Source organism: Apodemus sylvaticus, chromosome 2 (assembly GCF_947179515.1).
Source record: "Apodemus sylvaticus chromosome 2, mApoSyl1.1, whole genome shotgun sequence".
NCBI classification, from domain to species: Eukaryota; Metazoa; Chordata; class Mammalia; order Rodentia; family Muridae; genus Apodemus; species Apodemus sylvaticus.
Window position 1 is genome coordinate 97,726,263 of NC_067473.1, and position 144,179 is coordinate 97,870,441.

At 39.6% G+C, this 144,179-nt stretch overlaps 2 pseudogenes and 1 gene segment (V, D, J or C); 1 reads left to right on the forward strand and 2 right to left on the reverse strand.

The window, feature by feature from the left end:
- The first annotated feature begins 11,045 nt into the window (after positions 1-11,045).
- Positions 11,046-12,249, forward strand: LOC127677139 (ornithine decarboxylase-like; annotated as a pseudogene).
- A 7,163-nt stretch (positions 12,250-19,412) lies between these two features.
- LOC127677144 (immunoglobulin kappa variable 4-1-like) lies at positions 19,413-95,338 on the reverse strand. The segment is given in 3 exon segments: positions 19,413-19,649; positions 94,884-95,084; positions 95,262-95,338. Coding segments are annotated over 3 exon segments (513 nt in total).
- LOC127677149 (serine/threonine-protein kinase pim-3-like) lies at positions 26,835-27,932 on the reverse strand (annotated as a pseudogene).
- Positions 95,339-144,179: the final 48,841 nt, after the last annotated feature.

Below are 144,179 nucleotides of genomic sequence, written 5' to 3' on the forward strand. Positions count from 1 at the left end.
GCCTTCCATGACCTTTCACAGTGTTGAGCGTAAGATGCTCCTTATGACCACTTCATGCCTTCAAAACCAGTACTACCTCAGTGACTCTTAGACAGTACTAAGTCCAGCCACAGCACAAAGTATAACCGTGCTATCTCTGGAACATAGCCACTGTGCACTAAGAAAATACTTCCCAGAATATTTCACTTCAGTGATGCTGAACTCTTCTAAATCACTGCTAATTTCTTAGCTCCAGGTAACCAGCATTAATAGTCCCAGTAACAACAAAAGTTTGCTTTAGTGGTTCTGGTATCTTGTTAATCTAATCACAGCTGATTCTTCAGCCCCATCTAACCAAAACCCAGGATCTTTACAATCAGAACATGGCCCTGATAAGAGTCTTTAATCTTGCCTCTAAAATTTTACAAGTCAGGCATTCATCTTCTGCATTGTTCTTAACATTTTCTTCCAAGCTCCTACAGAACTTTCCACAGAGCTCTTAACATCCTAATGGCCCTTCTATCACAAAGTTCCAAATTCCTTCCATATTTCCACCAAACTATGGTCAGGTTCTAACAGGAATACCACACTATGCTGGTACCAATTTGTCTTAGTCGGGGTTTCTGTTCCTGCACAAACGTCATGTCCAACAAGCAAGTTGGGAAGGAAAGGCTTATTGAGCTTACACTTCCATGCTGCTGTTCATCACTAAAGGAAGTCAGAACTAGAACTCAAGCAGGTCAGAGAGCAGGAGCTGATGCAGAGCCCACGGAGGGATGTTTCTTAGTGGCTTGCTTCCTCTGGCTTGCTCAGCCTGCTTTCTTATAAAACCCAAGAACACCAAACCAGGATGATATCACCCACAAGGGATCCTCCCCTCTTGATAACTAATTGAGAAAATTCCCCACAGGTGAATCTCATGGAAGCACTTCCCCAACTGTAGCTCCTTTCTCTGTGATAACTCTGGCCTGTGTCAAGTTAACACACAAAACCAGCCAGTACAGTCCTCAAGTGGGAATATAGCAGAGATGTTTGATTTAGCTATTGGAAACTCCTGATATTTTTCACCACAGAATATATGATAATACATTTTGTGTTGTATTCAATACACAGAATTTAAACATGAGAAAATGGCATAAATATCTTCACTTCATTTTGCCATAAGGACAATCCAATTCAAAGGATCTGTTCATTAATTTCCTACCAAAATTAGGAACAGTTAGGCATAGCAGCTGCAGGCAGAAGGTGAAGTGTGTAGATCTGGGAATGTATGGTATAGGCAGCTGGTAAGAATCTCAGAAGATATACCAGAGGATTCCCTGGCATGTAATAAGGACACATGCTCCACTATGCTCATAGAAGCCCTATTTTTAGTAGCCAGAAGCTGGAAACAACCCAGGTGTCCCTCAATGGAGTAATGGATACAAAAAATGTGGTATATTTACACAATGGAGTACTATTCAGCCATTAGAAGCAATGAATTCATGAAATCCTTAGACAAATGGATGGAGCTGGAGAACATCATACTAAGTGAGGTAACCCAGTCTCAAAAGATCAATCATGGTATGCACTCACTGATAAGTGGATATTGGCCTAGAAACTTGGAATACCCAAGACATAATCCACATATTAAATGATGGAGGAGTGGCCCCTGGTTCTGGAAAGACTCAGTGTGACAGCATAGGAGTATACCAGAACAGGGAAGTGGGAAGGAGTAGATGGAGGAACAGGGGGAGGGACGAGGGCTTATGGGACTTGCAGGGAGTGGGGACCAAGAAAAGGGGAAATCATTTGAAATGTAAATAAAGAATACATCGAATAAAAACTGTTAATTAAAGATTTATTAATTAAAAAAAGAATCTCAGAGGAGGTTTGTGTAGGAATCTGATGCATTGTGGGAGGATAGCTGTAAAGCTGTGCACAGTAATAAACCACCAGTTCTTCATCCTGCACACAGATGATGGTGAGAGTGAAATTTGTCCCAGATCCACTACCCATGAATCAGTCTGGTACCCCAGTGAAATGGTGGGATGCCCCATAGATAAGCTGTTCGATAGTGTTCCCTGGCTTCTGTTGATACCAGGTTAGAGCAGTACCCACATTCTGATTGTCCTTGTAGGTCATGGTGACCCTGTCTATTACTGATGTAGACATGGATTTGGAAGACTGGGCCATCACAATGTTCTCATCAGCACCTGCAATCAGAAATAAATAATGAGGATGCACATATATGCATAAAGATTTCATGGTACAAATATTAAAATGAAAAATGACTTTTCTAATGGCATTGTCTTACTATTGACTATACTATAGAAAATGGCTGTTTCATTACAAATTAACTATTTTTAAGATATTCTAAAACTATTGAATGTGTCACCAGACACCCAAAGAAGCAGGTATATAAAGAACTGGGTCTGTGACTCCATCTTGAGGCTCCTGCCTTTCTGAATCAATTCAGATCTCACTGCAAAGGCCTGGTTTATAAAGCAAGTGCAGCTGCTCTGGTCTGTAGGAACCTATGCAAAGTAGTCATCAAATAAGGAAGTAAGTTACCTGGATACAATGTTATGAAAGAATACAGGTTAAATCAAAGACCAAGAAATACCATCAGAGACAAGAAGTAATCACTGGGAAAAAAGTTAACAAAGAAGCTCAAAGAACAACTTAGAACTCTGAAACAAGTGTCTAGATTCTCTCATGACAGGCTTCAATTAAGAATCAAAGACATTGATAGCAAGTGAGTTTTGCAGAAATCCAACACTATGTATTATGAATATATGTCATATAGATAATTTTCCACCAAGGACAGGAGATAAGGAGCAGAACTGGTAGGTAAGTGCCCTCTGAGGCTCTGTTGCCTCCTGTGTGCTCTGTCCATATACCAAATATATGGAGACTGTGGGGTTTCTGCAGATGTATGTGCTTCACTTTCACTGTTTGCTTATTCAGTTTCAACTTGAAGTATACATTGCTGCCTAACTCATGTACTTTTGTATGAAATAACTTGCCAAGTTTACTGTACATATTTTTATTATTTTACAAGAAAAAAACCCTCAGACACTAGTGAATTTTAAACACAAGTTATATTTATTCATAGGTAATATCAGAAAATCAATAAAGAAAAATGATATCAATATTGGAATTTTAAGATTGTCATTTGTAGACTATGGAGAAACAACATGAAACAAACATTTTTAGCATGTGTTCAAACTACTAGCTCTGCAAATAAACACAGATATAAAATGAGAATACTTTATGTTAATTTATTTTTAAAATGATGCAATCAATATATGAAAAGTAATGAAAAATAAATATTTGACGTTGACTCAAGTTACTACATCCCATAACAGATTAGGAGACATTATATCCTGAATGGTCTCTTGGAATCTCAAGTCTAGTTGAATATGGCAAAGGTCACTGCTTTTGGAATGAGAATATATTGTTTGATTACCACCACAGGGTGGCTGTGAGTTCAAAAGCCCTCCTTTGGTACCAGGGTACATTTATGCTGACCAATGTGGGGAGGGATCTTACCAATTTGCAGATATTTAGTTAGATGTGTCTAGTAAGTGATCCAATGGTTACAAAATCCATGTGGCAGTAGAAGATGTGAACCTACAAGTTTCTAAATCCAAGTCTTGGAACCATTGTTGTGTTTAGTGAAAAAGATAGATCTTTAGTTAATTGTTCTACAGCTGGAAAAATTGTAATTGTAAGTGCCTGCTTTCTATCTCAGAAGAAATTTACTCATGACACAGACTGGCCACTTTCTAGTTGCAATTTTCATATCAGAGAAAGCTTTAATCGCACTCCTATTATAAAGGACTTAAGAATTACTAGCATAATTTTAAGGATTCTTATTGAGTCATCTTTGGGAATTAAGAAATCACCGATTACAAATTAAGAATGCATCACCTACTTGCCTCACTTTTGCCTTTCTGAGATGACTATGACAAGTTGTGGCTGGGTTTTTGTTCCAGATTTTCAGTCCATTATCATCAAGGCAGGACACACTGCAGCACAGAGGCAGATATAGTACTGAAAAAGGAACTGAGAGTTCTGCATCTCGATCTGACTGTAGCCAAGAGAGCTTCACTTATCAGCATACAAATGGCCCGATTTTCAATTATTACAGTTCTTTATGTCCTCTCTGTGAGAGATCAGAATAAGAGAGACTTGGAGTAAGACAAGACTGAGAAATTAAATACTAGATTACAAACCACAAAACTGAGGTTAAAATACTCTTTGACTCAAAATAGGCAATCTTCAAATGAATCCAATCTGGAACTTATAATATTTAAAAATCAGTTCTAGACCAAAAATTTCTACAGGAGCTTAAGGGGAATATAAGGACAGAGAAAAAGGAGGGAGGTTATTGGAGAATGGATGGAGAGAAGAAGGTTTATGGGACATATGGGGAGGGGGAATCTGGGAAAGGGTAAATCATTTGGAATGTAAACAAAGAATATAGAAATTAAAAATATTATTAAAAAAAGAAAGAAAATGGAATGGCAGCCCATAGAGATATAATATATTGAATTGGGAATCCAGATTCTGCTTATTGCTAACTTAAAACAATGCTATATAATAGATTGTGTGATTCATTTTATACAGTTCAGAGAATTGACCTGTGTACACATCTTGGTACATCATACAATTTATACATGTTCAGAGTACAAAAGGACTTTTGCACTGAGTTCTGAGGAAGATACTTTTAAGACTGCACATTTATAAAAGATGGTGGCTATATCAGATATTACTTTACATATTAAAACTGATGATGCTCAGACATATATGTTCATTTAGATGCAACAATTTATGGCTATTATGAGATGAAGCCCATTCCAAATACAGCTCACAGTCTTGCAGGTAAATCCATTATGAAAACACCTAACAGGGCCTTGGAGAAATGCTCATAGAACAGAACGGGAGTATGATAGCTCTCACCAATGTTTTAAAATATGCTTTGTTGAATTTAAAATTTTTAAATGTTAGTGAGACAAATATTTAACACATTAATTTCAAAATGAAAAAGTAAACAAATGTTATATTGATGAGAAGATTTTACATTTGTTCTAACAGGAATATATAGGCTATATCTTCCATCAAAATTATTGAAAATAAGATTTGACAGGGGAAGACCCCTTAAAGATCTTGACTACAGATAAGGAGAGGGAGATTGACTGTATCAACAGCATCGGTGAGGTATGTGCTAATCCTGTTACATAAGCAAAATTCTGAGACTGGCTGAGACATAAAAAATAATGTGTTTTATATAACCAATAGATCTTGTTTACTGCAAAATCCTCAAATCTTTTCATGCAACTCTTTTAAATAGTATCGATAAAAATGAAATTACATGCTGGCAGATAATTCAAACTAGCTTATACAGTTTGTAAAAAGATGTCTTTCATTTGCTCCAACAAAGAGTAGAAAATTATCATTAATCGATTTCTGTACCTTGCACATTTTATACAAAGGTTTTTCTAGACTTATGTATTGCTTGTGTGGTTTAACTATTGAATAATGGGAGACCAGGAGGGCAGCTCTGACAGAATTCACCCTCAAGGAAGTTGAAATGCAAAAACCCGCTGTTCTAGGTTCATGATCAATCGTGTCTCGAACTGATGATTTTTCCAGAGCCTGCTAATGCCATGACTGCTAATGACAGATGACCTGAGTTCATCCAGCCTTTCAGCCTAATCTAGTAAAGACTTCACATAGTTAACATATAAAGAATAGACAACATTTGATGACAACAAGCTTTCTTTTGACTTAACCTTTTTTTTTTTTCTAAAATGTTTGGGGTGACTGGTTTTGGTCATTTTATAAATTACAGATATGTTGTCATTTTAGGGTGTGATTTACAATTAATTATGGTCAGGAAATGAAACAGAAGCTAGATACAGGGATTTCTTTTCTCTTTCCTTCACTTTTTTAATCTTTCTTCTTTCCCTAGGTAAGGAAAGTGGAGTTAAAATGAAAAAGGGGGAATGTGTAACGATTATTAAGAAATTAAATGAATACAATTAGATGATTGAATCTACCATTAAACCAAAAAATCTTGTAGGAATAACCTTACATTGGTAAAAATCTTTATATTTTGATCAAAATTGAAATTATATTGTGTTACATTGATACAGAATTTTGTAAGATGATACATGTTTAAGGTTTCTATTGGTATAAATATTTGTTTACTGTTACAAAATTTAAGACTAACTTTCTTATGATATAAGTATGGTTCAACTCTTGTATGGATATTATGGCTGTTCAACTCATTTAAAAATACTAGATTTAGTCCCAGTTTTTTAAATAGCTATTGTTATAAACTGTTTAGGATAATTAAATAATGCATGTTAATATTCAGTCAATAAAACTCATGGTTAAGGCAGATATTAGTTTGTATATTTCCTGGTTTGTACACATCATAGGTAGCTGGAGACAGGCAATGTTTGCCTGTTCATATATGCTATAAGTAGATAGATGGGCTTAAAAACCCTCAGAGGCTCACAGAATGTGTCAGTTAAAGAAATTTTCATTAATTTAAGGCTTTGACATTGAGACATGTCAGCTCCTGTCAATATACCATTAGACATGGAAATTGATAAGCATCAAAAGACTTTGACATGGAGTTGTTTCATTGTGTGCCTAGCTAACCACCAGACCAAAAAAAAATGTCAAACTTTGTCTCCAGACAAAATGATATCTAGAAAGGACAAATGGACACAGGGAAGACAATGCCAAATTTTGCCAAGAAAAGGTAAGCAAGTCTTTCAAAACTCTTGCTTCACAAAATGTCCGTCATATATTATGGGCCAGACAGCTGAAGATAAATATTCTAGCATTACAAGATTATTGGAAAATGTTGAGGTTACCAGCTGTTTTAATCATTTCTGTAATTTTGGAAGGTTTGACCCTGTGCTTCCTACATACTCAGGTAATATTTATTCCTTCTCAGGTATATGATCCGGTTGAAAACTAGATAGTTATAGTCTTTCTATAAACTTAAGTTATTTAGGATTTAAGAAGATGTACTAGGTCGATGAAGATATTTTTAGGCAACACAATTTAAGATAGAAATTGATTTAAATACAGAATTCTGAATTCACCAGGATTGGATACATAATAGACTACATTCTTTCGAGTTACCAAATATGAACAGACTAGACCTTTCAAAAGTAAGTAACTCTTTCCTAATAATTGTCATAATTGTTCCTACTCTATGTTGTTTATTATTATAAGAGAAAAAGCCTTTTGATATAGACAAAATGGGAATTATTGAGCTTTGTTCTCTTGCTTATGTACCATAATGCTAAATTTATACACAAAAGTCTAGTGCTATGAGTAAATCCTAATGTTTAGAAGCTTTTTTTGTGTGCAAACTTTGTGCCATAATTTAAAGCTGAAGGGATCGGAAGTTTCCATTAGAAGGGATTAGACATGTTCTGAATTATGTGGTTAACGGTGGAGAAACAGAACAGTAGGAAGAATGAAGAGGTAAGAGGAGAGGGTACCATGAGAAAAGATGTACCAAGAGGACATGGCCAGAAGAAACAGAAAGTATTTGGGGTATAACAGTGGGTAGCACGTATAGCATGCAGTCAGAAAAGTATAATGGGGATTACTCCCAAGTAATTGTCAAAACCAAATTAAAAAAAAAAAAACAGTCTGAGTCACATTTATTTGTAAGATAGTTAGGGATAAGCTTAAGTTGATTGTATTACATACCTGGGTGTTTGTTTTGGAATCCTAACTGGGAAGGTGAGGAGTGTCTCTGACACTTTCACCTGCTCTTGGGACTGTTTTCCTCCTACTGAGTTGCTTCATCCAGCTTGATAAGAGGGTTGATGCCTAGCCTTATTGTAATTTGTGGTGCCATGTTCAAATGATATCCCTGGGAGGTCTGTTGTTGTTGTTTTTTGTTATTGTTTTGTTTTTTAATGAAAGCAGGGGAGGAGGGGGACAAGGGAGTTGCAGTGGGACTGGAAGGAGGGACCAGAGGGGTATCTGCAGCTGGCATATGATGTGAGAAAGAACAATAATATTTTAAAAGATAGAAACAAAGAAAGAAAGAAAGGAAGGAAGGAAGGAAGGAAGGAAGGAGGGAGGGAGGGAAGGAGGGAAAAATATGGCTTGTCCTTGGCCCCTTCTCCTTCCCTAATTTCCTGCTATGATGAGGTGAATATCACTCTCCTGCTGTCCACTACCTCCATGATATTCCACATAACCTTTACACCACAGAAGTGAAGTCAAACTAACATGGACTGAAACTGTGAGATGAAATAAATGATTCTCTCATAGTCACAGTGCCTTATAACAGTGAAGAAACAACATACTTAGCACAAACCAGGCAAGAAATATATCTGTGCTCATACTATGTACTTGGACACAGGAAGCAAGCTAGAGAGAGCTGATTCAAATTCAAATTAATGTAAGATATTTGGAGTTCTCAATCAACTGTTTGTAACCATGTTCTTTCTCTGTGTTTTAAAATGGTGATCAAGGTGGGGTGTGATGGCCCACACCATTGATAACAGTGATTAGAAAGAGGTAGGTTTAATTTTGTGAAATCAAAATCCACTTCCAAGTTTAACAAACCATGGTATTTTTTCTCTAAAACAAATAGAGCAAAATAAGTTTTCAAATAATTTTTAATAGATACATCTTTGAGACTATTTAGCATTGCTTTTTATTGAAGAACAAAGTATTTATCCCAACAAATATTAAACACTGTTAATAATTACATGGCAGAAAAAAGTTGACTCCCATGATACAAAATAATATTTACAATTAATGTAGTATAGTATAAAATGAGTTATCACAGTCCCCACATTGGGAAAGTAGATAAAAAGACAACAGAGGCAGATGTGGCCTAGGAATAGGAAGCATAGATCAGATATGTTGTTTAAAAGTCAAACCTCAGGTTTTCTCTGATATTTGCATCCAAGATTTTTATAGATTCTTAAAACCCTGTGTGTATGCATGTGTGTGTGTGTGTGTGTGTGTGTGTGCATGTGTATGTGTATGTATACATGTTAATGTGCATATGTGTATGTCACCTAGAAATAGGTGGAAGACTAGGGATTGAAAGTATGTTAGTTGGAGGGAACAGTGGTGAAAGAAAGAAGACACAAGGGGAATGAATATTTTCAAAATACATGAAATGCTTTTAATATATTTGCTTTATGAAACTCAACTTTATATATCCAAATTAATAAAGTGAACCAAAATAAGAACTTGATGGAAATTGCCAGGAGTCAAAAAGTGATGGAGACCTTTCAAACTGACCTAAGCAAAATCCAAGTTCTTTTCTTTATCTTCCAGTGGGAATATAGCCCAACAGGCTCTTGACTCATGGCGTCACGTATTGGAACTTTTCATTCCAGACTATAAGATAATAAATTCATCATGTTCAATGCACAGAAACTAAGCATGAGAAATTTTAAAAAAAATAAAAATGTCTTTACATCTTTTTTCCATAAGGGCCTTTCAAGTCAAAGGATCTGTTCATTAATATTCTATCAAACTTTGCAACAGTTAAGCATAGCAATTTCAGGCAGAGGGGAACTTTGTAGGTTTGGGGGTGTGTGGTGTATGGTTAGAATCTCAGTGGTTTGTATAGAAGGCTGAAGCACTGTGGGAAGATAGCTGCTATACTGCTGACAGTAATAAATTGCCAGGTCTTCAGCCTGCACACTGCTGGTGGTGAGAGTGAAATCTGTCCCAGATCCACTGTCTGTGATGAGATCAGGTACCCCAGTGAACAAGTTGGATGCCCCTTATATCAGCAGTTTAGGAGACTGCTTTGGTTTCTGTTTGTTCCAGGCTACAGCAGTACCAACATTCTGACTATCCTTGCATTTGATGGTGATACTGTTTCCTATTGATGTTGACATGGATTTGTGAGACAGGGTCATCACAATATCTCCATGAGTACCTGCAATCAGAAATAGATAATGAGTATACACTTACATACACAAAGTTGTTCTGATACGAACCTTAGAATCCAAACTGTCTTATATGGCATTGTCTCCATACTATTGGTTTTCTACAGGAAATAGCTATTTCTCTACAAACCAATAACATTTAAGATATAATACTTTTAAATGTCTCACCAGACAACAAGAGCAACAAGAATAAGAAAACATGAGTCTGTGACTGCATCTTGATACACATGCTGGTATGAGGAATTTCAGGTATCAAGGCAAAGGCCTGGTTTATAAATCATGGGGAGCTGGGCTGGCCTCTAGGGATCTATGAAAAGTAGTCATCAACTAAGGAAAGAAATTGCTTGGACACAACTGTGTGAGAGCATTCAGGTCAAATCAATAGCCAAAAGTATACCAAAGACAGGAAGTAATCACTGGGAAGAAAATCAACATAGAAGCTCAAGGAATAATTTAACGGTCTGAATCCACACGTGTGAAGATGCTCTCATGGAGGACTTCAATTAAATATCAACAGGTGAGTTTTACAGATATAATAGTAGAACTACCTTTGATTCAATCCTGAGGAAACAATAAATCCTGTACAACAATAACAAATTAAACAGGGGAAGTGGAAAAGAAGAAAGAAGTGAAAGGGGAAGAAGAGAGGAAAGAAAGTGGTAGAGAAGAGAAGGGATATTGAATTGGGAAAGAAAGAGAAATGTGGAGGTCAGTCCCTGCAGCCACTACTGCAGGGCTCACTTGGCACCACGTCTGGTCAAAATCTATAGGTGACTGAAAGCCTGGTGAGTCTCGGTTTCAGCAGCAACATCTCCATGGGTTCAGCCAGCTGCAACCCTGTGCAGTGTTCCCAAAGCTCCAAAGAAACAGCATTTAGAGTTCTTAGATAAGTTGGCCTTTAGAGGAACATGTGATACTCTAATTCAAGCTCTAGGCTTTCTGTAGGCACAACAAGAACCATGAGCAGCTTTACTGAGGAAGAGTTTGACTGCCATATCCTTGATGAAGGCTTTACTGCTAACGACATTCTAGACCAAAAAAAAAAAAAAAAAAAAAAAAAAAAAAGTATGTTCCTCTGGCAATAAGTATGCTTTCTATGTTGAGAAACTATGAGATGTTCTAAATAAGCATCTGAGGTCGCTAAAGCTCTTCCATGTGTTACTCCCTTTTATGCAGTTAAGTGTTAAAACAGCAGAGCCATAGTGAGCACCCAAGCTGCAACTGGGACAAGATTTGATTGTGCAAGCAAAATTGAAATATAGTTAGTGCAGGGGCTTGGGGTGCCTCCAGAAAGTCCTTGTAACCAAGTGTCTCAAATCAAGAATGCTGCCAGTAACAGAGACCAGATGTTGCTTTTTGACAATGAAATTGAATTGATGAAAGTCGCCAGAGCACATACAAATACAAAGTTGGTTTTTCAAATTGGCATATAGGATTCCAGAGCAGTTTGTCACCTCAGTGTTAAGTTTGGTGCCATACTTAAAACCAGCAGGCTTCTCTTGGAATGGGCAAAAGAGCTAAATATTGACATCATTGGTGACAGCTTCAATGTGGGCAGTGGCTGTACTGACCCTGAGACCCTTGTGCAGGCAGTGTTAGATGCCCACTGTGTATATTTTTGGGAACAAAAGTTGGTTTCAGCATGTGCCTGCTTGATATTGGTGGTGGATTTACTGGATCTGAAGAAACAAAGCTTAAATTTGAAAAGATCACCAGTGTGATGAACCCAGCTGAGGACAAGTACTTCCCATCAAACTCTGAAGTGGCAATCATAGCTGAATTGGCAGATACTATGATCAGATTTCACACTTGTAGTCAACATCATTCCCCCCCTAAAAATGTGGAAGCAGCAGACTGCCTCTGATGATAAAGATAAGTCAAATGAGCAAGCATTCATTATAATGTTAATGATGGAGTGTATAGATCATTTAACTGCATTCTTTATGATTGGGCATATGTGAAGGTCCTGCTGCAGGGGAGACCTAAGCCAGATGAGAAGTATTACTCATTCAGCATCTGGGGATCAATATGTGATGTCCTTGATCAGATCTTGAACACTGTAACCTACCTGAAATGAATGTGAGTCATTGGATGCTGTTTGAGAATATGGGTGCATAATCTGTTGCTGCTGCTTCTACTTTCAATGGGGTCCAGAAGCCAAACATCACAGCCAATGTGGTAACTCATGAATGAGATCCAGAGTGATGGCTTCCCTCAGGTATTGGAGGGGCAGGATGTTGGCACTCTACCCCTGTCTTGTGCCCAGAAGAGTGGAATGCACAGTCTCCTTGCAGCTTGTGCTTCTGCTAGAGTTAGCATGTAGTTGTCATTCTTGTAGCTCTTACCTCCAGGTTTAACATGAATTAAGGCACATGGTTATACTATTTAACTTAATTACTGCTAGTTTGGAATGCCTTTTTAATAGTAGAGTTTGCAGCATTGCAGTATAGAAGGCTAGGAGATGGGGGTCACATTTACTGTGCTACTGTGAAAACTTTGAATATTTGTTTTATATGCATATTATTAATTTTTCAGACATGATACTAACATGTACCTTCAGCTGGTGAGTATTTGAAGCTTGTGCATTGGCAGAATGGACTAAAAGCTTATGTTGTGACCCATTTTGAAAATAAAGAAACTGGGGAAAACCCCTGAGGACATGGGCACATGGGAAAAGTTCCTAAACAGAACACCAATAGCTTATGATCTAAGATCAAGAAATAACAAATGTGACCTCATAAAATTACAAAGTTTGGGTAAGGTAAAGGACACTGTTAAAAGGATAAAACGGCAACCAACAAATTGGGAAAGGATATTCAACAACCCTACATCTGATAGAGGGATAATATCCAATATATACAAAGAACTCAAGAAGTTAGTCCCAAGGGAACCAAATAACCCTATTTAAAAATGGGGTACAGATCTAAACATAGAATTTTCACCTGAAGAAATTCGGGTGGCCGAGAGGCACCTTAAGAAGTGCTCAACATCATTAGTCATTAGGGAAATGCAAATCAAAACAACCCTGAGATTTCACCTTACACCAGTCAGAATGGCTAAGGTCAAAACCTCAGGAGACAGCAGGTGTTGGCGAGGATGTGGAGAAAGAGGAACATTCCTCCACTGTTGGTGGGACTGTAAGATGGTACAACGACTTTGGAAATCAATCTGGCGGTTCCTCAGAAAACTGGACATGACACTTCCGGAGGACCCTGCTATACCTCTCCTGGGCATATACCCAAAGGATTCCCCGGCATGCAATAAAGACACATGCTCCATTATGTTCATAGAAGTCTTATTTATAATAGCCAGAAGCTGGAAAGAACCCAGATGCCCCTCAAAGGAAGAATGGATACAGAAAATGTGGTATATTTACACAATGGAATACTACTCAGCAATTAGAAACAATGAATTCACAAAATTTTTAGGCAAATGGTTTGATCTGGAAAATATCATCCTACGTGAGGCAATCACAAAAGAATACACATGGAATGCAATCTCTAATAAGTGGATATTAATTAGCCCAGAAGCTCTGAATACTGAAAGCACAAATCACATAACAAATGACTTCCATGAAGAAGTATGGAGAGGATCCTGATCCTGGAAAGGATTGATCGAGCATTGGAGGGGAATATAAGGACAGAGAAAAAGAGGGGCGGTGACTGGAGAATGGGTGGAGAGAAGAAGGTTTATGAGACATATGGGGAGGGGGGATCTGGAAAAGGGGAAATCATTTGGAATGTAAGCAAACAATATAGAAATTAAAAATATTAAAATTAAAAAAAAGAAAATAAAGTATCTTGAAATAATTGGGCATCAGGGAATGTATGCAAGTATCCCATAAGGAAGGCACACACTTCTGCACAGGCTGTTGTATCACAGCAGTGAGTCTAGCTCAGTACAACAAAGAGGAGAGATGGATGGCACAAGGCTGTACCCTCTCTCTTTATATAACATCACTGTACTTAACCCATCCCAAGTGTGTGCAGTTGGCTGTGAACTTTGATGATGTTAACAGAGTCTGTTGATAAGTAATTTCATCTTCCTAGTGGCCTTTTAGCCTGGCCATGTCCTAGGGAGGGTATCTGAGGTCCTTTGAACCTTGCCTGCATAAACCTTGACTATTCCTTCCACCAGTGACTTCACCTGCATCACCATCCAGTAAAAATTGGAAGTATCATATAGCATTTGTCAGTCAAATTCCTGTAATAAATTAAACTACATCAAAGAAAAGAGAGAGGGAGAGAGAAAGAGAGAGAGAGTGGGGAGAAGTTTGGAGAGGAAAGAATGAATATAGAAATATAAAGAAGGAAAAATATTTTCTACAAAAGATTTGGGGGTGGAGACTCAAATCAATACTTGCTTCTGTTATGAAAGACTCAAGTTTGATTCATCCAAGCATTCACATGATGATTCTCAGCCATTTGTAATTCCAGTTAAGAACACATGAGGGACATATATATTCAAATATTCATACATGCATACACATACATACATATATGTACATACATATAATTTTAGTTGTGAGCCCTAAGGTTCTGCTCCAGCTACCAAGCCTTCCATCTGCTGCCTTCTTTCTACTATCATACAGGATAATCCTCTGAAAGTCCAAATGAAACCTTTCTTTTATTTTTAATTGGATATTTTATTTATTTACATTTCAAATGTAATCCCCTTTTCCACTTACCCCTCTGCAAACCCCCATCCCATTTCCCCTTAACCTGCTTCTATGAGGGTGCTCTCCAACCCACCTAACCACTTTACCTCACTGCTCTAGCATTCTTCTACACTAGGATATCAAACCTTCACAGGACCAGGGACTTCCACTTCCATTGATGACAGATATGTCCCTTCAGCTCTTGCATCCCCATAGGAGGAACAACAATATGAAACAGCCGGTACCCCCAGAACTCCCAGGGAATAAATAACCAGCCAAAGAATACACAAGGTTGGACCCATGGTTCCAGCTGCATATGTAGCAAAGGATGGCCTTGTTATGTATCAAAGAGAGAGGCCCTTCTTGCTGAGAAAGCTCTATGTCCCATTATAGAAGAATGCCAGGAAAGGGAAGCTGGAGTGTGTGGATTGCTGAGGAGGGGGAGGAGAGTTAGGATTCGGGTTTCTCTGGGGGAAGAGGGGGACAAGGAAAGGGGACATTTGAAATATAAAGAATAAATCAAATAAAAATAATAAACATAACAATTGATATTTATTTTGTACATGAAAAATAAATAGTTGAACAGGCACATTCATATAAAGATTATCAAACTATACAGATATGATAACATGACTTTCAATCATGAAAAATTTGTTCTTTCCATAAAAAAGAAGGACATAAATAACTCATTTAAAGCAATACAAGTGGTGCCGGCCTTGAATCCCAGCACTGGGGAGGCAGAGGAAGGTGGATTTCTGAGTTCGAGGCCAGCCTGGTCTACAGAGTGTGTTCCACGACAGCCAAGACTATACAGAGAAACGCTGTCTCAAAAAAACAAAAAAACAAAAAAATTAAAAAATAAAAAGAAATACAAGTGAACACAAGTAAACAGGTAGAAGGTCGCAATGAGGAAACATAAAAATCCTTTAAAGAATTACAGGAGAACTCATCAATACAGGTGAAGTAACTGAGAAAAACCATACAGGATCTAAAAATAGAAATATAAACAATCAGGTAATCACAAAGGGAGACAACAGTTGAGATAGAAAACCTAAGAAATAGATTAGGAGTCACAGATGCAATCATCACCAACAGAATATAAGAGATAGAAGAGAGAATCTCAGGTGCAAAAGATACAATAGAAAAAATTGACACAATAGTCAAAGAAAATACAATATGCAAAAAGCTCCTAACCAAAAACATCCAGCAAATCCAGAAAACAATGAGAACACCAAAGTTAAGGATAATAGGTGATGATTCCCAACTTTAAAGAGCAGTAAATATCTTCAATGCCCATGAAAATACAAGACGCTTACAGAACTCAGAATAGATTGGACCAGAAAGGAAATTCCTCCCATCACATAATAAACAAAATACCAAATGTACTAAACAACAACCACAAAAAGAATATTAAAAGCAGTAAGAGCAAAATGTCAAGTAACATATAAAGGCAGACTCAACAGAATTACAACAGACTTTACATCAGAGACCATGAAAGCTAGAAGATCCAGTGTAGATCTCAGAAAGACCCTAAGAAAACACAGATGCCAACCCAGACTACAAGAGCCAGCAAAAATCTCAATCACTGTAGATGGAAAAAGCAACATATTCTATGATATAAGCAAATATAAACAGTTCCTTTCTGCAAATCCAGCCCTACAAAGTATAATAGATGGAAAATGCCAACATAAAGAGGGAAACTATACTCTATAAAAAGCATAAAGGAATCTTCTTTCAACAAACCCCAAAGAAGATAACCATACAAACATAAAAATAACATCTAAAATAAAAGGAAGAAACAATCATTATTCCTTAATATCAACAATCGACTTAATTCTATAATAAAAAGACATAGAATAACAGTCTGGATATGTGAACAGGACCCAGCACTTTAGGGAATACAGGAAATGAACCTCAGTGTCAAAGACAAGCACCACCACAGTGTAAGAGGCTGGAAAACAATTTTGCAAGCAAATGGTCCCTGGAAACAAGCTGGAGTAGCCATTCTAATATCAGATAAAATTGTTTTTGAACCAAAATCCAGTAGTGTAGTATAAAATGAGTTATCACATTCCCTCATTGGGAAAGTAGTTTAGAAGACAGCAGATGTAAATAATGATAGTTTGACTTCTTCCTTTCCAATTTGTATCCCTTTGACCTCCTTATGCTGTCGAATTGCCTGAGCTAGTACCTCAAGTACAATATTGAAAAGATAAGGAGAAAGGGGGCAGCCCTGTCTAGTCCCTGATTTTAGTGGGATTGCTTCAAGTTTCTCTCCATTTAGTTTGATGCTGGCTACCGGCTTGCTGTATATTGCTTTTACTATGTTTAGGTATGGGCCTTTAATTCCTGTTCTTTCCAAGACTTTAAGCATGAAAGGATGCTGAATTTTTTCAAATGCTTTTTCAACATCCAATGAAATGACCATGTGGTTTTGTTCTTTGAGTTTGTTTATGTAGTGGATTGCATTGATGGATTTCCGTATATTGAAGCAACCCTGCATTCCCAGGATAAAGCCTACTTGATCATGGTGGATGATCGTTTTGATGTGTTCTTGGATCTGGTTGGCAAGAATTTTATTGAATATGTTTGCATCGATGTTCATAAGGGAAATCGGTCTGAAGTTCTCTTTCTTTGTTGGATCTTTATGTGGTTTTGGTATCAGCATAATTGTGGCTTCATAGAAGGAATTGGATAGTGTTCCTTCTGTTTCTATTTTGTGGAATAATTTGAAGAGTATTGGTGTTAACTCTTCTTTGAAGATCTGATAGAATTCTGCACTGAAATCATCTGGCCTTTGCTGTTTTTGGTTGGAAGACTTTCTATGACTCTTTCTATTTCTTTAGGCGTTATGGGACTGTTTAGATGATCTATTTGGTCCTGATTTAATTTTGGTATTTGGTATCTGTCAAGGAAATTGTTCATTTCCTCCAGATTTCACCTTACACCAGTCAGAATGGCTAAGATTAAAAATTCAGGAGATAGCAGGTGTTGGAGAGGGTGTGGAGAAAGAGGAACACTCCTCCACTGCTGGAGGGGTTGCAAATTGGTACAACCACTCTGGAAAGCAGTCTCTTGGTTCCTCTGAGAACTGGGCACCTCACTTCCAGAAGATCCTGCTATACCACTCCTGGGCATATACCCAGAGGATTCCCCACCATGTAATAAGGATACATGTTCTACTATGTTCATAGCAGCCCTATATATAATTGCCAGATGCTGGAAAGAACCCAGGTATCGCTCAACAGAAGAGTGGATGCAAAAAATGTGGTATATCTACACAATGGAGTACTATTCAGCCATTAGAAACAATGAATTCATGAAATTCTTAGGCAAATGGATGGAGCTAGAGAACATCATACTAAGTGAGGTAACCAAGACTCAAAAGGTGAATCATGGTATGCACTCACTAATAAGTGGATATTAACCTAGAAACCTGGAATACCCAAAACATAATCTACACATCAAATGAGGTACAAGAAGAAAGGAAGCGTGGCCCCTTGTTCTGGAAAGACTCAATGAAGCAGTATTCAGCAAAACCAGAACGGGGAAGTGGGAAGGGCTGGGTGGGAGGACAGGGAGAGAGAAGGGGGCTTATGGGACTTTCGGGGAGTGGGGGGGCTAGGAAATGGGAAATCATTTGAAATGTAAATAAAAAATATATCGAATAAAAAAAAAAGAAGAAGACAGCAGATGCAGATGGGGCCTAGGAATAGGAGGCATAGATCAGATATGTTGTTAAACAAGTCAAACATCAGGCTTTCCCTGATTTTGTATCCTATATTTTTATAGATTCATAAAACCCTGTGTGTCGTAGGGCACATGCAAATGTGAGTGAGCAGTGTTTATGTCACATAGAAATAGGTGTTATATTAGGTATTGGATGTATGTTAATTAGAGGAAAAGATGGTGACAGAAAGAAGAAACAATGAAGATAATGAAGACTGTCAAAATACATGAAATAGTTTTATATATTTGCTTTATGAAACTCAACTTTACATATGTGTATTAGTCATGGTTCTCTAGAGTCACAGAGCATATGGGCAGTCTCTATATAGTTAGGGAATCTTTCTATGTATTACAACCTGTAGTCCAACTCCCCAATAATGGTCAGCAGCATCTGTGGATGGACGTCCAAGGATCTAGCAGTTGTTCAGTGCCACAAAGCAATCAGGCAAAAAAGAGTGAAAGAGTCTTCTTCCAACGTCCTTATATAGTTATCCAGCAGAGGTTGTGGCTCAGATTAAATACTGTAGGTCTCCAGAAGAGGGTGTGGCCCAGATTAAAGGCATATGCCATAAATCCTCTAATCCTAGATGACCTTGAACTTAGGCATCTCCTTGTCTTAATCTTCTGGAATTCATATCCACTATGCTTCAAGATCTCCATGCCAAGATCTAGGCCAGAAACTAGTATCTCTAAGCCTCCAGATTAGGATCCTAGGTGAGCTTTCCAACACTTGATTGTAGTTCATCCCAGCTACAGTAATGTTGACAACCAGGAATAACCACTACAATATGCAAATAAATACAGTTAATCAAAAGGAGAACTTGAGGCAAATTGCCAGGAGTCCAGAAGTGAGGAAGACCTCTAAGAACTGAGCTAAACAAAATCAAAGTTCTCTTCTGTAACTTTCAGTGGGAATAGAGACTGACAAACCCTTGATTTAGCTCATGGAAACACAAACTTGAACTTTTCAAACCAGAATATAGAACAATAAATTTGTCATGTTCCATACACAGAATATAAGCATAAGAAATTTTTAAAAAGATACAAATGTTTTTACATCGATTTTGCCCTAAGGACCTTCCATGTCAAAATACCTGTTCATTAATCTTCTGCCAATCTTGTCAACAGTTCGGCATAGAAACTACAGGCAGAAGGGGAGGTGTGTAGGTCTGGGGATGTGTGGTGCAGGAAGATGGTTAGTATCTCAGAGGACATTTGTGTAGGAGGCTGAAGTACTATGGGAGGAGAGCTGTAGTATTGCTGACAGTAATAAACTGCCAGGTCTTCAGCCTGCACACTGCTGATGGTGAGAGTGAAATCTGTCCCAGATCCACTGCCTGTAAAAGAATCAGGAATCCCAGTAAACTGGTTGGATGCCCCTGAGATAAGCTGTTTAGGAGAATGACCTGGTGTCTGTTGGTACCAGGCTACGTACCTATACACATTCTGACTGGCCTTGCAGTTCATGATGACCCAGTCTCCTACTGATGTGGACATGTATTTTTGAGACTGTGTCATCACAATGTCTCCATCAACACATGCAATCAGAAATAGATAATGAGTATACACTTATAGACACAAAGATTTTGTGATATAAATTTCAGCATCCAAACTATCTTTTCTAATGATATGGTCTGCATACTATTAGCTTCCTATTAGAAATAGCTATTTCTCTACAAATGAATTATTTTTAACATTTTATAATACTTAAATGTCTCACCAGACAAACAGAGCAACACAAACATGAAGACCTGAGTCTGTGATTCCAGCTTGATTCCCATACTGCTCTGAGGCATTTCAGATCTCACTGCAAAGGCCTGGTTTATAAACCATGGGCAGCTGGACTGGCCTCTAGGGAGTCTATGCAAAGTAGTCATCAGATAAAAAAAGGAAATTGCCAAGACACAGCTGTGTGAGAACATCAAGGTCAAATCAACAGCCAAAAGTACTATAAAAGACAAGCTGTAATCACTGGGAAGTAAGTCAGCATAGAAGCTCAAGGACCAATTTAAAATTCTGAAATCACATGTGTGTAGATGCTCTCATGACAGGCTTCATTTCATTAAAAATCAACGTATGAGCATTACAGAAATAATAGTAAAACTTCCTTTGATTGAATCCTGAGGAAACCACAAATCCTGTACAACAACAACAAAACAAAAAAAAGGGAAATGAAAAAAAAGAAAGGAAAAAAGAGGTGAAAGGGGAAGAGGAGGGGAGAGGAAAGAAAACAGAAGAGGATGTAGAAGAGAAGGAATTGGGGAGGTCATAGAAATGTGGAGGTCAGTCTCTGCAGCCACCCCCACATTCTGCCCTCAGCAAAAAGCTCAGACACCTTGGGTATGTGCCTGAAGTGGGCTCAAAGAGGCAGCTGATCACTCACAGTTAGGCCCTCTTAGAGGTTGAGTAGCATCTCAATGGGTTCAGCCAGCTAGGCACCAACATCTGATATAGTTGATAGGATTGCTGAGTGCTGAAACCAGCCTGAAACGCATGTGGTTGGTTAGATGCTCTTTGAGAACATGGGTGCATAATCTGTTGCTGCTGCTTCTACTTTCAATGGGTTTGAAAGGCCAAACATCATGGCCAATGTGGCAACTCATGAAGCATGAACTCCAGAGCCATGGCTTCCTTCAGGAATTGGAGGAGCAGGATGTTGGCACTCGACCCATGTCTTGCGCCCAGAAGAGGGAATGCCCAGTCTCCCTGCAGCTTGTGCTTCTGCTAGTGCTAGCAGGTGGATGCCATTCTTGAAGCTCTTGCCTGAAAGTTTAGCTTGAATTAAGGCATTTAGGGGGCATTTAACTTAATTACTGCTAGTTTGGAATGTCTTTGTAAGTGTAGTGTTGGTACCAATACAGTATGGAAGGCTATGAGATATGGGTCACAATTACTGTGCACCTGTGAAAACTTTGAATATTTGTTCTATACGGATTTACTTTCACTTTTCAAACATGATACTAATGTATGCCCTCAGCTGGTGAGCAAGCATTTGTAGCTTGTACAATGGCAGAGTGGGACACAAGCTTATGTTGTGACACATTTTGAAAATAAAGTATCTTTAAAAATTGGGCATCAGGGAATGTTTGCAAGTATCCCTTAAAGAAGGCACACACTTCTGCACAAGCTGTGGTGTCACAGCAGTAAGTCTAACTCAGAAAAGCAGAGAGGAGAGGTGGATGGCAGAAGGCTGTGCCCTCTCTCTCTGTAATGCATCAGTCTGCATAGCCCATCCCAAGTGTGTGCAGATAAGCACACACGCAGTATACATATAAACATATATATATATATATATATATATATATATATATATATATATATACACAAACACACACACCACACACCTACACACTTACTTGCATAGAATTTGAGTTGTGAGTCCTAAGCTTCTGCTACTGCTACCAAGTCTTCTACCTGCTGCCTTCTTTCTGATTTCATACAGTCTGACCATTTGAAAGTCCAAATGAACACTTTCTCTTTTAAATTGGATATTTTATTTATTTACATTTCAATTATTTCCCCCTTATCCACTTTCCCCTGTGCAAACACACATCTCATCCACCCTTATCCTGCTTCTATGACAGTGCTCCCTAACCCACCTACCCACTTGTACCTCATTGCCCTAGCAATCCTCTACACTAGGACATCAAGTCTTCACAGGAACAAGGGCCTCCCCTCCCATTAATGACAGATAAGGCCCCCACATCTCTTTCAGTCCTTAGCATAGCTCCTCCATTGGTGTCCTTGTACTCACACCAGTGGCTGTTTGTGAACATCTGCATGTGTATTGGTCAGGATCTGGCAGAGCCTCTCAGGAGGCAACTATAAAAGGCTCTTCCCAGCCAGCACTTCTTGGCTTCTGCAATAGTGTCTGGGTTTGGTGTTTGCATTTGGGATGGATCCCCAGGTGAGACAGTCCCTGGATGGGCTTTCCTTCAGTCACTGCTCTACACTTTGTCCCTGTACTTCCTTTAGACAGGAGCAATTCTGGGATAAAATGTTGGAGATGGGTGGGTGGTCCCATCCTCCAACCAGCAGGCCATACGTAACATCTAGATATGGTCTGTTCAGGCTTGCCTGCCCTTTTGTGGGGTATTTCAGCTAAAGTCATCCCCTTGGAGTTCTGAGAGCCTCTTGCTTTCCTGGCATCTGAAACTTTCTGATTGCTAATTCCAGATCCCCATCCCTCAATGCTACACATTTCTGTTCAATTTCGTAACCCTCTATACATCGCCTCCAACTCTTCCCATACCTGAATCTGCCCCTTTATCCCCTCTCACTCTTCTGTTCCTCCCAAGTCGCTCCCAACCTCTATTTTTTCCTTCCTCTTGAGCTTCATGTGGTCTATTGGTTGTATCATGGTATTGCACTTTTTATGCCTAATATCCACTTATCAGTGAGTTCATGCCATGTATGTTCTTTGCTGATGAGTTAAATAACTCAGCATAATATGTTTTAGTTCCATCCATTTACCTAAGAATTTCATGATGTCATTGTTTTTCATAGCTGAGCTGTATTCCATTGTGTAAATGTACCACATTTTCTCTATCTGTTCCTCTGTTGAAGGGCATCTGTATCCTTTCCAGCTTCTGGCTATTATAATTATGGATCTATGAACATAGTGGGACATGTGTCCTTATTGCATGTTGAAGTATCTTCTGTGTATCTACGAAGCAGTGGTATAGCTGGGTCATCAGGTAGTACTGTTGTGTCCAGTATTCTGTGGAACTGCCAGACTGATTTCCAGAGTGGTTGTATCAATTGGCAATTCCACCAGCAATAGGGAGTATTCCTCTTTCTCCACATCCTCACCAGCATTTAATGTCACCTGAGTTTTTATCTTAACCATTCTGGTTTTTTTGAGATCGAAACTCAGGGTCATTTTGATTTGCATTCCTGATGTCTAATGATGTTAAGCATTTCCTTAGGTGCTTCTCTGCCATTTGAACTTTCTCAGTTAAAAATTCCGTGTTTAGTTTGGCTTCCCAATTTTTAATAGAGTTACTTGGTTCTCTGGAGTCTAACTTCTTGAGTTATTTGTATACACTGGATATTAACCCTCTATCAGATATAGGATACGTAAATATCTTTTCCCAATCTGGTGGTTGCTCTTTTGTCCTATTGAGAGTGGCCTTTGCCTTACAGAAGCCTTGCAATTGTATGGGGTCCTATTGTCAACTCTTGATCTTAGAGCATAAGCCAATGGGGTACTGTTCAGGAAAATTTCCCCAGTGCCCATATAATCGAGGCTCTTCCCCACTTTCTCTTCTTGTAGTTTCAGTGCATCTGGTTTTATGTGGAGGTTCTTGAACCACTTGGACTTGAGCTTTGTACAAGGAGATAAGAGTGGATTTATTTCCATTCCTTTATATGCTGACAACCAGTTGAATGAGCACCATTTGTTGAAAATCCTGTCTTTTTTCCACTGGATGGTTGTAGCTCCTTTGTGAAAGATCAAGTGACTATGGGGGTGTGGGTTCATTTCTGGGTCTTCACTTCTATTTCACTTATCTTCCTGCCTGCCTCTGTGCCAATAACATGCAGTCTTCCTCACTAGTACAGCTTGAGTTCAGGGATGGTGAAGCCCCCAGAAGTTTTTTATTGTTGAGAATAGTTTTTGCTATCATATTTTTTTTTTGTTGTTGTTATACAGTCACCAATTGCAGACACTATTGTGGATGTCAAGAACTGCATGCTGATGGGAGCCTGACATAGCTGTCTCCATGGAGCCTCTTCCAGTGCCTGACATATTCAGGTGCAGATTCTCACGGACAACAATTAAACTGATCACATGGTCCCCAATGGAGGAGTTAGAGAAAGGACTGAAAGAGCTAAAGGAGATTACAACCCCATAGGAAAAAAAAAACAATATCAACCAACCAGAACTCCCAGGGTTTCAATTACCAAACAAGGAGTACACATGGAGGGACACAAGGCTACTTCTGCATATGTACCTGAGCGTGGTCTTACTGGGCATCAATGGGAGATGGGGTTCTTAGTCCTGGGAAGGCTGGAACCCCCAGGGCAGAGAGGCAGGAATGGGTGGATGAGTAAGGGCATGACTTGATAGAAGCAGGAGGAGGGGGAATGGGATGGAGGTTTCTGAGGAGAATAAGGAAAGGGGATATCATTTGAAATGTAAATAAATAAAATGTCCAATAAAAATACTGAAAAAAAACCACTGGTTTTTGGCTACCATATTTCTAGCCCTGGTACTCAGATATTACTCCAATACCATTACTCTTCTTAACTTGACACATATTGTGATTTTAATAATTACTTCTCTGCCCCACCTCCCACACACACATGCTACAGTGGCCCCAGTGAAATCTGTAAAACAAAATTTAACAGATTGAGGTGAGAAATGTCTCCTGGGTCTCTCTGGATCACCCTATTCAGAAGCCGAACATCTCACTTGGCAATTTACTTTACTTCTAAACTCTCCTCCTTCCTGGTACCCACGACTAAGAAAAACCGAGCAAATTAAGATGTAAAATAATCCATCTTGTAGTAAGTCACTAGCCAGAAAATTCTGCAACGCTTTGCTCCAGTCGTTTACTTAATTACATTTACCTCCCAATAGGATATAAATGAAGTACAGCTCTGACACTATGGTATGAAAAGCATTAATAGCAGGCAGTATAATTTTTCTGGAACCCTGAAATTACAGGTTCCTTTTGTATTTTGGCCGTCATAGTCACCCTTTCAGGACAGGTGGATTTGAAACAATAGACCCAGACTAGAAGATATTTAAATCTGAAGAACCTTATACAATGCCCTTGCCAAACAGGTAGATGTTGGACAAAATAGAAAGAATTTATATTTGAGTTGGTGCAGAGCTCAGAGCTGGCTCAATGGAAGCTTGTGAAGAACTGCTTTTGTTTTGCAGACCCCATCTAGGGAGTCTTTGATTAAAACAATATTCTTAGCTTATCCAGGTGTGATTCAGGATGCAGTTTATTCTTATTACTCATGGAGACTCACTGATTCATTCACCCAGCTGGGGCTAAGGGCTGCAATTGGAGCTGATCGCTAGGTGCCCTGGGCATGGTACAGAAAAGAATGTGGTGGACAGACTAGGCAGAGGTGCTCTTGGGAGGCTGGGCCTGGGCCAGGATGCTCACCAGACTTTGCAATGTCATCATCTTTGCCCAGGAGGTAGGCTGGGTGTGGGAGCCATCCTTCCCCAGCTTTCGGACTAGCATAACAGCGGGGCCATGATGAAGAAGCAGTTTAACCACATGTGCCAATTGACTAACCAGATGATGGGCAAACACCCTGTACTGCCTGAGAAAACTGAAGCTTTGACAGATGAATGTGATGCTTAATTTGAGATGTTAACTTGACTGGACCAGGGGATACCCAGAATAATACATTCAGATTCAAACCACCTGTGATTGTTCAGTCTGTCATCTCGCCGAACCTGTGCCTTTTCCTGGGATCCTAAAGTTCCTCCTCGGATCTAAAAACTCCTGGCTGGGACCATCACACACACACACACACACACACACACACACACACACACACACACACACACACACACTTATGTCTTTCATTGCTTAGAGTTCCACTGACAAGCATACATGTTAACATTTATATAAAGCTATCAAAATTATTTCCTCTTCTTAATATTCCCATCTTCAAGAAACAAAAATTTCTTCTCTACAAGAATGTGTAATTAGTACTCTCTCTCTCTCTCTCACACACACACACACAAAACATAGCAAGGTAGTAGAAAGAAGATGAGAAATGACTCAGTTGGTAGAGGATGTCAATAATTTAAACCCCTCTCCAGTGCAGAGTGCCCAGCACAACAGGGTCTTCCACTCCCCGTAAATTAGCCATTGTACAAATTATTCGTCCCACAAGCATGGGGTCTATGGCCTGAACAGCCACCCTTGACTTTCCTGAACAAGCCAGGTTCCTGGAGAAGGTAGTTGCTTGGAGGAAGAATCTTCAGCAATTAAATTAAGCAGTAAATAGACCCAGCAGGGCAGGGGTGCCCTTCAAAGTGATCACAATATAAATAAGGGACCATGGCAGGCTTAAGATACAAGCTGTGCCTTGTGGAGGGGTTGGGGGAATGACAAGCAGCAGTGGACCAGCATTGCATTGCATATGCAGACACGCACAGGAGAGCCACAAGGAGACTGCAGGGTTGGAGTTCGGTACCACAAGGTGTGTGCTCCATGTCAAACTCACTTGGTTAAAAAGGCTGCCTCCAAGATGGAGCAGCAGGGTAGGGGTCTCTGGTTTATATATCCACCCACAGCAGGCAGGACCTTGCTTAGCCTGCAGCTGTATTTGGACAGATCTCAAGAAAACCCAGGCTCTGTGGAGCAGCTTTCAAAAAGACACTCAAAGAAAAGTAAACAGGCCCAGTGAAGAAAGCAAATCCACCAAGGTTCAGAGGTTACTGCTTTTGCAGGAGACATCCCAGCAGAAAATGTTCATTCTGGGAGAGGGCTGGCTAGGCTGAGTCCAGGCCCCCAGTATGGATTCCAGGCCTTTCCTCCTCCTCTTCATAAGCTCTCACTGTCAGAAATGGTACTGCCTCCATCATCAGTATCCTGGGCACAAAGCCAAAGGTCACAGTTATCTGGAATGCTCCCCTCTATCCCTAGCATCCAGGGGTGGGCAGCAATTTGGTCCAGTAAGGGCCTCTCTGAAAGCAGCAGAGAGAGACACCACTCAATAAGCTGTCTGGCACTCTGTGGAGACCCTCCTCCCAAAAAAGTGCCTGCCATGCAAGATCTCCTCATCCTGCTCAAAAGGAATATCCCCACACACCATGTTGGAGAACAGTACACTCAGAGACCACACAGTGGCACACTGCCAGTGATATAGGTAATATCAGATTCACTCAGGGGATTGGGGGGGTCTGTACACACGAGTGCCATCAATGTCAGTGTAGACCATGTCCTTGAGCACATCCCCAAGCCAAAGTTGATGAGCTTCAACTCACCTGAGCTCAGCTCTACCAGGAGGTTCTTGTCTTTGATGTTGCAGTGCATGGTACTACCACACAGCACGAAGCATTTGCATGAAGAAGCAAAGCACCAGTGCTTCATCCAGGACTCTTGGGTCAGAGATGAGATGAAGTTGAAGAGGTCCTGTGAAGGATCTGGTCACTCCAGAGCCAGCAAGAAATCTTCTGACTGCTTGAACCAGTCCAGCAGGATGATGCTGCGCTCACAGCCCACCTTGCCCAATATGTGCAGCAGCACTACCTCCATGGCCAAGGCTACTCCACCAAGACTGCCCCAATAAGTCACCTGCTTCTTCTCCACGTGCTGCACAGCCACAGTGATTCAGTCAGTAATGTGGCTACCATTGTAGACCATGTCCAAGCTGCTGCTGCCCTGCCCAGCACCTACCTGTTACACATTCTGGAAGCTCTCCTTGTCTTCCTTGGCTGGCTCTAAGATCTTCACTGGGAAGTGATCCATATCGCCAGGCCCACAGAAGAAAGCCACAGAGCCGAACATGGCCAGCAGCATTGCAGGTGGCCTCGCCTGCACTGCTGCCTTTGACAAAACAGGCACAAACTCAGGAGGGCCGTCTTCCTGACCACAGACCACACACTGGATCCCACGGCCCCGAGGCCAAGAACTTAGCAGGGCAGCCACAGCACAGCTGCCAGGTGGCACGTCAGAAGTTCAGCAGCTGTCAGAGTGATTTACACTGAATGGTGCTATCCTTAACATTCATCCTAGAAACTACTTTTCAGTATATACTCGTAAGCCAGAGCACAGAACTGATCAAAGTATAGAAAATATGTGACTGTGGAATGCTCATCCTTAAAAGAAATATTTCCATACCCCCATGTGAACAAATCTGAAATAATCATGAAAGAAGAGACAGAAAGAACATAAGATACAAGTATTTATGGGATTGCTGTGAAATAGTGTCTTCTGGATAAAACATGACCATTAACCCTATGAGTAAACTGCCACTGCAGTTACTTGCACAAAATTTGACTTCTCACCATATCATCAAGCAAGGGGAAGGGGTGTATGGGTTCTTAACCTTCCTAGTAAATCTGAGTAACAGTGGGTGCTAGGGAAAGGAGGGGGCTATTTCTTACATGTTATAGTCATATTCCAGAAGTAATGAGTACTTATGAAGCATTCATAATTAAATGCAGGACAAACAACAAAAAGGCAAGTGCAGCAGTGGCTGGTCGAGCTGAAGGGCCATCAGCAGTGGAACCAAGGTGACACAGGGTCCAGTTGGGCCCTACGCCCACGACCACTGACCTTCGTTGACCAGCCGGGCTGCAAGCAGCTGCGGTTTTTGCGGCACCTTTCGCTGCCCGGAAGCCACTTCAGAACTCGGCCTCCCAACAGCCAGGAGAAGCTCACCTCCATCTTGGTTTTGGGCTCCAGAGATCGGACAGACTGAGATCAGCCTGGGCAGCTGCACCACATCTCCAGGTCCTGCAAGAGGCTAGAGGGGCTTCCTGGCAGCCAGCGGGGAGAAGTCAGTGTGCTCCAGTGAATCCAGCGGGCCCCAGCGGGAGCCTTCAGGTGCCTGCTTCGGGATCTGAACAGCCTGGTCAGCAGCACCCTGTCTACAGGCAGTGCAGGAGGTAAGCTGTGCACCAGAGGCCAACTGGGAAGGGGCGGCTTGTACTGGTGAGTCCAGCACTGACAAGTCCAACTAACACCAGTGAGAACTAGGTGGCAAAAGGCAAACACAGGAACGTCACTAACAGAAATCAAGGCAATATGGCAACATCTGAACCCAATTCTCCTCTACCAACATGTCCTGGATACCACATCACACCAGTAAAACAAGATTTGGATTTAAAATCACTGGTCATGATGCTGGTACAGGAACACATGAAGGGCATACTTAAAGAAATTTAGGAGAAAATGGATCAAAAGTTAGAAGCCCTTGCAAGGGAAACACAAAAATCACTGAAAGAAATCCAGGAGAATACAAAAGCCAACAATGAGGAAACGCAAAAAACACTTAAAGAAATTCAGGAGAACTTTGGTCAACAGGCTGAGGTCATGAAAGAGGAAACACAAAAAACTCTTAAAGAATTACAGGAAAGCAGAAACAAGCAAGTGAAGGAGCTAAGCAAAACCATCCAGAATCTAAAATCAGAAGTAGAAACAACTAAGAAAACTCAAAGGGAGAAAACTTTGGAGATAGAAAGCCTTGGGAAGAAATCAGGGGACAGAGAGGCAAATATCAACAACAGAATAGAAGAGATAGAAGAAAGAATCCCAGATGCTGAAGATTCCATAGAAACCATAGACTCAACAGTTAAAGAAAATGCAAAATGCAAAAAGCTTGTAACCCAAAATATCCAGGAAATCCAGGACACAATGAGAAGACCAAACCTAAGGATTATAGGCATAGATGAGAATGAAGATTTACAACTTAAAGGGCCAGCAAATATCTTCAATAAAATTAAGGAAGAAAACTTCCCTAACCTAAAGAGAGAGATGCCCATGAATATACAAGAAGCCTACAGAACTCCAGACTGGACCAAAACAGAAATACTTCCCGTCACATAATAATCAAAACACCAAATGTTCTAAACAAAGGAAGAATATTAAAGGCAGTAAGAGAAAAAGGCCAAGTAACATATAAAGGAAGACCTATCAGAATCACAGCAGACTTTTCACCTGAGACTATGAAGGATAGAAGGTCCTGGGGAGATCTCATGCAGACTCTAAGAGAACACAAATGTCAACCAAAACTACTATATCCAGCAAAACTCTCAATCACCGTAGATGGAGAAACTAAGATATTTCATGAAAAACCCAAGTTTACCCAATATCTATCCACAAACCCAGCCCTACAAAGGATAATAGGAGGAAAACACCAATACAAGGAGGGAAACTTCACCCTGGAAAAAGCAAGATAGTAACCTTTCATCAAACCCAAAAGAAGTTAAGCAATCAAATTTAAAAAATAACGTCAAAAATGATAGGAAGTAACAATCACTATTCCTTAATATCTCTTAACATCAATGGACTTAATGCCCCAATAAAAAGACACAGACTAACTGACTGGATACATAAACAGGACCCTACATTTTGCTGCTTACAGGAAACACACCTCAGTGTCAAAGACAAACACTACCTTAGAGTAAAGGGCTGGAAGACAATTTTACAAGCAAATGGTCTCAGGAAAGAAGCTGGAGTAGCCATTTTAATATCAGATAAAATTGACTTTCAAGCCAAAGACATCAAAAGAGACTCTGAGGGACACTTCTTGCTGGTCAAAGGAAAAATACAACAAGAAGAACTCTCAATCCTGAACATCTATGCTCCAAATGCAAGGGCACCCTCTTTCGTAAAAGAAACTTTATTAAAACTCAAAGCACACATTGCACCTAACACAATAATTGTGGGAGACTTCAACTCTGCACTTTCCTCAATGGACCGATCAGGAAAACAGAAACTAAACAGGGACACAATGAAACTAATTGAAGCTTTGAACCAATTAGATTTAACAGATATATATATAAAACATTCTATCCTAAAACAAAAGAATATACTTTTTTCTCAGCACCTCATGGTACCTTCTCCAAAATCGACCATATAATTGGTCACAAGACAGACCTCAACAAATATAAGAAGATCGAACTAATCCCATGCCTCCTATCAGATCACTATGGAGTAAAAGTGGTCTTCAATAGCAACAAAAACAACAGAAAACCCACATATGCCTGGAAACTGAACAATATTCTACTCAATGATACCTTGGTCAAGGAAGAAATAAAGAAAGAAATTAAAGACTTTCTAGAAAACAATGAAAATGAAAACACAACATACCCAAATCTATGGGACACAATGAAAGCAGTGCTAAGAGGAAAATTCATAGCTCTGAGTGCCTCCAAAATGAAAATGGAGAGAGCATACATTACCAGCTTAATGACACACCTGAAAGCCCTGGAACAAAAAGAAGCTATTTCACCCAGGAGGAGTAGAAGGCAGGAAATCATCAAACTCAGCGCCGAAATCAATCAAGTAGCAACAAAGAGAACCATACAAAAAATCAACAAAACCAGGAGCTAGTTCTTTGAGAAAATCAACAAGATAGATAAACCCTTAGCCAGACTGACCAAAGGGCACAGAGAAAGTATTCAGATTAACAAACTTAGAAATGAAAAGGGAGATATAACAACAGAATCTGAGGAAATCCAAAAAATCATCAGATCCTACTACAAGAGACTGTACTCAACACAACTGGAGAATCTAGAGGAAATGGGCAATTTCCTTGACAGATACCAAATATCAAAATTAAATCAGGACCAACTAGATCATCTAAACAGTCCCATAATGCCTAAAGAAAGAGAAGGAGTCATAGAAAGTCTTCCAACAAAAAAAAGCACAGGACCAGATGGTTTCAGGGCAGAATTCTCTCAGACCTTCAAAGAAGACTTAACACCAATACTCTTCAAACTATTCCACAAAATAGAAACAGAAGGAACACTACCCAATTCCTTCTACGAAGCCACAATTACGCTGATACCAAAGACACACAAAGATCCAACAAAGAAAGAGAACTTCAGACCAATTTCCCTTATGAACATCGATGCAAAAATACTCAATAAAATTATTGCCAACCGAATCCAAGAACACATCAAAATGATCATCCACCATGATCAAGTAGGCTTTATCCCAGGAATGCAGGGTTGGTTCAATATACGGAAATCCATCACTGCAATCCACTACATAAACAAACTCAAAGAAAAAAACCACATGGTCATTTCATTGGATGCTGAAAAAGCATTTGACAAAATTCAGCATCCTTTCATGCTTAAAGTCTTGGAGAGTATAGGAATTCAAGGCCCATACCTAAACATAGTAAAAGCAATATAGAGCAAACCGGTAGCCAGCATCAAACTAAATGGAGAGAAACTTGAAGCAATCCCACTGAATCAGGGACCAGACAAGGCTGTCCCCTATCTCCTTATCTTTTCAATATTGTAGCTTGGACAATTCGACAACATAAGGAGGTCAAAGGGATACAAACTGGAAAGGAAGAAGTCAAACTATCATTATTTGCAGACGACATGATAGTCTACCTAAGTGACCCAAAAACTCCACTAGAGAGCTCCTACAGCTGATAAACAACTTCAGCAAAGTGGCAGGTTATAAAAGCAACTCAAGCAAATCAGTGGCCTTCCTATACTCAAAGGATAAGCAGGCTGAGAAAGAAATTAGGGAAATGACCCCCTTCACAATAACCACAAACAGTATAAAGTATCTTGGGGTGACCCTTACCAAACAGGTGAAAGATCTGTATGACAAGAACTTCAAGACTCTAAAGAAGGAAATGGAAGAAGACCTCAAAAAATGGGAAAACCTCCCATGCTCATGGATTGGTAGAATCAATATAGTTAAAATGGCCATTTTGCCAAAAGCAATATACAGATTCAATGCAATACCCATCAAAATCCCAACTCAAATCTTCACAGAGTTAGAAAGAGCAATTCTCAAATTTATCTGGAACAACAAAAAACCCAGGATAGCTAAAACTATTCTCAGCAACAAAAGAAAGTCTGGGGGAATCAGTATCCCTGACCTCAAGCAATACTACAGAGCAATAGTTTTAAAAACTGCATGGTATTGGTACAGTAACAGGCAGGAGGATCAATGGAACAGGATTGAAGATCCAGAAATGAACCCACACACCTATGGCCACTTGATCCTCGACAAAGAGGCTGAAAACATCCAATGGAAAAAAGATAGCCTTTTCACCAAATGGTGCTGGTTCAACTGGAGGTCAGCATGCAGAAGAATGCGAATTGATCCATCCTTGTCTCCTTGTACTAAGCTCAATTCCAAATGGATCAAGGACCTCCACATAAAGCCAGACACTCTGAAGCTAATAGAAAAGAAACCGGGGAAGACCCTTGAGGACATCGGTACAGGGAGAAAGTTTCTGAACAGAACACCAATAGCGTAAGCTCTAAGAGCAAGAATTGACAAATGAGACCTCATAAAATTACAAAGTTTCTGTAAGGCAAAGGACACCATCAAGAGGACAAATCGGCAACCAACAAATTGGGAAAAGATCTTCACCAATCCTACATCAGATAGAGGGCTAATATCCAATATATATATAAAGAACTCAAGAAGTTAGACTCCAGAAAACCAAACAACCCTATTAAAAATGGGGTACAGAGTTAAACAAAGAATTCTCACCTGAAGAACTTCGGATGGCGGAGAAGCATCTTAAAAAATGCTCAACTTCATTAGTCATTAGGGAAATGCAAATCAAAACAACCCTGAGATTTCACCTTACACCAGTCAGAATGGCTAAGATTAAAAATTCAGGAGACAGCAGGTGTTGGAGAGGGTGTGGAGAAAGAGCAACACTCCTCCACTGCTGGTAGGGTTGCAAATTGGTACAACCACTCTGGAAATCAGTCTGGTGGTTCCTCCGAAACCTGGGTACCTCACTTCCAGAAAATCCTGCTATGCCACTCCTGAGCATATACCCAGAGGATTCCCCACCATGTAATAAGAATACATGCTCTACTGTGTTCATAACAGCCCTATTTATAATTGCCAGACGCTGGAAAGAACCCAGGTATCCCTCAACAGAAGAGTGGATGAAAAAAATGTGGTATATCTACACAATGGAGTACTATTCAGCCATTAGAAACAATGAATTCATGAAATTCTTAGGCAAATGGATGGAGCTAGAGAACATCATACTAAGTGAGTTAACCCAGACTCCGAAGGTGATTCATGGTATGCACTCACTAATAAGTGAATATTAACCTAGAAACCTGGAATACCCAAAACATAATCCACACATCAAATGAGGTACAAGAAGAAAGGAGGAGTGGCCCCTTGTTCTGGAAATACTCAGTGAAGCAGTATTCGGCAAAACCAGAATGGGGAAGTGGGAAGGGCTGGGTGGGAGAACAGGGGGAGAGAAGAGGGCTTACGGGACTTTCGGGGAGTGTGGGGTTAGAAAAGGGGATATCATTTGAAATGTAAATAAAAAATATATCGAATAAAAAAAAGAGAGATCTTCTACTCATCCAAAAGTCTTTAGTTCAAATTCCAGTACCCAAATGGTGGCTCACAGCCATCCATAAAGAGATTTGACATCCTCTTCTGGTGCTTCTGAAGACAGCTACAGTGTACTCGCATATAATAATAGATACATTTTTAAAAAGTTAAAAAAAAAAGAAACAGTAAAAGAAATCATCAATGGAAGGAATCCTGGAGATAGAAAACATAGGGAAGACAGGGGTTCCAGATGATAGTTGAAAGATTTTATTTGTTTGATTTTGTTTGCTTAGTTTTCTGTTGATTTCTATACTTTTTAAATTTTTATTTAACCTTCTTTTTAATTACCCTAGATTTTATTCCCCTCCCTGTCTGCCCTCTGATTGTTCCCTATCCCATACGTCCTCCCCACCCCACCAGACCTCTAAACTCTGTGGGGCCTCCAGTCTTTTAAGTGTAAGGTTAATCTTTTCTGACTGAAAGCAGACCTAGCATTCTTCTGCTGTATTCGTGTTGCCATCATCATATCGCTCGCCTGGTGTATGCTGCCTGGTTTCTTGTTCAATGTCTAAGAGATCTTGGGGATCCAGGTTTGTTGATATTGCTGGTTCTTCCTGCAGTGTCACCCTCCTCCTCAGTTTCTTCCAGCTTTCACTAATTCAACCCAGGTGTCAGAAGCTTCTGTCCATTGGTTGGGTACAAATATCTGCATCTGACTCAGATTTTTGTTGGATCTTTGGGGGGGGGCAGTCACAATTGGTGATTTTTTGTGAGTTCTCCATAGCCTCAGTAACAGTGTCAGGCACTGGGGTCTCCCCATGAACTGGATCCTACTTTGGGCTTTTTTGGACCTCTTTTTCATCAGGCTCCTCTCAATTTCCATCTCTGCAGTTTGTTCAGACAGGACCAATTATGTCCTTCTCCTGATGCCCTGTCTTTCTGCTATAGGTGGGCTCTATAAGCTTCCTCTCCCCACTGTAGGGCATTTCATCTAAGGTCCATCCATCTGAGTTCTGAATATTTCACCTTCCTGGTCTCTGGTACATTCTGGACAGTCACCCCACCTCCTACCTCCTGAGGTTGTCTGTTTCTACTGGCCATCAGAGCTTCAGTTCTTTTCCCACACCCAATACCAGATCATGTTCCACTCTTCCCCACTGCCACCGTTCCTACTAAGTTCCCTCCCTTCCTCCCTTCCACCATGTAATTTCTTTCTTCTCCCTCCCAAGTGCAATTGAGCAGCCCTCATTTTGGCTTTTCAGCTTGCTGATGTTTTTGAGTTCTGTGCACTATATCTTGGGTATTCTGTACTTTTATTCACTAATACTCACAAATTAGTGAGTACATACCACGCATGCCTTTTTGGGTCAGAGTTACCTCACTCACAATGATAATTTATAGTTCCATCCTTTTTCTTAGAAAACTCAGGATGTTTTGCTTTTACCAACAGAATACAAGAGATAGAAGAGAGAATCCCAGGCATAGAAAATACCATAGAAGATATTTTCAAAACAGTCAAAGAAAATACAAGTCCTAAAAAGCTCCTAACTCAAAATATCCAGGAAACTTGGGACTCCATGAAAAGATCAAAGCTAAGAATAATTGAAATAGGATAGAGTGAAGATTCACAGATCCATGAGCCAGAAAATATCTTTAGCAAAATCATAGAAGAAGCTGTCCATAAGCTAAAGAGACATATCATAATGTATGAGCCTACAGAACACCAAGTAAAGAAGAAAATTCTATCACATAATAATCAAAACACTAAATGCACAGAATAAAGAACAAATATTAAAAGCTTTAAGGGAAAAAGACCAAGTAACATAAAGGAAGACCTGTCAGAGTTACACCAGTCTTCTCAACAGAGACTTTAAAAGCCAGAGGATCCTGAACAGATGTAGTCTAGACCCTAATAGAACACAAATGACAGCCCAAGTTACTATGCACACCAAAACTTTTAACCACCATACATGGAAAAAACAAGATATCTCATGATAAAACCAAATTTTAAAAAAATATATCTTTCCACCATCCAACCCTACAGTGGATACTAAAAGAAAAATCCTGCATCCTGATGCTACCCTTGTTTTGTTCCCAACACATACTTCAACTAGATCAAAAACTCCTGTAACTCCAGTGCTATAAAAATCTGATGCCATCTTCTGACAGCTTTGAGACCCCACTCTTGCATATACCTACACCCCTCCACAGATATTTAGAAACATTTTAAAATGAAATAAAACTGTCAAGGAAAAAAATAATACCTCTGGCTGGGAATTTTACTAACCCTTTACTAGGAAATGTAAAGGTTACATTAAACGTAATGACCTGAGTTTAATTACTGGACACCACCTAGGGAAAAGAAAGAACAAACTTCTGCAGGCTGTCATTTGACCTACACACAGAGAGGAGAGAGAGAGAGAGAGAGAGAGAGAGAGAGAGAGAGAGAGAGAGAGAGAGAGAGAGAGAGAGAGAGAGAGAGAGAGAGAAAGAGAGAAAGACAGAGAGTGAAAGGGAGGGAAGGGGAGGGGGAGGGGGAGAGGGAGGAAGGGGAGGCAGAGACAGAGAGACAGAGACAGAGATGGAGAGAAAGACACATGTGCATTCACACCTAACAATAAATGTATTTGTATATCATATTAAAATTATAAAATTTCTATTTATCATCTTTTTAAATTCAAAACTTTTTATTTATTTAATCACTTCTTGTTTTGTTTTGTTTTGTTTAAAGTCCAGATTTTATCCCTCTCCAGGTTTACCCTCATACTGTTCCCCATCCCATACCTCTTTTGCCAGTCTCCAGGAGGATGTTCCAATCCCCCAACACCCACCCTATCAAACCTCCCCACTCCCTGGGGCCTTCAGTTTCTTGCATATGAGTTAGTTGCATATTTTCTGAGTCCAAACCCAGCAGTCCTCTGCTGTATATATTTTGGGTGACTCGTATCAGCTGATGTATGCTGCCTGGTTTGTGGCTCAGTGTCTGAGATAAATCAGGGGTCCAAGTTAGTTGAGAATGCTGGCCCTCCTATAGGGTCACACACCTCCTCAGCTTCTTGTAGCTTTTCCCTAATTCAACCACATGGGTCAGCAGCTTTTGTCTATTTGTGTTGGGTGCAAATATCTGTATCTGAGTCTTTCAGCTTTTTGTTGGGTCTTTTGGAGGTCAGTCATGATAGATACCTTTTTGTAATCACAACCTAGCTTCAGTATTAACATCAGAAAATAGTGAATCCTAGGTGATAGGAAAGTCAAAGTTGGAGACTAGGTGAATACAATGCCTCAGCAGAACCTGGAGTAATAAACATGCATGCCACTGTTACATATGCATAAAAACCTTCTGAAGAGAGGACCTTCCGATTTGTAACTTTTAAAAATAATAGTGAACATAATTCAGAGAAACCAGAAAATCAAAGGGAATGGGGAAACTTAAAACTAATTACAAATGTCCTACTCATAATGATCAAGAGCCCAAAGGCATTGAAAGTCATGATGAACACAGAGGTTGCTACCAAAATTTCTCTGCACCCTCAACTGGAACACTGAACAGCAACACCCATAGCAGGAATGTGTCTGTCACCATCTCTGAGAGCTGGAAAAATGGAGGACCCTTAGGCTCTCAGCAGCTGTCTTTAATAGTGCCTCAGATGTCATAAAATGATTCCGTATGCAAATCAGCTCTGCAGAGTGTGTACTCCTGCTCTAAGGGCCCTACTAATGTTTTACACATGAGGAGTTGGAGTCTACAGAAAATTTACTAGAGTACCATGTGCATTTTAAAGGAGACTGAAAGCCTAATCTATTGAATGCTTATTCTCTAATCTTTTAGGAATGTGTTAGGGGAACAATATAAATGTATTGGGTAAAGAATGTAATGTATTTCAAACACAACTTGCTCCCTCAAAATTGTCCACAGCCAATGATAATGTTTTCTAAAAAGGAATAAGACTAAAGACTTGATGAAGAGAGGTAATATAATTAATACCTTGAATGCTTTTGTCTGATTTCTGTGTTTTTGTGTGTGATGTGTCCATATGTGTTCATACTCACTTGTAAGGGTGATTTTCATTGCTGAAGTACAGGAGTAGAGGTGTGAGAATAATATTGTGTGTAGATGTTGCCTTCTTCTTTATATACCACTATATTTTTTTTTTCGTTTCAGCCCCTCCTTCAGGACCCAGTGGTGAGATTCCTCCCATAGGAGCTATTAGAATGGCAGCACCAAGACATCTCCTCAGCCTGTAGCCTGTGTGTAAGTCTTGCCTTACCTGCCTCAGCAGGATCTACCCCTCAAAAGCTTTCCATGATGGAAGTCCTTTCCTACCTCAGCCTACTGCATTCCTGAAAAACTGTCCACAATGGCAATACCTCTTTCCTGCCTTAGCCTACAGCCTTGGTGAAACACCACCGCAGGAGCTATCCACCGTGGCAATACATTCTCTTCAGCCTTCTCCATGCCAGCAGCCCCCACAGAGATGGTATCTCATCAAAAACTAGCAGCAGCCTAACCCATGGGCCCAGTGCAGGAAAAGGGAGGTGAAAAAGTGCCACCAATCCCTGAGCAGGAAAAGCTACCAATCCTTGAAGTCCACAAGCTCATTAATTAAAATTCCACAAAACCTCAATTTGGAAAACTCTGCCATGAGAAGTTCTGCCCCCTGAGAAGTCCTTAAAAGCTCTGCCATTTATCCAATTCACTGTTGCCACTTCAAGGAGCAGAGGGCAACCATCACTGGATTCATCCCTTCCTACCCTGGACCCTTCAATAAGTCTCTTTCATGAGATTTTCTACTGATGTGGCTCTTCAGAAAAAGTCAAGAAGAAATGAAGCAAAGAAGAGAAAGAGAACAAAGGAGCATGGCTGGAGCTCCTGAGCTCTTCAGCTCTGCTAAGAAAACCCTCCCCAGATAGCTTCAATAACTCTGTTGAAGAGGCTTTCTCTCAGAGCTATTTGGTTCCTGAACTCCCATATCATAGGATTCCGTTCCATTGGGACACTGTTCGACATCAGAGCTGTAAGGTTTCTGATTTCCCATGTCTCACAATACCCTTTCACTGGAACACGTTCTTTCCTCACAGCTGAATGGTCCCTGGATTTCCAAGTCCCAGGACACCCTTCCATCTGAACAGAAACACACCCAGAGAAGCAACACACATAGCAGGAGAGCATCTGACCCTTTCGTTCAAAACAGGACCAGAGGCTACATTTTAGGTCACATACACATGGCTTTGAAGATGTTTTGACCATCCTGGGTCTTTACCTAATGATACAAAATGCAAAGCAGCTCAATAAAGGTCACAGAGGAAACCATGCTCTTGTCTCAGTGGTTGTTGGGGTTGGAAAAACCATTCACAGAGCAGTTTAAGCACATAATAAGGAATTGTATGACTGCTCCATTCAATATTCACCTTATTTGTTTATAAAATTTTTATTAAATATTTGAATCACATTCTTCTTTTCCCCAACTCCTACAAAATTCTACAGAGCCACCAACCCATCCTCTTTATAGTATATGTATATTTTCACTTTACATTTTTTTACATCCCGATCACAGTCTCCATCCTTTCTCTCTGGCCAGTCCCTCACTTACACCAACCCAGTCTGGCACATTACCAAGACAACAGATATCAACAAATCAAATAACCCAATTGGAAATGGGATACAGACAACTCTCAACAGATGAATCTCAAATGGCAGAGAAGCACTTAAAATGTTCATCATCTTTAGTCACTGGGAAAATTAAAAGCAAATTGACTGTGATATTTTATCTTACACCTGCCAGAAAGGTTAAGATCAAAAACTTAAGCAACAACAAACAGCACAGGCTAGTGAGATATGGAGAAAAGGGAACACTTCTCCATTGCTGGTGGGAATGCAAACTTGTAAAACTACTTTGCAAATCAATTTGGTAGTTTCTTAGAAAATGGAGAATAGCTCTACCCCAGGACCCACCGATACCACTCCTGAGCATATACCCAAAAGATGCTCTACCATACCATAAGGACACATACTCATCTATGTTCATAGCAGCTTTAATAGCCAGAAACTGGAAATAATCTAGATGTACCTCAGCTGAAGAATGGATAAAGAGAATGTCTTACATCTACAACTTAGAATACTGCTCAGCTATTGAAAACAATGATAACATGAAATTTGAAGGGAAATGTATGGAAATAGAGAATATCTTTCTGAGTCAGGTGACCCAGACCCAGAAAGATATGCATAGTCTGTCCCAAGTGTGTATTCTTTAACCGTCTTTAACTCTCTCTTCCTTCTCTCTCTCTCTCTCTCTCTCTCTCTCTCTCTCTCTCTCTCTCTCTCTCTCTCTCTCTCTCTCTCTTTCTCTATCACTCTCTCTCTTTCTCTCTCTCTCCCAATCTCAAAAAAACAGAAAAATAAACAAATTTTAAATACTTTAATACAAAAATAATTGCTCTATAGATGCTCTTCTGTAAAGAATATGAGAAATATATGAACAAATTGAAGTATCAACAATATCAAAGTTTTCAAGCAACAGTGTATTTCATATTGTGATGATTAGCAAAAAGAGAAATTGTTGGAGTTTATAAAATAATGAAAGGTTATGGCTTGCACTTTGTTAAACTACTTAGTAGCATTCAAGCCAAATTTATAAATGTCCTCAGGAGTTCAGATAATGGGAGACATAAGGAGGGAACAGAGATCATTGTGATCAAAGCAGTCACCCCTTTACACTAGTCCAAAATCCTATACTGAGCCAATGAGATACTCTGAAAACAGAAGAGTTGACCCATTGGGTCATATTCAGGTTGGAGAGTACCTAATATCTCAGTGTCCACAGTCAGAAAATATATAAAACACCAAAAGATATTCCAGCATATAACAAGGACACATGTTCCATTATATTCATAGCATCCTTATTTATAATAGCCAGAAGCTGGAAAGAACCCAGATGCCCTTCAACAGAAAAATGGATACAGAAAATGTGGTACATTTACAAAATGTAGTGCTACACAGCTATTAAAAATAATGAATTCATGAAATTCTTTGGCAAACTAAAAACTATCATCCTGAGTAAGGCAACCCAATCACAAAAGTAAACACATGAAAGCTTGGAATACCCAAGATATAATTCACAGACCATATGTATAAGGAAAACCAATGAGTGCATATTTCAGTCCTTCGTAGAATGGAGAATTAAATACCCATGTGAAAATATACAGAAACAAAGCATGAAGCAGATACTGAAAGAAAGGCAATCCAGAGACTGTTCCACCTGGGTATCCATCCCATATACAGTTCCCAAACCCAGACACTATTGTTGATGCCAAGAAATACATGCTGACAAGAGCCTGATACTGCTCTCTCCTAAGATGCTCTGCCAGTGCCTGACAAATACAGAGGTGGATGCTCTAAGCCAACCATTGGACTGAGCACTGGGTCACCAATAGATGAGTTAGAGAAAGGAATGAAAGAGTTGAAGGGGTTTGTAACCTCATAGGAGGAACAATAATATCAACCAACCAGATGCTCATAGCTACCAGAACTAAGCCACAAATAATACAGTACACATGGAGCGACCCATGGCTCCAGCCATATATGTAGCAGAGGACAGCCTTGTTGGACATCAAGGGAAGAAGAGACCCTTGGTGCTGTGAAGGCTCAATGCCCCAGTGGAGGATAATGCCAGGATGGTGAAGCACGAGTTGGTGGGTGGAAGGAACACCCTCATAGAGACAGGGTGAGGGGAGATGGGATAAGAGGGGAAATCAGAAAAGAGGATAACATTTGGAATTTAAATAAAGAAAATATTGAATAATTTTTTAAAGGGTCAGAGAAAAAAAAAGAAAGAATAATTGATTAGTATATGTAAAAACGATATCCACACTTTAATTGTGGTATTTATTGTTTATTTAGTATTTATTGTTTCCAAGAGATCCATAGGAAATACCTGACTCTTAAACAGTACCAAGAGTTGACATAAGAGGAGGGGCTCCTACCAGCAAACTGATAACCCTGCCAGGGGTGACACAGGAGATGTAATATCAATGAAAATCACCCACCTGGGCAGCAGCCCATTGTGGCTAGTGGGCATACCACGTAGAAAAGCTGATATTCTATGTTCTGATTCACTATACTTGAAAGGATTTCTTTTTGTTTATATTTAAGATACTGGATTTTTCAATACTATTTGTATTTCCAAGTTAGTCTTCTCTAGTGTTTCTCTATTCTTATTGAATTTCTTCCTTAAGTTCTAAATTGTTATTGTCTACTACATCAGCCTTATATTTTACTTTCTCGAGCATCACTTGATTGTTTATTCTACTTTATCTTTCTCCTTAAATGTATTGAGCTGTTTCTTGGTGTCTTCTTTAAATTTCTTGAATTTTCTGATGAAGTTAATGGTGGTTCGTTTAAATTCTCTGTCCTGATATTCATCCCATACACCTATGGCCACTTGATCCTCGACAAAGAGGCTGAAAACATCCAATGGAAAAAAGATAGCCTTTTCAACAAATGGTGCTGGTTCAACTGGAGGTCAGCATGTAGAAGAATGCGAATTGTTCCTCCTTGTCTCCTTGTACTAAGCTCAAATCCAAATGGATCGAGGACCTCCACATAAAGCCAGACACTATGAAGCTAATAGAAAAGAAACTGGGGAAGACCCTTGAGGACATCGGTACAGGGAGAAAGTTTCTGAACAGAACACCAATAGAGTATGCTCTAAGAGCAAGAATTGACAAATGAGACCTCATAAAATTACAAAGTTTCTGTAAGGCAAAGGACACCATCAAGAGGACAAATCGGCAACCAACAAATTTGGAAAAGATCTTCACCAATCCTACATCAGATAGAGGGCTAATATCCAATATATATAAAGAACTCAAGAAGTTAGACTCCAGAAAACCGAACAACCCTATTAAAAATGGGGTACAGAGTTAAACAAAGAATTCTCACCTGAAGAACTTCGGATGGCGGAGAAGCATCTTAAAAAATGCTCAACTTCATTAGTCATTAGGGAAATGCAAATCAAAACAACCCTAAGATGTCATCTTACACCAGTCAGAATGGCTAAGATTAAAAATTCAGGAGACAGCAGGTGTTGGAGAGGGTGTGGAGAAAGAGGAACACTCCTCCACTGCTGGTGGGATTGCAAATTGGCACAACCACTCTGGAAATCAGTCTGGCGGTTGCTCCGAAAACTGGGGACCTCACTTCCAGAAGATCCTGCTATACCACTCCTGGGCATATACCCAGAGGATTCCCCACCATGTAATAAGGATACATGCTCTACTATGTTCATAGCAGCCCTATTTATGATTGCCAGATGCTGAAAAGAACCCAGGTATCCTCAACAGAAGAGTGGATGAAAAAAATGTGGTATATCTACACAATGGAGTACTCTTCAGCCATTAGAAACAATGAATTCATGAAATTCTTAGGCAAATGGATGGAGCTAGAGACCATCATACTAAGTGAAGTAACCCAGACTCAAAAGGTGAATCATGGTATGCACTCACTAATAAGTGGTTATTAACCTAGAAAACTGGACTACCCAAAACTTAATCTACATATCAAATGAGGTACAAAGAGAAAGGAGGAGTGGCCCCTGGTTCTGGAACGACTCAGTGAAGCAGTATTCGGCAAAACCAGAATGGGGAAATGGGAAGGGGTGGGTGGGAGGACAGGGGAAGAAAAGGGGGCTTACGGGACTTTTGGGGAATGGGGGGCTAGGAAAGGGGAAATCATTTGAAATGTAAATAAATTATATCGAATAAAAAAAATTAAAAAAAGACAATTCTCATTGGTAAACAATCCTATAGTACTTGGAGATTTTGAGGAAAAGATGCCTGATGGAACTTTAATAGTGATGGTAATTTTGCAATGAGATCTGGGCATGTGAATTTTTGTTAGTTCTAAGTTAATATGTACAAAGCATGTTCAAGAAGAAGAGAGTGTGGCACGATTGTTCCTGAAGACTTGAAGTCGCTTGGGAGGAAATAAACCAGGTAAACATAGGGTCTGGTACAGAATGACAAGATTTGAATGGCAGGTTAGATGTGGCTCAGAAAAGACATTGAATGTTAGGTGGGAGTGCCATATGTGTGGATGTGTTGGCAGGAATGGTCCTGGAAGAAGCCTAGACATTGCTTTCTGCACAGGTATGGGTGGCCAGCCAAATTTGTCACAGTGGATGTAAGACCAGGGCTAAGTCTGGTTTGTTGAGTAGACTTGTGGCCCAATGGGGTCAGAGAAATTCACAAGATTATCCTGTGGAAAAGGATGTGGCAGATAAGGTTGATTGAAGAAGTTATGTATTTTATTTTCACACAGTATTAGGAACTATAAAATCCCCTTCTTAAAATACACCTTAAACAAATTACAACTCACTCTGATAATGGCTAGTTTCTGTGACCCTGTGTGCTTCTTATGCTTTCTACTACTATTGCTATCCAACTTTATTACATTGTGGTAATACATAATGCACAATGTTAATTTACTTTTCCTATGATTGTTCAGACCTATCTCACTTCCTAATACATGGTAGAATTTGAGGAAAATTCCAGGAGCTACTGAGAAGAGAGTGTATTCTTACTGGACATTCATAAATTTCTGCTAAGCCCATTTGACTTATGGTTTCACTTAAATTCTGGTGCTACTAAATTTGACATTTTTAGATATTTTATTAATTGATAATTTTATTAATTTATATACTAAAGTTGTCCCCCTTCCCAGTTCACCCTCAAAGAGTTCCTCTCCTCATTCTCCCTCCCCTTCACCTTTGAGAGTGTGCCCCACAGTATCCCCCATTTCTGGAATAAATGTCTCTACAAGATTAGGTGTATTCTCTACTACTGTGGCCAGACAAGGAAATCTTATGCTACATATGTGTTGTGTGCTGAGAACCAGACTCTCTATGCTCTTAGGCTTTGTGAACTCCCAGGAGACCAGATTAGTTGATACTGTTGTTCTTGGGATGGGGTTGCCATCTATCTTAGTTATGGTTTCCATTGCAATGAGGATACAACATAATCAAGGCAACATTTTCTTTCATTACAAGTTGAGATATTCCATCCATTATCATCAAGGCAGGAAGTATGGAGCTGGAGGGGCTTAAATTTATACATATTGTTCTAAAAGCAAACATGAGAAGACTGTTTCCAGGCAGCTAGGAGGACGGTCTCAATGTCCAACCCAAAAATGACACGCTTCTACCAACATGTTCACACCTATTCCAACTAGCCCACACCAATTACAACAAGGACACACCTCCTAAAAATGCCATTACCTCAGTCAAGAATATTCAAACCACCATGCCATCCCCTTTATTGCCTTCAATTCTTCCCCTAACTCTTCTATATGGCTTCCCAACCACAGTCCAATGCTTGGCCTGAGTATCTGCATCTATAACAGTAAGCTGTTAGTAGAGTCTCTCAGAGAACAGTTATGCTAGGCTCCTGTCTGTGAGCATAATATTGTATCAGTAATAGTAGAAAGGCTTGATGCCTGCCTATGGGATGGATCACAAGTGAGGTTGGTCACTGCTTGGTCATTCTTTCTGTATGTTCCATTTTTCTTCCTGCATTTCCTTAGATAGGAACAATTCTAGATCAAACATTTCTGAAGGTTATTTGGTGTCTCCATCCCTACACTAGGGATGTCTAACTTCTCTAGGTGGTCTCTTCAGGTCCAATATCACTGTTGGGAATTTTGGCTAAGGATACCCACAAATAGTTCTGTGTGTATCCTTTACACAAGGTCCCTGGGACTTTCTAAAGGTTATCCCCATACCTCACCTTGAGTATCTTTATATTTCTATTCATTCTTCTGGCACTTTGGCTTCTGTTCTGTTTCTCCATGCCTTATTCTGCCCTTCTTTTCCCTTCCCCATCCCCTCTGCTACCCTGGACCATACTCCCTCAGCATTACATGATTTTGTTCCCCTTCAAAGTGACATTAAACATTCTCACCTGGGCCTTCCTTCTTCTATAACTTTTTATGGTCTGTGAGTTGTATCATAGATATTCTGAATTTTTCTGCTAATATCCACATATAAATGAGTACATACCAGTCATGTCCTTTTGAGTCTGGGTTACTTACTCAAGATGATATTTTCTAGTTGTATTCATTTGCCTGAGAAATTTATAATGACCTCATTTCCAATAGAGGAACAGTATTCTATTGTGTAAATAAACCACATCTTCCATTACTGATGCTTTGATGTGCTTCCAAATAGGAGCATATCAGGGCTGTCCACTAAGAGGCTCTACTCGTAGCTGACTGAGAGCAATGCTGATACTTATACCCAACTGTTGGACTGAGGTCAGAGAATACTATGGTTGAATTGAGGAAAGGATTAAAAAGCTGAAGGGGAGAGATATCCCATAGGAAAACAAGAAGTCTCAACTAACTGGACCCCAGGGAGTTCCAGAGATTGAGCCACCAACCAGACTTTATAGAGGGATGGGTCTGAGGCCCCTGGCACATTGATAGCAGAGGACTGCTTCTAGCCTTAGTGAGCTCCTAATAATATAGATACTTGAGCCTTCAGGAAAAAGGGAGGTCTGATGGGGAAGGAAAAACCCTCTGAGAAACATGAGGAATGCAGAAAGAGATGAGAAACTTTGGGAGGGGGACCAGAAGGGGAAAGCAACATGGTCAGGATTGCAAAGAAAGAAAGAAAGAAAGAAAGAAAGAAAGAAAGAAAGAAAGAAAGAAAGAAAGAAAGAAAGAAAGAAAGAAAGAAAGAAAGAAAGAAAGAAAAGCAAAGACAGAGACAGAAAGACAGAGACAGAGACAGATGAGAGAGAGAGAAGAGAGAGAAAGGAAGGAAGGAAGGAAGGAAGGAAGGAAGGAAGGAAGGAAGGAAGGAAGGAAGGAAGAAAGGGAGTGAAAGAGGAAGGGGGAGGGAGGGAGGGAAAGAGGGAGGAAAGGAAGGAAGAAGGGAAGGAAGGAAGGAAGGAAGGAAGGAAGGAAGGAAAGAAGACAGGAAGGAAGAAAGGAAGGAAGAAGAGCATACTCCCAAATACATGCCTAAATCTCTGCCAAAGAACATGTGATACTGTCTTTGGGATACAGGTGAAAATAAAGCACCTTCCTTAAAATATGTAGCAATAGTGATTAAAGAACAAAATTTAAATATATATTTTATATGGCTTTTCAATAAATAGTGCATTTACTAAAAATGAAATAATCATAACTTTGATAATTAAATTTACGTGAGAGGGGCGCTCCACCATCTTGGCTACTTGATGCCAGAGAGATATAATGGACAGAATCAGATATGCAGGCATAGCCCTAGGTTAACATCACTTGGGTCTAAGTCTATCAGGCTTTTGCCTGCACCCAGGCCATGGGCAGCTCGGTGGGTCTTCATTTGCCCTGCAGAGTGATCAGCACTTGGAAAAGGTCCCCACAGCATCATCCATCTTTGCTCCCTGAAGGAACAGATGGGCAGGGCCAGGTTCACAGAGACAACCCGAGTATAACATTGCTTGGGGAAGGACACACTAGGACTCCTAGGGCACCCAAGAGGAGGGCAGCACATCAGCAATCTGTGCCAGGGGAAACCCAGTCATCCAGAGGTGCAGAAATAGCCTTACAGGCTCACAGGAGGTTCAAACACCAGCCATTGGCAACAAGATCAACTAATAACAAAAATAACAAGATTGTAAAAGTCAAATGTTGGAATGTTACTAATAGAAATCAAGGCAATATGGCAGCATCTGATCCCAATTCTCCAACAACAGCAAGTCCTGGATACCCCAACACACCAGAAAAACAAGATTTGGATTTTAAAATGCTGCTAGAGGAACACAAAAAATGACATAAATAAATCTCTTAAAGAAATACAGGGGAACATGAATAAGATAGAAGCTCTTAAAATGGAAACACAAAAATCACTTAAAGAAAAGCAGCAGAAATAGAGTCAAAAGACAGAAGTCACGAAAGAGAAAACACAAAAACCTCTTAAAGAACTACAAGAAAACACAAACAAGTGAAGGGCTATGGAAAACCATCCAGGATCTAAAAACAGAAGTGAACACACTTAAGAAATCACAAAGGGAGACAACTTTGGAGATAGAAAACATTGGAAAGAAATCAGGGGCCATAGATGCAAATATCAACAACAGAATACAAGAGATAGAAGAAAGAATCTCAGATACCGAAGATACCATAGAAACCACTGACTCACCAGTCAAAGAAAATACAAAATGCAAGAAGCTTATAACCCAAAACTTCCAGAAAATCCAGGACACAATGAGAAGACAAAACCTAAGGATTATAGGAAGAGATGAGAGAGAAGATTTACAATTTAAAGGGCCAGAAAATATCTTCAACAAAATTATGGAAGAAAACTTCCCTAAGAAAAAGAGAGAGATGCCCATGAATATACAAGAAGCCTACAGAACTCCAAACAGACTGAACCAGAACAGAAATTCTTCTCATGATAATCAAAACTCCAAATGTACTAAACAAAGAAAGAATATTAAAGGCAGTAAGAGAAAAAGGCCAAGTAACGTATAAAGGAAGACCTATCAGAATTACACCAGACTTCTCACCAGACACAATGAAAGCTAGAAAATCCTGGGAAGATCTCATGAAGACTCTAAGAGAAAAAAAATGCCAGCCAAAACTACTATACCCTGCAAAACTCCCAATCACCTTAGAGGGAGAAATCAAGATATTCCATGACAAAACCAAATTACACAATATCTTTCCACAAACCCAGCCCTACAAAGGATAATAGATTGAAAATTCCAATATAAGGATGGAAACTATACCCTGGAAAAAGCATGATAGTAACCTTCTTTCATCACATCTAAAAGAAGATTACCACTCAAATATAAAAATAACATCAAAAATGACAGGAAGTAATAATCACTATTCCTTATTATCTCTTAACATCAATGGACTCAATTCCCCAATAAAAAGACATAGACTAACAGACTGGATAAAGAAACAGAACTCTATATTTTGCTGTATACAGGAAACACACCTCAAACAATATAAAGTATCCTGGTGTGACTCTAACCAAACAAGTGAAAGATCTGTATGTCAAGAATTTCAAGTCTCTGAAGAAGGAAATGGAAGAACACCTCAGAAAATGGAAAAATCTTCCATGCTAGTGCATTAGCAGAATTAATTTAGTAAAAATGGCAGTCTTGCCAAAAGCAATCTACATATTCATTTCAATCCCCATCAAAATCCCAACTCAGTTCTTCATAGAGTTAGAAAGAGCAATTCTCAAATTCATCTGGAATAACAAAAAGCCCAGGTTAGCTAAAACTATTCTCAATGGTAAAGAGAATGGTAAAGAACTTCTGGGGGAGTCAGTATCCCAGACCTAAATCAATACTAAAAAGCAATAGTGTTAAAAACTATATGGTATTGGTACAGTGACAGGCAGGTGGATCAATGGAATAGGATTGAAGAATCAGAAATGAACCCACACACTTATGGCCACTTGATCTTCAATGAAGGATCTGAAAACACCCAGTGGAATAAAAGATTGCCTTTGCAACAAATGGTGCTGGCTCAACTGGAGGCCAGCATGTAGAAGAATGCGAATTGATCCATTCTTTTTTTGTTTGTTTGTTTTGTTTTGTTTTATTTTGTTTTGTTTTTGGAGACAAGGTTTCTCTTTGTAGCTCTGGCTGTCCTGGAACTCACCCTGTAGACCAGGCTGGCTTTGAACTCAGAAATCTGCCTGCCCCTGTCTCCCAAGTGCTGGGATTAAATGCATGTGCTACCACTGCCCAGTGACCCATTCTTATCTCCTTGTACTAAACTCAACTCCAAGTTGAGTTGGATCAAGGAGCTCCACATAAAGCCAGACATACTGAAACTAATAGAAAAGAAACTGGGAAAGACCCTTAAGGACACTGGTGCAGAGGGAAATTTCCTGAACAGAACACCAGTAGCTTATGCTCTAAGATCAAGACTTGACAAATGGGATCTCATAAAATTATAAAGTTTGTGTAAGGCAAAGGACACCAGCAAAAGGACAAATCAGCAACCGACAAGCTGCAAAAAGATCTTCACCAACCCTATATCTGACAGAGGGCTAATACTCAATATATACAAAGAAGTCAATAAGTTACACCCCAGAAAATGAAATAACCCTACTAAAAATGGGGTACAGAGCTAAACAAAGAATTTTCACCTGATGAACTTTGAATGGCTGAGAAGCACCTAAAAAATGTTCAGCATTATTAGTCATTAGGGATATGTAAATCAAAACAATGCTGAGAATTCACCTCACATGAGTCAGAATGGCTAAGATTAAAATCTCAGGAGAAAGCAGGTGTTGGTGAGGATGTGGAGAAAAAGGAACACTCCTCCACTGCTGGTGGGCTTGCAAGCTGGTACAACCACTCTGGAAATCAGCCTGGTGGTTCCTCAGAAAACTGGGCATGACACTTCTGGAGGACCCTGCTATACCACTCCTGGGCATACACCCAGATGATTCCCCAGCATATAAGGATACATGCTCTACTATGTTCATAGCAGCCCTACTTATAATAGCAGAATCTGGAAAGAATGCAGATGTCCCTCAACGGAGGAATGGATTTTAAAAATTTGGTATATATACACAATGGAGTATTATTCAGCCATTAGAAACAATGAATTCATTAAATTTTTAAACAAATGGATGGAGCTAGAAAACATCATTCTAAGTGAGGTAACCCTGTCTCAAAAGATCAAGGCTAAGTGGATATTAGCCTAGAAATTTGGAATACCCAAGACCTATTCCACATATCAAATGAGGTCCAAGAAGAAGGAAGGAGTGGCCCTTGGTTCTGGAAAGGCTCAGTGCATCAGTGTAGGGCAATACCAGAATGGGTAAGTGGAATGGGTGGATGGGGGAACAGGGGAAGGGAAGAGGGCTTATGGGACTTTAGGAGGGGGTGAGGAGCCAGGAAAGGGGAAATCATTTGAAATGCAAATAAAGAATATATCGAATAAAATGAAAGAATAAATGAATTTACATGAATTGTTTGCTCTGAAATAAATAAGTTAGTTTCTTTTCAGTTTAGCTAACATTTAGATTTTTTATGAAAGCACATAAACATAAAATACTGTAAAACTTGTGATACGGTATCAGCAGCAGCAGCAATTCTTGCAACAGATCACCAACTGCTACATACAAACTTCTTTTGATCGTCCAATTTCTCCACTCTCATTTTAAATCACACAATAAAATGAATAAACATAATAGAGTGTAATGTCAGTAGGATGTATAGATATTCTTGCATGTAACAAAAATATAGTTTAAATCAAATATAGGACAAATAAAAATGGACACTTCTTCTGCAATAACAGATGAATCTATCAAGAGAATATTACAAATATATACAGATAAAAACAATCATGGTATACCCAGTTACTTAAAACAATGATGAGATCAAAAATTGTAAGTTAAATCCAGCATAGTAATAGTGGATTAAATTAGTATAGTAATATATATATATATATATATATATATATATATATACCCCATACTCACCAATAGACATGTCATACGAGAAAAAAGTAACAGAAAAGCATTACATAATAATAGAATATACAGAGTATGTTACATCATAAAACAAATGACATGATATCTGTAGAACATTTTACCCATGGAACTTTCTCCAAAATTGATTGCATACTAAGGTAAAAAGCAAGTTGCAGCAAACAAAAAAACTGAAATAATACCCTACATTTTGTGTGACCACAATAGATATAAACAACAATAGAAGCTACATTAAGTATGCAGACCCCTGTTAACTAAACAATACATTGTCCAATGATGTATGTGATACTGAAGAAATGAAAATAACTTATTTCTGAAAAATTGGAGTCTAGGATGGGGTCCATGCTGAACTGAATTCCAATCCAACTATGACATTAACCTAGAGCATTTCCCAGGTCTGTAGATTAATATAGTACAATAAAAAAAATAAAGATATATATATGCCATAGTCGTTATACCTATTTAAATTTTAAGACAGAAAAAGAAAATAACAGTCTTTGCACCTGTGACTGAGCAGACAGGTGCAACCAGGTGCTCAGAGATCCACTAGTATAAGATCACTTCGTACATGGCCTGCCAGGGCTCCGCCTGCACACAAGATCTGGGCAGCTCCACAACCATCTGTGCACCTAGTCTGCTAGGGGATATATGCTCTGCAGGGAGGCCCATGATTAGAGGTGAAAGCACCATCTTCACTCCTGTGACTAAGCGGGCTGTTACATCCAGGAACACAGAGAACACCTGAGGGAAAGATCACTTGAAAAGGGTCTGCCAGGGCCCCAAATGCAAAAAGGAACTGGGCAGCCCCACAACAATCTGTGCCAGGTGAAAGCTGGTCACACAGGGGTGCTGAGACAGATAGGCTTGAAGATACACAGGAGGAATGTGCACCAGCCAGTTACAGGAGGACCAACTGCCACCAGAGATAACCAGATGGAAAAAGGCAAATGTAGGAACATTACTAGCAGAAATCATGGCAACATGGCACCATCCAATACGAATTCACCCACAACAGCAATTCCAGAATACCACACCACACCTGAAAAGCAAGATTTGGATTTAAAAATCACAGCTCATGATGCTGATAGAAGACTTAAGGAATGACATAAATAACTCACCTAAAGAAATACAGGAAAACACTAGTAAACAATGAGAAGCCCTTAAAGAACTACAGGAAAATACAACAAAATGTGAAGGAATTGAACAAAACCATCCAGGATCTAAAAATAGAGGTAAAATCAATAAAGAAATCATAAAGGGAATAAATAAATAAATAAGTAAATAAATAAATAAATAAATAAATAAATAAAAGAAATCACAAAGGAAACAACTGTGGACATAGAAAACTTAGGAAAGAAGTCAGGAGTCATGGATCCAAGTACCAACAACAGAATGCAAGAGATAGAAGAGAGAATCTCAGGTACACAAGATAGCATAGAAAGCATTGACACAACAGTCAAAGAAAATGTAAAATGCCAAAAGCTCCTGACCCTAAACATACAGGAAATCCAGGTCAAATGAGTAAACCAAATATAAGGATTATAGGTATAGAAGAGAGTGAAGATTTCCAACTTAAAGGGCCAGTAAATGTCTTCAACAAAATTGTAGAAGAAAACTTCCCTAACCCAAAGAAAGAGAAGTCAACAAACATACAAGAAAGCTACAGAACTTCAATTCCAACTGACCAGAAAAGAAATTCCTCCCCTTAAATTATAATTAAAATGCCAAATGCATTAAACAAATAAAGAATATTGAAAGCAGTAAGGAAAAAAGTCAAGTAACATATCAAGGTAGACCTATTAGAATTACACCAACTTCTCACCAAAGACTATGAAAGCTAGAAGAGCCTGGGCAGATGTCAAACAGTACCTAAGGGGAAACAAATGCCAACCCAAACTGTTACATCAAGCAAATCTCTCAATTACCATAGATGAAGAAACCAAGGTATTCCTTGACAAAAACAAATGTACACAGTGTCTTTCTACAAATCTAGCCCTTCAAAGGATAATGAATGGAAAACACCAACAAAAGGAGGGAAATTACACACTAGAAAAAGCAAGAAATCAATCTTTTTTTAACAAACCCCAAAGAAGATAACCACACAAACATGAAAATTACATCAAAAATAGCAGGAAGCAAAAATCACTATTCCTTAATATCTCTTAACATCAATAGACTCAATTCCCCAATCGAAGAAAACAGAATAACAGCCGGGTGGTTGTGCTGCATGCCTGTAGTCCCAGCACTCTGGGATGCAGAGGCAGGTGGATTTCTGAGTTTGAGGACAGCCTGGTCTACAGAGTGAGTTCCAGGACAGCCAGGGCTATACAGAGAAACCCTGTCTCAGAAAAACAAACAAACAAACAAACAACCCCTCCGCCAAAAAAACCAGAATAACAAACTGGTTACATAAACTGAACCCAACATTTTGCTGCATACAGGAAATGCATCACATTGTCAAAGACAAATACTACCTCAGAGTAAAAGGCTGGAAAACAGTTTCCAAGAAAGTGGTCCCAGGAAACAAACTGGAGTAGCCATTCTAATACCCGACAAAATAGACTTTCAGCCAAAAGTTATCTAAAAAGACACAGAAGGACACTTTATATTCATCAAAGGAAAAATATACCGAGAAGAGCTCTCAATTCTGAAGATATGTGCTCCAAATACAAGGGCATCCCAATTCATAAAAGAAAATTTACAAAAGCTTAAAGCACACATTATACCTCACACAATAGTTGTGGGTGACTTCAACACCTTACTCTCCTCAGTGAACATGTCAGGGAAACACAAACTAAACTGAGACACAGTGAAACTAATAGAAGTTTTGGACCAAATGGATTCAACAGATATCTATAGAACATTTCATCCTAGATTAAAAGAATATACCTTCTTCTCAGAACCTCATGGTACCTTCTCCAAAATTGACCATATAATTGGTCCCAAAACAGACCTCGACAGATATAAGAAGATTGAACTAATCCTGTACCCCCTATCAGATCACTATGGAGTAAGTATCCTTTCATGTTAAAGGTCTTGGAAAGAACAGGAATTCAAGACCCATACCTAAACATAGTAAACGCAAAATAGAGCCAATTGGTATGGGAACAGGAGAAATCAGGTGGGCGCTGTAGGAAGGAAGAGAGTATTGGGGAGGTGACTGAAAGTGGGGCTCATTCAGGGACAATATGGGAACATGCTGCAGTGGAAAGTCCCTGGAATCTATGAAAGTGCTTCTAGTGAAAATACCTAGTAATGCCTGATACCGAGCTGAAACTGGCCATCTTCTGTAACCAAGCAAGTCTTCCAGTGTTGTGACTAGACACTAACCCAGACATAAATCCTTTGAACTACAATCTCTCCAGGCTCCAAGCTGTGCTAGATTAATGGTGTTACAGAATTTTTACATAAAGCCAACTAATGGTTGTTCCTGTGCTAGGAGCACAATCTTAGGCCTGACACTGCCTGAATGGTCAGGAACCAGAAGATGGACAACCAAGAATCTGGTGATAGAACAAAACACAACTGAAACAATAAAATTCAGTGAAATATTTACTATTGACATTCTGCTGTAATCACAGATGTGGCCTTCTTAATTGTCATTAGAAAGATGTCATCCAGGATCTCATGGGATTAGAGGTAGAGGCACAAAGCAAACACTAGGAAGACCCAGGGGAACTATAGAAAACAGAAAGGATGGTAGAAGCTAGAGAAATCCAGAATACCATGAGAACATGTCCCATAGAATCGCCAAAGTAGGGCTCCTAAACCTCACAGAGACTGAAGTGACCTTCATGGACCTGTATATGACAATGTATTAATGACATCCTGTGCATATACATAAGGGTTGTGTAGCTGGGTGTTTTTGTTGAAATCCTAACAGTGATCTTGTTGAAATCAAAACATTGGAAGAGACAGATTTCATTGTCATTTTTGCCTGGTCTTGGAACCATTTTCTTCCTATTGAGTTGCTTCAGCCAGCAGGCTTTGAGGGTTTGTGCCCATTTTAACTGTAACTTGTTATCCTATGATCAGTTTATATCCATGTTCAGTTTTAAGGTTTGTTTGTACCTTTGTTTGTTTGTTTGTTTGTTTGTTTGTTTGTTTGTTTGTTTTTAGGGAAACAGATGAGCAGTGAATCTTGAAGAGAGGGAAGTTGGTGCTGCTGGAAAAGTGTCAGGAGAAGAATATGGTTGGCATGTAACATATGAGAGAAGTTTTAAAAGATAGAAAATAGGGCATATACCTTGACCCTTCTACTCTCACTGGATTCCTGCCACCCAAGATGTGAGCAGCAATCTCCTCCATGCAAGTCCTCCATAATATCTTTATTCAATATATTTTTTATTTACATTTCAAATGATTTCCCATTTTCTAGACCCCCACTCCCGGAGAGTTGCATCAGCCCTCTTCCTTCCCCCTGTTTTCCCACCCAACCCTTCCCACTTCCCTGTTCTGGTTTTGCCCTATACTGGAATCCAAACCACCATGGACTGACACAGTGAGATAAATTAAAGTTTCCTTTCTTTAAGTTGTTTCCTAAGATACATTGACACTGTAAAGAGACAACATACTAGCAATATCCACCCACCCAAACTAATGAATTTCATCAAGTACACCTGAATATCTATGTTCATTCTATAAACACAGGAAGCATCTGTGAAAAGTCTATTCACATGAAGACTGATAGAAGGCTTTTGGAGTTCTCAAGCAACTGTTTTTAACCTAAAGAAGCCTGTCCCTGTTCTAATTTTGTGACTCACACTGGTACTCAAGACTGGGTGTGGTGATCCATAACATTGATCCCAGTTCTCAGGAATAGGCAGGTGGAATTTTGGGAAATCAAAATCCTAGTTCACAAACAGTGATACTTAACTCAAAAATGAATAACAAGAACAAAATATGTTTTGGCTAATTTAAATTAATACATGTTTAAGATTAGTTAACATAGTGTTTTTATAAAAGAGCAAAGTATTCCCTCAACAAATGTACAACACTGTTAATTACTGTAATGCAGAAAATCAAACTCAATATTCATGATACAAAATCCCATTTATCATTAGTGTAGTGTATAAAATGAGTTATCACAGTCCCCATATTGGGAAAGTAGATGTGAAGACAGCAAAGGCAGATGTACCCTAGGAATAAGGACCATAGCTCAGATATGTTGTTTAACATGTTAAACATGAAGTGTAATACTTCATGCTTTCTCTGATTTTTGCTTCCTAGGTTTTTATAGATTCATAAAAATATTTCTCGCTCTGTCACTCTCTATCTCTGTGTCTCTCTCTTTCAGTCTCTCTGTCTCTCTGTCTCTCTGTCCATGTGTGTGTGTGTGTGTGTGTGTGTGTGCGTGTGTGTGTGTGCATGTCAGAGGCACATATGGATGTCACATGGATGTCACGTGGAAATACGTGGAAGACTAAGGACTGGAAGTATGTAAGTTGGAGGGAAAGGTGGTGACAGGCAAAGAAACAAGGGAAAGAAGACTGTCAAAACACAAGATACAATTTTATATTTCTATGAAAATCAACATTATATGTGTAAATACATAACTTAAACAGAAGAAGAAGGGGAGGGATAATGACAGGAGGCCAAAAGAGAGGGATACTTCTCAGAGCTGGACAAAACAAAAGCCATGGTCACTTCCATATCCTCCAGTGGAACTATAGCAGAGGTTTTTGATTTAGCCCACAGAGACTCATGGCAAAATAAGATATAGAATATAAGATAATAATTTCAATACACAGAATTTAAGCATCAGAAAAAAAAGATACTTTTTGTTCTTTACTTCATTTTTCCATAAGGACCTTCCAATTCAAAGGATCTATCAAAATTTTTACCAAATTTTGTAACAGTTAGGCATAGCAGCTGAAGGAATAAAGGGAAGTGTATAAGTCTGGGGATGTGTGATGCAGGCAGCTGGTTAGAATCTCAGAGGAGGTTTATGTAGGACGTTGAACCACTGTGGGAAGAGAGCTACCATACTGCTGATAGTAATAAACTGCCAGATCTTCAGCCTGTACACTGCTGATGGGTGAGAGTGTAATCTGTACCAGACTCACTGCCTGTGAAGCCATCAGGGACACCAGTGTACCAGTTGTATGCCCCATAAATAAGCAGTGTAGGAGACTGTCCTGGTTTCTGTTGATACCAGGCTTTATAACTATAAACATTCTGACTAGCCTTGCAGTTCATTCTTACCCTGTCTTCTACTGATGTGGACATGGATTTGTGAGACTGGGTCATCACAATGTCTCCATCAACACCTGCAATCAGAAAGAGATAATGAGCATACACTTACACACAAAAAGACATTGTGATACAAATATTAGAATCCGAACTGTCTTTTCTGATGGAATTGTCTACATACTACTGGCTTCCTATACAAAATAGCCTTTTCTATACAAAGGAATTACTTTTAAGCTAATATAATACACTTAAATATCTTACCAGACAACCAGAGCATCACAAATATGAAGACCTGAGTCTGTGACTCCATCTTGATGCCCATGCAGGTCTGAGGTATTTCAGATCTCATTGCAAAGGCCTGGTTTATAAATCATGGGCAGCTGGGCTGGCCTCTAAGGGAACTATGCAAAGTTCTCATCGAATAAGGAAGTAAATTGCCTGGACATAGCTCTCTATGAAAGTATCCATGAAAAAACAACAGCAAAAAATACTATCAAAGACAGGAAGGTATCACTGGGAAGAAAGTCAACATAGAAGCCCAAGCACCAATTTAAAGCTCTGAAACCACAAGTGTGTAGATGCCCTCTCGTGACAGGCTTCCGTTAAAAATCGACAGATGAGTTTTTCAAAACTCATAGTACAACTACCTTTGATTCAATCCTTAGGAAACAATAAATCCTGTACAACAACCACAAAATAAACAGGGAGAGTGGAAAAGAAGTAAGGAAACAAAGAATTGAAAGAGGAAGTGGAAGAGAATGAAAGAAAAGTATGGAGAAGAGAGGGAATATTGAATTGGGTAGGTAAGAGGAATATTGAATCTGGTAGGTAACATGTGGAGCTCAGTTCCTGCAACCACTGCCCCTGGACTCACTTGGTGCCACGCCACCTCTGGTCAGAATCTGCAACAGGCTGATATCCAGATGCAGCAGCTACTCCATGGGTTAGCTCTCCCTCCCATGTGCTGTGAGTATTTCCAAAGCTATAATGGAACAATATTCAGAGTTCTTGGATAAGTTGACCTTGTGAGGAGCTGGCTATAATTTAATTTCATCTCTGTGTTTTCTGTACCCACAACAAGAAACATAAACAGCTTTCCTAAGAAAGAGTTTGACTGACATATTTTCGATGAAGGCTTTATTTACTACTAAGTACATTCTAGACCAAAAAAAAATAAAAATTAATGAAGTCTCTTCCTCTGACGATATGGATTCTTTCTATGTTGCAAGCCTAAGAGACATTCTACAGAAGCATCTTAGGTGGCTAATGTTCTTCACTGTGTTACTTCCTTTTACAAAGTCAAGTGTAACAACAACAGAGCCATAGTGCCCCCACAACTACTATTGGGACAGAATTTGTCTGTGCAAGCAAGACAGAAATTCAGTTGGTGCAGGGCTTGGGATGCCTCTGGAAAGGATTATCTGTGTATGTCCTTGTAACCAAGTGACTCCAATAAAGAATACTGTCAGTACAGAGTCCAGATGTTGACTTTTGACAGTGAAATTGAATTGATGAAAGTCAACAGAGCACATGGGAAGGCAAAGTTTGTTTTGCTATTGCCACTGAAAATTCCAAAGCAGTTTGTCACCTCAGTGTTAACTTTCATGCCACACTCAAAACCAGCAGGCTTCTCTTGGAGTGGACAAAAGAGATAAGTAGTGACTTCATTGGTATTGGCTTCCATGTGGGCAGTGGTTGTACTGACCCCAAGACCTTCATGCAGCCAATATCAGATGCTCACTGTGTTGTTGACATGGGAGCAGAAGTTGGTTTCAGCATGTATCTGCTTGATATTGGTGGTAGATTTACTGGATCTGAAGATATAAAGCTTGAGTTTAAGGAGATCACCAGTGTGATCATCAGGACAAGAACTTCCCATCATACTCTGGAGTGAGTATCTTAGCTGAGATGAGCAGGTACTGTGATCAGCTTTCACACTTGTAGTCACATCACCCCCCTCAAAAGAAACATGTGGAAGGAGCAGACCTGGTCTGACTATGAACGTGAGTTAAATGAGCAAACTTTCATGTATTATATGAATGGTGGAGTGTATAGTTTATTTAACAGATTCCTTATGGAGTGTATAGTTTATTTAACAGATTCCTTATGATCATGTACAAATGAAGGCCCTGCTGCAGAAGAAACCCTAGACAGATGAGAAGCATTACTCATTCAAGATCTGGGCATCAACATGTGATCAGATCATGAGCACTGTAATCTTGCTGAAATGCATGTGGGTGCTTGGATGCTGTTTGAGAATATGGGTGCATACTCCATTGCCGCTGCTTCTACTTACAATGAGTTTCAGAAGTCAAACATCACTACCAATGTGGCAACTCATGAAGCAGATCCAGATCCATGGCTTCCCTCCAGAAGTGGAGGAGCAAGATGTTGGCACTTTGCCCGTGTCTTGTGCCCAGAAGAGTGGAATGCACAGTCTCCCTGCAGCTTGTGTTTCTGCTAGTGTCAATATGTAGATGCCATTCTTGTAGCCCTTGCCTGCAAGTTTAGCTTAAATTAAGGCATTTGAGGGGACCATTTAACTTAACTATCAATAGTTTGAAATGTCTTTGTAAGAGTGGGGCTGGCACCAATTCAGTTTGGAAGGCTCAGAGATTGGTGTCACTCTTACTGTGTTCCTGTGGAAACTGAATATTTGTTTTATATGCATGTTTATTCAGTTTTCAGAATGATACTAGCATATGCCTTCAGCTGATGAGCAAGCATTTGTAGCTTGTACATTAGCAGAATAGGCCAAAAGTTTATATTGTGGCCCATTGTGAAAATAAAGTATCTTGAAATAATTGGGTATTAGGAAATGTTTGCAAGTATCCCTTAAAGGAGTCACTCTCTCTCTCTCTCTCTCTCCTGCTTCAGTCTGGTTAACCCATGCCAAATGTTTACAGTTGGCTGTGAACTTTGGTGCCCAGAGTCTGTTGATAAGGAATGTCATCTACATAATGACCTGTTGACCTGGCCACTTACTAGAGTGGGCATCTGAGGTTCTTTGAATCTTGCCTACAGAAATAAATTCAATGAGAGAGAGAGAGAGAGAGAGAGACAGAGACAGAGACAGAGACAGAGACAGAGACAGAGAAATGTGGAGAGGAGAGAAGGAATAGAGAAAAATGAAAATGGAGGGGGCGAAGACTTAACTCAACACCTCTCTGATGAAAGAGTCAGGTTTGATACATTCAAGGCATTCACATGATAATTCTCAGGCATTTATAATTCTAGTTAAGCACACATGCAGTACACATGAATACAAACATACATACATGCATACACATACATACATAAACACATGCATACATGCATAAGTACATACATACATACATATACGCATGCATGCATGCATGCATATACAGCATGAGTTGTGAGGCCTCAGCTTCTGCTCCAGCAATGAAGCCTTTTACCTGCTTCCTTCTTCTTGTTTCATACAAGTCTAACCCTCTGAAAGTCCAAATAAACCCTTTCCTTCTTAATAGTTTATTAGATATATTCTTTATTTACGTTTCAAATGTTATCCCATTTCCTGGAATCCACCTCCCTAAAAGTCGCATAAGCATTCTCCCCTGCCCCTGTTCCCCAATCACCTCCCTCCCACTTCCCTGTACTAGTATTCCTCTAAACTGTTGCACCCAGCATTTCCAAAACCAGGGGCATCACCTTCCTTCTTCTTGGCCATCATTTGATATGTGAATCGTGTCTTGGATATTCCAAGATTCTGGGCTAATATCCACTTAATGGTGCTTGCATGCCATGTGTGTTCTTTTGGGATTTGGCTACCTCACCTGGGATGATATTTTCCAGTTCCACCAATGTGCCTAAGAATTTTATGAATTCATTGTTTCTAAAAGCTGAGTAGTATTCCATAATGTAAATATACCACATTCTCTGTATCCATTCCACTGTTGAGGGACATGTGGGATCTTTCCAGCTTCTGGCTATTATAAATAGGGCTGCTATGAACATAGAGGAGAATGTGCCATTATTACATGCTGGGGAATCTTCTGGGTATATGCCCAGGAGTGATATAACAAGGTCATCCAGTAATATCATGCCCAGTTTTCTGAGGAACCACCAGACTGATTTCCAGAGTGGTTGTACCAGCTTACAATCCCACCAGCAGTGGAGGAGTGTTCCTCTTTTTCCACATCATCACCAGCACATGCTGTCTCCTGAGTTCTTTATCTTAGCCATTCTGACTGGTGTTAAGGTATTTTTATATTTATATATTCAGAGATGAGAATTTCTTGTCATACAGATCTTTCACTTGTTTGGTTTGAGTCACACCAAGATACTTTATATTGTTTGTGGCTATTGTGAAGGGTGTCACTTACCTAATCTGTTTCTCAGCCTGTTTATCCTCTGAGTTTAGGAAAAGTGCTTATTTGCTTGAGTTAATTTTATGTCCATCCACTTTCCTAAAGTTATAAAAATCATCAGATCCTACTACAAAAGCCTATTCTCAACACAACTGGAAAATCGGTATGAAATGGTCAATTTCCTAGATAGATACCAAGTATGAAAGTTAAATCAGAATGAGATAGGCCATCTAAGTGGTCTCATAACCCCTAAAGAAATAGAAGTGTTCATTGGCAGTCTACCACGCAAAAAAGCACAGGACTAGATGTTTTTAATACACAATTCTTTCATACCTTCAAAGAAGACCTAACATCAATACTCTTCAAATTATTCCATAAAAATAGAAACAGAAGGAATACTACCAAATTCAACTTGTGAAGCCACAGTTATGGTGATACCAAACCACACAAAGATCTAACAAAGAAAACCAACTTCAGACCAATTTCCTTTATAAATATCGATGCCAAAATCCTCAATAAAATTCTAGCCAATGAAATCCATGAACACATCGAAATGATCATTCACTATGATCAAGCAGGCTTCCTCCCAGGGGTGCAGGAATGGTTCATTATACGGAAATCCATCAATGTAATGCACTACATAAACAAACTCAAAGAATAAAACCACATGAGATACTGAAAAAGCATTTGACAAAATTCAACATCCTTTCATGCTAAAAGCCTTGGAAAGAACAGGAATTCAAGGCCCATATCTAAACATAGTAAAAGCAATATAAAGTAATCCAGTAGCCAACATCAAACTAAATGGAGAGAAACTTGAAGTAATCCCACTAATATAAGGGACTAAACAAGGCTGCCCTCTCTCTCCATATCTATTCAATATAGTACTTGAATTTCTATCTAGAGCAATTAAACAAGAAAATGAGGTCAAATGGATATAAATTGTAAAGGAAGAAGTCAAATTATTACTATTTGCAGATAATATGATATTATACTTAAGCAAACCAAAAAAACTCCACCATGGAACTCCTTTCTTTTTTAATTGGATATTTTATTTATTTACATTTCAAATGTTATCCCATCCCATTTCCCCTTACCCTGTGCCTATAATGGTGCTTCCCAACCCATCTATCCACTTACACCTCACTGCCCTAGCATTCCTCTACACGAGGGCATCAAGCCTTCACAGGAACAAGGTCCTTCCCTCCCATTGATGACAGATAATGCCTCTTCAGCTCCTTCAGTCCTTCGCAGAGTTCCTCCATTGGGGTCCTGGTACTCAGTCCAATGGTTGGCTGTGAGCCTCTACATGTATATATGTCATGATTTGGCAGAGTCTCTCAGGAAACAGCTATATCAGGCTCCTGTCAGTGAGCACTTCTTGGATTCTGCAATAGTGTCTGGGTTTGATGTCTGAATATGGGATGGATCCCCAGGTGGGGCAGTTTCTGGATGGCCTTTCTTTCAGGCTCTGCTCCACTCTTTATTCCTGTATTTCCTTTAGATAAGAGCAAGTATGGGTTAAAATGTTGGAGATGGGTGGGTGGCCCTATTCCCCTACTAGCAGGCCCTGCCTAACCTCTGGTTATGGTCTCTACTGGCTCACCTGCCATTTTGTAGGGTATTTCAACTAATGCCATCCCTGTGAAGTCCTGGGAGCCTTTTGCTTTCTTGGCAACTGGGACTTTCAGATTGCTAGCCACAGCTATTCCCCATTCCCCACTGCTGCGCACCACTGTTCAATTTCCTGACACTCTGTACATAGCTTCCATCTCTTCCCATACTTGAATCTGCTCCTCTTTATTCCCTCTCATTCTTCTCTTCCTCCCATGTCCCTCCCATCCTCTACTTCCTCCTTCCTCTTGATCTTCATGTGTTCCATGAGTTGTATCATGGGTATTCCACTCTGTATGCTTAATATCCACTTATCAGTTAGTTTATGCCATGTGTGTTTTTTTTTTTTTTTTGACTGGGTTACAGCACTCAGGATGATATTCTTTAGTTCAACGCATTTACTTAAAATTTTCATGGAGTCATTGTTTTTAATACCTGAGCATTATTCCATTGTATAAATGCAACATATTTTCTATATCCATTCTTCTGTTGAAGCACATCTGTGTTCTTTCCAGCTTTCAGCTATTATAACTATGACTTCTATGAACATAGTGGAGTGCGTATCTTTATTTCATGTTGAAGAATCTTCTGGGTATATGCCCAGCAGTAGTATAGCTGGATCCTCAGGTAGTACTATGTGTCTTGTATTCTGTGGAACTGCAAGACTGATTTCCAGAGTGGTTCTAACAGCTTACATCCGACCAGCAGTAAAGGAGTGTTCCTCTTTCTCAACATCCTCACCAGCATCTGCTGTCATCTGAGTTTTTTTTTTTTTTTTATTTTAGCCATTCTTATTTATGTGAGGTGGAAACTCAGGTTCATTTTGATTACATCCCTGTAGTCTAAACATGTTGAGTTTCCTCAGTTGAGAATTCCCTGTTTATCTTGGTTCCCCAAATTTTTAATAGAGTTATTTGATCCTCTAGATTCTAACTTCTTGAGTTCTTGGTATATATTGAATATTAGCCCTCTATCAGATGTAGGATTGGTAAAGATCTTTCCCAATCTGTTGTTTGCCATTTTGTCCTGTTGACACTATCCTTTGCCTTGCAGAAGCTTTGCAATTTTATGAGGTCCCATTGGCAACTCTTGACCTTAGAGCATAAGCAAATTTCTCTTCAGGAAATTTCCTCTGTGCCTATATATTTGAGGCTCTTCCCCTCTTTCTCCTCTATTAATTTCAGTGTATCTGGTTCTATGTGGAGGTTCTGTAGCCACTTAGACTTGTGCTTTGTACAAGTAGATAAGAGTGGATTGATTTGCACTCTTCTATATGCTGACTACCAGTTGAACCAGCACCATTTGTTGAAAATGCTGTCTGTTTTTTCACTGGATGATTTTAGCTCCTTTGTGAAAGATGAAGTGACCATAGGAGTGTGGGTTCATTTCTGGGTCTTCAATTCTATCCCATTTGTCTTCCTGCCCATCTCTATACCAATAACATGAAGCTTTTAGACTAGTAAATCTTGAAGTCAGGGATCGTTAATCTCCCAGAAGTTTTTATTGTTGAGAATAGCTCTCTCTCTCTCTCTCTCTCTCTCTCTCTCTCTCTCTCTCTCTCTCTCTCTCTCTCTCTCTCTCTTCTTCAATATATTCTTTATTTATATTTCGAGTGATTTTCCCTTTCCTGGATCCCCCCTCCACAAAAGTCCTGCAAGCCCCCTTCCCTCCCCTTGTTCCTCAATCCACCCCTTCCTACTCCCCTGTCCTGGTATTCCCCTACACTGCTACCTTGAGCTTTTCCAGGACCAGGGGCCACTCCTTCCTTCTTCTTGGGCATCATTTGATATGCGCATTGTGTCTTGGGTATTCCAAGCTTCTAGGCTAATGTCCATTTACCAGTGAGTGCATACTATGAGTGTTCTTTTCAGACTGGGTTACCTCACTTAGGATGATGTTCTCCAGTTCCATCCATTTGCCTAAGAATTTCATGAATGCATTGCTTCTGGTGGCTGAATAGTACTCCATTGTGTTTATATGCCACATTTTCTGTATCCATTCCTCCACTGAGGGACATATGGGTTCTTTCCAGATTCTGGCTATTATAAATAGGGCTGCTATGAACATATGAACATAGTGGAGCATATATCCATATTACATGCTGGGGAATCCTCTGGGTATATGTCCAGGAGTGGTATAGATAGGTCCTCTGGAAGTATCATTCCCAGTTTTCTGGTGAACCACCAGACTGACTTCCAGAGTGGTTGTACCAGCTTGCAAACCCACCAGGAGTGGAGGAGTGTTCCTCATTCTCCACATCCTTGCCAACACCTGTCTTTCTCCTGACTTTTTGATCTTAGCCATTCTGACTGGTGTGAGGTGAAATCTCAGGGCTGTTTTGATTTGCATTTCCCTGCTGACAGACTGAGAAAGAAATTAGGTAAATGACACCCTTCATAATAGCCACAAACAATATAAAGTATCTTGGTGTGACTCTAACAAAACAAGTGAAAGATCTGTATGACAGGAACTTCAAGACTTTGAAGAAAGAAATCGACTAAGACCTCAGAAGATGGAAAAATCTTCCTTGCTCTTGGATTGGCAGGATTAACTTAGTAAAAATGGTCAACTTGCCAAAAGCAATCTACACATTCAATGCAATCCCCATCAAAACCCCAACTCAATTCTTCATAGCCTTAGAAAGAGCAATTCTGAAATTCATCTGGAATAGGAAAAAATACAGGATAACTAAAACTATTCTCAACAGTAAAAGAAATTCTGGGAGATCAGTATCCCCGATCTCAGGCAGTATGACAGAGCAATTGTTAAAAACTACATGGTATTGATTGGTACAGTGACAGGCAAGTAGATCAATGGAATAGAATTGAAGATCCGGAAATGAAGCCACAGAATTATGGTCACTTGACCTTTGATAAAGGAACTACAACCATCCAGTGTAAAACAGATAGCCTCTTCAACAAATGGTGCCGTTTCAACTGGAGGTCAACATTCAAAAGAGAATAGTTTTCAATGTCGTGGGTTTTTTGTTTCAGAGTTAACAAATGGAGACACTTTTTTGAATGTCAAGAAGTGCATGCTTGCATGATGCATGTAGGTGTCTCCAGCAAGGCTCTGCCAGAGCCTGACATATACAGATGCTGATTCTCAGAGCCAACAATTGAACTGATTTCATGGTCCCTAATGGAGGAGTTAGAGAATGGACTGAAGGACCTGAATGGGCTTTCAACCCCATAGGAGGAATTACAACATCAACCAATCAGAGCTTCCAGGGTCAAAACCACTAACCAAGGAATACACATGGAGGGACCCAAGGCTTCATCCACATATGTACCAGAGGATGTCCTTGTTGGGCTTCAATGGGAGAAGAGGTGTTTGGTTGTGGGAAGACCAGAAGCCCCAAGGCTGAAAGGCAGGAGTGGGTTAATTGGTGGCGGCACACCCTCATAGAAGAAGGAATAGGGGAGAATTTTGTATGTTTATACAAGTTTAAGGGTTTTATGGGTATAAATATTTGTATATTGATACAAGATTTAAGACTAACTTTGATATAATACAATACATGTATGTTTGAACTCTTGTATGGGTATTATGACTGTGCAACTATATTGAAAAGATAAGGTTTAGACCAAGATCTTTTGTTTGTTTGTATGTCATGAAAATATATTTAATAAATCTTTACTTTATTTACATTACAAATTTTAGCCCCTATCCTCGTTACTGTTCTGAGAACCCCCATCACATACCCCTCCCCCTGCTTACCAATCCACCCCACCTCCGCTGATTTACCTGACCTGGCATTCCCAAACACTGGGACATTGCGTCTTCCCAGGACAAATGGCTTCTCCTCTCAGTTATATCTGAAAAGGGCATCCACTGCTACATATGTATCTGGAGTCATGAGTCTCTCCATGTGTACTCTTTGATTGGTAGTTTAGTCCCTGGGATTTCTGGGGGTACAGGTTCGTACATAATATTGTTCCTCATATGGGGATGGAAACCGCTTCAACTCCTTGGATCCTGTATGTGTCTCTTCCATTAGAGACCCTCTGCACAGTTTATTGATTGGCTGTGAACAATGGGTATTTTGATCCACTTCTAAGAAGGACCAAAGTATCCACACCTTGTTCTTCCTTCTTCTTCTGCTTCATGTGGTCTGTGAATTTTATCTTAGTTATTCCAAGTTTTGGAGCAAATATCCACATATCAATGTGTGCATACCCTGTGCATTCTTTTGTGATTGGGTTACCACACCTAGGATGATATCTTCTAGTTCCATCCATTTGCCTAAGAATTTCAAGAATTCATTGTTTGTAATAGCTGAGTAGTATTGCATTGTGTAAATGTGCCACATTTTCTGTGTCCATTCCTCTGTTGAGAGACATCTGCGTTCTTTCCAGCTTCTGGCTATTATAAATAAGACTGCTATGAACATAGTGGAGCATGTGTCATTATAACATGTTGGAGCATCTTCTGGGTATATGCCCAGGAATAGTATAGCTGGGTCCTCGGGTATTAGTATGTCAAATTTCCTGAGGAATTGCCAAACTGATTTCCAGACTGGTTATACTTGCTTGCTATCACACCAACAATGGAGAACTGTTCCTCTTTCTCCACATCCTCTCCAGCATCTGCTGTCCCCTGAGTTTTTGATCTTAGCCATTCTGACTAGTGTGAGGTGGAATTTCAGGGTTGTTTTGATATGCATTTATCTGATGATTATGGCTGTTGAACATTGATATAGGTGTTTCTCAGCCATCAAGTATTCCTCAGTTTATAATTCTTTGTTTAGGTCTGTACACATGTTAAATAGGATTATTTGTTTCTCTGGATTCTAACTACTTGAGTTCTTGGTATACATTGAATATTAGCCTTCTATAGGGTGTAGGATTGGTAAAGATCTTTTCCTAGTCTGTTGGTTATTGTTTTGTCCTTTTCCTTATAGAAGCTTTGCAATTTTAGGAGGTTCCATTTGTCAGATCTTGATCTTAGAGCACAGGCTATTGGTGTTCTGTTCAGGAAAATTTCCCATGTGCCTATGTGCTCCAGACTCTTCCCACTTTATCTTCTACTAGATTCAGTGTATCTGGTTTTATGTGGAGGCCCTTTATCCACTTGGACCTGAGCTCTGTAGAGGGAGATAAGAATGGATCAATTTGCATTCTTCTCCATATTGACTGACAGTTGAACCATCGCCTTTTGTGGAAAATGCTGTCTTTTTTTCCACTGGATGGTTTAAGCTCCCTTGTCAAAAGTCCAGAGAAGATAGCTGAGAGTGTTTGTTTCTGGGTCTTCAATTCTATTCAATTGTTCTACCTGCCTGTCATTATAATAATACCATACAGTTTTTATCACTATTGCTCTGTAGTATTGATTGAGATCAGAGGTGGTTATTCCACCAGAGGTCCTTTTATTGTTGAGAATAGTTTTCGCTATCCTGGGATTTTGTTATTCAAGATAAATTTGGAAATCGCTCATTCTTTTTTTTTTTTTTTTTTACTTTTGTAACTCTTTATTTATTGTTTTCAATATTCTTTGTTTATATTCCAAATAATTTTCCCTTCCCCAGTTTCCCCCTCCCCATAAGTCCCATAATCCCTCTTCCCTCTTCCCTCTTCCTCAACTTCCCTCTTCCCTCAACCCCACTTCTCTCTCCTGGAAATCCCCTACAATGCTGTATATTTACAAAATGGAATACTACTCAGCAACTAAAAACAATGAATTCATGAAATTCTTAGACAAATGATTGCAACTGAAAATATCATCCTAAGTGAGGTAACTCATTCACAAAAGAATACAAATGGAATGCAGTCACTGATAAGTGGATATTAGCCCAGAAGCTCTGAATACCCAAGAAACAACTCACATATCAAATCATTCTAACTCTATTAAGAATTGAGTAGGAATTTTGATAGGGATTACATTGAATCTGTAGATAGCTTTAGGCAAGATGACCATTTTTACTATATTAAACCTGCCAATCCATGAGCATGGAAGATCTTTCCATCTTCTGAGATCTTGTTCAATTTCTGTCTTTAGAGACTTAACATTCTTTTAATACAGATCGTTCACTTGCTTGGTTAAAGTCACAACAAGGTATTTTATATTAGTTGTGACTATTATGAACAGTGTCACTTCCCTAATTTCTTTCTCAGCCTCTTTATCCTTTAACTATAGGAAGGCTATTGATTTGTTTGAGTTAATTTTATATCTAGCCGCTTTGCTGGAGTTGTTTATCAGGTTTAGGAGTTCTCTGGTGAAATTTTTGGGGTCACTTAAGTGTATTATCATATCATCTTCAAATAGTGATACTTTGACTTCTTCCTTTCCAAATTGTATCCCTTTGACCTCCCTTTGTTTTCTAATTGCTCAGGCTAGGACTTCAAGTACTATATTGAACAAGTAGGGAGAGAGTGGACAGCCTTGTCTTATCCCTGATTTCAGTGGGATTGCTTGAAGTTTCTCTTCATTTATTTTGATGTTGGCTACTGGATTGCTGTATATTGCATTTATAATGTTTAGGTATAGGACTTGAATTACTGTTCTTTCCAAGACCTTTAACCTGAAAGGATGCTGAATTTTATCAATGCTTTTTCAGCATCTAAAGAAATGATCATGTGGTCTTTTTCTTTGAGTTTGTTTATATAGTGGATTATGTTGATGGGTTTCCTTACATTGAACATTCCCTGCATCCCTAGGATAAAACCTACTTGATCATGGTGAATGAATGTTTTGATGTGTACTTAGATTCAGTTTGCAAGAATTTTATTGAGTATTTTTGCATCAATATTCATAAGGTAAATTGGTCTGAAGTTCTCGTTCTTTGTTGGGTCTTTATGTGGTTTTGGTATCAGGATAATTTCATAGAACGAATCGAGTAGTGTCTTTTTTTTTGTTTGTTTCTATTTTGTGGAATAGCTTGAAAAGTATTGGTATTAAGGCTTCACTGAAAGTATGATAGAATTCTGCACTCAACCCGTCTGGTCCTGGGCTTTTTTTAGTTGGGAGACTTCAGTGACTGTTTCTATGTCATTAAGAGTTTTGAGAATGTCCAGATTGTTTATCTGATCCTGATTTAAGTTTGGTAACTTCTATCTGTCTAGAAAATTGTCCATTTCATCTGAAATTTCCACTTTTGTTGAGTATAAGTCTTTATACTAGGATCTGATGATTTTTAAATTTCCTCAGATTCTATTGTTGTATATCTCATTTTATTTCTGATTCTGATAATTTGGATACTGTCTCTGTGCCCTCTGATTAGTCTGGCTAAGGGTATATCTATCTTGTTGATTTTCTAGAAGAAACAGCTCCTTGTTTGTTTGCGTTTTTTTTTTTTTATTCTTTGTATAAATATTTTTGTTTCTATTTGGTTGATTTCAGTCCTTAGTTGGCTCATTTCCTTCCATCTACCCCTCTTGGGTGTATTAGCTTCTTTTTCTCCTAAAGCTTTCGCATATGCTGTAAAGATACTAGTGCATGCTTTCTCCAGTTGCACATAGATCTCTCAGTTTTCCTCTTATCACTGCTTTTACTGTGTCGCATAAGTTTAGGTATTCTGTGCCTTCATTTTCATCGAATCCTAAAATGTCTCTAATTTCTTTAATTTCTTTCTTCCTTGACCAATTTATCATTAAGTAGAACAGTGATCAGTTTCTATGTATGTGGATTTTCTCTTGTTTTTGTTGTTATTGAAGATCAGCCTTATTCCACGGTGATCTGATAGGGTGCATGGGATTATTTCATCTTCTTATATCTGTTGAGGTCTGTTTTGCGAATGAGTATATCGTCACTTTTGGAGAAGCAACCATGAGGTGCTGAGAAGAAGGTATATTCTTTTGTTTTAGGATAAAATGTTTTGTAGATATCTGTTAAATGCATTTGGTTCATAACTTTTGTTAGTTTCACTGAGTCTCTGTTTCGTTTTTGTTTCCATGATCTCGCCATTGAGTGGGGTGTTGAAGTGTGCCACTATTACTGCTTGAGGTACAATTTGTGATTTCATCTTTATTAAAGATTCCTTTATGAATATGCATGCCCTTTGCACTTGGAGCATAGATATTCAGAATTGAGAGTTCATCTAGGGAGATTTTTTCCATTGATGAGTATTAAGTGTGTTTTCTTATCTTTTTTGATAACTTTAGTTTGAAAGTCGATTTTATTCAATATTAGAATGGGTACACCAGCCTGTTTCTATAGACCATTTGTTTGGAAAATTGTTTCCCGATCTTTAACTCTCAGTTTGTCTGTCTTTGCAGTAGAGGTAATTCTCCTGTGTACAATAAAATGTTGTGTCCTGTTTACATATCCAGTCTGTTAGTCTATATCTTTTTATTGGAGAATCGAGTCCATTGATATTAAGAGATATTAAGGAAAAGTAATTGTTGCTTCCTCTTATTTTTGATATTGCAGGTAGAGTTATGTTTATGTGACTCTCTGCTTTTTGGTTTGTTAAAAAAAGATTATTTTCCTTTTTTTTTCTAGGGTGTAGTTTCCCTCCTTTTGTTGGTGCTTTCAATTCATTATCCTTTGAAGGGCTGGATTTGTAGAAAGTTATTTTGTAAAGTTTTTTTTTTTTTTTTTTTTGTCATGAAATACCTTGGTTTCACCATCTATGGTAATTGAGAGTTCTGCTCGGTTATAGTAGCCTGGGTTGGCATGTGTGTTCCCTTAAGGTTTGTATGACAGTATGTTCTGGCTTTCATAGTCTCTAGAAAGAAGTAAGGTATTCTGATCGGTCTTCATTTATATGTTACTTGACAATTTTCCCTCACTTCTTTTAATATTTTTATCTTTATTTAGTGCATTTTGTCTTTGATTATCATGTGACAGGAGCAATCTCTATTCTGGTCCAATCTATTTGGAGTTCTGTAGTCTTCCTGTATGTTCATGGGCATCTCTTTCTTTACATTAGGAAAGTTTTATTTTATAATTTTGTTGAAGATATTTACTGGCACTTTAAGCTAGAAATCTTTGCTCTCTTCTATACCATAATCCTTAGGTTTGGTCCCATTGTGTTCTGGATTTCCTGGATATTTTGGGTTAGGAGCTTTTTACGTTTTTCATTTTCTTTGACTGTTGTGTCAATATTTTCTAGGGTATCTTCTGAACCTAAGAGTCTCTCTTCTATCTCTTGTATTCTATTGTTGATGCTTGCATCCATTACTCCTGACTTTTTTCCAAGGTTCTCTATATTCAGAGTTATTTTTCATTGTGATTTCTTTATTGTTTCTACCTCCATTTTAAAATACTGGATGGTTTTGTTCACTTCCTTCCCCTGTTTAGATGTGTTTTTCTTATTTTTTTTAAGGGGGTTATTTATGTCCTTTTGGAAGTCCTCTATCAGTATCATGAGCTATGATTTTAAATTCTAAACTTGTTTCATTTTTCCATTGTGTTTGGAGTATCCAGGACTTGCTGTTGTGGTATAACTGGGTTCAGATGCTGCCACATCACCTTGATTCACGTTAGTAACACTCTTGTGTTAAGTCTTTCACCATCTGGTTATCTCTGGTTTTAGTTAGTCCCACTGACTCTGACTGGAACTTGTCCATCCTGTGGGCCTGCAAGCTTGTCTCAGCACCTCTGTGAGAACAGCTCACCCTGGCACAGAGGGCTGTGGCCAGGTCCTTGGTGCAGAAAAAGCCCAAAAAGACCCTGTCCTAGCTACTATGCCACTCCTGTGCTCTCTGTGCTACTGTCTGTAATCACCTTGGACAGTCACTGGAGAGAAAATGGCAGTCTTACCTCCAAACCTAGGAGGTGACTAGATCCTCCCCTGACAGGACCAGTGCACAATCAGCTGTGGAACAGCCCAGCTCCTGGGTGCAGATGGAGACTTGAAGGACACTTTCCCAGGTTCCCTGCCAATCCTGAACTCCCTGTGCTCCCGGCAGTACCTGCCCTGGACAGTCACCAGAGAGAAAAAGTCCAGGTTTTTTTAAAGCTGCTATTATAAACTGTTTAAGATAATTAAGTAATGCAAGTTAATATTCAGTCAATCAAACTCATAGTCAGCTCAGATACTAGTTTGTATATATCCTGCTTTATACAGATAATAGGTATCTGGAGACAGGCAAGATATGCTTGTTCATATAAGCTATGAACAGATATATGGTCTTCACAATCTCAGAGGCTCACAGAATATGGCATTTAAAGATATTTTTATTAATTTAAGCCTTTTTGACATTGAGACAATGTCAGCTATTGGATGGATCCTATTCAACTTGATAGGTAATAATTATTGAAAAACTTCCACATGGAGTTGCTTCAGTTTGTGGATAGCTAGCCACTGTCAAAGAAAAATGCCCAGACTTTATCTTCAGACAGAACAATATCTAGAAAGGACAAATAGACACAGGATAGACAAATGCACTGTCAGAACAGGGTAAGCAAATCTTTCAATACTCCTGCTTCACAAAATACCCATCTAACATTCTGTGCCAGACAGCTGAAGATAAATATTCCACATTATGAGAATATTGGGAAATGTCAAGGTTATCAGCTGTCTTAATCATTTCTGTTATTTTGGAAGTTGTGTTCCTGTACTTCTGACATACTCAGGTATTATTATTCTTTCTCAAGACTATGATCTTTTTGAAGACTGGATAGTTACAGTCTTAAATTATTTAGGATTTGATGTACTAAGTCTAAGAAGATAAATTTAGGATGACAATACAAGTTAAGATAGAATTTGATTTAAATACAAAACACAGATTTCACCAGGAAAGGATATATAATAGACTACTTTCTTTTGAGCTACCAAATGTGAACAAAATTGACTTTTTGAATATAAGTAACTCTTACATAATTATTTTCATAATTGTTCCGACTGTATGTTGGTTATTATTATAATAAAAAGAGTCTTTGGATTTAGACCAAAAGTGGAATTGTTTGGGATTGGTCTCTTGCTATATATCATAAGGCAAATTCTCTTTTTACCCAAAGGTCTACGCCTATGAATAAATCTTAAGTTTACAAGCTTTATTGTACAAACTTTGTGCTTAATTCAAAAATATGGGTTAAATAAAAATGGCTACAACCAATTACTGTAGGGATTAGAGGTAGACAAGTTCTGAGTTACATGGTTAGGGGTGGAGAACAGGAGATGAGGAAGAATAAGGAGATGAGGGGAGAGCATACCATGAGAAGAGATGTACCAAGAAGACAAGGCCAGAAGAAACAGTGAGTATTTGGGATACATCAGTGGGGGGCGGTAGATGATATCCATGGGAGTCCTGTTGTAAGTTAGTTTTATTTTTGCTTTTGTTTTTTAAGGAAAGTGGAGGAGGATGGTGACAAGGGAGTTGTAGATGGGGCCTGGAAGCAGTGGTAGGAGGAGTAAGTGTACTTGGCATACAATTTAAGAAAGAAGATTTTTTTTAATAATTGGCGCCTGAACGTGGGAAAACCTGGTACGGGAGAATTTCCTGAGGTAACCCTATCAAGCGAAGCTTCTCAGAAAAGGTGATAAGGAATGGTATCCGAACGGTAAGCAACAAAGAGGTCAAAACTAGCGCTAGTGGAAAATTGTTTCTATCGTTGTGAGTGCAGAGGGATACGGGTTTTGCAAGCGAACTGTGTTGACCTGGCACAGTGGCCACTTGGGTTGAAAAGATAGGGAAAATGGGACAAGAAATTTCGCGCGAAATTTGCGCACGCAACATTCAAGAGTTGCTCCAGGCAAAAGGGATAGGGTTTGAAGAAGAAAGATTGGAAGATTTCTTGGACCAGATATATTCTTGTTGTCCTTGTTTCCAAGAAAAACGAACGTTAAATGAGAGAACTTGGATGAGAATTGGTAATTCGCTAAAGGCAGCCAAGGCAGACAATATCACCCTCTGCCTTTGGACGCTTATTAAAGATATCATAGATGAAGGAGGTTTGGAAGAATTAGGTGTCATTCAAGAAATTGAGGAGTCTCAAGTAGAAAGCCTTATAGAAAGGATCCCTGTAAGAGAAGACTCTCCACACCCTAAGTCTCGTAAACACAGAGACAGTTCTGATGAGTCTATTGTAAGAAAAAAAATAGCTCATCCCGAGAAAGGAGCGACTGAAGTTCATGGAGAAGGTTGGCCGCCTGTAGCGCCATCTGCTCCGCCTATGACCTTGATGGCAGAGGCCGAGATCCAGAAGGACATGCAATTACAAAAGTTAGAGTTTGAAATTAAATTGCAGAAATTGACTAATGAGTTACAGGAGCTAAAAAGGGTCTCTAATACTAGAGAGAACAATAACTCGGAGACCCGCCAGTCGCCATTAGAAAGAGTTATAAACCAGGCCCGCGGGGAGGGGCAGGATACGTCAGAAATCTTAGCTTCTTTGAGATAGAAGACCAGGACAATGTGATTAGACAATATCAGACCTTGGAATTTAAAGTGATAAAAGAATTAAAGCTAGCTGTAGCCCAGTGCGGCCCAACAGCTCCCTTTACACAGGCATTATTGGATACTGTGATAGAGTCGAATTTAACTCCACAGGATTGGAAAACGCTGTGCAAAGCCACGCTGTCGGGGGGGAGATTTCTTGCTTTGGAGTTCTGAATGGCGTGAGGCTAGCAAAAGAACCGCTGCCACTAACACTCAGGCAGGCCATCCAGAATGGAATGCTGAGATGTAACTGGGGGAAGGCCTATATGAAGGAAATAATAACCAGATGGGGTTTCCCATCGCAGTGTATGCGCAGATTTTGGTGGCCACCCGCCGTGCATGGAATCTTTTACCATCTAAGGGAGATCTTAGTGGAAATCTAACAGCTGTGAAACAGGCTCCCGACGAACTCTTTCAAGATTTCGTAGATCGATTGCTAAAAACGGCTAATAGAATTTTTGGAAATTCTCAGGCAGAGAATCCTCTGGTTACTCAACTAGCCTATGAGAATGCTAATGCGGCCTGCCGGGAGGCGATTAGACCCCATAGGGGAAAGACGGACCTAGCTGGTTACATCTGTCTTTGTTCTGAAATCGGTCCCTCCTATAATCAGGGTTTAGCTATGGCTGCAGCGCTGCAGGGAACCACAATCCAGGGGATTCTTTACAGAGACGAGGAAATAGAAGGTATTTTAAATGCGGTAGTCAGGGCCATTTTAAAAGTGATTGCCCTGATAATAAGACTACTATAAACGGGCAATCAGGTGGTCCACCAGGAACATGCCATAAGTGTAGAAAAGGAAATCATTGGGTAAAGGGATGCAAGTCCAAAAATAATTTCCAAGGCAGACCTGTGTCGGGAAACGGGGGGAAGGGCCAGCCCCAGGCCCCGATGCATCTAGGGCAAACTGTCTGTGGGGCACAGCTGCTGCCGAGCCAAGGAAATCTATCTTTGAACTCGCCAGAGCTACACCAGGAAGTGCAGGATTGGACCTCTGCAGTGTATTCCATGCCGTACTAGCACCAGAGATGGGTGTTCAGGTTTTGCCCATGGGAGTCTTCGGACCATTACCTGAAGGCACTTGGGGATTGCTGTTAGGACGAAGCAGTTCTACTGTAAAGGGACTGCAGATTTATCCAGGGGTCATAGACAGTGACTATGAGGGAGAAATAAAAATTATGGCTGCTTCGCCTCATGGTGTCATAACTATACCGGCTAATCAAAGAATTGCTCAGCTAGTTTTGGTTCCTTTACATCCACTGCCTTCCAAATTCATTAAAGATAAAAGAGGGGAGGAGGGCTTTGGCTCCTCCGGAGTGTTTTGGGTTCAATCTATCACAAATAAAAGACCTAACCTTAAATTGACTACTGAAGGAAAGAGTTTTGAAGGATTAATAGATACGGGAGCTGATGTTACAATTATTAAGGGACAGGATTGGCCGTGTAATTGGCCATTGACTGAGACCCTAGCGCATCTGCAAGGTATCGGTTACGCAAATAACCCCAAACAGAGCGCGAGACTTTTAACTTGGAAAGATGCAGAAGGAAATTCAGGACAAATTCGGCCTTTTGTGATGCAGAACTTGCCTACTACCCTCTGAGGTAGAGACCTCCTATCTCAGATGAATTTAATCTTGTGTAATCCAAATGAAATCGCCTCTAAGCAAAAGACAGTGTCGGAGGAATCCATACCTGCTCAGGGGCTTGGAAATGAAGGACAAGGCACTAGAAAGTTTAAAAGCCCCCAGGCAAACCCTAACTCTAGAAGTCTGGGGCATTTTCAGTAATGGCCACTATCTTGCCTGCACCCCACGCCGATAAAATTCAATGGCTTAGTGACAATCTTGTGTGGGTTGATCAGTGGCCTTTATCTAAGGAGAAATTGGAGGCCGCCTCTTTGCTAGTTCAGGAACAATTAGAGGCGGGACATTTAATAGAGGCATTATCTCCATGGAACACGCCAATATTCATAATAAAAAAAAAAATCCTGCAAATGGAGATTGTTACAGGATTTAAGAAAGGTAAATGAAACAATGTTGCCCATGGGAACCTTACAAGCGGGTCTTCCATACCCCCTGGCTATCCCTAAAGGGTTTCATAAAATAGTCATAGATTTAAAAGATTGTTTCTTTACCATTCCATTGCACCCTGAGGATTGCAAAAGGTTCGCATTCAGCGTTCCTTCTATTAACTTTACAGAGCCTATGAAAAGGTTTGAGTGGACAGTGCTTCCCCAGGGTATGGCTAACAGCCCGGCATTATGCCAGAAATTTGTAGCACAGGCCATTCAACCTGTGAGACAGAAATGGCCAGATATTTACTTTATCCATTTCACAGATAATTTTCTAATTGCAGGAAAAAATCCTCAGACTTTGCTTTTATGTTTTAAAGATTTACAGCAAGCCTTGGTCGCCAAAGGGTTACAGATAGCGCTGGAAAAGGTTCAGACCCAGGAGCCATATAATTATCTGGGTTTTAAACTTACAGACCAGGCAATTTTTTCCCAGAAGATGATTATCTGCAGGGACAATTTGAAAACTTTAAATGATTTTCAGAAGTTATTGGGTGACATTAATAGGCTTCGGCCGTATTTAAAGCTTACAACAGGAGAATTACAACCTTTAGTTGATATTCTTAAAGGGGATGCTGATCCGACATCTCCTAGGGTATTAACTTCAGAAGGACTTTTGGCTTTACAGACAGTGGAGAAAGCTATTGAAAATCAATTTGTTACCTATATAGATTATTCTTTACCTCTGCATCTGCTAATTTTTAATACTACTCACTCGCCTACAGGTTTATTATGGCAAAAGGCTCCTCTGATGTGGATTCATTTGAGGGTGTCTTCAAGGCGTAATATTTTGCCATATTTTGAGGCAGTGGCCCAAGTAATTATGCTTGGTAGAAAGCAGGCGCTAACTTATTTCGGCAAGGAGCCGGACGTTATTATACAACCTTACAGTGTAAATCAGGATGAATGGCTAAAACAGCATAGCACAGATTGGCTGCTAGCTCAGATTGGTTTTAAAGGGTGTATAGACAATCATTATCCTCAAGACAAGTTAATAAAGTTTTTTAATATGCATGAGGCTGTATTTCCTAAAATGACATCTCTACGGCCATTGCAGAACGCACTCCTAATTTTCACAGACGGCTCGTCAAAAGGAAAAGCCGGATATAGTGTTAACAATCAACAGGTGGTCGTAGAAACGCCTGGGTTATCCGCTCAGTTATCAGAGCTTACAGCAGTGCTGTGTGTTTTTCAAACTGTAAATAGTACGTTTAATCTCTTTACTGACAGTGCTTATGTCTATACCGCAATTAGAAACCTGTGGCACGTTTAATTTTAATACGCCAGCTGGATCCTTGTTTTCACAATTGCAAGGTATCATTCTTGCTAGGAAAAATCCTTTTATATAGGGCACATCAGAGCCCACTCGGGTCTTCCTGGACCTCTGGATCAGGGCAATGAGTGCATTGACAAGGCGCTAATAGGACAAGCCTTGGCACTCACACCCGTAGAATTGGCAAAACGTGATCATGATAAATTTCATCTTTCTAGTCATACGTTGAGACTCCGTCATAAGATCACAAAGGAACAAGCTAGAATGATTGTAAAGCAATGCCCTAATTGTCTCACTTTAGCACCAGTGCCCCACTTAGGGGTTAATCCACGTGGCCTTATGCCCAATCAAATTTGGCAAATGGATGTAACTCACTATGCAGAATTTGGGAAATTAAAATTTATACATGTTTGCATTGATACATGCTCGGGACTTATTTTTGCTTCCCTGCATACAGGAGAAGCCTCTAGAAATGTAATTGATCATTGTTTACAAGCCTTTAATACCATGGGATTACCCAAAGTCATTAAGACAGACAATGGACCAGCCTACACTGGTAAGAACTTTATCTCATTTTGCAAGGAATTTAATATAAAACTTAAAACTGGAATTCCTTATAATCCAATGGGGCAAGGAATCATGGAGCGTGCCCATCGCACACTTAAAAATTGGCTTATTAAAACTAAGAAGGGGAATTTATATCCCCCCAGGTCCCCTAAATCACATCATGCCTTTGTTTTATTCGTTTTAAATTTTCTCCAAACGGATGCTAAAGGCCAGTCTGCTGCAGACAGACACTGGCATCCAGCTACTTCCAATTCCTATGCCATGGTTAAGTGGCGGGATCCCTTAAATAATTCATGGAAAGGCCCAGACCCCGTGTTGATTTGGGGAAGAGTGTCTGTTTGCATTTTCTCCCAGGAAGAAGAAGGAGCGTGTTGGTTACCAGAGAGATTGGTAAGACAGGTAAATTCCACCCCCAAAACTGTTGGTAAGTATAATTAATTCAAAAGGCTGTTTTTCAAGCCGCTTCCCATTTACTTGGGAAGGTATAGTTCCTTTGTGTTCTTGCAAATTAAGTTGCAAGCCAGGCCTCTTGCCTGAGGCCACTGAATTTCAATTAAACTAAAACCGGTTTGAGCTTCCAAAGACTAACCAAACAGGTTGTTCTCTTAATCTCCTTTTATATTTCAAGCAGATAACACTCAGAAGACTAAATTCCTTCAGTGATGGCTCCAGGTTGAGGATGGGTAGTATTATAGCCAGCCAGCGCTTATCCGCAGAGAATTTACTCTGCCAGTGGAATCCTCAGAGAGGAGGCTGCATGGTACTCGGAACTATGCATGTTTGTTAATATAACAAACATGGGCATCAGTTGAGGTGCGAGGTGAGGCACTGCAAGGGAAAGAGAAAAAAATCCTGGCTCCGAGTTTCCCGGAAAAGCACGCCCAGCTGCATGGGGGTTTGACATTGAAAGACTGTCCTTGAAAAAAGAGGCGGTCTATTCCCCCCCCCCTGAAAAAGATGTCCGTAACGCTTAAGGGGGCTAGGGCCTCTGCTTTCACTCACTGATGAATGCCCGTCATCCATTGGATGAACTTAATTATTTCCACTGAGTTGTTTAAAATTAATAATTAAGGGGGAATTGTCTCCTCCCCCCGCAACTAAGCTGGCTGGCAAGCTCCCAAACTCTTCCGATGGCTACCTCCGGCCTTTGTTCCTGTGAACAATAGGCTCCGCACCTCGACTATCGACACTGCCCCCAAGCCGGTGTTTACCTGACTCGCCAGTCTGAAGGCAGGCGACCCGCTGAGACCTGGAGCCAGAGAATTCACAGGAACAAAGGCCGGAGGTAGCCATCAGAAGAGTTTGGGAGCTTGCCAGCCAGCTTAGTTGTGGGGGGAGGAGACAGGGATACATCAGTGGGGGGCGGTAGATGATATCCATGGGAGTCCTGTTGTAAGTCAGTTTTATTTTTGCTTTTGTTTTTTAAGGAAAGTGGAGGAGGATGGTGACAAGGGAGTTGTAGATGGGGCCTGGAAGCAGTGGAAGGAGGAGTAAGTGTAGTTGGCATACAATTTAAGAAAGAAGATTTTTTTTTAATAAAGAAATGGGGGAAGGAAAAAACAAACAAAAGGAAAGAAGGAAGAAAGTAAAAGGAAGAAAGGAAAGGAAGAAAGGAAGATAGAAAGAAAGAAAAAGAAAGAAAGAGAAAGAAAGAAAGAAAGAAAGAAAGAAAGAAAGAAAGAAAGAAAGAAAGAAAGAAAGAAAGAAAGCAAAGAAAGCAAAGAAAGAAAGAAAGGAAAAAAGGAAGGAAGGAAGGAAGGAAGGAAGGAAGGAAGGAAGGAAGGAAGGAAGGAAGGAAGGAAGGAAGGAAAGAAGGAAAGAAGAAGGAAGGAAGAAGGACTTGAGAAATTATGTCCTGTCCTTTGTCCCTTCTGCCTCTCTGGTTCTGCAATGATGAGGTGAATATCAGTCTCCTGCCATCTACTTCCTCCATGATACTCAACCTCACCTTTAACCCATAGCGGTAAAGCCAAACTATCATAGACTGAAACTGAGATAAAATAAATGATCCTCTCTTTGTCACAGTACTTGTCAGAGTGAAGAAACAACATACTTAGCAAAAAACATGTAAGCCAGTGATTTTCCTCAGTTATACCTGCAATGATGAGGTGAATATCAGTCTCCTGCCATCTACTTCCTCCATGATACTCAACCTCACCTTTAACCCATAGCAGTAAAGTCAAACTATCGTAGACTGAAACTGAGATAAAATAAATGACCCTCTCTTTGTCACAGTGCTTGTCACAGTGAAGAAACAACATACTTAGCAAAAAACATGTAAGCCAGTGATTTCCTCACACATCTGTGCTGATACTATACACTTGGGCACTTGAAGCAAGCTAGGGAGAGCCTATTTACATGCAAATTAATGTCAGATATTTGGAATTCTCAACAACTATTTGTAAACCTGTTCTACCTCTGAGTTTCAAAATGATGCTCAAGACTGAGTATGAGGGCCCATACAATTTATAACAGTGCTTAGGAAGACGTAGGTGGAATTGTGAGAGTGAAATCCACTTCCCAGTTTAACAGGCCATGATACCTTCTCTCAAAAACAAATAACATGTAAAACTATGTTTTCTGTGGCGAGCCCCCTGACCAGCAGGGGAAGAAGACCACCGACACGAGGATTCTTCTCTGATCACACTTTATTGGAGCGCTTCTTGGTTGTGGGAGAGCTGGAGGCAAGGGTCGAGGGAGGAGGAAAGGGAGCGGCTTATATAAGCTAGTCAGGCTGGGATAGGTTGATTGCTGTTGCTGGGCAGACTCGTGTTGGGACATGGGCCAAATGAAGGTGTTTACCACACACCTCGGCGCCATCTTGTAATGGCGAATGGTGTGGATCGCCACACTTCCCCCTTTTCTTTTGTATGAACAAGGTACTGGGCTAGAAGGCCAGAACGAAAAAAAAAAATCTCCCGCCTTGGACGTGGCATACCCTGGTTGGCTGCGACTCATCACCCCATATGACGCCACGAGATAGGCAGAGACTAGGCGTGATTTATACTCTTGCACATGCGTACCTAACTTGTTTACCAAGAATGCTGAGCTGGCACAACGGAAGCCAGCGCCATCTTGTAATGGCGAATACTGTCACGGCTTTCCACATCTCCCCCTTATTGTTATAATAAAAATGCCAGCCACTCTGTAATGGATGAAGATAGAGGTCGAATCCCTAGTAGGATAAGTAAGAGCGCCATGTACAGAACAAGGTCCTTAGGTTCCCTTTCCCAGGATCGTCCTGACCTGCACTCGTGCCGTTTTTCCTAGGGGAGGGACACTGGGACACACAACCCTCATGCAATCCGACTTGTCTTCTAAGAGTATCCAAAACTCTGAACTACCCTTATGCGGTGTTTAGCCTGACAATCCATCAGAGTGAAAGACTTGCTCACTCATCCCTGTGCAATGAGTCTAACCTCTAGGGGTGCAAGAGCTGAGCAGTCCAATACTTGCAAAACTATTTCAACATGGATAACCAGATCTCTGGGGAGGCGCCTTGTTCAATAGCTGAAAGGGCTTGAGCAATCACAACCTTGTCATGTTTTTGCTGGGATCTGAGTTTGCAGACCAACCAAAGCATGAACACACATCCACAGCATAAGGCTGCGCCAAATAGACTCACACCCACCCACTCCTTAAAGTAAGAAAAGGCTGAAGTGATCCAGGAAGAGAGTCCCTCTGTTAGCGACAAGTCCACTCGAGTCGAATTGATAGCCAACACTGCTGCCTGCAAGGATTCGAGAATTTCATCGAAGCCTTCAGACCAGTTTCCTGTGAGGAGCCAGGCTGATATTGGCACAAAACGGGCTCATTGTGCTCGATCATATAAGCTCCACAGCCTGTTTTTGATCCATCTGTAAATATATTGGGGGCACCTGGCAAGGGTGCTTGTGCAGTTACTTTTGGAAAACACCACAGGATGTTCCTTAAAAAATGAAAGCAAAGGATGTCTGGGATAATGATTATCTATTAATCCATCAAAACAGCAGTGCAATATGACCCAATCATTAATTGTTCTGCACAAAATCTGCACCTGAGAGAGGCAGTATAGGGAACGTTCAGTGATGTAAGATTTTTCCCAAAAAACTATATACATTGTTGTATCTCTAGAAGGGCCAATTTAGCAATTGCAGTAGAGTAATGATCAATAGATTTTGCTGGTGAGGCTCTAGGATGTACCCACAACAAGGAACCTTCTTGCCATAGCAGGCCTGTAGGCTGCAAAAAGGTAGACAAAATGCATAAAGCAATTTTCTCCTTTTCTTTGTAGCGAAACAACACTGTGTCTTGTAAGCCTTGTTTTACTCTGTTGAGGGCTACTCTAGCCTCTTGTGTTAATATCTGGTGTGAATCCAAGGCTGAATTTTAATGCATTTATAATTTCTATACAGCCTTATTAATGTTTTATAGATCTAAGTTTGAAACTTTATTTTGAACCACATCTGTGTGAATCTGTTAAAAATATTATTTTGGCCAAAACTATCTATGTGAAGCCTGTAAGATAAGGCCAGACCTACACCCATCAATCTTGCAAGGAATAGCCTGTAACCAGACCCCATTGTATGAAGGTCAAATAACAAAAGGAACTTGTAATATTAAAGCATAACTACAATTTTTAAAAGCAAAACCCAGTTTTAAACAATCTTTTCTCCTTAAAATAATAGCAAACACATTATTTTCATATTGCAAAGTTTGTCCATCAGCTTGTGTGTTTGATTGTATGATAGTGTAACTTATTGAAGAGACATTATTTTAAATCTTATTTTTTATAAGTCTGAGTTCTAGGATAAGAATCACATAAAATATTATATCAATTTAGAAATATCTTAGAAACCTGTATTTCTTGGCTTCTGTCATGCCACATGTTGCTTAAGATAGCTTTAACCCTAAATTATCAGTTTTAAACTTACCTTTTGTTACCATTATATTTTCTTTTAAATCATGTCCAATAACTTATGAGCCAATATTCTATAGTCAAGGCATGTAAAACATTTATACCTTTAAGACCAATTAGGAATAAGGATGAAGCAATTACACAAATCTCATTAATTTAAACCAAATATATATATATAATTTTCCAGCTGTAATTTCAGGGGAATAAAACACCTTGAACCCAACCATCACCATGGTAGAAATTTTTTCAGGAGAATTAACCATTAAGTTTGAGACTGTTGGTCTCTTAAAAAGTAGCCTTTTTTCTCCAGCTGTGTTTAACTCGTAGTTAAGAATGTGAAGCTCCTTTAATCATCTTCTTCTGTGTAAATTGCAGACTGGCAGGACTGCCAGTAAATAACGCCCCCTTTTTACCATTTTATGATTTCTTTTTAACACATAACATAAACACAACAATCATTCAGCCACTCAAACAATAGACAACATAAATTGACACACATATAGACAAGTTTGGTGCACCAAAAATAGGCAACAGACAGAAATGGAACTTAATGTCCCAAAAAGATCCAAATACTTTAATCAGAACTAAGAATATCTCCATTAGGATTCAGAGAGAAAATAGGACGTCTCCCATTTTCTTCTGTTTCCTGGAAAGTTTTAAAATTAGCTTTTAACCGTTATTATTATCATTATTATTATTATTATTATTATTATTATTATTATTATTATTATACTTTTTAATACCATGTCTTGTGCATGGAAAAACTGCTTTTCAGAAACCTGCTTTTTCTCTTGTTTAAGAGTTAACTTCTTATCTTCTTTTTCTTCTGGGAGTTCTGCCAGAGAAGGGAAGAAAAACACAGTGACCTTGTAGAGAGGTAGGAGGGGAGGAGAGCCCAGAATTTTCTTTGTCCGGCCGTTTTAACTGTCTCTGACTTTTAAAGTATAATTTTTCTTCTAGAGAATTTAGCTCCTTTTCTGATTCTTCTGATATTTCTAAGTTAGCAAACTCTTCCAGTACTGGGTATAGGGGTTCCTTTTTACCTTCCCCTTGTTTTATTTTCCTTTTCGTTTCCTTTTTATCCTTTTTATATTTTGCAGGCCTGTCTTCCTCCCCCTCTTTTGATTCGGCTTCTGATAGACTATCCTGGTGTGTAGCCAAGACTTTACGCCCTTGCTTAATCAGTTCCATATTCTTACTGTCCTTGAGGCATGAATGGACCAGCTTCCATAAGGGAATCGATCCTCGGCCAATCCTATCTTCCTGTTTTGCCCTCTCAAGATCTTTTCCTAGTTTTTCCCAGCAGCCGAGGTTAAGATCGCGCGAAACAGCAAACCACGGCGCTGCTTTATCAATGTCCTTCAAAATGGTTTCTACTGTGCGCGGTGATACCTTCAGTCCTCGCTGCTTTAGCAGACCCTGTATAGGGGCTGCAAAGTCACAGGTGCCAGGTCCGGCCCCCAAGTTATTACCCATACTGCCCACTTATCTACCAGGGACTTACAGTACAGTGAGAAACGCCACTTTATTTACAGCGGTCTTACTTTCGTTTTAAGCCCAACAAAGGCACTCCTCACCAGGTTTGTGACAGCGAAGCCAAAAACAGCACAAAAGAGTTACCACAACTACACAGAGAAAAATTCCGGCGAACACCAAAGGGTCAACAGGATAGCCGAACCACATACCTGGGGAGACTTACCGATGTCGCCGTTTCGTGTGTAGAGTTCTGAATCCACCCCTCACTTGTGTCCGCTGGGCGCAGGAGTTCCCGGGTTTCGGCACCAGCTGTGGCGAGCCCCCTGACCAGCAGGGGAAGAAGACCACCGACACGAGGATTCTTCTCTGATCACACTTTATTGGAGCGCTTCTTGGTTGTGGGAGAGCTGGAGGCAAGGGGCAAGGGAGGAGGAAAGGGAGCGGCTTATATAAGCTAGTCAGGCTGGGATAGGTTGATTGCTGTTGCTGGGCAGACTTGTGTTGGGACATGGGCCAAATGAAGGTGTTTACCACACACCTCGGCGCCATCTTGTAATGGCCAATGGTGTGGATCGCCAGAGTTTTCCACTAATTTTTTTTCTTCTTTCTTTTTTTATTCGATGTATTCTTTATTTACATATCAAATGATTTCCCCTTTTCTGGGTCCCCACTCCCTACAAGTCCCATAAGCCCTCTTCCCTCCCCCTGTTCCTCCAAAAACGCCTTCCCACTTCCCTGTTCTGGTATTCCCCTATACTGTTGCATTGAGTCTTTCCAGAACCAGGAGCCACTCTGTTCTTTTTGGACATCATTTAATATGTGGGTTATTTCTTGGATATTCCAACTTTCTAGGTTATTATCCACTTATCAGTGAGTGCATACCATGACTGATCTTTTGAGACTGGGTTACCTCACTTAGTATGATGTTCTCCAGCTCCATCCATTTTTCTAAGAATTTCATGAATTCATTGTTTCTAATGGCTGAATAGTATTCCATTGTGTAAATATACCACATTTTTGTATCCATTCCAACGTTGAAGGACACCTTGGTTGTTTCCAGCTTCTGGCTACTACAAATAGGGCTGCTATGAACATAGTGGAGCATGAATCCTTACTAGATGCTTGGGAATCCTCTGGGTTTATTCCCAGGAGTGGTATCGCAGGGTCCTCCGGAAGTGCCATGCCCAGTTTTCTGAGGACCACTAGATTCTGACTGGTGTGAGGTGAAATCTCAGGGTTGTTTTTATTTGCATTTCCCTAATGATTAATGATGTTGAACATTTCTTAAGGTGTTTCTCAGCACTCCAAAGTTCTTCATGTGAAAAATCGTTGTTTAGCTCAGTACCCCACTTTTTAATGGGGTTATTAGGTTCTCTAGGTTCTACCTTCTTGAGTTCTCTGTATATATTAGATATTAGCACTCTGTCAGATTTAGGGTTTGTGAAGATCCTTTCCCAAACTGCTGGTTGATGTTTTGTCCTTTTGACAGTGTCCTTTTCCTTACAGAAACTATGTAGTCTTATGAGGTCCCATTTGTCAATTCTTGATCTTAGAGCATAAGCTATTGGTGTTCTTATTCAGGAACTTTTCCCCTGTGCCCATGTCCTCCAGGGTCTTCCCCAGTTTCTTTTCTATTAGTTTCAGTGTTTCAGGTTTTATGTGGAGGTCCTTGATCCATTTGGAGTTGAGCTTAGTACAAGGAGATAAGAATTTATCTATTCACCTTCTTCTGCATGCTGACCTCCAATTGAACCAGCACCATTTGTTGAAAAGACTATCTTTTTTACACTGGATGCTTTCAGCTCTTTGTCGAAGATCAAGTCACCATAGGTGTGTGGGTTCACTTCTGGGTCTTCAATCCTATTCCATTTATCCGCTTGCCTGACATTGTACCAATACCATGCAGTTTTTATCACTATTGCTCTGTAGTAAAGTTTGAAGTCTGGGATACTGAATCCCCCTGAAGATCTTTTACTGTTGAGAATAGTTTTAGCTATCCTTTTTTTGTTGTTGTTATTTCAGATTAATTTGAGCATTGTTCTTTCTAGCTCTATGAAGAACTGGGTTGGGATTTTGATGGGGATTGCATTGAATCTATAGATTGCCCTTGGCAATATAGCCATTTTAACTATATTAATGCTGCCAAACCATGAGCATGGAAGGATTTTTTTTTTCATTTTCTGAGATCTTCTTCGATTTCCTTCTTCAGAGATCTGAAGTTCTTGTCATATATGTCTTTCACTTGTTTTGTTAGAGTCACCCCAAGATACTTTATGCTGTTTGTGGCTATTGCAATGGATGTCATTTCCCTAATTTCTTTCTCAGTCTGCTTATCCTTTGACTATAGAAGGGATACTGATTTGCTTGAGTTGATTTTGTAGTCAGCCACTTTGCTGAAGTTGTTTATCAGCTGTAGGAGTTCTCTAGTAGAGTATTTTGGGTCACTTAAGTATACTATCATATCATCTGCAAATAGTGATAGTTTGGCATCTTCCTTTCCAATCTGTATCCCTTTGACCTCCTTATGTTGTCTAATTGCTCTAGCTAGGACTTCAAGAACTATATTGAAAAGATATGGAGAGAGAGGGCAGCCTTGTCTAGTCCCTGATTTTAGTGGGATTGCTTCAAGTTTCTCTCCATTTAGTTTGATGTTGGCTACCAGTTTGCATTATACTTTTACTCCATACTTTACTATGTTTAGATATGGGCCTTGAATTCCTGTCCTTTCCAAGACTTTTAGCATGAAAGGATGCTGAATTTTGTCAAATGCTTTTTTAGCATCTAATGAAATGATCATGTGTTTTTTTTTTCTTTGAGTTTGTTTATAGTGGATTGCATTGATGGATTTCCTTATATTGAACCATCCCTGCATCCCTGGGATGAAGCCTACTTGATCCTGGTGGATGATCATTTTGATGTGTTCTTGATTCGGTGGGCAAGAATTTTTTTTCAGTCATTTTGCATCGATATTCATAAGGGAAATTGTCCTGAAATTCCCTTTCTTAATTGGATCTTTGTGTGGTTTTGGTATCAGCATAATTGGGGCTTCGTAGAAGGAGTTCGGTAGTGTTCCTTCTGTTTCTATTTGGTGGAATAGTTTGAAGAGTATTGCTGTTAAATATTCTTTGAAGGTCTGATAGAATTCTGCACTGAAACCATTGGGTCCTGTGCATTTTTTGGTCGGAAGGCTATCTATGACCCCTTCTATTTCTTTAGCAGTTATGGGTCTGTTTAGATGATCTATATGATCCTGGTTTAATTTGGGTATTTAGTATCTGTCAAAGAAATTGTCCATTTCCTCCAGATTCTCCAGTTGTGTTGAGTACAGGCTTTTGTAGTAGGATCTGATGATATTTTGAATTTCCTCAGTTTCTCTTGTAATATCTCCCTTTTCATTTCTAATTTTGTTAATTTGGATACTTTCTATGTGCCCTTCAGTTAGTCTGGCTAAGGGTTTATCTATCTTGTTGATTTTTTTCAAACAACCAGCTCCTGGTTTTGTTGATTCTTTGTATGGTTTTCTTGGTTTCTACTTAATTGATTTCAGCTCTGAGTTTGATGATTTCCTGTCTTCTCCTCCTCCTGGGTGAATTAGATTCTTTTTGTTCCAGGGCTTTCAGTTGTTCTGTTAATCTTCTAGTGTATGCTCTCTCGAATTACTTTTTGGAGGCACTCAAAGCTATGAATTTTCCTCTTAGCACTGCTTTGACTGTGTCCCATAGATTTGTGTATGTTGTGCCTTCAATTTTGTTAAATTCTAAAAAATCGTTGATTTCTTTCTTTATTTCTTCCTTTACCAACATATCATTGAGTAGAGTATTGTTCAGTTTCCATGTATATGTGGGCTTTCTGTTGTTTTTATTGTTATTAAATACCACTTTTACTCCATAGTGATCTGATAGGAGGCATGGGATTATTTCAATCTTCTTATATTTGTTGAGGTCTGTCTTGTGACCAACTATATGATCGATTTTGGAGAAGGTACTTTGAGGTGCTGAGAAAAAGGTATTTTATTTTGCTTTGGGATGAAAAGTTCTCTCTCTCTCTCTCTCTCTCTCTCTCTCATATATATATATATATATATATATATATATATATATATATATATATATATATATATATATATATATATATATATATATATATATATTAAATCTAATTGGTCCAAAGCTTCAATTAGTTTCACTGTCTCCCTGTTTAGTTTCCGATTTCCTGATTGGTCCATTGATGATAGTGGAGTGTGGAGGTCACCCACAATTATTGTGTTAGGTGCAATGTGTGCTTTGAGCTTTAGTAAAGTTTCTTTTATGAATGAGGTCACCCTTGTATTTGGAGCATAGATGTTCAGGATTGAGAGTTCTTCTTGTTGGATTTTTCTTTTAACCAGCAAGAAGTGACTTTCCATGTCTCTGTTATTGACATTACGTTGAAAGTCAATTTTATCTGATATTAGAATGGCAATTCTGGCTTGTTTCCTGAGACCATTTGCTTGTAGAATTGTCTTCCAGCCTTTTCTTTTAAGGTAGTTTTTGTCTTTGACACTGAGGTGTGTTCCCTGTATGCAGCAAAATGTAGGGTCCTGTTTACATAACCAGTCAGTTAGTCTATGTCTTTTTATTGGGGAATTGAGGCCATTGATGTTAAGAGATATTAAGGAGTAGTATTTATTGCTTCCCATCATTTTTTATGTTAATTTTATACCTGTGTGGTTATCTTCTTTTGGGTTTGATGAACAAGCTTAATATCGTGCTTTTTCCAGGGTATAGTTTCCCTCGTTGTAATGGTGTTTTCCCCCTATTATCCTTTGTAGGGCTGGGTTTGTGGAATGATATTGTGTAAATTTGGTTTTGTCATGGAATATCTTGGTTTCACCATCTATAGTAAATGTGAGTTTCACTGGGTATAGTAGTCTTGGCTGGCATTTGTGTTCTCTTAGAGTCTGCATGAGCTCTGCCCAGGATCTTATAGCTTTCATGGTCTCTGATGAGAAGTCTGGTGTAATTCTGATAGGTCTTCCTTTATATGTTACTTGCCCTTTTTCTCTTACTGTCCTAAGTATTCTCTCTTTGTTTAGTACATTTGGGGTTTTTGATTATTATGTGACAGGAGGTAGTTCTGCTCTGGTCCAGTCTGTTTGGAGTTCTGTAGGCTTCTTGTATATTCATGAGCATCTCTCTCTTTAGGTTAGGGAATTTTTCTTCCATAATTTTCTTGAAGATATTTACTGGCCCTTTAATTTGTACATCTTCACTCTCATCAATGCCTATAATCCTTAGATTTGGCTTTCTCATTGTGTCCTGAATTTCCTGGATGTTTTGGTTACAAGCTTTTTGCTTTTTGCATTTTCTTTGACTGTTGAGTCCATGGTTTCTATGGTATCTTCGGCATCTGAGATTCTTTCTTCCATCTCTTGTATTCTGTTGTTGATATTTGCATCTTTGGTCCCTGATTTCTTCCCAAAGTTTTCTATCTCCAAAGTTGTCTCCCTTTGTGCTTTCTTAGGTGTTTCTACTTCTCTTTTCCGATCCTGGAAGTTTTTGCACAGTTCCATCATTTGCTTTTTTGTGTTTTCCTCTAATACTTTGAGAAATTTTTGTGTTTCCTCTTTCATGACATCTGCCTGTTGATCAAAGTTCTTCTGTATTTTTTAAGTGATTTTTGCATTTCCTCCTTATTGGCTACAAGCTTCTGACTCACATTGTCGTGAATTTCTTTAAGAGATTTTTGTTTTTCCCTTGTAAGGGCTTCTAGTGTATGATCATTTTTCTCCTGAATTTCCTTAAGAGATTTATTTGTCCTTCATGTGTTCCTCTAACAGCATCCTTACCAGTGCTTTTAAATCCAACTCTTGCTTTTCTGGTGTGTTGAGGTATCCAGGACTTGCTATTATTGGAGAATTGGATTCAGATGCTGCCATAATGCCTTGGTTTCTGTTAGTAATGTTCTTATACTTGCCTTTAGTCATCTAGTTCTCACTGGTGTTAGATGGTCATATTGTCACTGGCTGGTGCTACAACCTATTGTGGACCTTTAGGGCTATTTCTGCGACACTGGATGACTGGGTTTCCTCTGGCACAGAATACTGATATGCTGCCTTCCTCTTTTGTGCCTTTGGACCCCTGCTCTGTCTTGCCTCAAGAAATGTTATACTTGGGTTGTCAAGGTGAACCAGGTGTTCTCAGATTGATCTGTTATGGAGCAATGATGGTGAGTGGGTGGGTCAATCCCTCTGTTGATTCTCACGTAGGATACAGGCCCCACACCCAACCGGCTTGCAGATAAACTGCCTTTGTTCTCAGGTCCTGAGCACAGGCAGACCCCTGGAGATTTGCACCCCCAGAGATCTTAAGCTCAGTATATTATAGTACCTAGTGATGTTTTTCTGCCCTGGCAGGCCACAAAGATGGCCACGGGAGTAGCTCCCTCTGCTGTTCTCTGCAAAGGATACAGGCCCCACGACCTACCAGCTGGGAGATGAACCACCTCTGTGCTCAGGTCCTGGGCACAGGTATAACTCTGGCCGCTTGCACTCCCAGAGATCTAAAGCTCGGGGTGATACAGTACCTAGTGACACTCTTCTGCTCCAGCAACCAGCGGATATGGCTGCAGGAATTCTCTCCCTCTGCTGGTCTCCAGCCAAGACACAGGCCCCATGCCCGGCAGACTGGCAGATGAGCCACCTATGTGCTCAGTTCCTGAGTGCAGGCAGACCCCTGGCAGTTTGCACCCACAGAGATCTAAAGCTCAGTGTGATACAGTACCTAGTGAAGCTGTTCTGCCCCAGCCAGCAGCGAATATGGCCGAGGGGATTCTCTCCCTGTGCTGGACTCCAGGCAGGACAGAGGCCCCCCTCCCAGGGGTCTGGCAGATGAACTGCCTATAAGCTCAGTTCCAGAGTGCAGGCAGACCCCTGGGGGTTTGCACCCCCAGAGATCTAAAGCTTGGGGTGATACAGTACCTAGTGAAGCTCTTCTGCCCCGGCAGGCAGCAAATATGGCCTTGGGGATTCTCTCCCTTTGCTGGTCTCCAGGTAGTACACAGGCCACATGCCCAGAGATCTGGCAGATGAGACTCCTATGAGTTCAGTTCCTGAGTGCAGGCAGACCCCTGGTGGTTTGCACTCCCAGAGATCTAAAGCTCAGAGTGATAAAGTACCTAGTAAAGCTCTTCTGCTCTGGCAGGCAGCGAATATGGCCACAGGGATTCTCTGTTTTCTACTAATTTTTAATTAATACATTTGAGATGAGTTAACATATTCTTTTTATTGAAGTACTAAGTATTTCCCTCAACAAATATCAAGCACTATTAATTATTATAAGACAGAAACACAAACTTGACTCCATTATACAAAACTATATTTACTCTTAGTGTAGTGTGGTATTAAATGAGTTATCACAGTCTCCACATTGGGAAAGATGAGAAGTCAGCAGGTGCAGATGTGGCCTAGGAATAGGAATCATAGATCAGATGCTTTTTAACAAGTCAAACAACCGATTTTTCTGAATTTTGTATCCTAGATTTTTATACATTCATAAAACCTTCTATGTGTGAGTGTGTGTGTGTGTGTGTGTGTGTGTGTGTGTGTGTGTGTGTGTATGTGTTTGTGTGAATGTCAGTGGGCACATATGTACATCACATATAAGTAGATGGAAGACAAGGGATTGGAAGTATGTTAGTTGGAGGAAAATGTGGTGACAGAGAGAAGAAAAAACAAGGGGAATGAAGATTGTCAAAATACATGATATACTTTTTATATATTTGCTTTATGAAACACAGCTTTATGTATGGGAATAAATGAAGTTAACCAAAAGGACAAACTGAATGAAACTGCCAGGAGTCCAAAAGTAGGAGAGACCCATCAGAGCTGAGCTAAGCAAAAGCTAAGTTCTCTTCTGTATCTTCCAATGTGAATATAGCCAGCCAGGCTCTCTATTTGTCTCATGGAGATTCACATTGGAACTTTTCTTTCCAGAATATAGTATAATTAACTTGTCTTGTCAAGTTCAATACATAGAATCTAAGCATGTGAAAATAAAAAATACAAATGTCTTTATACAGTTTTTGCCATAAGGATCTTCCAAGACAAAGGATAAGTTCATTAATTTTCTACCAGACTTGGCAAAAGTTAGGCATAGCAGCTGCAGGCAGAAGGGGAAGTGTGTAGTTCTGGGTAAGTGTGGGGCAGGCAACTGGTTAGAATCTCAGTGGAGGTTTGTGTAGGAGGGTGAAGCACTGTGGGAGGATAACTGTAAATCTGTGCACAGTAATAATCTGCCAGGTCTTCAGCCTGCACACTGCTAATGGTGAGAGTGAAATCTGTCCCAGATTCACTACCTGTGAAGCGATCTGGGACCCCAGTGTGCCGGATGGATGCCCAGTAGATAAGCAATTTAGGAGACTGCCCTGGTTTGTCTTGGTACCAATTCACATCAGTACGTGCATTCTGACTGGCCTTTCTGTTCATGGTGACCCTGTCTCCTACTGATGTGGACATGGAGTTTTGTGTCTGGGTCATCACAATGTCTCCATCAACACCTGTAATCAGAAAGAGATAATGAGAATTCACTTATACAATCAAAAATTTTGTGATACAAGTCTTAGGATCCAACTGTCTTTTTAATGGCATTGTCTTCTTACTACTTGCTTCCTAGAGGAAATAGGTATTTCTCCACAAATGATTTAAAGACACTATAATACTTTCAAATGTCTCACCAGACAACCAGAGCAAAACGAATATGAAGGCCTGTGTCTGTGATTCCATCTTGATGCCCATGATGGTCTGAGGCATTTCAGATCACACTGCAATGGCCTGGTTTATAAATTATGGACAGATAGTCTGGTCTGTAGGAACCTATGCAAAGTAGTCATCAAATAAGGATGTAAATTGCCTGAACATAGCTGTGTGAGAGCATCCAGGTCAAATCAACAGCCAAAAAGTACTATCAAAAACAGGAAGTAATCACTGGGAAGGAAGTCAACATAGAAGCTCAGGGACCAATTTAAAGCTCTGAAACCACAAGTGTGTAGATGCTCTCATGACAGGCTTCCATTATAAATCAACAAATGAGTTTTACAGAAATAATAGTACAACTACCTTTGATTCAATCCTAATGAAACAATAATTCCTGTATAACAACAACAAAATCAACAGGGGAAGTGGAAAAAAGAAAGGAATAAAAGAAGTGAAAGGGGAGAGGAGGGAAAGAAAGAAAAGAACGAAGACGGAATATTGAATTGGGTAGGTAAGAGAAAAGTGGAGGTTAGTCCCTGCAGCCACTGACACAGGACTCACTTTGTGCCACCTCTTGTCAGCTTCTGCAGCAGGCTGAGAGCCTGGTGGTCCTCTAGGTTCAGCAGCATCTCTATGGTTCCAGCCATTTGTGTACCTGTACTGTAAGTGTTTCTGAAGCTCGAAGGAGACAGTATTCAGAGTTCTTGTGTAAGTTGGCCATGTGAAGAGTTGGCAATAATTTAATTACATTTCTAGATCTTCTGTAGGCACATCTATGACAATGATCAGCTGGTAAGGCCCAGCTGCAGAAGACACCCAAGCCAGAGAAGAAGTATTACTCATTCAACATCTAGGGACAAACCTGTAATGTTTTTGATAGGATTGTTGAGTGCTGTAAACTGCCTGAAATGCATGTGGTTGATTGGATGCTATTTGAGAACATGGGTGTGTATACTGTTGCTGCTGCTTCTATTTTCAATGGGTTACAGAGGTCAAACGTCATGGCCAAAGTGGCACCTTATGAAGCAGATCCAGAGACATGGCTTCCTGCTGGCAGAGGAGGAGCAGGATGTTGGCATTCTGCCCATGTCTTGGGCCCAGAAGAGCATGATGCACCATCACACTGCAACATGTGCTTCTACTAGTGTCAATATGTAGATATCATTCTTGTAGCTCTTGACTGCAAGTTTTGCTTGAAGTAAGACATTTGGCGGGGGCATTTTTAACTTAATTACTGTTATTTTGCAATGCCTTTGCAAGAATAGAGTTGGCAACAATGTAGTTTAGACATTGATGAGATGGGATAGCCAAACTTAACTGTGTTCCTGTGGAAACGTTGAATATGTGTTTTACATGGATTTTTATACTTTTAAGACGTGATACTAGTGTGTGCCCCTCAGCTTCTGCTCAAGCATTTGCAATTTATACCTTGGGAGAATGGGCCAAAAGCTTATGTTTTGGCCCATTTTGAAAATAAAGCATATTGATATAATCTTGCATTGAGAAATGTTTGCAAGGATCCCTTAAAGGAGGTACACACTTCTGTACAAGCTGCTATATCACAGCAGTGAGTCTAGCACAGTACAACAGAGAGGAGAGGTATATAGTACAAGTATGTGCCCCCTATTTCTGTACAGCACCAGACTGCTTAGTCTATTCCAAGTGTGTGCACTTGGCTGTGAACTTTGGTGTCCAGAGTCTGGTGATAAGGAATTAATTTGCCTAGTGACTTAGCCACTTCATAAGAAGGGCATCTGACGTTCTTTGAACCTTGCTGCAGAAACTCTGACTGTTCCCTAAACCCTTGACATCATCTTCATCACCACCTAGTAGCAGTGGGAAGTATCATTCAGCATTTGTCAGTCAACTTCCTGTGAAAAAATCAAGAACAACAGAAAGATGGGGGAGAGAGAAATGAGGAGAGGAGAGAAGGAATGGACAAAATGTAAAAGGAGAAATATTTTCAAATAAAATATTTTCAAAATAAAGTTTGGGGTGGAGATTCAACACAGTAGTTAAAAACACTTGCTTCTATTATAAATCGCTCAGGGTTGATTCATTGCAAGCGTTCACATGATTCAATGATTCAATTATTCTCAGACATTTATAATTCCAGTTAAACACACACACATGCTACACATATATACAAACTTGCATGCAGGCATACATACATACATACATACATACATACATACATACATACATACATACATACACATACATACTTATACACAATTTGAGAGGCAAGCCCTGAGCTTCTGCTCCAGTTACGAAGTCTTCCACCTGCTGCCTTCTCTCTGCTTTCATACAGTCTAACGCTCTGAAAGCCAAAAGGAACCCTTTCTTTTTTAATTAGATACTTTATTTATTTCCACTTCAAATGCCATCCCATTTCCTGGATTACACACTGCACACCCTGTATCCTATCCCCTTAACCTGTTTATATGAGGGTGCCCCCCAAACCACCTATGCATTCCTGACTCACCTATCATTCCTCTACACTGGGGCATCAAGCCTTCACAGGAACAAGGGTATCCCATTCCACTGATGCCAGATAAGGCCCCTTCAGCTTCTTCAGTCCTTCCTGCAACTCCTCCATTGGGGTCTTTGTGCTCAGTCGATGGTTGTCTGTGAGCATCCTCATCTGTATTGGACAGAATCTGTCAAAGCCTCTCAGGAGACAGCTATATCAGGCTCCTGACATCAAGCACATCTTGACTTCTGCAATACTGTCTGGGTTTGTTATCTGCATGTGGAGTGGATCCCCAGGTGGAGCAGTCTCTGGATGGCCATTCCTTCAGTTTCTGCTCCACTCTTTTTCCCTGTATTTCCTCTAGACAGGAGCAATTCTGGGTTAAAAATTTGGAGATGGGTAGGTGACTCCATCCCTCAAAAAGGATATGGTCGCTACAGGCTCTCCCTCCTTTTTGTGGAGTATTTCAGCTAATGTCATCCCCATGGGGGTTCTGGGAGCCTTTTGCTTTCCAGACATTTGGTAATTTTTATTAGCTACCCTAGTTCGCCATAAGCCATTACTACACACCTCTGGTCAATTTCCTGACCCTCTGTACATCTGCTTCATTTCTTCCCATACCTGAATTAGCATTTCTTTATAACGTCACCATCTTCTCTTCCTGCCAAGCCACTCATATCCTCTACTTCTCTTGATTATTTTTTGTTCCTGCTTCTATGTAGGACTTAGGTCTTCCTTCATCTTGAGCTTCATCTGGTGCATGAGTTGTATTGTGGGAATTCCACGCCCATTACCTATTATCCACTTATTAGTGAGTACATACCATTTGTGTTCTTTTGTGATTGTGTTACCTCACTCAGGATGATATTTTCTAGTTACATCAGTTTACCTAAGAATTTTTTCAAGCCATTGTTTTTAATAGCCAAGTAGTATTTTTACTTATTTTTTTTATTTTCTATATTCTTTGTTTATATTCCAAATGATTTCCCCTTTCCCAGTTCCTCCCTCCCCATAAGTCCCCTAAGCTATCTTCCCTTTGCCTATTCCCCCATGAAACCACTCCCACTTATCTGTTCTAGTAATCCCCTACATTGCTGCATCAAGCCTTTCCAGGACCAGGGCCCTTTCCTTCCTTCTACTGGGGAAACATTTGATATGTTAATAGTGTCTTGGGAATTCAGAGCTTCTATTCTAATATCCACGTCTGCTTCCTGAACAGAACACCAATAGCTTATGCTCTAAGATCAAGAATTGACAAATGGGACCTCATAAAATTACAACATTTCTGTAAGGCAAAGGACACTGTCAAAAGGACAAAATGGCAACCAACAAATTGGGAAAAGATCTTTACCAACCCTACATGCAACAGAGGGCTAATATCCAAGATATACAAAGAACTCAATAAGGTAGACTGCAGAGAGCCAAACAACCCTATTAAAAATAGTTTACAGATCTCAACAAAGAATTTTCCCCTGAGGAATATAGAATGACTGAGAAGCAGCTAAAGAAATGTTCAACAAACTTAGCGATGAGCGAAATGCAAAACAAAACAACCTTGAGATTTCATCCCAAACTGGTCAGAATGGCTAAGATAAAAAAAAATCAGGAGACAGAGTGTATTGGAGTGGTTGTGGAAAAGAGGAACTCTCCTCCACTGCTGGTGGGACTGCCAACTGGTACAACTACTCTGGAAATCAGTCTGGCTGTTCCTCAGAAAACTGGTTTTAATATTACTGGAGGACCCTGATATATCACTGCTGGTCATATACCCAGAGGATTCTGCAACATGTAATAAGGACACATGCTCTACTATGTTCATGCCCTACTTACAATAGCCAGAAGCTGAAAAGAGCCCAATGTCCATCAATGGATGAATGGATACAGAAAATGTAGTATATACACACAATGGACTATTATTCAGCCATCAAAAACAATGAATTCATGAAATTCTCAGACAAATGGATGGAAATGTAAAATATCATCCTGAGTGAGGTCATCCAATCACTAAAGAACACACATTGATTTCACTCACTGATAAGCAGATATTAGCCCAGAAGCTTGGGATACCCAAGAAACAATTCACATATCAAATGACGCCCAAAAAGAATGAAGGAGAGGCCCCTGGTTCTAGAAAGTCTCAGTGCAGGAGTTTAGGGGAGTACCAGGACAGGGAAGCAGAACGAGTTTGATTGGAGAACAGGGGGAGGGAAGAAGGCTTATGGGACTTTCTGTGAGGGGGGATACTGGAAAGGGCAAATCATTTGAAATGTATATATATGAATGAAAATTATATATATATATATATATATATATATATATATATACATTATATATATATAATTTTATATATAATTTATATAATTATATATATAATGTATATATATAATTTTAAAAGAATAAAAAAAAGAATTTTAAAAAAAATTATAAAACTCAAAAATGTAAGTATCCCAACCAAAACAAAAAACAAAAGAAAAACAAACAAACAAACAAAAAAGCCCAGGACCAGTTTGGTTTAGTGCAGAATTCTACCAGATCTTCAAAAGAAGTCCTAATACCAATACTCATCAAACTATTCCACAAAATAGAAACCAAGAAAACACTACCTAATTCATTCTATGATGCCACAATTACTCTGATACCTAAATCTCAAAAAGACCCAACCAAAAAAGAGAACTATAGATCAATCTTGCTTATAAATACCTATGCAAAAATACTCAATAAATTCTTGCAAACCAAATCCAAGACCGCATCAATACCATCATTAAATATGATCAAGTAGGCTTCATCCTAGGGATGCAAGCTTTGTTCAATATATAAAAATTCATTAACTTAATCCATTATATAAACAAACCCAAAGGGAAAAAACACATGATCATCTCTTAGATGCAGACAAAGCATTAGAGAAAATACAGCACCCATTCATGTTAAAAGTATTACAGAGATTAAGAATTCAAGGCTTATTCCTAAATATAATAAAATCAATTTACTGCAAACCCACAGCCAATTTCAAATTAAATGGAGACATACTTGAAGCAATCCCACTAAAATCAGGTAAAAGACAAGGATGCCTACTCTCCCCATATCTATTCAATATAGTACATGAATAGCTAGCTAGATTTCAACAAAAACAGATGAAGGGGATACTAATTTGCACAGTACATTTATCTGTCTCAAATTGATGCTTTTTCCAGAGACTTGTTTCTGGAACATCTTCAGAAAAAAACTACTAATCCCAGGTCTGCAAATCCCAGGCGACATCAGTTCGTCAGGCTTTCAGCCTAATCTAGCAAAGGTTTCACATAGTTAACATATAGATCCTGGAAAACAAATGATGACAGCAAGCTTTCTTTTGAACAATTTTTTTTCTAATTTTCTTGGGCACAGAAAAAGGAAATCTTCACCCACAAACCAACGGGGAACAATTATAAGAAGACTGTCATCCCAGTTGGGGTGGCTGGTTTTGGTCATTTTATGAATTATACAAGAGCTGTCATTTGAGTGGTGATTTACAATTAATTATAGTCTTGGATGGGAGAAATGAAACAAAAGTTAGATTGAGGGCTATTTTTTCTCTTTCCTTCACTTCAAAAAAATCTTATAGCCATAATCTTACATTGTTAGGAATCTTTATATTTTGATGCAAAATTGAGGTTTTATTTTGTTACATTGGTACAGAATTTTGTATGGTGATACAGTTTTAAGCTTTTAATAGCATAAATCTTTGTATATTGTTGTAAAACTCAAGACTAACTTTGTTATATATGTGTAATATATATATATATATACTCGTTTAAATGAACTACAAGGTCTAGTTCATGTTTCTTTAAAGCTGCTATTATAAACTGTTTAGGAAAACTAAATAATGAAAGTTAATATTCAGTCTATTAATCTCATGTTTTTTTCACGTGCTAATTGCATATATCCTGGTTTGTACAGATAATAGTTGACTGGTGATAAGCAATGTTTGCTTGTTAATATCTTCTATAAATAAACAGATGGTCTTCAGAAACCTCAGAGAATCACAGAATGTGGCATTTAAAGATTTGTTTTTATTAATTTAAGGCTTTTTTGACATTTAAACATTTTGACATTTAAACATGTCAGCTCCTTTCAGCAACCCATTTGACTTGGAAGGTGATACACATCAAAAGACTTCCACATGGAGTTGCTTCAATTTGTGGCTAGCTAGCTACCAGGAGAAGAAAATGCACAACCTTTCTCAGCAGACAGAATGATATCTAGAAAGGACAAATGGACAGAGGCTAGACAAATGCCAAGCTCTTCAAAGACACATTAAGCAAGTCTTAATTAAACAGTGTGAAACTCCTGCTTCACAAAAAGTCAGTCAAATATTCTGGGCCAGACAGCTGAAGATGAACACTCCAATGTTATTTCAGTAATTGCCAAAACCAAATCAATTAACCATAGTCTGAGTCTTATTTATTTGTAAACAAGTCAGGGATAAGCTTAAATTGATTGTATTACATAGCTGGGTAGTCTTGCTGGAATCCTAACAGGGAATGTGAGAAGTGTCTCTGACTCTTTTGCCTGCTCTTTGGGCCCTTTTACTCCTATTGGGTCGCCTCATCCATTTTGATAAGAGGGTTGATGCCTAGCCTTATTGTAATTTGTGGTGCCATTTTCAGGTGATATGTCTTGGAAGCCAGTTGGGTTTTTTGGTTGTTTTTTTTGTTTCTTTTTAAGGAAAACAGAAGAGGAGCAAGAGTTAAAGAGCAGTAGAATGTGGGGGCTGAAAGTAGTGTCAGGAGAGGTAACTGTGGTTGGCATATAATATAAGAGAGAAGAACTATTTTTAAAAAAGAAGGAAGGGAGTATGGGAGGGAGGGAGGAAGAAAAAGAAAATATGGCTTGTCCTTGGCCCCTTCTCCCTCTCTGGTTTCCTGCTATAATGAAGTGAATATCACTCTTCTGCCATCTACTTCCTCCATGATATTCAATCTCAGCTTTAACACACAGCAATGAAGCCAGAATTACATAGACTTAAGCTGTGAGATAAAATAAATGATCCTCTCTTTGTCACAGTGCCCTATCACAGTGAAAAAAGAACATACTTAGCACAAACCATGCAAGCCAGTGATTTTGCTCAGATATACCTGATACACCTGTGCTCATACTATGGGCTTGGGCACAGGAAGCAAGCTAAGGAGAGCCTATTCACGTGCAAATTAATGTCAGATATTTGGAGTTCTCAAATAACAATTTGTAAACACATTCTTTTTTTTAATTTTTTTATTCGATATATTTTTTATTTACATTTCAAATGATTTCCCCTTTCCTAGCCCCCCCCCACTCTCAAAAAGTCCCGTAAGCACCCTTCTCTCCTCCTGTCCTCCCACCCACCCCTTCCCACTTCCCCGCTCTGGTTTTGCTGAATACTGCTTCATTGAGTCTTTCCAGAACAAGGGGCCACTCTTCCTTTCTTCTTGTACCTCATTTGATGTGCAGATTATGATTTGGGGAATCCAGGTTTCTAGGTTAATATCCACTTATTAGTGAGTGCATACCATGATTCATCTTTTGAGTCTGGGTTACCTCACTTAGTATGATGTTCTCTAGGTCCATCCATTTGCCTAAGAATTTCATGAATTCATTGTTTCTAATGGCTGAATAGTACTACATTGTGTACATATACCACATTTTTTGCATCCACTCTTCTGTTGAGGGATACCTGGGTTCTTTCCAGCATCTGGCAATTATAAATAAGGCTGCTATGAACATAGTAGAGCATGTATCCTTATTACATGGTGGGGAATCCTCTGGGTATATGCCCAGGAGTGGTATAGCAGGATCTTCTGGAAGTGAGGTGCCCAGTTTTCGGAGGAACCGCGAGACTGATTTCCAGAGTCGTTGTACCAATTTCCAACCCCACCAGCAGTGGAGGAGTGTTCCTCTTTCTCAACACCCACTCCAACACCTGCTATCTCCGGAATTTTTAATCTTAGCCATTCTGACTGGTGTAAGGTGAAATCTCAGGGTTGTTTTGATTTGCATTTCCCTAATGACTAATGAAGTTGAGCATTTTTTAAGATGCTTCTCCGCAATCCGAAGTTCTTCAGGTGAGAATTCCTTGTTTAACTCTGTACCCCATTTTTTAAGAGGGTTGTTTGGTTTTCTGGAGTCTAACTTCTTGAGTTCTTTATATATATTGGATATTAGCGCTCTATCTGATGTAGGATTGGTAAAGATCTTTTCCCAATTTGTTGGTTGCCGATTTGTCCTCTTGATGGTGTCCTTTGCCTTACAGAAACTTTGTAATTTTATGAGGTCCCATTTGTCAATTCTTGCTCTTCGAGCATACGCTATTGGTGTTCTGTTCAGAAACTTTCTCCCTGTACCGATGTCCTCAAGGGTCTTCCCCAGTTTCTTTTCTATTAGCTTAAGAGTATCTGGCTTTATGTGGAGGTCCTTGATCCATTTGGATTTGAGCTTAGTACAAGGAGACAAGGATGGATCAATTCACATTTTTCTGTATGCTGACTTCCAGTTGAACCAGCACCATTTGTTGAAAAGGCTATCTTTTTTCCATTGGATATTTTCAGCCTCTTTGTCGAGGATCAAGTGGCCATAGGTGTGTGGGTTCATTTCTGGATCTTCAATCCTGTTCCATTGATCCTCCTGCCTGTCACTGTACCAATACCATGCAGTTTTTAACACTATTGCTCTGTAGTATTGCTTGAGGTCAGGGATACTGATTCCCCCAGAATTTCTTTTGTTGCTGAGAATAGTTTTAGCTATCCTGGGTTTTTTGTTATTCCAGATGAATTTGATAACTTCTCTTTCTAACTCTGTGAAGAATTGAGTTGGGATTTTGATGGGTATTGCATTGAATCTGTAGATTACTTTTGGCAAAATGGCCATTTTAACTATATTGATTCTACCAATCCATGAGCATGGGAGGTTTTCCCATTTTTTGAGGTCTTCTTCCATTTCCTTCTTCAGAGTCTTGAAGTTCTTTTCATGCAGATCTTTCACATGTTTGGTAAGAGTCACCCCAAGATACTTTATACTATTTGTAGCTATTGTGAAGGGGGTCATTTCCCTAATTTCTTTCTCAGCCTGCTTATCCTTTGAGTATAGGAAGGCCACTGATTTGCTTGAGTTGATTTTATAACCTGCCACTTTGCTGAAGTTGTTTATCAGCTGTAGGAGTTCTCTAGTGGAGTTTTTTGGGTCACTTAGGTAGACTATCATGTCATCTGCAAATAATGATAGTTTGACTTCCTCCTTTCCAATTTGTGTCCATTTGACCTCCTTATGTTGTCTAATTGCCTGAGCTAGTACCTCAAGTACAATATTGAAAAGATAAGGAGAAAGGGGGCAGCCCTGTCTAGTCCCTGATTTTTGTGGGATTGCTTCAAGTTTCTCTCCATTTAGTTTGATGCTGGCTACCGGTTTGCTGTATATTGCTTTTACTATGTTTAGTTATGGGCCTTGAATTCCTGTTCTTTCCAAGACTTTAAGCATGAAAGGATGCTGAATTTTGTCAATTGCTTTTTCAGAATCCAATGAAATGACCATGTGTTTTTTTTTTCTTTGAGTTTGTTTATGTAGTGGATTGCATTGTAAACACATTCTATCTCTGTTTCAAAATGGTGCTCAAGGCTGTGTGTGACAGCCCATACTACTGATCACAGTGCTTAGGAAGAAGTAGGTGTGGAATTTTGTGAGATCAAAATCCACTCCTTGCTCTCTGGAGGGGAACAGCTAGGAGAACACAGAGCATATGATCAGTGGAGCAACTGGACAGGAGTCTTCTGATAGCAATTTGCACCAGTGAGCCAGGTGGCTCCACAGCCTTCTGTGCATGGCCAAGCAAGATTGATTTTCCAGCAGTGCTTTCATTTCTGAGGTCAGAGGCGAGATTTCCACATTGTCTACAATATCTGTCCAGAGGGGAAGGGATCACACAGGATCTGGATCAGCTGGGACAGGAGGCTTCCTGTCCATCATCTGCACCCAGGAGCCGAGATGGCTCTATCCATAGCCATCTGCTCAAAGACCCTGCCAGAAGAAAGTTGGTCTCCCAGGAGTACAGGCACAGGCTTACATGCCCAGAGGAGGGACAAGCTCTAGTCAGAGACAGCAATAACAACTAACACCAGAGATAACCAGATGGTGAAAGGCAAGTTCAAGAACACTACCAACAGAAGCCAAGACTACTTGGCAACATCAGACCCGAGTTCTCCCACCACAGCAAGTCCTGAATACCCCAAAAGCAAGAGTTTGAATTAAAATCACATCTCATGATGATAGAGGACATTCATGAGACCATAAATAATAACTCCCTTAATGAATTATGAAAGTACTCATATAAACAGGTAGAAGCCCTTAAAGAATTTTGCAGAATACAAGAAACTCACCCCAGTGACAAAAACAGACACTACATTAAAGTAAAAGGCTAGAAAACAATTTTCCAGGCAAATTGTCCCAAAAAAGCTTGAGAAGCCATTCTAATACGAAAAAAATAGACTTCCAACATAAAGTTATCAAAAAAATGAAGGACACTTCATACTCATCAAAGGAAATTATACCAAGAAGAACTCTCAATCCTGAATATCTAAGCTCCAAATACAAGGATACCCACATTCATAAAAGAAAGGTTACTGAAGCTCAAAGAACACAGTGCACCTCACACAATAATAGTGGGAAAATGAAACACCCCACTCTCATTAATGGACAGATCATGGACAGAGAAACTAAACAGAAACACTCAAACAAACAGAAGTTATGAAACAAATGGATTTAGCATATATCTATAGAACATTTTATACTATAAAATGTTTCTATAAAACGAAAGAGTATACCTTCTGCTCAGCACCTCATGGTACCTTCTCCATGGTTGGAGTTGGGAAACAACTCCAGTCACAATAGTCACAAGTAATACATAATACCTTGGTGTGACCCTAAGTAAACAAGGAAAAGAACTGTATGACAAGAACATGAAGTCCCTGAAGAAAGAAATTGAATATCTCAGAAGATGGAAAGATCTCCCATGCTCATTGATTGATTAATATAGTAAAAATGCTCCATCCTGCCAAAAGCAATCTATAGATTCAATGCAATACCCATCAAAATTCCAACTAAATTCTTTATGCACCTAGAAAGACCAATTGAAAAATTCATTTGGAATAACAAAAAACCCATGGTTATGAAAACTACTCTCGCCAATAAAAGAACTTCTGGTGGAATCACCATCCCTGACCTCAAGCGGTAATACAGAGCAATAGTGCTAAAATGTGCTTGGTATTGATTCAGTGACAGGCAAGTAGATTAAGGGAATAGAATTGAAGACCCAGAAATGAACCCACACACCTATGGTTCCTTGATATTTGACAAAGGAGCTAAAACCATCCTGTGGGAAAAGGACAGCATTTTCAACAGATGGTGCTGATTCAACTGCCAGGTAACATGTAAAAGAATGCAAATCAAACCATTCTTATGCCCTTGTACAAAACTCAAGTCCAAAGTGGATCAAGAACCTCCCCATAAAAAAAGATACACTGAATCTACTAAAAAATAAAGATGGGTAGACCTTCAAACACATGGGCACATGGGAAAAGTTTCCGAAGAGAACACCAATAGCTTACACTTTAAAATCAAGACTTGACAAATGGAGCCTTATAAAATTGCAAAGCTTCTGTAAGACAAGGGATACTGACAATAGGGCAAAATGGCAACCAACAGTCTGGGAAAGATCTATGCCAATCCTACATCATATAGAAGACTAATATCCAATATATACAAAGAACTCAAGAAGTTAGAGTACAGAGAACCAAATAACCCTATTAAAATGGGGCACAGAGTTAAATTCAGAGGAATACTGAATGGTTGAAAAGCACATAAAGAAATGTTAAACATCTTTATTCATCAGGAAGAGGCAAATCAAAACAACCTTGAGATTCCACCTCACACAAGTCAGAATGGCTAAGATCAAAAACTCAGGTGACAGCAGATGCTGGCAAAGATATGGAGAACTAGGAGTACTTCTTATTGCTGGTGGGATTGGAAGCTGGTAAAACTACTCTGAAAATAAGTTAGGCGGTATATCAGAAGATTAGACATAGTATTACCAGAGAATCCAGCTAAACCACTCCTGGGTATATACCCAGAAGATGTTCCAACCTGTAGTAAGGACACATGCTCCACTATGGTCAAAGTAGCCTTATTTGTGATAGCCAGAAGCTGGAAAGAACCCAGATATTCCTCAGCCGAGGAATGAGATTAGAAGATGTGGTATATTTACACAATGGAATACTACTCAGCTATTAAAAAGAATGAATTAATGAAATTCCTAGGCAAATGGATGGAACAGGAAAATATCATCCTAGGCGGTGGCAGCAGCAGCAGCGGTGGGCGGCAGCAGCAGCGGCGGCGGCAGCTGTTCCAGCACAATGGCCATCAGCAGTGGAACCAAGAAGCCACATCAGAACTCTGCCTCCCACCAGTCAGTTACAAGAGTCTCTCTGCCATCTTGGATCTTGGGCACCAGAGAGATCAGACTGAGGTACACAAATATAACCCAAGGCCAACATCGCGGGGGTCTAAGCCCGACGGGCGATGGCCTGCACCCAGGCCCTGGGCTGTTGGAGCGGGGGCATCGGTGTGCAAACCAGGCCAGGAGGTTGATTGCCCGGCCTGCGCACACTCCGACATTTTGACTACAGGACACCAGAGAGTCCTAGAAGGCAAAGTGAGCTAAGAGTTATAGCCCGAGGGTAACATAGCAAGGGGTCTAAGACGGACAGGCCTTGGACTAACCCCAGGCCCTGGGCTGCTCCATGGGCCATCTGTGTGCCAACCCAGTCAGGAGGTTGTTAGCCCAGCAGACTCTTCCGACACTTTCAGGGATCATGCATGCTGCCATCCAGGCCACCTGACAGAATCAATTAACACTCATAGCCCAAGGGGAACTTTGCTTGGGCCTTAGCCTTCCAGGCTTTTGCCTAGACTCAGGGCCTCAGCAGCTAGACTAGCCTTGTGTGCACCAACCTGGTTGGGAGACAGGCTGCCCAGCAGAGTGACCAGCACTCAGAAAAGGTCCCGCAGCAGCATAGACCATCAGCACTCACTAAAGGAGCAAACGGGTATCCCCTGGTTCACACAAACAACCTGGGGCAAGGCACACTAGGGCTGCAGGGACACCCAAGAGGAGAGCGGGAGGCACATTAGCAATCTGTAACATGGGAAACCCAGCCAGCCAGTTTTGCAGAAATAGCCATATAGCCACACAGGAAGCACAAATACCAGCCACAGACAAGAACAACTAACGCCAAAAATAACAAGATGGCAAAGGGCAAATGCAGGAATGGTACTAACAGAAACCTAGGCAATATAGCAGCATCTGAACGAAGCTCTCCAACATCAGCAAGCCCTGATTATGCAAAAACACCAGAAAAACAATATTTGGATTTAAAATCACTGTTCATGATGCTGCTAGAAGAACACAAAAAGGATATAAATGAATCTCTTAAAGAAATACAGGGGAACATGAATAAGCTAGAAACCCGATTAATAGAAACACAAAAATCACTTAAAGAAATTCAGGAGAATAAGGCTCAAAAGATAGAAGCCAATAAAGAAGAAACACACACACAAAAAAAAAAAAAACCTTAAAGAAATGCAGGAGAAAGTGAGTCAAACAGCAGAAGTCATGAAAGAGGAAACACAAAAGTCTCTTAAAGAATTACAGGAAAACACAAACAAGCAAGTGAAGACGCTAAGCAAAACCATCCAGGATCTAAAATCAGAAGTAGAAACAACTAAGAAATCACAAAGGGAGACAACTTTGGAGATAGAAAACCTTGAGAAGAAATCAGGGGCCATAGATGCAAATATCAACAGAATACAAGAGATGGAAGACAGAATCTCAGATGCCGAAGATACCATAGAAACCATTGACTCAACAGTCAAAGAAAATGCAAAATGCAAAAAGCTTGTATCCCAGAACATCCAGGAAATCCAGGACACAATGAGAAGACCGAACCTAAGGATTATAGGTATAGATGAGAGTGAAGATTTACAACTTAAAGGGCCAGCAAATATCTTCAACAAAATTATGGAAGAAAACTTTCCCAACTTAAAGAGAAAGATGCTCATGAATATACAAGAAGCCTACAGAACTCCAAACAGACTGGACCTGAGCAGAAATACCTCTCATCACATAATAATCAAAACCCCAAATGTACTAAACAAAGAAAGAATATTAAAGGCAGTAAGAGTGAAAGGCCAAGTAACATATAAAGGAAGACCTATCAGAATCACACCATACTCACAAGAGACCATGAAAGCTAGAAGATCCTGGGCAGATCTCATGCAGACTCTAAGAGAACACAAATGTCAGCCAAGACTACTATACCCAGCAAAACTCTCAATCACAATAGAAGGAGAAACCAAGATATTCCATGACAAAACCAAATTTACACAATATCTTTCTACAAACCCAGCTCTACAAAGAATAATAGGAGGAAAACTCCAATCCAAGGAGGGAAATGATACCCTGGAAAAAGTAAGATAGTTACCTTCTTTCATCAAACCCAAAAGAAGATAACCACTCAAATATAAAAATAACATCGAAAATGACAGGAAGTAATAATCACTACTCCTTAATATCTCTTAACGTCAATGGACTCTACTCTCCAATAAAAAGACATAGAGTAACAGACTGGATAAGGAAACAAAACCCTACATTTTGCTGTATACAGGAAACACACCTCAATATCAAAGACAAAAACCACCTTAGAGTAAAAGGCTGAAAGACAATTTTACAAGCCAATGGTCTCAGGAAACGAGCCGGAGTAGCCATTCTAATATCAGACAAAATTGATTTTCAACCTAAAGTCATGAAAAGAGACTTCCTGCTGGTCAAAGGAAAAATCCACCAAGAAGAACTTTCAATTCTGAACATCTATGCGCCAAATGCAAGGGCACCCTCATTCGTAAAAGAAACTTTACTAAAGCTCAACACAATTATTGTGGGTGACTCCAACACTCCACTCTCCTCAATGGACTGATCAGGAAAACAGAAACTAAACATGGACACAATAAAACTAATTGAAGCTTTGGACCAATTGAACTTGACTGATATTTATAGAGCATTCCACCCTGAAACAAAAGAATATACCTTTTTCTCAGCACCTCATGGTACCTTCTCCAAAATCGACCAGTCCTCAACAAATATAAAAAGATTGAACTAATTCCATGCCTCCTATCGGATCACTATGGAGTAAGAGTGGTCTTCAATGGCAACAAAAACGACAGAAGGCCCACATACACATGGAGGCTGAACAATAATCTACTCAATGACACCTTGGCCAAAGAAGAAATAAAGAAATCAGAGACTTTTTAGAATTTAATGAAAATGAAGGCACAACATACCCAAATCTTTGGGACACAATGAAAGCACTGCTAAGAGGAAAACTCATAGCCCTGAGTGCCTCCAAAAGGAAAAGGGAGAGTGCATACATTAGTAGCTTAAGGACACACCTGAAAGCCCTGGAACAAAAAGAAGCCAATTCACCCAGGAGGAGTAGAAGACAGGAAATCATCAAACTCAGGGCTGAAATCAGTCAAGTGGAAACAAAGAGAACCATACAAAGAATCAATGAATCCAGAAGCTGTTTTTTTGAGAATATCAACAAGATAGATAGACCCTTAGCCAGACTGACCAAAGGGCAGAGAGAAAGTATCCAAATTAACAAAATTAGAAATGAAAAGGGGGATATAACAACAGAAACTGAGGAAATTAAAAAAATCATCAGATCCTACTACAAAAGCCTATACTCAACACAACTGGAGAATCTGGAGGAAATGTACAATTTCTTAGACAGATACCAAATACCAAAATTAAATCGGGACCAAATAGATCATCTAAACAGTCCCATAACCCCTAAAGAAATAGAAGGGGTCATAGAAAGCCTTCCAACCAAAGAAAGCCCAGGACAAGATGGCTTCACTGCAGAATTCTATCAGACCTTCAAAGAAGACCTAACACCAGTACACTTCAAAATATTCCACAAAATAGAAACAGAAGGAACACTACCCAATTCCTTCTATGAAGCCACAATTACGCTGATACCAAAACCACACAAAGATCCAACAAAGAAAGAGCACTTCAGACCAATTTCCCTTATGAACATCGATGCAAAAACATTCAAGAAAATTCTTGCCAACCGAATCGAAGAACACATAAAAACGATCATCCACCATGATCAGGTAGGCTTTATCCCAGGGATGCAGGTTTGGTTCAATATATGGAAATCCATCAATGTAATCCACTACATAAAGAAACTCAAAGAAAAAAAAAAACACATAGACATTTCATTGGATGCTGAAAAAACATTTGACAAAATTCAGCATCCTTTCATGCTTAAAGTCTTGGAAAGAACAGGATTTCAAGGCCCATACCTAAACATAGTAAAAGCAATATACAGCAGACCAGTAGCCAACATCAAACTAAATGGAGAGAAACTTGAAGTAATCCCACTAAAATCAGGTACTAGCCAGGGCTGCCCACTTTCTCCTAATCTTTTCAATATTGTACTTGATGTACTATCTCGGGCAATTAGACAACATAAGGAGGTCAAAGGGATACAAATTGGAAAGGAAGAAGTCAAACTATCATTATTTGCAGATGATATGATAGTCTACATAAGTGACCCAAAAAAAACTCCACTAGAGAACTCCTACAACTGATAAACAACTTCAGCAAAGTGGCAGGTTATAAAATCAACTCAAGCAAATCAGTAGCTTTCATATACTCAAAGGAAAAGCAGGCTGAGAAAGAAATTAGGGAAATGACACCCTTCACAATAGCCACAAACTGTATTAAGTACCTTAGGGCGAATTTACCAAACACGTGAAAGATCTATATGGCAAGAACTTCAAGACTCTGAAGAAGGACATAGAGGAAGACCTCAAAAAATGGAGAAAACTCCCATGCTCATGGATCGGCAGGTTAAATATAATTAAAATGGCCATTTTGCCAAAATCAATATACAGATTCAACGCAATACCCATCCAAATCCCAACTTAATTCTTCATAGAGTTAGAAAGAGCAATTCTCAAATTCATGTGGAATAACAATAAACCCAGGATAGCTAAAACTATTCTCAACAACGAAAGAAATTCTGGGGGAATCAGTATCCCTGACCTCAAGCAATACTACCGAGCAATAGTGTTAAAAACTGCATGGTATTGGTACAGTGACAGGCAGGCAAATCAATGGAACAGGATTGAAGATCCAGAAATGAACCCACACACCTATGGCCACTTGATCCTTGACAAAGGGGCTGAAAACATCCAATGGAAAAAAGATAGCCTTTTCAACAAATGGTGCTGGTTCAACTGGAGGTCAGCATGCAGAATGAGAATTGGTCCATTCTTGTCTCCTCGTACTTACCTCAACTCCAAATGGATCATTGACCTCCATATAAAGCCAGACACTCTGAAGCTAATAGAAAAGAAACTGGGGAAGACCCTTGAGGACATCGGTACAGGGGGGAAAGTTCCTGAACAGAACACCAATAGCTTATGCTCTAAGATCAAGAATTGACAAATGGGACCTCATAAAATTACAAAGTTTCTGTAAAGCAAAGGACACCATCAAAAGGACAAATCGGCAACCAACAAATTGGGAAAAGATCTTCACCAACTTTACAACATATAGAGGGCTAATATCCAATATATACAAAGAACTCAAGAAGTTAGACCCCAGAAAACCAAATAACCCTATTAAAAAATGGGGTACAGAGTTAAACAAGGAATTCTCACCTGAAGAACTTCTGATGGCGGAGAAACATCTTAAAAAATGCTCAACTTCACTAATCATCAGGGAAATGCAAATCAAAACAACCCTGAGATTTCACCTTACACCAGTCAGAATGGCTAAGATTAAAAACTCAGGAAACAGCAGATATTGGCGAGGATTTGGAGAAAGAGGAACGCTCATCCACTGCTGATGGGGTTGCAAATTAGTGCAACCACTCTGGAAATCAGTCTGGCAGTCCCTCAGAAAACTGGGCATGTCACTTCCGAAAGATCCTGCTTTACCACTCCTGGGAATATACCCAGAGGATTCCCCAGCATGTAATAAGGATACATGTTCCACTATGTTCGTAGCAGCCCTATTTATAATATCCAGAAACTGGAAAGAACACAGGTATCCCTCAACAGAAGAATGGATGTAAAAAAACGTGGTATATCTACACAATGGAGTACTATTCAGCCATTGGAAACAATGAATTCATGAAATTCTTAGGCAAATGGATGGAGCTGGAGAACATCATACTAAGTGAGGTAACTCAGTCTCAAATGATCAATCATGGTATGCACTCACTAATAAGTGGATATTAGCTTGGAAAACTGGAATATGCAAAACATAAGTCACACTTCAAATGAGGTACAAGAAGAACGGAGTGGCCCCTAGTTCTGGAAAGACCCAGTGTAGCAGTATAAGACATAACCAGAACAGGGAAGTGGGAAGGGATGGGTGGGAGAACAGAAAGAGGGAAGGGGACTTATGTGACTTTCGGGGAGTGGAGAATCAGAAAAGTGGAAATCATTTGAAATGTAAATAAAACATATATCGAATAAAATTATAAAAAAAAGAAAATATCATCCTGAGTGAGGTAACCCAATCATAAAAGAAAACACACAGTATGTACTCGCTGATAAGTAGATATTATCCCAGAAGTTTGGAATGCCCAAGATAGAATTCACAGACCAAATGAAGCTCAAGAAGAAGGAAGACCAAAGTATGGATTCTTTGGTCCTTCTTAGAAAGGGAAACAAAATGCCCGTGGGAAGAGATATAGAGAAAAAAATGTGGAGCAGAGGCTAGAGGAAAGACCATCGAGAGACTGCCCCACCTGAGGTACCATCCATATACAGTCACCAAACCCAGACACTATTGTGGATGCCAACAAGTGCTTGCTCATAGGAGCCTGATATAGCTGTCTCCTGAAAGGTTCTACTAGTATCTTTGTGTGTGTGTGTGTGTGTGTGTGTGTGTGTGTGTGTGTGTGTATGCATGAATATATGTGTGTGTATGTATGAGTATATATATGTGTGTGTGTGTGTGTGTGTATGTATGAGTATATGTGTGTGTGTGTCCGTGCACATATGTGCACACACATGTGTATGTCATATAGAAATAAGTGGAAGTCTAGGGACTAGAAGTATGTTAGTTAAAGGGGAATGTGGTGACAGAAAAATAGAAACAAGGGTAAAGAAGAACATCAAGATGCATGAAATATCTTTATAGATTTGCTTTATGAAACTCAACTTTATATATGCAAATAAATAAAGTTAAACCAAAGGACAACTTGAGGGAAATTACAAGGAGCCCAAAAGTGAGGGAGACCTCTCATAGCTGACCTAAGCAAAATGGAAGTATTCTTCTGTATCTTGCAGTGGGAATATAGCATGAAAAGCTCTTGATTAAGCTCATTGAGACTCATATTGGAACTTTTCATTCTAGAATATAGGAAAATAAAATTTTCATGCACAATACAGAGAATCTAAGCATGAGATATTTTTAAAAAGATATAAATGTCTTTACTTCTTTTATTTGCTATAAGGACCTTCTAAGTCAAAGGATCTGTTCATTAATTTTCTACCAAATTTGGCAACAGTTAAACACACCCGCTGTAGGCAGATGGGCAAGTGTATAGGTCTGGGGATGGGTGGTGCAGGGAGCTGATTAGAATCTCATAGGAGGTTTATGTAGGAGGCTGAAGCACTGTGGAAGGAGAACTGTTATGCTGCTAACAGTAATATCCTGCCAGGTCTTCATCCTGCACACTGCTGATGGTGAGAGTTAAATGTGCCTCAAATCCACTGCCTGTAAAGCAATCCAACTCCAGTATACAGATCAGATGCCCAGGAGATTAGCAGTTTAGGAGACTGCCCTGATTTCTGTTGATATCAGGCTACAGTAATACCCACATTCTGACTAGCCTTGCAGTTCATGGTGACCCTGTCTCCTACTGATGTGGACATGGATTTCTGAAACTGGATCATTACAATGTCTTCATCAACATCTGCAATCAGAAATAGATACTGAGTATACACTTATAAACACTTTACAGACTTCCTGATACAAATGTGAGAATCCAAACTTTCTTTTCTAATGGCATTATCTGCATACTATTGGATTACCATAGGAAAAAGCTATTTCTCTACAAACGAATTAATTTTAAGATAATATAATATTTTAAAACGTCTCACCAGACAGCCAGAGAAACACGAATTTGAAGACCTGAGTCTCTGACTCCATCTTAATGCCCATGCTTGTCTGAGGCATTTCCAATCACACTGCAAAGGCCTGATTTAGAAATCATGGGCAGCTGGACTGGCCTCTAGGGATCTATGCAAGGTAGTCATCAAATAAGGAAATAAGTTGCCTGGACACAGTTATTTGAGAGTATCCAGATCAAATAAACAGCCAAAAGTACTATCAAAGACAGGAAGTAATCACTGGGAAGGAAGTCAACATAGAAGCCCAAGGACCAATTTAAACCTCTGAAACCACAAGTTTGAAGATGCTGTCCTGACAGGCTTCCATTAAAATGAATAGATGAGTTTTTTTTTCCCAAAATAATAGTACAACTACCTTTGATTCAATCATGAGGAAACAATCTTGTACGACAACAACAATAACAGCAAAATAAATAGGGGAAGTACAAAAGAAAAAGCAAAGAAAGAAGTGAAAAAGGAAGAGGAAGGGAAAGTAAAGAAAAAATAAGATGATGGAGAAGAGAAGGAATATTGAATTCGGGAGGTAAGAGAAATATGGAGGTCAGTCCCTGCATCCTCAGCTGCTGCTAGTCACCCTCAGCCAGCAGCTCAGGGACACCTCTGGACAGCATCTACAGAGGGCTCAACAAGGCAGAGGTTGGCAAATATCAGGGTGCTCCTCAGGTTTCTGTAGTGGAGTCTCCATGGGTATAGCAAGCTGTGACCCTGTGTTGTGAGTGTTTCTGCTGCTCCAATGAAACGTCATTTAGAGTTCTTGGATAAGTTCACCTTGTGAGGAGCTGGCAATAATTTAATTCCGTTTCTAAGTTTTCTGTAGGCACATCAAGAACCATGATCATCTTTACAAAAGAAGAATGTGACTGACATATTGTTGATAAAGGCTTCACTGCTAAAGACATTTGTACCAAAAATAAATAAAAAAGGAGAAATATTTTCAAAAGAAAGGTTTGGGAAAGGAGGCTCAACTTAGCAGTCAAAAACACCTGCTTCTCTTGTAACACTCAGGTTTGATTCATTCCAAACATTTACATTATGATTCTTAGCAATTTATATTTCCAGTTAAGCACAAATGTGGCATGTATATACAAACATACATGCATACACATACATATATACATATATGCATGCATACATACATATGTGCATACAATTTAAGATGTGAGCCCTGAGCTCCTAAGCTAACTACCAAGAATTACACCTGTTGCCTTCTTTCTGCTTTCATATAGTCTAACCATCTGAAAGTACAAATGAACCCATTCTTTCTTTAATTGGGTGCTTTATTTATTTACATTTCAAATGTTATCCCCTTTCCCATATTTTCAACTGCAAGCTCCCTGTTCCATGCCTCCTTAACCTACTTATATGAGGATTCTCACCAACCACCTACTCACTCCTGCCTCACCTAGGCTTCCTCTACACTGCGGATCATACCTTTACAGGAGCAAGGGCCTCCCCTTCCATTGATGTCATATAAGGCCCCTTCATCTCCTTCAGTCCTTCCTGTACCTCCTCCATTGGGTTCCTTGTGCTCAGTCTGATGGCTGTCTGTGAGTATCCTCATCAGTATTAGTCAGGATCTTGTAGAGCCTCTCAGGATACAGCTGTATCAGGCTCCTTGCAGCAAGCATTTCATGGCTTCTGCAATAGTGTCTGTGTCTGGTGTTTGCAAGTAGGATGGATCCCCAAGTAGGACAGTCTCTTCATGGTCTTTCCTGCAATCTCTGCTCCAATATTTGTCACTGCATTTCCTTTAGACAGGACCAAGTCTGGGTTAAAATTTTGGAGATGGGTGGATGGCCCCATTCCTCAATTGGGAAGCCATGTCTAAACTATGGACCTCTTGACAGGTTCTTCATCCACTTTTTGGAGTATTTAAACTAATGTCATCCACATGAGGTCATGGGAACCTTTCGCTTTCCTGGAATCTGGGACTTTCTGTTGGCCACCCTCAATTCCCCATAACCCATTACTATACCCCTCTGGTCACTTTTCCGACCCTCTGTACATCTCCTTCATCTCTTTCCATACCTGAATCTGTCTTTCTTTACAAGCTCCCTGTCTTCTCTTTCTGCCAAGTCCCTCCACCCTCTACTTCTCTTGATTATTTCGTCCACTCTTCTAAATAGGACTTTGGTCTTTCTCCTCTTGAGCTTCATGTGGTCCATGAGTAGTATTGTGGGAATTCCATGATCTTTGCCTATTGTATTGTATTGTATTGTATTGTATTGTATTGTATTGTATTGTATTGTATTGTATTGGTGAGTACATACCATGTGTGATATTTTGTGATTGGGTTACCTCACTCAGAATGACATTTTCTAGTTTCATCCATTGACCTAAGAATTTCATTAAGCCATAGTTTTAAATAGCCAAGTAATATTTCATTGTGTAAATGCACCATATTTCTGTATTTGTTACTCTGTTGAAGGATATCTGGGTTGTTTGCAGCTTCTGGATATTATATATATATATGGCTGCTATGAACATAATGAAGCATGGGTCTTTATTACATGTTGAAGTATCTTCTGGGTATATGCCCCGAATAGTAAAGCTGGCTCTTTAGGTAATACTATGTGTCCAGTTTTCTGAGGAACTGTCAGACTTATTTCATAGAGGCTGACCAACTTGAAATATCACAAACTATGAAGGAGTGTTAAAGCTTTCTCTAGTTCCTTGCCAGCATATGCTGTTGCCTGATTTTTTTTTTTATCTTAGCCATTCTGATTGTTGCTAAGTGGAACTTCAGAGTCCTTTGGACTTGCATTGCTAATGTGCAATGATGTTAAGCATTTCTTTAGGTACTTTTCTGCCATTCAAGTTTCCTCAGTTGAGAATTCCCTATTTAGCTCTGTTCCCAAATTTTTAATAGGATTATATGGTTCTCTGGAGTCAAACTTCTTGATTTGTTTTTATATATTGGATACTACATCTCTATCAGATGTAGGATTTGTGAAGATCTTTTTCAATTTCTTCATTACTGTTTTGTCCTATGATAGTGTCCTTTACCTTCCAGAAATTTTGCAGTTTTATAAGGTGACATTTTCAACTCTTAGAGGGTAAGCCATTGGTATTCTGTTCAGGAAAATTTCCCCTGTGTCTATGTATTCAAAGATCTTCCCCAAATTTTCTTCTATTAGTTTCACTGGTTTTATGCTGAGGTTCTTGATCCACTTGGACTTGAGATATGTACAAAGAATTAATAGTGGATTGAGCTTTGTACAAAGAGATAAGAGTGGATTGATTTGCATTTTCCACAAGCTGAGCACCAGATGAACAAGCACCATTTGTTGAAAAGACAATCTTTTTTCCACTGGATGGTTTTAGATCTTTTGTCAAAGATCAAGTGACCATATGTGTATGGGATCATTTCTGGGTCTTCCATTATTTTCCATTGGTCTTTCTGCCTGTCTCTGTACCAATATAATGCAGCTATTATCACTAATACAGCTTGAGTTCAGGAATGGTGATTTCCCAAGAACTTCTTTTACTGTTGAGAATAGTTTTCATTATTCTGGGTTTTTTTTTTTCATTCTTTTTTTTTTATTCGATATAATTTATTTACATTTCAAATGATTTCCCCTTTTCTAGCCCCCCCCTCCCCGAAATTCCCGTAAGCCCCCTTCTCTTCCCCTGTCCTCCCTCCCACCCCTTCCCAGTTCCCCGTTCTGGTTTTGCCAAATACTGTTTCACTGAGTCTTTCCAGAACCAGGGACCACTCCTGCTTTCTTCTTGTATCTCATTTGATGTGTGGATTATGTTTTGGGTATTCCAGTTTTCTAGGTTAATAACCACTTATTAGTGAGTGCATACCATGATTCACCTTTTGAGTCTGGGTTACCTCACTTAGTATGATGTTCTCTAGCTCCATCCATTTGCCTAAGAATTTCATGAATTCATTGTTTCTAATGGCTGAAGAGTACTCCATTGTGTAGATATACCACATTTTTTGTATCCACTCTTCTGTTGAGGGATACCTGGGTTCTTTCCAGCATCTGGCAATTATAAATAGGGCTGCTATGAACATAGTAGAGCATGTATCCTTATTACATGGTGGGGAATCCTCTGGGTATATGCCCAGGAGTGGTATAGCAGGATCTTCTGGAAGTGAGGTGCCCAGTTTTCGGAGGAACCGCCAGACTGCTTTCCAGAGTGGTTGTACCAATTTGCAACCCCACCAGCAGTGGAGGAGTGTTCCTCTTTCTCCGCACCCTCTCCAACACCTGCTGTCTCCTGAATTTTTAATCTTAGCCATTCTGACTGGTGTAAGATGAAATCTTAGGGTTGTTTTGATTTGCATTTCCCTAATGACTAATGAAGTTGAGCATTTTTTAAGATGCTTCTCCGCCATCCGAAGTTCTTCAGGTGAGAATTCTTTGTTTAACTCTGTACCCCATTTTTTAATAGGGTTGTTCGGTTTTCTGGAGTCTAACTTCTTGAGTTCTTTATATATATTGGATATTAGCCCTCTATCTGATGTAGGATTGGTGAAGATCTTTTCCCAATTTGTTGGTTGCCGATCTGTCCTCTTGATGGTGTCCTTTGCCTTACAGAAACTCTGTAACCTTATGAGGTCCCATTTGTCAATTCTTGCTCTTAGAGCATACGCTATTGCTGTTCTGTTCAGAAACTTTCTCCCTGTACCGATGTCCTCAAGGGTCTTCCCCAGTTTCTTTTCTATTAGCTTCAGAGTGTCTGGCTTTATGTGGAGGTCCTTGATCCATTTGGATTTGAGCTTAGTACAAGGAGACAAGGATGGATCAATTCGCATTCTTCTGCATGCTGACCTCCAGTTGAACCAGCACCATTTGTTGAAAAGGCTATCTTTTTTCCATTGGATGTTTTCAGCCTCTTTGTCGAGGATCAAGTGGCCATAGGTGTGTGGGTTCATTTCTGGATCGTCAATCCTGTTCCATTGATCCTCCTGCCTGTCACTGTACCAATACCATGCAGTTTTTAACACTATTGCTCTGTAGTATTGCTTGAGGTCAGGGATACTGATTCCCCCAGATTTTCTTTTGTTGCTGAGAATAGTTTTAGCTATCCTGGGTTTTTTGTTGTTCCAGATGAATTTGATAATTTCTCTTTTTTTTTTTTTTTTTTTTTTGTTACAGAGTCAACAAATGCAGGCACTATTGTGGATGCCAAGAAGTACATGCTGACAGAAGCCTGAGCCTGATAAGTGGATATTAGCCCAAAATCTTGAAACACCCAAGATAAAATTCACAGATCACATGAAACTCAAGAAGAAAGATAAATGTGTGGATGTTTCAGCCCTTCTTAGAAGAGGGAACAAAATAGTCATGGGAGAAATACGGAGGCAAAGTATGGAGCAGAGACTCATGGAAAGGCAATCCAGAGACTGCTCCACCTGGAGATTCATCCCACATACAGACATCAAAACCAGATGCCAAGAAGTGATTGTTGACAGGAGCCTGATATAGCTTTCTCCAAGAGGCTCTGCCAGAGCCTGAAAAATACAGAAGTGGGTGCTTGCAGCAAACCATTGGGCTGAGCACACGGTCCCCAGTGGAGAAGTTAAACAAAGAACCGAAGGAGCTGAATGGGTTTGCATCCTCATAGGAAGAACAATAATATCAACCCACCATGTTCTCCCCAAGAACTCCCAGGAACTAAACCACCAATCAAAGAGTACACATGAAGGGACATATGGCTAAAGCAGCATATGTAGCATAGGATGACATTGTGGGACCTCAATGTGAATAGCAGCCCTTGGTCCTGGGAAAGCTTAATATGCAAGTGTAGTGGAATTCCATGGCAGGGAGGCAGGAGTGGGTGGGTGGGTAGGGGAACACCTTCATAGAAGCAGGAGTAAGGAGAATGTGAGAGGGATTTTCTGGAGGGAAAACTGGGAAAGTGGTATCATTTGAAATGTAAATAAATACAATATCCAAAGCAAAAAAGAAAACAGATAAAAAAATACTTCAGAGCGATATGTGGCCTTTAAAACCAGGGTAACAAAAAAACATGTCCCTCCTTTGTGTTCTGTCCTATGTTAAATGTTAAGTTCATGTGTCTATCTATGTATGTGTGCATCTGTGTATACATATACATGTGAGTGTGTGTATGTGTGTTATATTTATTTGTGTATACATTTGTATTGAATGTATGTATGCATATGTATGATGTTTATATTTGCATAAGATAAAGAGATTGAAATATGGAAGAGCAATTGACAGAGAATGAGATAGAGAGAGAAAATTAAAAAGAGATTAGAAAGAAAAATGATGACAGAAAAGGAAAAATGGAAATAGGGAGGGACGTTGTGTGGATATGGTTAAAATAAATGATATACTGGAAAGAAATCACATTATGAACTTGAAATATAATGAACTGGACATTTATGAAAACTTAAGGGGACAGCAAGGTGGCTCAGGATGCAAAGACACTTGCAACCTAGCTTGATGGCAACTGATTATCATGAATTCCACATGGCAAAAAGAGGGAATCAAGACCAAGTTGTCTTCACATTTCTCGAAACACAGCATTGTACATATTCACCTACAGAGAAAGAGAGAGAGAGAAAGAGAGAGAGAGAGAGAGAGAGAGAGAGAGAGAGAGAGAGAGAGAGAGAGAGAGAGAGAGATGCAGAAAGAGAAAGAGGCAGAGAGAGAAAGAGGCAGTTAAATGAGCGGAGCAGAGACAGAGGCAGAGGAAAAAGCAGAGGAGAGAGAGAGATGTACACATCCACATAAAGATTTATAAATACAAAGAATAATTTTTTCTTTGTGAAAAGAAAAATATCAGGAAATATACATCACAAATTAGGAAGGAAATTCCCTTGAAACTAGAAAAAAAACAAGAAACTTTCCCTTGCCTGGAGACAATAAACCAAATGGCAATTTTCCAAATCATCACCTCGATCCATAGACTCTATATGGATACCAGATCTATAGAACTAGAAAAGAAACAAATCGCTCAACCTTCAAGCAACAGAGTTTGTGCTATATTTTTACAGAAGGAGTACAAGATAAACACTGAGTTCTTTTCTACATTTTGGTGTATAGACATTTCATACCAAAAGATTTAAGAGACATTGAACACATAAATTTTTGCTGGGCTCTGCAATTTTTTGTCAGGTTTTCACACACCAACTCCCAGATAGAAGTGGAAAGTGTACAGCCCGAGGCTGTTTGTGGTGCAGGCAACTGGTGAGACTCTCCGTGAGGTTTGTGTAGAAGGCTGAATCACTGTGGGAGGAATGTGTAAATGCTGTGACAGAAATAAACTGTGGCATCTTCAGCCTGCACACTCTGATAGTCAGAATGAAATCTGTCCCAGATCCACTGCCTATGAAGCGATCAGGAACGCCAGTGTACCGATCAGTCTGTCCAGGTGATCAGTGGTTTAGGAGTCTGCCCTGGTTTCCACTGGTGCCAAACCAAACAGTACCTTAGTTTTCCACTCCATAAAAGATTCTGAGTAGACTTGCAACTGTTAGTGACCTTCTCTCCTGCTAACACAACCATGGGTGATGAAGGCTGAGTCAAAACAATTTCCCCACAAGTACCTGAAATAATGAGTAGACAGTGAATATGCATATATAGACAAACATAGATTTGAATAATAGCTGAAATTTGTCATTTAAATGACCTTATAAGGTCATATGTTTTCAGAACATAATTATGTAAGAAATATTACACACTGTCACATACTATAAATTTCTTATATACAAAGATGTGACTCTGAAAATATTAAAATACTTGAAATTTCTCACCAGACACCCATAGCATCAGAAACATGAAGACATGGATCTGTGATGACATGTTGCTTCCCTCCCTGTCTTGTGCAGTTCAGTCACAGTGCAAAGGCCTGGTTTATAAATTCTGAGCAGCTGGGCTGGGCTGGCCTGGAGGAACTTATGCAAAGCAGACAGTAAATAAAAAACAAATGCCTGGGCAGTGTGTGAGAGTGACTGGCTTCAATAAACATAAAAAAATGCCACCAGGGAGAGCACAGCCAAAAAATCAAAGTGATTGCTTTCCTCGTCTCCAACAGAAACCTACAATGGGAGCTAGTGGAATCAGATTAAATTCCAGGTGACTTTTCAAGAAACTTTAGGAGAGCTGTCTCAGTTCAACCCTTCTCAAAAACATGATAAAACACTTAAACTAATAGAAGAGAATTTGGGTAAGAACCTGGAGCACATGGGCACAGGGGAAGATTTCATGAATAGAACACCAATAGCTTATGCTCTAAGATCAAGAATTGACAAATGAGACCTGATAAAATTGCAAAGCTTCTCTAAGGCAAATGACACTGTCAATAGGACAAAATAACAACAAAAAGATTGAGAAAGATCTTTAATAATACTACATCCAATCAAGGGCTAATATCCGATATATACAAAGAACTCAAGAAGTCAGATTCCAGAGAATTATATAGCTCTATTAAAAAATGAGGTACAGAGAAAAACAAAGAATTCACAACTGAGGAATATCAGATGTCTAAGAAACACCTAAAGAAATGTTTAACATCCTTAATAATCAGGGAAATTCAAATCAAAACAACCCATAGGTTCCACCTCACACCAGTAAGAATGGCCAAGATCAAAACTTAGGAGACAGGAAATGCTAGAGAGGATGTGGCGAAAGAGGAACATTCCTCAATTGCTGGATGGATTGCAAGCTGGTAAAATCACTATGGAAATCAGTTTGGTGGTTCCTCAGGAAACTGAACACAGCACTACCTGAGGTTTTACCTATACCAACCCTGGTCATATACTCAGAAGATGCTCCAACATGTAATAGGGACAAATGCTCCACTATTTTCATAGCAGCCTTATTTATAATAGCCAAAAGCTGGAAAGAACCCAGATGTCCCTCAACAGAGGAATGGATACTGAAAATGTGGTATATTTACACAATCGAGTACTACTCAGCTATTAAAAGCAATGAATTCATGAAATTCTTAGGCAAATGGATGGAGCTAGAAACTATCTTCCTGAATGAAGTAACCCAATCACAAAGAACACACATGGTATGCAATCACTGATAAGTGGATATTAGCCCAAAAGCTCAGAATACCGAAGATACAACTCACCAACCATATGAAGCTCAAGATGAAGGAAGACCAAAATGTGGATACTTTGATCCTTACTGGAAAGTTAGCTTCTTGGTTAGGGATGAGAGCTTATTTCCATTTCCTACTGTTACCAACAGGATCCCATTCAACTTAGACTTATGCTGGACCTCTCCATGCTACCATAATCCCTGTTAGTTCATATGTGCATCATTCCTGTTGTGTCTGGAAGGAACTGTTTCTTTGGTATAATCTGTCCCCTCTGACTCTTACAGTCATTCCATCTCCTCTTCCTCAATGATCCCTGAGTTCTCATGGAGGAGTTTGATGAAAAATTTCCTTTTGAAACTGAGTATTCCAAGGTATATAAATTCTCTTTGACTTGTCCACTTGTGAGTCACTCTTTCTGTTCCCATATACTGCAGGAAGAAGCTCCTCTGATGATGGCTGAGCAAAACACTCATATATGGGTATAGCAGAAAGTTATTATCAGTCATTTCATTCCTGTGTTCCTTGAGCAGAATAATAGTATCTGAATCTCCCCTAGGTCCATGGCCTATCTGGGTTCAGGTTCTTGGCCACCACATCAATGTTAAGCATATGTTGGATCTCATGGTGTGGGCCATGAGAAATCCACAGATTGAAGTAGGTTACTTCTAGAGCCATTCAAGTCACAGGGTTTATAGCTACATTGATAGATGCTCCTCTGATACAACACAGAGTATCTTTCATGAACACTAGTCAATACAAGTAAAGGTTCTAGTTAGCCAGCAACTCAAATTATCTTCCTCTATACATATATAATATAGATGCATATGCATGCATATATATACATACATACAAATACAAATATACATATAAGAAATATATACATATATATGTATACATGAAAAATATTTATGCGTAAAATGGAGCAAATCTAAATGAAATCCCTAAATAACAAGGGGCTAAACCTCAATTATACATTTTTAACCATTGAGTGAAATCTCAAGTGTCAGAAGGGGTAACATCTAAATGTTGTCACTCATAGGGTTCCCATTGAAACCCACATACAAGACTCTGTATGTTGGCTCTTCTCCACAAACTATTGATAAATCCCCTATTGTTGAAGTGACTTGTTTCTTGCTTTTCAGACTAATGGGCAGTCCAGTCCTATATGCTTGTGTACACACACACACACACACACAGACACACACACAGAGACACATACACCCACACACACATACCTGTAATCTTGATACTATAATCTTGATAGCAGGGCTATATGTACCCTCTATTCCACATAGCAGATAGATCTCAAGACATATATATGTCCTGAGACATATATATATATATATATATATATATATATATATATATATATATATATATATATATGGAGAGAGGGATGTATATAGATATATAGATATATCAGACATTCAGTGTGAGATTCTGTAGACTGCTGCTTCAGGAATCATGCATTTTATTTTGTGTCTATTGCTCTTCCCTCAAATATAAGTGATACTTATAAAACTCGGCTTTCCCCAGGGAATTCCTACCTTTATCTAGATCTTTCCAACTTATTAACCATATAAGCCTAAGAAGAATGAAGACCAAAAGTCAATACTTCAAAAGAGGTACTCAAGACAAATAGGCAAAGCCCAACACTATGGGAATTAAGAACGAGAAGTGAGTGAGAAATAAGAGCCATGGAGAAGAAACACTTCAGTTTCAAAGGAAAAAGCCAAGTGAATCAGGGATTGAATAGTTCTGAAAAGATTTTCTGAAGGAATTAAAACTTTAATTAGAATATGAAAGAATGGATAATACTCAGAGGCAGGTAGAAAAGCATAATGGTCATCTAAGAGAGCACAAAGTCAAGAGTAGAATCACAGGGAAATCAATGTGTTCGACATTCATAAAGGACAATAAGGATAGTACTGTTGCTAGCTGCCAAAGCATTTGCTAACTCATGTCAGCAGTTTTAAAAAATGATGTATTTCTTTATAAATTTCCATGTGCTCATTAAAATGAAAGGTATTCACAAGGGTAAAATTAGCAGACCATATGTATCTAAATTTAACAGAACTTAAAAGGTCTTTAATACACTTTCATGTGGATCCTGTAATTATATTTTGCATGCAAACAAGAAAAAAAAGAAGGGTACAAAAGTACTCACAGGAGAAAATATGAAGACAAAATGTGGAGCAGAGACTGAAGGAAAGGACATTCAGAGACTGCATCACCTAGGGATCCATACCTTATACAGCCACCAAACCAAGAAGCTATTGTGGATGCCAGGAAATGCTTGCTGATAGAAGCCTGATATGGCTGTCTCCTGAGAGGCTCTGCCAGAGACTGAAAAATAAAGAGCCAGATGCACAAAGCCAACAATTTTACTGAGCCTGGGGATCCCTGAAGGAGGAGTGGGAGAAGAGAATGAAGGTGCTGACAGGGTTTGCAACTACATGGAGGAAGCAACAGTGTCAACCAGCCAGACCCCCCTGAAGTTCCCAGGGACAGGACCTGGAAAGAGGAAAACATTTGAAATGTAAATAAAGAAAATATGTAATAAAAATGAGGTACAGATCTAAATAAAGAATTCTCAACTGAAGAAAAGTAGATGACTGGGAAACACCTAAAGTAACTGTTCAACATCTTTAGTCATCAGAGAAATGCAAATTTAAACCACTCTGAGATTCCACCTTATACCAGCCAGAATGGGTAAGCCCAAAAACTCAGGAAATAGCAGATGCTGGTGAAGATGTGGAAAATAGGAAAATTCCTTCATTGTTGGTGTGATTGAAAACTGGTAGAATCCTCTGGAAATCAGTCTGGCATTTTCTCAGAAATTTGAGCATGGTATTACCTGAAGACTCAACTATACCACTCATGATACACATCTTCCATCAAGGTCACGCCTCCTAATAATTCCACTCCCTTGGTCAAGCATATTCAAACCACAACACCATCACCATTATTTATTTGAATCCTTCCTCTAACTATTCTATAGGGTTCTCTGACCTCAGTTCAATGCTTTGCTGTAAGTATCTTCATTTATTTCAGTCATATTCTCAGAGGACAGACATGCTAAATTCCTGTTTGCGAACATAGCATAGTATCAGAAATAGTGTCTAGGTTTGATGACTGCCTGTATGATGTACCACAAGTACAGGTTAGCCAATTGTTGGACAGTCCTTCAGCCTGCTCCATTTTTGTTCCTGTATTTCTACAGACAAGAACAATTCTAGGTCAAAAGTTTTGAAAGTGATTTGATGAGACTCCATTGATACTCATCTGGGTTATTTCCAGCATCTGGCTATTGTAAATAGGGCTGCTATGAACATAGTGGAGCATGTGTCCTTATTACATGCTGGTGAATCCACTGGGTATATGCCCAGGAGTGGAATATCAGGGTCCTCCAATAGTATTATACCTAGTTTTCTGAGGAACCACCAGACTGATTTCCTGAGTGGTTTTACCAGATTGCAATTCCACCAGCAATGGAGTATTCCTCTTTCTTCACAAGCTCTCCAGTACCTGCTGTCTCCTGAGTTTTTAATCTTAGACATTCTGTCTGGTTGGTGTGAGGTGAAATCTCAGGGTTGTTTTGATGTGCATTTCCCTGATGACTAAGGATGTTGAATATTTCTTTAGGTGTTTCTGCTCCATTCAATATTCCTTGGATGAAAATTGTTTGTTTAACTCTGTACCCCATTTTTAATTGGGTTATTTGGTTCTCTGGAGTCTAACTTCTTGAGTTCTTTGTATATATTGGATATTATGTCTCTGTAGGATATAGGGTTGGTAAATATCTTTTCCCAATTTCTTGGTTGCCATTTTGTCCTATTGATAGTATCCTTTGCTTTACATAAACTTTGTAATTTTATTTGTCAATTCATTTTTATAATCATTATTTTCTATATTCTCTGTTTACATTCCAAATGATTTACCCTTTCCCAGTTCCCCCCTCCCCCTAAGTCCCATAAGCTCCTTTCCCTCTGCCAGTTCCACAATCAAACCCCTCCCACTCATCTGTCCTGGCAATCCCCTACAATGCTGCTTCAAACCTTTGTAGGACTAGGGCCCTCTCCTACCTTCATCTAGGGAGTGATTTGATATGTGGTTTGTGTTTTGGGTATTCTGAGCTTCTAGGCTTATATCCACTTATCAGTGACTGCATTCCATGTGTATTTTTTTGTGATTGGGTTATCTTACTTAGGATAATATTTTCCAGTCCAAATATTTGCCTAAGAATTTCATGAATCCATTGTTTTTAATTGCTAAGTAGTATTTCATTGTGTAAATATACATTTACTGTATCCATTCTTCCATTGAGGGACATATGGGTACTTTACAGCTCCTGGCTATTGTAAATAGGGCTGCTATGAACATAGTGGAGCATGTGTCCTTACTGCATGGAGCATGTGTCCTTATTGCATGCCGGGATATCCTCTGGGTATATGCCCAAGAGTGCTATAGCAGGGTCCTCCGGAAGTGTCCTGCCCAGTTTTCTGAGGAACTGCCAGACTGATTTCCAGAGTAGTTGTACTACCAGCAGTGGAGGAGTGTTCCTCTTTCTCCACAACTTCACCAACACCTACTGACTGATGAGTTTTTAATCTTAGCCATTCTGACTGCTATGAGTTGAAAACTCAGGTTTGTTTTGATTTGAATTTCCCTAATGACTAATGACTTTGAACATTTCTTAAGGTGCTTCTCAGTCATCTGAAGTTCTTTGTTTAGCTCTGTACCCTATTTTTAATAGAGTTATTTAGTTTTCTGAGGTTTAACTTCTTGAGTTCTTTGTATATACTGGATAATAACCTTCTGTCAGATGTAGGGTTGGTGAAGATCCTTACCCAATTTGTTTCTTGCCGTTTTGTCCTTTTGAGTGTGTACTTTGCTTTACAGAAACTTTGTAATTTTATGAAGTTCCATTTGTCAATTCTTCATCTTAGAGCATAAGCTACTGGTATTCTCTTCAGGAACTTTTCCCCAGTGCCCATGTCCTCTATGGTCTTTCCCAGTTTCTTTTCTCTTAGGTTCACTGTGTCTGGTTTTGTGTGAAGCTCCTTGATCTACTTGGAGTTGAGCTTAGTACAAGGAGATAAAAATGGATCAATTTGCATTCTTCTGCATGCTGACCTCCAATTGAACCAGCACCATTTGTTGAAAAGGCTATCTTTTTTCCCACTGGATATTTTCAGCTCCTTTGTCGAAGGTCAAGTGACCATAGGTGTGTGGGTTCATTTCTGAGTCTTCAATCCTATTCCATTCATCTACCTGCCTGTCACTGTACCAATACCATGCAGTTTTTAACACTATTGCTCTGTAGTACTGCTTGAGGTCTGGGATACTGATTCCCACAGAAGTGCAGAAGTACTTGTAAGGTTGAGAATAGGTGTAGCTATCCTGGTTTTTTTGTTGTTGTTGTTGTTATTGTTGTTGTTATTCCAGATGAATTTGAGAATTGCTCTTTCTAACTCAATGAATAACTGAGTTGGGATTTTGATGGGGATTGCAATGAATCTATAGATTGCTTTTGGCAAGATGACCAGTTTTACTATATTATTCCTGCCAATCCATGAGCATGGAAGATTTTTCCATTTTCTGATGTCTTCTTCAATTTCCTTCTTCAGAGACCTGAAGTTCTTTTCATACAGATCCTTCACTTGTGTGGTTAGAGCCACACCAAGATACTTTATATTGCTTGTTGCTATTGTGAAGGCAGTCATTTCCTTAATCTCTTTCTCACCCTGTTTATCCTTTGAGTATAGGAAAGCTACTAATTTGCTTGAGATGATTTTATAACCAGTCACTTTACTGAAGTTTATCAGATGTAGGAGTTTTCTAGTGGAGTTCTTTTGGGTCATTTCAGTATACTTATACATAAATATACTATCATATCATCTGCAAATATTGATAGTTTGATTTCTTCCCATTCCAATTTGTATCTCTTTGACCTCCTCATGTTTTCTAATTGCTCTAGCTAGTACCTCAAGTACTACATTGAAAAGATATGGAAAGAGGGTGCAGCCTTCTCTAGTCCCTGATTTTAGAGGGATTGCTTCAAGGTTATATCCATTTAGTTTGATGTTGGCTACCGGTTTGCTGTATATTGCTTTTACTATGTTTAGGTATGAACCTTGAATTCCTGTCCTTTCCAAGACTTTTAGCATTAAAGGGTGCTGAATTTTGTTAAATGCTCTCTCGGCATCTAATGAAATAACCATGTGGTTTTTATCTTTGAGATTGTTTATGTAGTGGATTGCAATAATGGATTTCCTTATATTGAGCCATCCCTGCATCCCTGGGATGAAGACTACTTGATCATGGTGAATGATCGTTTTGATGTGTTCTTGGAATCAGTTGGCAAGAATTTTATTGGTATTTTTGCATCGATGTTCATAATGGAAATTGACCTGAAATTCTCATGCTTTGTTGTATCATTGTGTGGATTTGGTATCAGCGTAATTGCGGCTTTGTAGAATCAGTTGGGTAGTGTTCCTTCTGTTTCTATTTTGTGGAATAGTTTGAGGAGTATTGGTGTTAGGTCTTTGAAGGTCTAATAGAATTCTGCACTGAAACCATCTTGTCCTGTGTTTTTTGTGTTGGAAAACTTTCAATGACCTTTTCTATTTCTTTAGGGGCTATGGGATTATTTAGATGATCTCTTTGATCCTGATTTAATTTTGGTATTTGGTATCTGTCTTGGAAATTGCCCATTTCCTCCAGATTCTCCAGTTGGGTTGAGGATAGGCTTTTGCAGTAGGGTCTGATGATTTTTTTTTGAATTTCCTCAGTTTTTGTTGTTATAGCTCCCTTTTCATTTCTAATTTTGTTAATTTGGATACTGTCTCTGTGAGTTTTGGTTAGTCTGGCTAAGGGTTTATCTATCTTTTTGATTTTCTCAAAGAACCAGCTCCTGGTTTGTTGATTCTTTGTATGATGATGATTGTTTTCAGCCCTGAGCTTGATGATTTCTTGACTTCTACTCTTCCTGAGTGAATTAGCTTCTTGTTGTTCCAGGGTTTTCAGGTGTGCTGTTAAGCTGCTAGTGTATGCTCTCTCCAGTTTCTTTTTGGAAGCACACAGGGCAATGAGTTTTCCTCTTAGCACTGCTTTCATTGTGCCCCATACATTTGAGTATGTTGTGCCTTCGTTTTCATTAAATTCTCAAGAGTGTATGATTTCTTTATTTCTTCTTTGGCCAAGGTATTATTAAGTAGAGTATTGTTCAGCCTCCATGTGTATGTGGGCATTCTGTTGTTTTTATTGCTATTGAAGACCACTTTTACTCCAGAGTCATCTGATAGGAGGCATGGGATTAGTTCAATCTTCTTATATTTGTTTAGGTCTCTATTATGACCAATTTTATGCTCAATTTTGGAGAAGGTACCATGAGGTGCTGAGAAAAAGGTATATTCGTTTGTTTTATGTTGAAATGTTCTATAAATATCAGTTAAATCCAATTGGTTCAAAGCTTCAATTAGCTTTACTGTGTCCCTGTTTAGTTTCTGTTTTCCTGATCCGTCCATTGAGGACAGTGGAGTGTTGAGGTCACCTACAACAATTACATTTTAGTGCACCTAACAATTGTGTTAGGTGCAATGTTTGCTTTGAGCTTTAGTAAAGTTTCTTTTATGAATGAGGGTGCCCTTGCATTTGGAGCATAGATGTTCAGAATTAAGAGTTCTTCGTGGTGGATTTTTCATTTGACTGGCAAGAAGTGTCCTTCCATGTCTCTTTTGAGGACTTTAGATTGAAAGTCAATTTTATCTGATATTAGAATGGCTACTCTGGCTCATTTCCTGAGACCATTTGCTTGTAAAATTGTTTTCCCCTCCTTGTATTGGAGTTTCCCTCCAGTTATTTTTTGTAGGACTGGGTTTTTGGAAAGATATTGTGTAAATTTGGTTTTGTCATGGAATATCTTGGTTTCACCATCTATGGTGATTGAGAGTTTTGCTGGGTATAGTAGTCTTGGCTGGTATTTGTGTTCTCTTAAACTCTCCATGAGATCTGCCCAGGATCTTCTAGCTTTCATGGTCTCTTGTAAGTAGGCTGGTGTAATTCTGCTAGGTCTTCCTTTATAGGTTACTTGGCCTTATTCTCTTACTGCCTTTAATATTCGTTATTTGTTTAGTACATTTGGGGTTTTGATTATTATATGATAGGAGGATTTCTGTTCTGGTCCAGTCTGTTTGGAGTTCTGTAGGCTTCTTGTATATTCATGGGCCTCTCTCTCTCTCTCTCTCTCTCTCTCTCTCTCTCTCTCTCTCTCTCTCTCTCTCTCTTTAGGCTGGATGACTGGGTTTCTCCTGGCACAGATTGCTGATGTGCTGCCCTCCTCTTGCGTGCCATTGGAGCCCTGGTGTGTCTTGCCCCGAGCAATGTTATAGTCAAGTTGTCTCTGTGAACCTGATGCTTCCCGTTTCTCCATTGGGGAGTGAAAATGTTAGATACTGTGGGGACCTTTTCCAAGTGCTGATCACTCTGCAGGGCAAATGTCCCCTGTCATGGCTAGCACACAGATGGCCCGTAGAGCTGCCCAGTTCTTGGATGCAGGCAGAAGACTGACAGGCTGAGACCCAAGTGATGTTAGACTCAAGCTATTTCTGTATACCTTGCACTGTCTGTCATATCTGTCTGGCCACCAGGAGCCAAGATTGAGGAGAGCTCCTCCAAGTGCAGAACAGTCTGGAGGGCAAACTCCCTCCCTCTTCGACAGGGATGGCACACAGATGGCCTGCAGCTCTGCCCAGGTCCTGGGTGCAGGCAAAAGTCTGACGGGCTGAGACCCAAGCAATGTTAGAGTCGGGATATGTCTGTGGACCTGGTGCTGTCTGTCAGATCTGTCCGGCATCTGGGAGCCAAGATGGCAGAGAGCCCCTCCAAGTGCCAATCAGTCTGCAGGGCAAACGAACCACAACAGGTTTAGCACACAGACAGCCCACAAAACTGCCCAGGTCCTAGGTGCAGGCAGAAGCCTGACAGGCTGAGACCTAAGCGATGTTCGACTCGGGCTATATCTGTATACCTGGCGCTGCCTGTCAGATATATCTGGTGTCTGAGAGCAAAGATCTATTTGTCAATTCTTGATCTTAGGGCATAGGCTATTGTGTTTCTCTTCAGGAAATTTTCCCATGTGCCTCTGTGTTCAAGGCTCTTCCCTAGTTTTTTTTTTTTCCTCTTAATTGCATTCTGTTTGGTTTTATGTGGAAGTCTTCAATCCACTTGGATTGAGCTTAGTACAAGGGGATAAGAATATATTGATTTGCATTCTTCTGCATGCTAGTTGCCAGTTGAGCCAGCACCATGTTTTGAAAAGACTATCTTTCTTCCACTAGATGATGTTTGCTCCTTTGTCAAATATCAAGTGCCCATAAGTGTGTGGGTTCACTTCTGGAACTTCAATTCTATTTCATTGATCTACCTACCTGTCACTGTACCAATACCATGCAGTTGTTAACATTATTGCTCTGTAGTACAGCTTGAGGTCAGGTATAAATACACAATGGAGTACTATTTAGCCATTTAAAACAGTGATTTCATGAAATTCTTAGACAAATGAATGGAACTGAGTGAGGTTACCCAATCACAAAAAAAAAAAAAAAAAAAACAAAAAAACAAAAAAAACAAACAAACAAACAAACAAAAAAAAACACTCATGATATATCCTCAATGATAAGGGGATATTAGCCTAGAAGCTTGGAATACCCAATATACAATTCACGTTTCAATTAAAGCCCAAGAAAGAGGAAGAACAAAGTATGGATCCTTGGATCCTTTGTAGAAAGGGGAAAAATACCCACAGCAGGAGATACAAAGACAAAAGGTTGAGTAGAGTCTGAGGGAAAGATCATCCAGAGAGTACCCCACCCCGGAATGCATCCTATATACAGTTACAAAGCCCAGGCACTATTGTGGGTGCCCACAAGTGCTGTCTGACCACAGCTGGATATAGCTATCACCTGGGAGGCTCTCCTAGTATGTGACAAATACAGAGGGGAGCACTCTAAGTCAGCCATTGAACTGAGCACAGAGTCCCCAGTGGGGGATATAGAGAAAGGCCCCAGGGAGTTGAAGGGGTTTGTAGCACCATAGGAGCAACAACAGTATGAGTCACCAAGTACTCCCAGAGATCCCAGGGACAAAACCATCACCAAAGAGTACACATGGAGTTACCCATGGCCCCAGACACACCGGCAGCAGGGGATTATCTTGTTGAACACCAAATGTGGGAGAGACCTGTGGTCCTGGAAAAACATGATACCATAGTGTAGAGGAATACCAGGACAAGGAAGCAGAAATTGGTTGATGGGGAAGGTGAGAAGGCTTATGGAATTTTCATGGAAGGCGAGGACAAGGAAAAGGGACAACATTTGCAGTATAAATAAAGAATATACCTAATTTAAAAAAAAGAAGCTGGGAGGAAGACCACAGGAGAAAAGCAACAATGGCTGGATTGTGAAAGAACAAAAGAAAGAAAGAGAGAGAGAGAGAGAGAGAGAGAGAGAGAGAGAGAGAGAGAGAGAGAGAGAGAGAACAAGGAGAAGGAGGAGGAGGAGCAGGAGGAGGAGAAGAAGAAGAAGAAGAAGAAGAAGAAGAAGAAGAAGAAGAAGAAGAAGAAGAAGAAGAAGAAGAAGAAGAAGAAGAAGAAGAAGAAGAAGAAAGTGAGGGAGGGAGGGACAGAGGAAGGAAGGATGGAAGGAAGGAAGGAAATAAAAAAGAAAGAGAAAAGCATAACCCCCAATACATGCCTAAAACTCTGCCTAATGATATTGTGATACTGTCAATGGAATAAAAGTAATAATAAAGCACCTTTCACAAAATATAAGGAATTAATGACTTAAGATCAAATTTTAAATATGTATTGTTTATGACTTTTTCTATAAATAGGGCCTTTGCCAAATACAAAATACCAGTAACTTTAATAATTAAATTTACATGAATTGTTTACTCTAAATTATATTTGTTTCTTTTTACTTTAGCTAACGTTTAGAACTGATTATTTATGAATGCATATATAATATAAGTATGCTGTCACGCTTGTGATATGGTAACATTAGCACTAGCTCTTTCAATAAATTACCAGCTGCTCAATACAGACTTCCTATGATCTTCCAGTTGCTCATCTACCATTTTCAATCACACAATAAAATGAATAACCATAATATAGTGAATACAATGTCAGTAGGATGTAAACATATTCTAGTTTCTAACAAAAATTAGACTTTAAATAAAAAATATCTAAAATAAAGATGAGTATTTCTTATGAAATAACAGATGAATCCATCAAGAGATTATGGGGCTGGAGAAATGGCTCAGTAGTTAAGAGTACTGATTGTTCTTCCAAAGGTCCTGAGTTCAACTCCCAACAATCACATGGTGGCACACAACCATCCATAATTAGATCTGTTGCCTTGTTCTGGTGTGTCTGAAGACAGCAACAATGTACTTATACATGAAAGGATGCTGAATTAGGTCAAATGCTTTTTCAGAATCTGATGAAATGAATATGTGGTTTTTTCTTTGAGTTTGTTTATGTAGTGGATTGCAATGATGTATTTTCATATATTAAAACATTCCTGCATCCCTGGGATGAATCCTACTTGATGGTGGTGAAAGAACGTTTTGATATGTTCTTGGATTCTGTGGGCAAAAATATTATTTTGTATTTTTGCATCGATATTCATAAGGGAAATTGGACTGAAGTTCTCTTTCTTTGTTGGAGCTTTGTGTAGTTTTGGTAAAAGTGTAATCAAGGCTTCATAGATTGAATTGGATAGTATTCTTTCTGTTTCTATTTTGTGGAATATTGAGGAGTACTGGTGTTATGTCTTCGTTGAAGTTCTGATAAAATTCTGCACTAAAACCATCTGATCCTGTGATTTTATTTGGTTGGAAGACTTTCAATGACCACTTCTATTTCTTTAGGTGTTATGGGACTGTTTAGATGGTCTATCCAATCCTGATTTAACTTTGGTATTAGTTATCTGTCTAGGAAACTGTCCATATCATCCAGATTTTCTAGTTGTGTTGAATATAGGCTTCTGTGGGAGGATCTAATGACTTTTTTTACTTCCTTATTTTCTGTTGTTAAATTTGCCTTTTCCTTTCTGATTTTGATAATTTGAATACTGTCTCTGTGCCCTCTGGTTAGTCTGGCTAGGGGTTTATATAATCTTGTTGATTTCTCAAAATCCAGCTCCTGGTTTTATTGATTCTTTGTATAGTTCTTTTTCTTTCTTATTGGTTGATTTCTGTACTGAAGCTGATTATTTCGTGCTCTCTACTCCTCTTGTGTGTATTAGATTCTTTCTGTTCTAGAGCTTTCTGGTATGCTCTTAAGCTTCTAGATTATGCTCTCTCCAGTTTCTTATGGAGGCACTCGAAGCTATGAGTTTCCCTGTTGGTATTGCTTTCATTATGTCCCATGAATTTGGATATATTCTTCCTTCAATTTCATTAAATTCTAAAAAGTCTTTGGTTTCATTCCTCATTTCTTTTTTGACCAAGTTATTATTGAGTAGAGCATTGTTCAGCTCTATGCCTATGTGACCTTTCTCTTGTTTTTGCTGCTATTGAAGACCACCCTTACTCCATAGTGATCTGATAGGAGGCATGGGATTAGATCCATCTTCTTGTATTTGTTGATGTCTGTTTTATGACCAATTGTCAATTTTGGAGGAGGTACCATGATATATTGAGAAGAAGGTATATTCTTTTGATTTAGGATGAAATGGTCTATAAATATCTACTAAAAACCATTTGGTCCAATACTTCAATTAGTTTAACCATTTCTCTGTTTAGTTTGTGTTTCCCTGATTGGTCCATTGAGGGGAGTGGGGTATTGAAGTCACCCACAATTATTGTGTGAGGTGTAATGTGTGCTTTGAGCTTAAATAAAGTTTCATCTATGAGTGAGGGTGCCCTTGAATTTGGAGCATAGGTGTTCAGAATTGAGAGTTCTTCTTGGTAGATTTTTCTTTTGATGAATACGTATTCTTCTTCCCTGTCTTTTTTTTTTTTTATGATTTTGGTTGAAAGGCAATTTTATCCTATATTAGAATGACTACTACAGATTTCCTAAGACATTTTCCTAGGACCATTTGCTTTGGAAATTGTATTCCAGACTGAGATAGTGATTGTCTTTGACACTGAGGTACATTTCCTCTATGCAGCAAAATGCTGGGTCCTGTTTACGTATCTGGTCTGTTAGTCAGTATATGTCTTTTTATTGGAGAATTGAGTCCATTGATATTAAGAGATATTAAGGAATACTGATTGTTGCGTCCTGTTATTTTTGATGTCATTTTTATGTTTCTGTGGTCATCTTCTTTTGGGTTTGTTGAAATAAGATTTCTATCTTGCTATTTCTAGGTGTAGTTGGCCTCCTTGTATTGGTGTTTTCCATCTATTATCCTTTGTACGGCTGGATTTGTGGAAAGATGTGGTAATTTTGTTTTACCATAGAATATCTTGTTTTCTCCGTCAATGATGATTGTAAGTTTTAATCAATATTGTAGTCTGAGCTGGCTTTTGCGTTCTCTTGGGGTCTGTATGAGATTTGGCCAGGATCTTCTTGCTTTCATGGTCTCTGATGAAAAGTCTGGTGTAATTCTGATAGGCCTTCCTTTATATGTTACTTGGATTTTTTTTCTCTTACTGCTTTTAATATTCATTCTTTGTTTAGTTGGTGTTATGATTATTGTATGACAGGAGAAATTTTTGTTCTGGTCCAGGCTGTTTGGAGTTCTGTAGGCTTCTTGTAGTTCATGGGCATCTCTGTCTTTAGGTTAGGGAAGTTTTCTTTTATAATTTTGTTGAAGATGAGAAATTGTTTCCTAATAAATATTATCACTGTGAAGAGACAACAAACTATCACAGTCCACACAAACTAAAGTTTTCTTCAAGTACACCTGACATATTTGTGCTCATCCTATAGACACTGGAAGCAAACTATGAAAGGTCTACTCACATGAATATTTAAGGCAGATATTTGGAGTTCTCAAACAACTGTCTGTAACTTAAAGAACTCCTATCCCTGGTTCAACTCTGCTATTTAAACTGGTACTCAAGGCTGGGTGTGGTGGCCTACAACAGTGATCCTGGTTCTCAGGAAGTTACAGGTGGAATATTGTTAAATAAAAATCCACATGCCTATTTTACAAGCAGTGATACAAAAGTCAAAAATGAATAACAAGTACAAAATACATTTTCAACAAATTTAAAGAAATATATGTTTGAGAATAGTTAACATTATATTGAAGTACAGTGTTGTGCTAAACAAATATCAAACACTAATTATTATAATGCAAAAAAATTGATTCTCATGATAAAAATCATAACTACCATTAATGTAGTGTGGTGTAGAATGAGTTATCACGGTCACCAGATTGAGAATATGGATGAGAAGACAGCAGAGGCAAACGTGGCCTACGAATACAAAGCATAGGTCAGATATGTTGTTTAACAAGTCAAACATCATGCTTTCTCTGATTTTTGCATCCTAGATTTTCATAGATTTGTAAAAAATCTCTCTCTCTCTCTCTCTCTCTCTCTCTCTCTCTGTGTGTGTGTGTGTGTGTGTGTGTCTGTTTGTGCATGTATATGACACATGAAAATAGGTGGAAGACTAGCGATGGGAAATATGTTAGTTGCAGAAAAAGATGGAGAGAAAAAGAAGAAACGAGAGAAAGAAGATTGACAAAATGCATGATATGATTTTTATATTTTTATGAAAGTCACCATAATATATGTAAATACATAACCTTAAGCAGAAGAAGTAGTGGAGGGAAATTGCCAGTAGTCCAAAAGAAAGGGAGACCACTCAGAGACTGGCAAAACAAAAGCCAAGTTCTATTCTATATACTCCAGTAGGAATATAGCAGAGACTTTTAATTTATTCATTGGAGACCCATGATGTAATTTTTCACCCCATAATATAAGAAAATAAAATTTTCAAGTTCAGAACATAGAATTTAAGCATGAGAAAAAAGACATAAATGTCTTCACTTCATTTTGTCAAAAGGACCTTCCAATTAAAAAGATGTGTTCAGCCGGGCGGTGATGGCGCACACCTGTAATCCCAGCACTTGGGAGGCAGAGGCAGGTGGATTTCTGAGTTCGAGGCCAGCCTGGTCTACAGAGTGAGTTCCAGGACAGCCAGGGCTACACAGAGAAACCGTGTCTCAAAAAAAAAAAAAAAAAAAAAAAAAAAAAGGATGTGTTCATTGATTTTGTACCAAACATTGGAACAGTTAGGCATAGCAGCTGGAGGTAGAAGAGGACATGTGTACTTCTGGGGACCTGTGGTGCAGGTATCTGGTTAGAATCTCAGAATAGGTTTGTGTAGGAGGCTGAAGTACTGTGAGAGGAGAGCTGCTATACTGCTGACAGTAATAAACTGCCAGGTCTTTAGCCTGAACACTACAGATGATGAGAGTGAAATCTGTCCCAGATCCACTGACTGAGAAGCGATCAGGGACCCAAGTGTACCAGTTGGATTCCCAGTAGATAAGTACTTTGTGACACTTACCTGGTTTCTGTTGCTACCAGACTACACCAGTACCCACATTCAGACTGGCCTTCCAGGTCATGGTGACCCTGTGTCCCACTGATGTGGACATGCATTTGGAAGACTGGGTCATCACAATATTCCAATCAACACCTGCAATCAGAAATTAACAATGAATATACATGCATAAACACAAAGACTTCATGGCACAAATGATAGAATCTAGAATGTCTTTTCTCATGACACTGTCTGCTTACCATTGACTTCCTATAGAAAATGGCTATTTCATTAAAAATGAAATATTTTGAGATATTCTACAACTATTCAATATCTAATCAGACACCCAGAGCAGCAGAAATATGAAGATCCAGGTCTGTGACTCAATCTTGAGGACCCGGCCTGTCTGATTCAATTCAGATCTCACTGCAAAGTCCTGGTTTATAAAAGAGGGGCAGCTGGTCTAGTCTGTAGGTACCTATGCAAAGTAGTCATTAAATAAAAAGTAAGCTTCCTGGACACAGGATTGTGAGAGTATACAGGTTAAATCATAGACCAACAAAAACCATCAAAGACAAGAAGTAATCACTAGGAATAAAATTAACATAGAAGCTCAAGGACCAGCTTAGAACTCTGAAACAATTGTCTGGACTCTCTCACGACAGGCTTCAATTAAGAATCAAAGACATTGAAAAAAAAAACAATAAATGTGGGAGGACGCAGATTGCTGTGGTGGGTCCTGCCCCTGAGAGGTTAGGTTCCAGTACTGAGGCCTCTGGCGGGAGCCTTCAGATCTCTGCTTTGGGATCCAGAACAGCCTGGGCTACAGCACCACATCTCCAGGCCCTGCAAGATGCCAGAGTGGCACCCAGGAGGCCAGCTAGAAGGAGTCAGTGTGCTCTGGTGAGTCCAGTAGGCCCCAGGTGGGGCCCCAGGTCTCTGCTTCAGGATCTGAACAGCCTGGACCACAGCACTTGGTCTCCAGGAAGTGCAAGAGGCCTGTAGTGCATCCGGAGGAAGGCTGGGAGGACACAACATCCTCCAGTGGGTCTGGCCCCACAGAGCTTAGGTTCCAGTCCTGAAACCTCTGGCAGGAGCCTTCAGATCTTCGCTTCAGGATCCAGAACAGCCTGGGCTACAAAACCACATCTTCAGGCCCTGTAAGAGGCCAAAAGGGAACCCGGGAGGCAAGCTGGGAGGAGTCAGTTTCCTCTGGTGAGTCCAGCAGGGCCCGGGCAGGAGCTGTCAGGTCTCTGCTTTGGGATCTGAATAGCCTGGGCCACAACACCCTGTCTCCAGGCAGTTCAGGAGGTCAGCTAGAAAGAGGCAGCTTGAAATGGGGAGTCCAGCATTGACAACAAGACTAACTAACACCAGTAAGAACTAGATGGCAAAAGGCAAATGCAGGAACATCACTAACAGAAATCAAGGCAATATGGCAGCATCTGAACACAATTCTCCTTTAACAGCATGTCCTGGATACCCTATCACAACAGAAAAACAGGATTTAGATTTAAAATCACTGGTCATGATGCTGGTAGAGGAACACATGAAGGACGTACTTAAAGAAATTCATGAGAAAATGGATCAAAAGTTAGAAGCCCTTACAAGGGAACACAAAAAATCATTGAAGGAAATTCAGGAGAATACAAAAGCCAATAAGGAGGAAACAAAAAAATCACTTAAAGAAATACAGGAGAACTTTGGTCAACAGACTGAGGTCATGAAAGAGGAAACACATTCTCCTGAATTTCTTTAAGTATGTCCTTCATGTGTTCCTGTACCAGCATCATGACCAGTGATTTTAAATCCAAATCTTGTTTTACTGGTGTGATGGGGTGTCCAGGACATGCTGGTAAAGGACAATTGGGTTCAGATGTTGCCATATTGCCTTGATTTCTGTTAGTGATGTTCCTGCGTTTGCCTTTTGCCATCTAGTTCTCACTGGTGTTAGTTGGTCTTGTCAATGCTGGACTCACCAGTGCAAGCTGTCCCTTCCCAGGTGGCCTCTGGTGCACAGCTTACCTCTTGCACTGCCTGTAGACAGGGTGCTGCTGCCCAGGCTGTTCAGATCCCGAAGCAGGCAACCGAAGGCTCCTGCTGGTGCCCGCCGGACTTACCGGAGCACACCAACTTCTCCCTGCTGGCTGCCCGGAAGCCCCTCTTGCCTCCTGCAGGACCTGGAGATGTGGTGTTGCCGCCTAGGCTGATCTGGATCCGGAAACGGAGCGATCTGAGTGCTCTCGCCAGAGGCCTCAGGACTGGAACCCAAGCTCCGGGCCACAGAGCAAGCTGCTCTGCGAGCTCCCAGACTGCCTCTGGGTGTACAGATAGTATGCTTTTTCATCAAACCCAAAAGAATATAATCAATCAAATTTAAAAAATAACATCAAAAATGACAGGAAGTAATAATCACTATTCCTTAATATCTCTTAATATCAATGGGCTCAATTACCCCCCAAAAAGACATAGACTAAAAGACTGGATACTTAAATAGGACCCTACATTTTGCTGCATACAAGAAACACAACTCAATATCAAAGACAAACACTACCTTAGAGAAAAAGCTGGAAGACAATTTTACAAGCAAATGGTCTCAGGAAACAAGCCGGAGTAGCCATTCTAATATCAGATAAAATTGACTTTCAAACTAATGTCATCAAAAGAGACACTGAGGGAAACTTCTTGTTGGTCAAAGGAAAAACACACCAAGGAAAACTCTCAATCCTGAACACTTATGCTCCAAATACAAGGGGACCCCTATTCATAAAAGAAACTCTACTAAAGCTCAAAGCACACACTGCACCTAACACAATAATTGTGGGTGACTTCAACACTGCACTTTCCTCAATGGACCGATCAGGAAAACAGAAACTGAACATGGACACACTGAAAGTAATTGATGCTTTGGACCAATTATATATATATATATATATATATATATATATATATATATATATATATATATATATATATATATATATATAACATTTCATCCTAAAGCAAAGGAATATACCTTTCTCTCAGCACCTCATGGTACCTTCTCCAAAATCAATCATATAATTGGAGACTGACCTCAACAAATATAAGAAGATCGAACTAATCCCATGCCTCCTATCAGATCACTATGCACTAAAAATGGTCTTCAATAGCAACAAAAACAACAGAAATCCCACAAACACGTGGAAACTGAACAATATTCTACTCAATGGTACTTTGGTCAAGGAAGAAATAAAGAAATTAATGAATTTTTAGAATTTAATGAAAATGAAGACACAACATACCCAAATCTTTGGGACACAAAGAAAGCAGTGCTAAGAGGAAAACTCATAGCCCTGAGTGTCTCCAAAAAGAAAATGGAGAGAGCATACACTAACAGCTTAACGACACACCTGAAAGCCCTGGGAAAAAAAGAAGCTATTTCACCAAGGAAGAATAGAAGGCAGGAAATCATCAACCTCAGGGCCAAAATCAATCAAGTAGAAACAAAGAGAACCATACAAAGAATCAACAAAACCAGGAGCTGGTTCTTTGAGAAAATCAACAAGATAGATAAACCCTTAGACAGACTAACCAAAGGGCACTGAGACAGTATACATACTAACAAAC